The sequence below is a fragment of the Pelobates fuscus genome, chromosome 8, assembly GCF_036172605.1.
Source record: "Pelobates fuscus isolate aPelFus1 chromosome 8, aPelFus1.pri, whole genome shotgun sequence".
Classification (NCBI taxonomy): domain Eukaryota; kingdom Metazoa; phylum Chordata; class Amphibia; order Anura; family Pelobatidae; genus Pelobates; species Pelobates fuscus.
Window position 1 is genome coordinate 71,836,360 of NC_086324.1, and position 121,896 is coordinate 71,958,255.

Consider the following 121,896-nt stretch of genomic DNA (forward strand, 5'->3'; position numbering starts at 1 on the left):
GCCCTGATGCCTCTCGTCTGCTCTCTGTAATCTCCTCCTTTGGACTCACACAGATTTCTTCCTCAGCAACTCACACTGCAGGAAACACTCTTGACCTCATCTTCACCAATCTCTGTACCACCTATGATCTCTCCACTGTTCCATTTCCTTTGTCTGACCACCATCTGCTAACATTTAACATCTGCATACCCCATACCAAAATTTCACCACCATCAACTCTCTAACCTCGCAGAAACCTTAACTCCCTCGATCTCCAGCACTTCTCCACCACACTCCAAACACTCCTTTTACCCATCTCAAATCTCAACTGCCCTAACTCTGCAACCCCACTCTACAACTCCACTCTCTCCTCTCAACTTGACATCATGGCACCTCCTACAGTTAAACGCAGCAAGCTCCCCCAACTAACTGGATTCCACGCTGGTCACTCTGTCGAAACTGCTGTGACCAAAGTATCCAACAATTTAATTGCTGCTAAATCTCACGGCCAATACTCTATCCTAATCCTCCTTGATCTTTCTGCCGCATTTGACACTGTTGATCATCAACAGCTTCTTCACATTCTTCATAACTTTGGTCTACGGAATACTGCTCTCTCCTGGTGCTCCTCCTACCTCTCCCAGAACTCTTTCAGTGTTTCTTTCTCTGGTTCTGCCTCTTCTCCCCAACCCCTCTCTGTCGGCGTCCCCCAAGGTTCTGTCCTCAGGCCCCTATTGTTCTCTATCTATACTGCCTCCCTTGGTAAACTCATCAGCTCCTTTGGTTTCCAATATCATTTATATGCAGATGACACGCAAATCTACCTGTCCTCCCCTGATCTCTCTCCGCCCACCTTGACTCGTGTTTCTGACTGCCTCTCTGCTATTTCCAACTGGACGGCTGCTCACTTCCTTAAACTCAACCTGTCCAAAACAGAACTTCTAGTTCTTCCTCCCTCAAGTGCTGCTACTCCTGTTGTCTCCATCCAAGTCAACGGCGCTACTATCACCTCTACCTCGCAGGCTCGCTGCCTAGGGGTTCTTTTCAATTCTGACCTCTCTTTTACTCCCCATGTCCAATCGATAGTCAAATCCTGTCGCTTCCAACTCAAGAACATAGCGCGCATCCGTCCATATCTAACGCCAGACGCGGCTAAGATACTGGTTCATGCTGTTGTTCTCTCTCGCCTCGACTACTGCAATCCCCTTCTCACCGGTCTTACATGTTCCCAGCTTGCACCGCTGCAATCTATAATGAATGCGGCTGCGAGGCTTATTTTCCTGTCCGGTCGCACCTCCCACGCCTTCACACTCTGTCAGTCCTTGCATTGGCTTCCAGTTAGATATAGGGCCCAATTCAAAATTCTGGCGCTTGCTTACAAATCCCTACATAATGCTGCTCCAACATACCTATCCTCCCTTATACACAAGTATGTCCCGTCGAGACCCCTGCGCTGATCCCAAGACCTACGCCTATCCTCTGCCCGGATCCCCACCTCTGACGCTCGCCTTCAAGACTTCTCTAGGGCTGCACCTATTCTGTGGAACTCCCTTCCCTCCTCAATCAGACGTTCACCCAGCCTCCACTCCTTCAAAAAATCTTTGAAAACTCACTTCTTCATTAAAGCGTATCAATTAAACTGTCAGCAGGCTTCTCATCCCCCACTCCATGACTCCTTTCCTGCAACTGTCAAAATGACCTACCAAGCACTCAATAAACCCTTCTCTAACAAACTATTTAATTCCCCTACTTTAACCCTTTGTGTCACTATACCCCACTCCCTCTAGCATGTAAGCTCATTGAGCAGGGCCCTCAACCCCCTCTGTTCCTGTACGTCCAGTGGTCTGATCTCAATTATGTGTCTGTTAGTCCACCCATTGTACAGCGCTACGGAATTTGTTGGTGCTATATAAATAATAAAATAATAATAATAATAATAATATAACAAATCTGGCAGAGTATTAGAATAATTTACCCAGGGTTATTATATAAAGTGAGAATTCAAAGTGAATTTCAATTTTAAGGTCAACTTGGCTGAATTGGGGAAACTATCTATAAGTCTGCTATGCTTTCAGTTCATCTAGTCTTAATTTAAACTGTCTTCGAATTCTCACTTTAGTAAGTAACACTGGTAGGATCATTAACTAAACTGAGAATGCAAAGTGAAGTTCAAATATAAGATTCTAGTAGATTTGGAGAATTTCACCTTTGACCTGAAATTCGAACTACTTTTTAAGTTAAAAACTTTAGTAAATGACTCTAATTCAGTGATCTCATGACCCACCTTTGTCAGCAGGCTTTATAAAGATTACTATGTTTTAAGGTTCTAAATGCATCTTTTTCTGCATTGGTGGCCATGGTAAGGGATAAATAATTTCCACATATCCCATGTAACCAAGCCTGCAAGTGTTTCAATCTCATATTTACGTTTGTTGCACAAGCCTAAATAATTAGCAGCAAAAAGTATAATATCACCTATAGTCAAATTATTGAAATCATCGGTGTTATTCATTTCAACAGTGGCAAACAATATGTTTAAACAAATATTCCTAATAAACCTCTATAGAGAAACTAAATGAGTCAAAATCATTCATAAGGTAATATGAAAGTTCTTTGGCTATTTCAGTCCCAGACAATTCGATGACTGATAAGCTTATAACAGTCACTTTTTCTTGCTCTAATTGTACATTTGTGAATGATATGTTTTTTTGTTGTTGTCAATCTTTGTTTTATTGAGGTATTTGCAAACAAACAAAGCATGTACATAATAAATGCTTAACAACTCTTGTTTTAAAGGTATATTCGCACACCACAACGGTGCGAACTAACGTCAAGCAAGCTAACAGTGTGTATGACAAAATATATATACGTATGGAATATTTTATTTATACAATATTTTACCAGGAAAGATACATTGAGATTTCTCTCGTTTTCCAGTATGTCCTGGGTCCATAAAACATTGCATTGATACAACAGGGTACAATAAAATACAAAAACAATATTAGTACATAATATATAGAAAATTTTACATAGAACAGGGACGAAATATATAATTAACCATGACAGGTGCATTCTGTTTTGAGGTATGTAGAGAGGAATCTCTTAAAGGACTTTAGGCTTGGGGAAGATTTGAAAGTGTGCCCAGGGGCGTATTAGCCGCGAGGCAAACAAGGCATTTGCCTTGGGCGGCATTTTCCAGGGGGCAGCAAAAAAACCCAACCCAAATGCCCAAGGCAAATGTCTTGTTAGCCTTGCGGCTAACAGACATGCTGGGCTGCCGGCGGGCTGCTGGGCGGTTGGGCGGCGCTGGTGGGCGGCTGGCGAGGGAGCACTTCCTCTGAGCTGTCTGCTCAGCTCCCTCGCGCGCCGCAGAGTGAGGTTGGGAGCCGGAATATGACGTCATATTCCGGCTCCCAGCCTCACTCTGAGGCGCGCGAGGGAGCTGAGCAGACAGCTCAGAGGCAGTGCTCCCTCGCCAGCCGCCCACCAGCCAGTGCCGCTCGCCCAGCAGCCACTGGACCACCAGGGAGGAAGAGACACCCCCCCCAGCATTCCCAAAGGTAAGGAGGCTGGGGGGGGGTGTTTAAATACATTTTAAAAAATGTGTTAATGTGGGTGAGTGTGTGTGTATGTGTCTGTTAGTGTGTGTCTGTGTCTGTTAGTGTGTGTCTGTGTCTGTTAGTGTGTGTGTCTGTTAGTGTGTGTCTGTGTCTGTTAGTGTGTGTCTGTGTCTGTTAGTGTGTGTGTCTGTTAGTGTGTGTCTGTGTCTGTTAGTGTGTGTCTGTGTCTGTTAGTGTGTGTGTCTGTTAGTGTGTTTCTGTTAGTGTGTTTCTGTTAGTGTGTTTCTGTTAGTGTGTTTCTGTTAGTGTGTTTCTGTTAGTGTGTTTCTGTTAGTGTGTTTCTGTTAGTGTGTTTGCCTGTGAGTGTGTGTGTCTGTTAGTGAGTGTGTGTGTCTGACTGTGTGTGTCTGTTAGTGTGTGTCTGTTAGTGAGTGTGTTTGTCTGTTACTGAGTGTGAGTGTGTCTGTTAGTGTGTGTGTGTTTCTGTTAGCGAGTGTGTGTTTCTGTTAGCTAGTGCATGCGTATCTGTCAGTGAATGTGTGTGTGTGTGTATTTAGAATGCGGGGCGGGGGGAAAGGTTGGGTGGGGGTGGCGCGGGGGGGGCGCCTGAGTTTTGTCCTGCCTAGGGCAGCACAAAACCAGGATACACCACTGAGTGTGCTGCAGGTCGTTCCATAACTGCTGCGCTTTGTAGGAAAAAGAGGATAGGGCTGCTTTCTTTTTGTATTGAGGTAGACTAAATAAAGTGCTAGTACTGGATCAAAGGTTATAGGAGGTGGGAAAAGCTGAGGAGAGCATTCTGCTCAGGTAGGGTGGGAGCTTCCCAGAAAAGCTCTTAAACACAAGGCTGGAAAGATGAAGGGTGCGTCTGGATTCCAGCGACAGCCAGTTTAGTTCTTTTAGCATGTCACAATGGTGGGTCCTGTAATTACATTGTAGCACAAATCGGCAGAAAGAGTTATACAATGTATTGAGTTTATTAATGTGGGATTGCAGTGCAGGTGCATATACCACATCCCCATAATCAATGATTTGGCATCAGCATTTGCTATACAATCTTTCCTTTACTGTAGGGCTTAGGCAGGAATTGTTTCTGTACAGGGCACCTAGTTTTGGATAAAGGTTAGATGCAAGTTTTTCTATGTGCAGGCCAAAAGATAGATTGGGGTCTAACAACATACCCAAGTATTTGAAAGAGTGGACTACGGTCAGTCCGCCATTTGAATTAGTTTTTAAGAGTTAACAGTTTAATAGTACTATACTGATTCATTCTCGAGCCTGCTTAATAGCAGAAAAAGAAAAAATATGCACGACAATTAATATTTGTTAATGAGCAAATGCATAAAAGAAAATAATGTATGTAAGATGGGAGCAATCTCACTGAGCATGCTAGATCACAAAAAACTATTTTCAGTTTGAAAGGCTTGAACTCAAGGAATACAGTTATCGAAAGAGGGGAACCACAGCCAAGGGCCTATACTATGCAGTTGGGGATATCCACAAGTCTGCCCCCAGGTAGAGAGACAGACAAAGACACAATGCAAACCAACAACAGTCAGTACAGCTGCCTGGATTTGTCCCAACATATTGAAATTGATGATGATGTAGAGAGTGGCATAGATACAACAAGCTGCAGCAATGTCCTCTCCACCTTCTACAGAGTGGCGTAGATGCTCCAAGCTGCAGCAATGTCCTCTCCACCTTCTATGGTAATTGTGGGAAGGACCTCAGTTTGTAGGAGAGGTAACCGTTGCCTGGGGAGTAGCAAAGGCTTTGGTTTCTTCTGGGTTAAACAAGACAGTGGACTAGTTGGTGCCTCTGACCTCTGACACAGATCTTAAGCCTTCCTCCTTGTATGTATGCATCTGAACACTTTACTTGCTATGGTCGGGTAGATATTTGGACCTCAGGGTCAATGTAGAGCTGCAGGTGCCCCCAAAATGCAGAACATAGATGTAGTATATATTTAGATGATGAATCTGCACCATCTCTACTATTTTAAAGTTAGCAATACATACAGTGGTAGCATTTTTTTTTTTTTATTCTTTATTTTTCACAAGATAGGTACAGCAAGTACATCACAACTTTCAAGCTTGCGCAGAACAAAAACATAGTTGACATAAGCCCACACGAACAAGCCTCTCTGTAATTCCCTTATGCCTTGCCTCCCATCGAGAATTTTATGTTTATTCCAGGCTATGCAGCTTAATGAGGAGCCCTAACTCAAATTCATCTTTAGGCATCCTCATTTCTCCGACTGTATAATCATGCCCGGGAGATGAAAAATATAAAAGTAAAAATTGAAAAGAAAGGAAAATAAAAGAAACATACAAGAAAACAAGAGAAAAGTCTAAAGGAGGGGAAGGAAATTAGAGAAAGAGAAGAAGTAGGTTGAGAGAATGAGGGGGGTGGCACGGGGGGAGAGGGGGTAATGAGGCCGTCAGGGTCCCGGTCGCCGCTGGGTCCCTGCAGTGTTGGTCCCCAATTTTTCCTCTTACAGATCCCTCCAGTCACCACTGGAGCCCACCAAACTATTGTCCCATGGTTCCCAAGTCCTTTGAAAAGATACGGTCGTCCCCTTTAATCTCGCGGTCAGGTCGTCCATGACTCTGCCTTCCCGTATCCTGGATATGACCCCTCGAATCTCCGATCCCTCAGACGAGCGCCATGCCGTTGCTATTTCACTGCGCGCGCTTAAGGTTATAACGTGCACTAGTTTCTGTTCCCTTTTTGTCCATCCCTCGATAGATCTGTTGAGCAGGTAGATCCATGGGTCCATGACCAAAGGTTTGCCGAACGTCTGTTTCAATAGGTCCTCTACCGATTTCCAAAAGCTGTGTATTTTTGGGCATTCCCACCACATGTGGATGTACGTGCCTCGTAATCCGCATCCCCTCCAACAATCGTCCGTGTCTACCTTACGCATTTTGTGTAATGTCACTGGAGTAGAATACCACCTGAGCATGGTTTTCCATGCCTGCTCCTGTAACGTGACACATATGGAAACATTCTTGGTCGCTTCCCATATCTCCTGCCACTCAATTCCTTCCAGTTCCTCACCCAGGTCCGCCTCCCATCTATCAGTGTATTTCAATCTACCCCATTCTTTAGTTTCAGTGCTAAGGTCGGCATATAAAAGCTTGAGCATGCCCTTGGGGGCGGTTCCCTCCATACATAATCTCTCGTAAAAAGACAGCGTTCCCTGGGCTGCTGCTTTAATGTGGGGTCTCCTAGCAAAGTCCCGAATCTGAACATATCGAAAAAAATCTGCAGGGGTCAAATGGTTACCTTGTTGTTCTTCGAATTGTATGATTTCCCCGTTTTTATAAAGTTGGTGGATTCGTTGCAGCCCAGTTTTTTCTATGTTTCGGAAGTTTCTAGGGGCCATTCCAGGTGGAAACTCTCTGTTTCTGAGTATCGGAGCCATAGGGGAGAGGGAGGAAGTAAGCCCATATTTGACGCTGTTAGCATCCCATAATCGAAGTCAATTGAGAATGGCCGGGCATGTCACTCTTATCATAGGTCTATGGTCCTTTGGGACCCATAACGTGAACTGGGGGATGTCGAGTCCAACCATCATGGATTCTATTTCCACCCACCTTCGTTCCCCCATTGGGGAGTGCCACATGGCCACCTGAGTTAGTTGGGCCGCTAAGTACTAGTAATACAGGTTCGGTAGTCCCAAACCCCCTCTATATTTTCTCCTATACAGGACTTGTCTGGCTATTCTATGTCTCTTATTTTGCCAAACAAAATCACCTATCGCCCTTTGTAACGGTACCAGTTGAGATTTTGTGACTCGGACAGGTAGAGCCTGAAATAAAAATAGGATACGGGGGAGGATGTTCATTTTTACAGAGTTAATTCTCTCTATCCAAGAGATAGGTTTATCCGTCCACTTGTCCAGATCACCTATCAGCGCCCGTAGCATGGGGTCATAGTTATCAGAGTATAATCGTACCGGGTCTGCCGTTAGATGGACGCCCAAATATTTTAAGAATTTCGGTTCCATCCGAATTTGATACCTTTCCCTTATCAGGGCCGCATCGGCCGCCGTTAATCCGATTGACATAGCACTGGATTTCTTGATATTTGCTTTGTATCCGGAAAGTTCCCCGTACTCTCGTATTACTTCCTGTAACGCCGACATCGACTCAATCGGGTTCGTGACGGTCAGGAGGATGTCGTCGACATAGGCGGAAACTGTGAATTCCTTATCACCTACTCTAACCCCTCTAATGCTTGGATGCCTATGTATTGCCTGTAGTAAGGGTTCTAAAGGCAGCACGAAGAGGAGGGGAGAGAGAGGGCACCCCTGTCTGGTTCCATTGTACAGTCGAAATGGTTTCAGTGGGGCCACTGTTATCTGTATCTGTGCCCGTACGTCGTGGTACATTGCTCTGGTGATTCGCATGTATTCTTCCGGGAAGCCGAGATGTTTCAATACCGAGAACAAGAATTGCCACCTAACCCTATCAAAAGCCTTCTCTGCGTCGATGGAGAGCACTAGAGAAGGTGTTCCAGTAATCACTTGTTTCCAGATGAGGTCGACGTTCCGTCTGGTGTTTTCGAATAATTGCCTACCTGGTATGAATCCGACTTGATCCGCGTGAATAAGTAAATTCAGAAGCGGGTTCAGTCTGTCCGTACCAAGTGCCTTGATGTCCAAATCAATGTGACATCCTCCTCCTAATATCCAAATATTCTCATAAACAGACAGACAAACTAAAACATTTTTTTATTTGAATACAAATTAGGGAGTACGCATACAGACACCTATCCACGGCAGAGGTCAGCATAATAGGTGGCACAGGCTAGATGGGATCTGAAGCAAGGTACTCTTCCATGTATACCAGGTCATGTGGTGGGCGGCAAGCCTGACCATGAGCTGGGCAGACATCGGGGAGGAGTCCACTCACTGACTTATTAATTCCATCTACAAAACTGACTTGATTATTATTGACTTATCTAATAAAAACTATCTACAAGGCATACAAATTGTAAGTATATTTGAATTTTTTTTATAGTTTTTGCAATAATAATGTGTGCACAATTAGTGCAGGTTAAGGAAAGTAATTAAAAATAAATTCATTTAGTTGTTCTAAATTACAGAATATATAATGTGTCTGGGATTTTAAGTTTTTTTTTGGTAGTTACAGGTCACAAAGCACAAGGAGTAAAATAAACTTTAAATGTGGAGCGATTTTAGAATTTGGTATGTTTGTCTTGTAAACTTAATAGCCATAAAAGAAAACAAAATTGCCACACAAAAGTATATATTTATATATAGTAGACACCACAGGCTATTTACCTAAGGTTGTTTTGACACTTTCTACGTAGCCATTTCACCACCAACCTCTGCTAAATATTGGAGTAAAATTTAGTATTTTGGGGTTTTTGACACACAAACTTATAACAAAGAACTTGTCTTTGGCACTATTTTGTGAAGCTACAGTGCCATACAGGAGACCTGTCCTTTTCAGTATTCACAGTCGAATTTTGAGAGACGGATTTAATGAGCCTATGCTTCCATTTGGGGTATTATAGTAGTTTGACTGTTAAAAAAAAACAAAAAAAAAACACAATGGCCTACCATTTGTAAAAGTAGACTCTCCAGGGTATCTCATAAGGTGCATATTGTGCCTTAAAGGACCACTCTAGTGCCAGGAAAGCATACTCGTTTTCCTGGCACTAGAGTGCCCTGAGGGTGCCCCCACCCTCAGGGACCCCCTCCCGCCCGGCTCTGGAAAGGGGAAAGGGGTAAAAACTTACCTTTTTCCAGCGCTGGGCGGGGAGCTCTCCTCCTCCTCTCCGCCTCCGTTCCTCCCCGTCGGCTGAATGCGCACGCGCGGCAAGAGCTGCGCGCGCATTTAGCCGGTCACATAGGAAAGCATTCATAATGCTTTCCTATGGACGCTTGCGTGCTCTCACTGTGATTTTCACAGTGAGAATCACGCAAGCGCCTCTAGCGGCTGTCAGTGAGACAGCCACTAGAGGATTAGGGGGAAGGCTTAACTAATTGATAAACATAGCAGTTTCTCTGAAACTGCTATGTTTATAAAACAATTAGTTAACCCTAGCTGGACCTGGCACCCAGACCACTTCATTAAGCTGAAGTGGTCTGGGTGCCTAGAGTGGTCCTTTAACATGCCCCCATTTTGTTCACCAATATTTGCCAAAGTATGTGGTAAAAAATAATTTTGTGCATTTTTTACATATGAATTGCATTTTTATTGGGCATTTTGTATATTTCATATGTGCCACTAAGTTCAAAACCCCCAAATTATGCTCAGCTAAGTCTTCTGAGTAAAAAGACATCCCCAATGAATGTCTTTGGCACTATTTTGTGAAGCTACAGTGCCATATAGGAGACCAAGCCATATCAGTTTTTACCGAACTTTGAATTTTGACGCTGGGCCTATGTGCAATTTCCAAGCATCTTCGCAGGTTTTAAATTCAAACTACCCCACAAAGGCCTACCATTTCTTAAAGTAGACACCCCAGGGTATTTCAAAAGGCATATTTTGAACCTTAGCGTGGGATAATTTTTCCGCTAGCTTGTACCAAGTGTAGTGGTAAAAAGCGTTTTTTCTGCCTTTTTGACACACAAAGTGAGTTTGCACAGTATATTTTGCAAACCTTATGTGTACTACCACTGTACAATACTTCATATGTTGCTCAGCTATGTCTGCTGAGTACAAAAATACCCCCGTATGTACTTTTGCCAGGTATATGTGGACATCAGAGGGGCACATTTGGGACACAGCCATTCCATTTTGTTTTCAAACTTTACATTTTTACGCTGTGCCCATGTCCCATTTTAGAGTATTTTACCAGGCTATATAATCCAAATACCCCATAAAGCCATATCATTTCTTAAAGAAGACATCCCAGGGTATTTCAAAAGGCATATTTTGAACCTTAGCGTGGGATCATTTTTCCGCTAGCTTGTACCAGGTGTAGTGGTAATAAGCGTTTTTTCTGCCTTATTGACACACAAAGTGAGTTTGCACAGTATATTTTGCAAACCTTATGTGTACTACCACTGTATACTACTTCATATGTTGCTCAGCTATGTCTGCTGAGTACAAATTTCCCCCTGTATGTACCTTTGCCAGGTATATGTGGACATCGGAGGGGCACATTTGGGACACAGCCATTCCAGTTTTTTTTCAAACTTTAAATTTTTACGCTGTGCCCATGTCCCATTTTAGTGTTCAAGAATTTTTATTGAGGTTTTTAGAAGGGAAAGGGGTACAGAAAAAAAAAGAGTGGGGTTTAACAAGCCAGTAATACGATTTCGATAGCTTTAGTCACATTTGGGTCTGACCCTCAGTTACATTCCGCCCATATATTCTTTGTGTGCCTATATATACTCATATACATATGCGTACATACACATACGCGAACGTGCACATACAAATTTATACACATTTTTTATCTTTTCTGTGCACGTTGTTGTCAATCAGATATAGGGTCATTTATTCTAAATAGGGAACCCGAGGGAGGAATTGCGTAGCTTATCAGTGAAGGATGACTGTTATGTGTGATTAAATCACCGGGTTCAGTGTTGGTATAGTATCAACGTCACCTTTAACAGCATGTACGCGTTGTCTGCCAACCGGTGTAGATACAGAGCTTATTCATAGCGGTTTAAGCATAGCGTTATATCTGGGATATGTGAATTGTGTTGGCGGATTCGCCTCAGCCGTGGTGTGGGAGACGGTGACGCCCGCATTAACACGGGAGCCCATCCGGCAGTTAACAGGACTGTCGTGGCTTGCTGTGTTCCCTGACCTTTCCTATCACGGAGTGCCAGTGTGCAGTGGGGGGGGGGATGCCTATGCCCTGACGGCGGGGTCCGCGCTGTAGGTGTCAGTATCCCACTCAGTCCGAGGGTATAGGTGTGCATGAGGCCTCCTTCCCTCTGGGTTCCTTAGGTCTCCAGCAAATGTCATACGGTTGACTTTATAGTGTTATATGTTGATTAGTAGGGGGGGGAAATATGGTATGTGGTAGGGTAGTGTTGTATCAGGTAGGTTAGCTGGGGTAATGAAAAAGTGAAAGTAAGGAATCGCTGCATCACGGGATCATTGTGTTGAGATTAGGTGCTCCGGATAGGTGTAGTATATCATGATATCGGGGCTGTGGGTTGTAGGGCGTGTTGAATCCTAGCATGGTGACAGATTGGAAAGGATGGGCGGTTGGCATAGTATGTGTTTCAGAAGGTGCATGGTAGCCTCATCCCCCTAGTAGAAGTGGTGTATGACACTCTTGGATTGCGTTAGTTAGTATTATCTAGTGTGCTGTTCTTGTCTTTCGGGAGCGGGGTGTAGTAGCCCCGCTTCTATCCATTGTATGATATGTTGTGCGTGTCATGGTAGACGACTAGTGCAGTGTCAAGTGGGTATGGGGTGTGTGGTGGAATCCCAACTGTGGTAGTGGTCTGTTCAGGCCTTGTTGGATCAGGATGGGGGATGGGGGAGGGGGGGGGGGTTTGAGGGAAGGCATCCGGGCCGTCTCCATCCGAGGCGCTCCCCCCCAACTTCCACCACGGGTGCTCCAGGTCAAGTTGTGGGGCGATCTCCCAACCGGCCTCTCATCCGCACCGTCTATGATCCTGTGTGTCTCCCCTCACCTGCCGCCCGGTTCGCTACATAGACCAGCCATGGGCGCCACCTGTCCATGTGTTTCTCTTCCAAGCCTCGTAGCGTTGCCTGTACCGATTCTGCTGTGTAAATCTCGTCCATTCTCTCCAGCCATTGCGAGATGGTTGGAATAGTGGTCTGTTTCCAGTACTGCGGTATCAGGGTTTTGGCTGCATTCAGGAGGTGTCGGAGTATGGATTTCCGATATGTTCCGATGGGGGTTGGCGTGGAGTGGAGCAGGGCCAGTTTCTTGGCGAATTCACCCGTATCCCCTAGTATTACCTCAATTTCACGTTGTATCTCTTCCCAGTATGGTGTGATAAGGTGGCAATCCCACCAAATGTGCGTGAGCGTTCTTGGGCCCGTGCCACACCTCCAGCACACATTCGGTACCGTCTGGAATATTCTATGCAGTTTGTCTGGTGTTCTGTACCACTGGGTCAGGAGTTTGAAGTTTATTTCCTGGTAGTACGTACTGGACAAGCTTTTATGGTGTAGGATCAATATCTGTTCCCATTGAGGCTCGGTGAATGTCGTATCCAGCAGTCGTTCCCAGCTTCTCTTGTGTGCGCTTTTGGTTTCGAGTCGGCCAACCAAGAGGTGCTGGTAGATGTGGGAGAGGGTTTTATCAGGGGCAGTTTTGTTATCACAGCGGCCCTCGAACCATGTGAGGTCCCGGTGTAGGGCGTCCCTATTTGGGAGAGATCGGTAGAAGTGTTTGAGTTGTGCGTACCGAAAAGTTTGTATAATTGAAGCCGGAGATCCGTCAGTCAGTTCCCGTAGTGGTTTCAGGTTCGCGTTAGCTAGCGCACGATGTATAGGGATGTGTTCACCTTCGGCAATAAAGTCCCAGGCTTGTGGGGATATGCCCCCCCCTATCTTGGGGTTATTCTGGACTTGAATAAGTGGGCTCGGGGTCGGGGACACGTGGGTGGCTCCCCTGAGACGGTCCCAAACCCGCAGCGTGTGAGCGACGGTAGAGTTGGGATCCAAGGTGGCGGGCGACGAGCTCCCTGTGTTCCACGTTCTCGGGATCAAGTCTGGGTGAAGGTGTCCCTTGTCCAGCGTGACCCATTGTTTATGGCGTAGATGTGTATGCCAATCTAAAATCCTCTGCAGGATGGCTGCCTGGTGGTACTTGCGCATGTCTGGCAATGCTAGGCCACCCCAGGGTCTTGGGAGGCAGAGGACTTCGTGGCGGATCCTTGCTTGGTGTCCATTCCAGACATATCTGATCATAGCCGTGCGTAGCGAAGAGAAGAAGGCCGCTGGTACGGCTAGTGGTATCGTTTGGTATAAGTAAAGTAACCTAGGGAGCACGTTCATCTTCAGGACCGCTATTCTACCCAGCCAGGATATGTGAGGATATGTCCATTTCTTTAGGTCCTGCAGGATCCGCTGGAGGAGGGGTATATAGTTCATCCGGTATAGTTCCGACATGTCTGTGGTGAGAGCTAATCCAAGGTAACGCATGTGTGACGAGCACCATCGAAAGGGATATTGGGTTTTCAAGGTAGCGGCATCTGGGGTGGGTATCATAAGGTTGAGCACTTCGCATTTCGTCGTGTTTAGTTTAAAATTTGATATTCGTCCATAGTCCTCCAGTAGTGTCATCAGGCTAGGTAGCGTATTTTCCGGTTCGACGATGTAGAATATGAGGACATCGGCATATGCGGCAACTTTGTGAGTGGAGTTCTGCCATGGGAAGCCCCGTATGTCTTCAGACTGCGGAACTGCTTCTAGGAAGGGTTCCAGAGAGAGTGCGAAGAGCATTGGAGACAATGGGCAGCCTTGTCTCGTACCATTCCGTATCAGGAATGAGTCTGTGAGCGCGCCATTGACCCTGACCCTAGCATTCGGTCGGTGGTAGAGTGCTTGAATCCACAGCATCATGTGGGCTCCCATTCCCATTTCTCGCAGCGTGGTCAGGAGGAATGACCAGTCGACCCGGTCAAATGCCTTCTCGGCATCCGTGGATAGGAGGAGGGTCCGGATCTTATGGCGTCGTGCTAGATGGTGGATAGATAGAGTTCGTAGGGTGCTGTCCCTGGCCTCCCTCCCTGGTATAAATCCGGTTTGATCTGGGTGGACGAGCTTCGGCAGCCGGGAACCTAATCTGTTGGAGAGTATTTTCGTGAATAACTTCACGTCCACATTGAGGAGTGAAATTGGCCTGTAGCTGCCGCATTGTTCGGGGTTCTTCCCTGGTTTGGGGAGAACTGTGATGGTAGCCGAGAGTGACTCTTGGTGGAACTGGGCTCCCGTTGTGAGGGCATTGAGGGCTCGAGCGAGTTTCGGAATTAGTATGGTTTTAAATTTTTTATAGTATTCCAATGTGAAGCAGTCAGGTCCGGGCGCACGTCCCGTTTTAGCCATCTTAATGGCCCCCTCTATCTCCGCCTCTGTGATCGGGGCTTCCATAGCGTCCCTCTCCTCCGGTTGGAGCCTAGTCGCGATATGTGTCCTCAGATAGTCCTGTATCCGTCTTTGTTTGTCCCCCTCCCCCTGCTGTTGGGCGGGTGGGGCGATGTTGTAGAGAGTTGCGTAAAAGTTCCTGAATTCAGTCGCGATCCTGTCCGGTAATTGGGTGATTGTGCCATCCGTTGTGCGGAGCTTATGTACCTGAGCCAGGGTTTGGGGTCCCTTGAGCATTTTTGCCAACAATTTGCCACCCTTGTTGGCGTGCTGATAGAAGAACGCCTTTGAGCGTTTGGTTGAGCGGTAGTGGATTTGGGTGATGTGGTCCCGTAGGAGCCTGCGCGCCTCTATTAGTGCAGCGTGTGTCGAAAGTAGTTGGGACCGTTTGTGTTTCGACTCCAGTGCTGCGATCTTTTCAATGAGATCGGCTATCTGTTGACGGTTTTCACGCCGCTTCCTAGCTGTTAGTCTAAGTAGTGTGCCCCTGATGACACTCTTGTGCGCCTCCCAGATGGTGGTGGCCGTTAGGTCGTCCGTTGTGTTCAGGTCAAAGTAGCTATTCAGTTCCTCGCTTACCTTGTCCCGTATCCCCGGATCCAGGAGGAGAGAGTCTTGCAATCTCCATGTCCGTGTAGCAGGACGCATCAGCGGTGAGTCCATCACCATGGTAACCGATCCATGGTCCGACCAGAGTGCCGGTGCCATTTCCACTGACCGTAGCTTTGTGAGGTGGTCCTGTTGGAGAAATAGGTAATCCAATCTTGCGTACCGCTTGTGAAGAGCTGAGAAGTGGGTAAATTCCTGTTCTGTGGGGTGGGTTGCCCTCCAGCAGTCCACCAGTCTCAGGTTGCGTAAGGACGTTTGTATGTTCCTCAGGGCTCCCTGAGGGATGCTGCTGTGTCCCGTGGATGAATCTAGCAGCGGGTGTAGGGGGGTGTTGAGGTCCCCTCCCAGCATCAAGGTACCCTCTGTGAAGGAGGAGAGTCTGGTCAGGATCCTGCGGATATGTTGGGCTTGGTTGCTGTTCGGAACGTATAGTGTCGCGAATGTGTACACTCGCTCCTGAATTTCGCCCTTTAAAAAGAGGTAACGTCCCTGGGGGTCTGTCAGTCTATCCAGTTCCCGGAATTGAAGCTTCGCCGCGAGGAGTATTGCTACCCCTGCTCGTTTTGCGAGTGGGTGGTTGCTGAAGAATCCCATCGGGTACTCTCTGCTCTTAAGCGGCGGTGCGGAACCTTCTTTAAAGTGGGTTTCTTGCAGAAAGGCCACCGCAATGTGGTCCCTGCGCAGGTCTCGGAGTAGTTGCGATCGCCTCTCTGGGATATTCAGTCCCCTGCAGTTTAGAGTCCGGACTTTATATGGGTCCGGAAGGAAGGTCTTGTGGGCTCTGGTTGTCTGTGCGGCATTTGCCGGGCGCGAGGCAGGGGGCACATCCATGCGTTGCATCGACGGTGTCGGATCTCCGGGAGCCCCGGCGGTGTCCGTGGTAGCGAGCGCCCGGCGGCACGGCCGGCACCTAATTCGGGTGGGAAAGGGGGTTAAGGTGGGGTAGTGGTGGGTAGGGAGGGTGTAGTAGGAAGCGTCTCAAGGGAGAGACAACTACGACACCTGGGATTGGTGTCGGGTGCCCTTCCCGGCCGGGAAGGGGAGGTTCGTGTGCCTGCGGTAGCAGACGGCGACTTGCCCCACCAGTTATTCAATGGCGGTGTCCCGTCGGCGCCGCACCGCAGGGTTTCAGTGTTCACACGAGCTAAGGCGGGGGAGTGGTCTCTCCTACCAGGGACGTGTCCAAAGGCCCCAGTGAGTGAGCCCTGTTGGTCTATATGTAACGTGGAGTCGAGTGGTTGTCTACCTTCGCTCAGCCACCGTGAGTGTAGCGTTGTGTCTGTGAATGTTGCTGGTGTAGTAATTGCTCGTGTTATGGGTCAAGGTGTGCGTATATATTGGTTTTTGCTACGGGGGAGGGATGACAACCCCCCTCCCGCGTGGAGGATTGAAGTTTCCCTACCTCTGTCTCGGGGTGGTGTGTGCCCCCCCAGTGAGCCCCGTGAAGGTGAGTGGGTTGTCTGTTTTGCTCGTCTCCGCCGGGGTGAGAGCTAAGATAGCTGCCGTGTGTCTGTGAGGATCAGGGGGGCCCCAGGCGCTGAAGAATAGTCCGGGACACCCGTCGCCCCCCCAGCCACTATCAGTCAGTCGTGGGCAGGTGTGTCAGGCCCAGTGGAGCGGGTCTCCGCGCGTGGATTCGTCCTGCCCCCCAGGGGCCCGTCCCTGCCATCGTATTACGCATGGTGCGTAGTATCGCTAGTGATAGTGCGTGTTAGTATCGCTAGAGCTAAATCTATGTCGCTGACCATTAATTTAGTGGGACGTGGTACTATGCGTGCGTGTAAAATGTGCTTTAGGTCTGGGAAGCAAGCCCTTATGGGTGGCTGCCCAGGGAGAGCGGTATCAGCAGTAGGGCGGTTATACTAAAGGGGGCGGGCGCCGGGGAGAGGGCGGCCTGTGAGTATAGCGCTTGCGGATATGCGTGACAAGGATGGGGTGTACACCTCTTGCTTAGCTGTTGCTATGGTCATGGCTATGAGTGGTGCATGGGCCGCCTCCCAGCCAAATATACGCTTGCAGGGTGCGGATACCGATCAGCGTATGATCCTCGCAGGCGCTTGCGACCTATGGTCGCCTGTGTCTCGGTGAGGCAGAATGCGTCGATGCGGCATGTATCCTGGCCTGGGATTTACTCTGCTCATGCGCCCTTTGTCGGGTATCCCTAGGTCCGGCAAGGGTGTGCCACCAGCAGCGCCTAAGCGGTAGTATCTGGGCCTGCAGCACCTGTCAGTTATCGTGGTCCATCTATGTACTAAGTAAACTATCTGTTACAAAAACCTTATTGAACTATGTGCCTTTAAATGTTATTTTCACCTGTCTGACTTATTTGCAGTCGTTGGTATGGTTCAGCACGAATCCTTTGTGTAAGCGTATGGGTGGCCGCCATTTCGGGACTTTGCACGTGTTCGCGGCCATCTTACGTACGACCAGCGGTGTTTGCCAGCAATCGTCTGGAACTAAAAACGGAGACGCACCCAGGCGAACACCGCTGAGACCTCCAGGATAGCATAACTTCGTGCTGGACCTACCGAGCGGCCCACCGTTCGGTAGGACGATTATTCTTCGCAGGGGGAGTACAGCGACCCCCAGGATACCTATGGATGGCAATGGGTTCGTGGAGTTTCACCGTACGAACGGAGACCGACCGCAAGGCCTAAACGTGTGGAACCATTTTCGGCCAGGAAGTCTGTGCGGTCGGTCAAAACTTTGAAAACCCATAACTCTCGAACCGTTCATCCGAACGGGTTGGTTTTCGGATATGTTGCTCCCCTGAACGAGATCTGTACAGCGGTGTAGGATTTAAAGGGGTACCCTCTGGTTTTGGGGTACATCCAGGACTTGGTTAAAAATATGTACTACATAATTATGTTAACTGTTTATCTGAGGGGAGGAGATGTGTGGGAGGTATCCAATATGTGATTGGTGATTTTATGCCTCCCCCTGGGAGTATCCTTTTTGTATGTAACCACAATAAAAAGCAGGCTGGTCAGCCCAGTCCTCAGTTCTTACTTGACCCTCAAATCGCAGCCTCGACTCGTTTTGTTGGGCAGAAAGGTATCCTAGCTATGCTATAGCTAGTGGGATCATTCTACACTTACAGGACTCTTATGGAATATTAGGGAAAGCAACTCTCTCCTCTTCAGCAACTAGGAATCCAGACGACTAAGCGGTCCAGCTCTCAGCAAGCCTAAGAGTAACCGTAACATTTGGTGGCAGCGGCGGGATTATCCTGGATTTCCTAGGAGAGGTACGGAACGGATGGAGAGCACCTACACAAAATTGAAGCGTACCACCCTAAAAGATTTACTGGAAAGCAGAGGAGGGTACGCCAGCAACCGGCCAAGGAGAGAACTGATCGCAGAACTGACCGAACTGGATCAAAGCTTCACAATGGCGGAAGCACCAACCACGAATGGTGATGAAAAGGCAAGGATTGTTCGGGAGAGGCTCTCCCTATACGGGCCAAACCCACCTATAGAACTAGTACAGCAGTTGATGGCGGAGGCAGACGAGGATATACGAAAGGCCCGAGCCCACGCACTTGACCTAGTAAACGCACAACGCAATGCTGAAGCCCCGCAGGCAATCGTTCCTGTCGAAAACGCTGGGAAGCCCAAGATACCCTTTGCGGCATTTAGATCCTTCCTAGAGAGCGAGACAGGAATTGATGAATACTTGGCGGACTTCGAAAGGCAATGCGCCCTGCACCAGATTCCCATCAGAGAGTGGCCCACGATCCTGTCTGGGAAACTATCCGGGCGAGCCCTGGAAGCTTTTCGTACCTTGGGTACTGAGGAAGTGACACAGTATGAGCGAGTTAAAGAGACACTGCTAAGACGGTACGCTGTAACTCCAGACACGTATCGCCGGCAGTTTCGAGGCACGAAAAAGAAGCCTAACGATACCCATATGGAATGGGCGCACCGAATGCGGAGAGCGGCAAATCACTGGATGAGCGGAAGTAAAGCTGTGACTGGTGAGGAAATCTTACAACTGTTTCTCTTAGAACATTTTTATAATGGCATGGAGCAGCAGGGGAAGGAGTGGCTGCGAGACAGGCGACCTTCCACCCTAGAAGAAGCAGCCAAATTAGCGGATGAACATTATGATTCCCGCCTTCACGAGCCAACGAGCTACCGGGCTCCAGCACGGGTTGAGCCCAGAGAGGTTTACCGTGCCCCTCCTCGTACGGAGTTCCGAGCCCCGGTACCCGCAGGGCCCACCCGACACTCAGGGCCACCCAATAACAACTCTGATCGTCCCAGACCAACTTGCCACCGATGCAAGCAACCAGGGCATTTCATGGCTAACTGCCCTCTTAACACGCACCAGACACCCAGGAATTACAATTACCCCTCTGGGCCATACCGTTCTGCCCGCGCCCTCTGTGTTAACCAAGAGGCCTCGATGGAAGAATATTTGGGGCCGCTTCACGAGGCAGACCCTGTATATGCTGCTTCAGATAACCGCCAGCACCATCGGCAGAAGGTATGGCTCGAAGGGCGATCTACCGAGGGGTTGAGGGACACAGGAGCTACCATCACACTGGTGCAGAGTCATTTGGTGCCAGAACACAAGCGATCAGGGCAGACCGTGGCCGTTAGAGTGGCGGGGGGGGATGTGTACAAAATTCCGACCGCTAAAGTACATCTGGATTGGGGAGCGGGAAAGGGGGCTGTGAACGTGGGCATAATGGATAATTTACCTGCTGAAGTACTACTGGGCAACGATTTGGGCCCCATGACTTCTGCCTACGCTCCAGCGTACAACAACGAGGCGAACCCAGTGACTACCCGAGCACAAGCCCGGACGGACCGAGAACCCTCACCAGTGCGGGAGACCCAGGTAAGACCGACCCCGACTGTTCCTGACATGTTAGGCCCCATACCCTGGGACACCCCAGATACTTTCGAGACCGAGTCTAGGAATGACCCGACTTTACAAAAATACCGGGAACGAGCAGAGACCGGGGGGAGCGGGGCAGATAGCGAAACTTTTCTATGGGAAAAAGGCAAACTATACCGCTTGACAGAGAAAAAGGGACAACGTAGGCGACAGCTGGTAGTGCCCCACAAATACCGTCGAGAAATCCTCAAGATAGGACACGACATCCCCTTGGCAGGTCATCTAGCTGTAACCCGTACGCTACACCGCATTACCCACACATTCTTTTGGCCAGGAGTACACGCTGATGTTAGGACTTATTGTAATACTTGCGATGTGTGTCAACGAGTAGGAAGGCGGGGCGATCACCCTAAAGCCCATCTAGTCAATATGCCCATCGTAGAGGAACCCTTTAGCAGGGTTGCTATTGACCTAGTAGGACCACTGGCCACCCCTAGTCCATCCGGTAAGCGCTACATCCTTACCGTAGTGGACTACGCTACCCGGTACCCCGAGGCTGTCGCCCTGTCCAACATCCAAGCGGATACGGTAGCGAATGCACTGGTACAAGTGTTCTCCCGGGTAGGATTTCCAAAGGAAATCCTGTCGGACCGAGGCACCCAATTCACAGCCGAATTGACCCAACAACTCTGGCAGGTCTGCAAAATTAAATCCCTTCTGAGCTCCCCCTACCATCCCCAGACGAACGGACTTTGTGAGAGGTTCAACGGAACCCTCAAGCAAATGCTCAAAACGTTCACTCAGGAATACCGAGATTGGGAACGCTTCCTGCCGCACCTCCTGTTTGCCTATCGGGAGGTGCCCCAGGAAACGACAGGGTTCTCCCCCTTTGAGTTGCTCTACGGAAGAAAGGTACGGGGCCCCCTAAACCTGATCCGGGAGCACTGGGAGGGAGAGACAGAAACTGACGGTGTCCCCATTGTGCCATACGTGCTGGAACTCAGAGACCGAATGGAACAGCTAGCCAGATCCGTGCAGGCTAACCTCCAGTCGGCCCAGAGAAGACAGAAGGTATGGTACGACCGGGGGGCCCGGAGGAGAATCTTTACCATAGGACAAAAGGTGTTGGTACTTAAACCGGTAAAGACAGACAAATTGCAAGCATCCTGGCAGGGCCCCTACCAGATTGTAGAGAAACGGGGCGACACAACTTATGTCATAGCCAGTTGCCACGACAACAACCTTAGGAGGACGTTCCATGTAAACATGCTCAAAGAATACTTGGAGCGACCCGAGAACGTGACAGCCGTATGTTGTCCTCCCCAGGAAGACCCCGACAGTCTACCCATTCCCGACCTACTAGAAAAAAGTCCCCCCACAGGGATAGTAACCCAGGTTCAGATAGGAGACCGACTTAGCCCCACTGAAAGGGAGCAGCTCAATACACTCCTCCAGGCCAAACACCTCACCTTCTCCCAGAAGCCAGGGTACACTACCCTAACCACCCACCAGGTCGATACCCCCGGGCAACCACCCTTACGCCAGCCCCCGTATCGCATCCCCGAGGCAGTTAGAACAGGAATGAAGCAGGAGATAGATGAGATGCTCCAACTCGGGGTGATTGAGCCCTCCGATAGTCCCTGGGCCTCCCCGGTTGTCCTGGTACCCAAGAAAGATGGGACAACCCGGTTCTGTGTAGATTACCGGAGGCTCAATGAAAAAACAGTGACGGACGCGTACCCTATGCCCAGGGTAGACGAGCTACTCGATCGTATAGCCAGGGGAAATTACCTGACCACTATCGACCTCTGCAAGGGTTACTGGCAGATTCCCCTGGCCCCGGAGGCTATCCCCAAGTCGGCATTCGTCACCCCATTCGGCTTATACCAGTTTAAGGTAATGCCGTTTGGGATGAAGAATGCCCCAGCTACATTCCAGCGCTTGGTGGATAGGCTCCTGGATGGCTTCCAGAGTTTTGCCTGTGCATACCTGGACGACATAGCGATTCACAGTGAGTCCTGGGAGGACCACTTAGCTCATGTAGGAATGGTTCTGGATCAGATCCGGGCTGCTGGCCTGACTCTGAAACCAGAAAAATGTCACTTTGGGATGGCCGAGGTACAATACCTGGGTCACCGGGTGGGGTGCGGAAAACAGTGACCAGAGCCAGCCAAGATAGAAGCTGTTGCCAATTGGCCCACCCCCATCACTAAAACCCAGGTTCTAGCCTTTCTGGGCACGGCAGGGTACTACAGACGATTTGTACCCGACTACAGCACACTTGCCAAACCCCTGACTGACTTGACCAAGAAAAACTTACCTCGACAGGTCCTGTGGTCTCCCCACTGTGAAGAGGCTTTCCAGGCCCTCAAAAACGCTTTGGTTAATGCTCCTGTCTTGGCGGCTCCAGCTCTTAATAAACGTTTTATCGTCCATACAGACGCTTCCATGTTCGGGCTGGGAGCCGTCCTCAGCCAAGTAGGTGAAGATGGAGGGGAGCACCCCGTTGCCTACATCAGCCGGAAGCTCCTACCCCGCGAAGTCAGCTATGCAGCGGTCGAAAAGGAGTGTTTGGCCTTGGTGTGGGCATTAAAGAAATTGACTCCCTATTTATATGGACAAGAGTTCACTCTGGTCACCGACCATAACCCGTTGGTGTGGCTAAACCGGGTCTCTGGAGATAACGGCAGGTTATTACGTTGGAGTTTATCACTGCAACCCTTCAATTTTACCATTACCTACCGACCCGGGAAACAGAATGGCAACGCGGACGGGTTGTCCAGACAAACGGACCTCAGCCCAGCATAACCAGCGGTCTGGACAGCCTTAGTCTGCCCCGAAAAGGGGTCAGACGGTGTCTGCCAGAGTGTTCCACAAAAAGGGAGCACTGTTACAAAAACCTTATTGAACTATGTGCCTTTAAATGTTATTTTCACCTGTCTGACTTATTTGCAGTCGTTGGTATGGTTCAGCACGAATCCTTTGTGTAAGCGTATGGGTGGCCGCCATTTCGGGACTTTGCACGTGTTCGCGGCCATCTTACGTACGACCAGCGGTGTTTGCCAGCAATCGTCTGGAACTAAAAACGGAGACGCACCCAGGCGAACACCGCTGAGACCTCCAGGATAGCATAACTTCGTGCTGGACCTACCGAGCGGCCCACCGTTCGGTAGGACGATTATTCTTCGCAGGGGGAGTACAGCGACCCCCAGGATACCTATGGATGGCAATGGGTTCGTGGAGTTTCACCGTACGAACGGAGACCGACCGCAAGGCCTAAACGTGTGGAACCATTTTCGGCCAGGAAGTCTGTGCGGTCGGTCAAAACTTTGAAAAAACATAACTCTCGAACCGTTCATCCGAACGGGTTGGTTTTCGGATATGTTGCTCCCCTGAACGAGATCTGTACAGCGGTGTAGGATTTAAAGGGGTACCCTCTGGTTTTGGGGTACATCCAGGACTTGGTTAAAAATATGTACTACATAATTATGTTAACTGTTTATCTGAGGGGAGGAGATGTGTGGGAGGTATCCAATATGTGATTGGTGATTTTATGCCTCCCCCTGGGAGTATCCTTTTTGTATGTAACCACAATAAAAAGCAGGCTGGTCAGCCCAGTCCTCAGTTCTTACTTGACCCTCAAATCGCAGCCTCGACTCGTTTTGTTGGGCAGAAAGGTATCCTAGCTATGCTATAGCTAGTGGGATCATTCTACACTTACAGGACTCTTATGGAATATTAGGGAAAGCAACTCTCTCCTCTTCAGCAACTAGGAATCCAGACGACTAAGCGGTCCAGCTCTCAGCAAGCCTAAGAGTAACCGTAACACTATCCCTACGTGGTGTAAAAGCGTTTAGTGGAGCAACCGGTATGGCCCACCCCTCCCCGCCACCCCCCACCCCCCAGACCGGCCCGAAACTGCAACAAAACTTTAACAAAACCTTAACAAAAGGCCTTACTCCATCCAGCCCAGCCCCCCCCCACCCCAGGTGGAAGGATGCCCCCAGGTGGTGCCAATGAGTAAGGGGCAAGGGGGGGGGGCCTGGTCCCACGGCAGGTCCCCATAGCGTTATCCCATTCCGCCGTGCGGGCCGCCGGGGGGGGGGGGCAGAGGGGCCGGCATCTCGTATGCAAGGTGGCGTTGACAATGTGGCCACATGGGATGTGCCCCGTGGCTCAGAGGCAATGTCCCCAGTAGTCCCAGTCCAAGGCTCCCCTCCCCATTCCCCACCCAAAGTCGGGCAATTGGTTTGACCGGTATGTCGGGGGACCATAAATGCCGCTTTCCTCAAAGTGGGTCATCAGGGGGCAAGTGTAGCCTGAGGGGCAGGCTAGGTAGTAGTGTTAGTGTGGCCGCATGGGGTGTATCCAGCTATTCGGAAGTGAAGTCCCCAGTAGTCACAGTCCAGGGCTCCCCGTCCCATTCCCCACCCCATATCAGGTATTCGGTTTTGGCTGGGATATCAGGGGGCAGTAGTGGGCGAAAACAACTCACGGTTCAGGCGAAGCTCTCCAAGCAAGGTGGGCCCCCACCCCGCGTGGTCCGGGATCGATCTCCCGCAAAGACAGAGGAGACCCCATTCCCCCCGCAGCTGCTTACTCCTCCGGCTCAGTGGGGTGTACGAATGGTGGTGCACGGCTGCTCTTCCCCAGGCTTCTGCGTTGGCCTCTGGGTGGCCTTTGGAGTGGCGTGGTGCGGGTTAGTGGTCCGAGGATCCAGTTCTGGACGGGTATAGGCTGGAGACCCAGGCGCTGTAGGAAGAGTGGGACGTCCTCGGGACACCGTGCCGCAACCCATTCGTTGCGGTGTCGGGCCTGGAGGCTGAATGGGAAGCCCCATTTGTACGGGATATTCCTTCCCCTGAGCGCAGTGGTGACTGGCCTCAGAGCTCTTCGCGCCTCCAGGGTCGCCGGGGAGAGGTCCTGGTAGAGTGCAACCTCTGCCCCCTGGTATCTCCACGTTGCTCGTGCTCTGGCTGCCCGCATGATCCGTTCCTTCAGGGCATAGCTGTGGACGCAGCAGATGATGTCTCTCGGTTCGCTGTCCTGCAGCCTCGGTCTCAGGGCACGGTGTGCCCTATCAAATCTTATGTCTGCGGGAGCTTCTCCTCCGAGGATTGTGCGGAAAAGGCCTGCTAGCCTCTCCCCAACATCCTCTTCACCTTCTGGCTCAGGCATTCCTCGGACCCTTATATTGGAGCGGCGGCTCCAGTTATCCAGTTCTTCCATTTGCCTTCTCAGGGTAAGTAGCATTGAGCCTTGGCAAGTTATAGCCGTGTCTGCCGTGGTTGCTTGCTGTTGAGCGGTCCGGGCCTGTTCTTCCAGCGTGTGGATGTGGCCTTTGTGAGTATCCACTTCTGCTTGGAGTGCAGCAACCGCCGTTGTAACTTTCGCTGTGAGAGATGCTTCCAAAGCGTGTAGGTCGGCTTTCGTGACCATTGTCGCAGCCAGTCGTCTTATTTCCGTGCCAATATCAGCTAGTGTCGTCTGCTCTTGGTCTGCAGAGGAGGAGGCCGGTGACATCGGCGCCATAGCTGTGAGTTGGACCTCGTGGGTAGGCCCCACCGCAATCTGCAGGAATCCGTCCATTGGTCCCGATTGTGGGCCTGGGGGTGCTCCCCTGGGGGTTTGGGGGTTGTCCGGTTTCTTAGTGCGCCCCATATCTTGTAGTTATCGATCAGATTATAGCTGTTAGGAGCTTGGTGGCGAGGAGCTCTGGGTTTAGACGTCCATTTCGCTCGGAGTCTAGGCCACCCCCATGTCCCATTTTAGAGTATTTTACCAGGCTATATGATCCAAATACCCCATAAAGCCATACCATTTCTTTATTTTTTAAATTCTTTATTTTTGAAGCGCAGTGTTACAAATGTAGGCAGGCAATGATAAGACATGAACATGAACAACGTATGGAAAAATATGGTCCTGCATGTCACGAAAATCTGCACTTATTTTTCTTTTTTTTTTAAACAGGATGGTAGACAAGGTATATACAATCAGGCTGGGTATACAGGAGTATTCAACTTTAAGTACAGAAGCTTAGTATGTTTAGTTGATCTTCTATGCCTGGGACATAGGAATAAGGGAACAAGCTGCAAGGGCTAGGTTATAGTGTCACATGTATAGTATGAAACAAGCAAGCTAGCTATGATAATGATTGGCTGCAAAACAATGTCACCCTATCTTCTGAGCAAAGATGTACTGACATTGTGTCAAGGCATACTACTCAGTTTTAAAGGGAAATAATAAGTTTACAGGATAGAAAACATGTGGTTGCACAGCTTTTAAATGATAAAGACAGGCAAAGCTCCTTGTGGTGGTTTATTAGCAGTGTGGTAATGTACAAGTGAGTGGGTTTGCCTCAGGGTCTAAGAGCGTTAGACTATAACAGGTGAGGTAAGCGTTTAAAGGCCATGGCTCCTAAGTCCAGCTCCCTAGTATACAGTCTCAGGATATGTTAGTGCCAGGCTGAGGTTGGCCTAGTGACCCAGTTGCTGTTTCATCTTCCAGACACAAGCTAAAAGGTAACGTGTTCTTTGGGATGCTTTATATGCATGTTCCAAGTTTGGTGAGGTGAGCTTGGGTCTGGGTTCCTGGTTTCGGGTCCCCGGATTAACGGCCAGAGGCATTATAAGGCCAATATATATTAAGGCTCCTTAACCCCGGAGTCTTGGGGGAGGGGGATTGTGGATTGTGTCAGGTCGTAGGACTTGTATGGTTGGGGTATCATGCGGTTCGTATGTTAGGTGTGAGCAGTCCACCGACTAGGTGGCCTACTCCTGACGCGGCAGTAAGCGCAGAAATGCATGGCTGACAAACAAATTATATGCAAAGTTATACACAACTGGTGGAGGACATTGCACATGACAGTGTAATATAGACATAAATAAGTCCAAACAAAAATAGAACCAGCCGGTACATCCATTAGTTCCTTGTGACGGAAGCCTTTTCCCGTATTAAGTACCGGGTGAGTGCATGGTGCTGCTTCAGGCTGGGGCTGCCGGCTCCAATGGGGTGAACGGTGTTATGTTGGCGACATCTCATCGGTGTGTCGTATTCCTCTTGGCGCCTGCCACTGGGCGAATGCCTAGAGCTTGTAGAAATCGTGGTGCTTCCTCTGGCGTTGTCAGTTTGTGGTTTTGCCCGTCTTGTGTGGCAATTAGCGTGCGGGGGTAGCCCCATTTATATGGAATGTCCGCCGCCCTCAATTGTGTTGTGGTTTCTTTCAATGTTGCCCGCCACTGCAGCGTCTGGCGGCTCAGGTCCTGGTAGAATTGTAAGGTAAGGTCTTTGAAAACGTACGGGGTCTGGCCCCTGACAGCATGGAGGAATCCGTCTTTGTCTGAGCGGGATTTGAAGCTCATTATGACATCCCTTGCGGAGGCTGGGGCGCCCTGGTATGCGGAATAGGCTATCTATGGTCAGTCCTTTGGCCTGTTTGGGTGGTAGGGCGGCTTATAACAGTCTCTTTATGAGGGATGGTAGCCATACCATTTCTTAAAGAAGACATCCAGGGTATTTCAAAAGGCATATTTTGAACCTGTGACGATACCTTACCTGTGTCTGCCAAGCCCGCGCAGCATGGCGGTTCCCCTGGCTGCTTCCGGGAGGCGGCGCAGCCTGTCGGACGCTGCCTGCTCGCAGCGAAATCACTTTTATGACGCGGCACATGCGCGCCGACGTCATAATGATTTTGCCGCGAATATTCAAACGTGGCCACGCTCCCGGACCTTTTGGGGGCGTGGCCTTAAAGTGAAACACACATCAGTATAAAAGGGCATCCCTGTCCACCCCTTAGTGCCCTAGTGTGGTTCTTGATTGTTCCCTCTGGTGCTCTTATACATATTTATCTTTCTATCTGGTATTTTGACCCTTGGCTTCCGTACTGACGATTCTCCTCTCTGGCTCCCTGACTTTTGGCTTGGCTTTCTCGTTCATCCCGTTTTCCATACTCCCCTGATCTTTGGCTTTTCTAGTTGACTATTCTCTGAAGTTTAGTCCGGCCACCCTAAGGTCCGGTATACGTCCATTTTTGGGTTACCATCTGTGTGAAGGGGTCACTGCCGTGACATTACACTAGGGCCATGGACCCTGCAGGTGCTAATCTTCATGGCCCGTATGGACCAGTTTGCTGTAGCTGTTCAAACCTTGTTAGCCCGTACTGCTCATCTCCAGCCAGAGGATCATATCCCTGGTCATATACCTCAGGAACCTCATATGGAGATGGTGGCAGGGGGGGCTTCTGCCCATGCTACATCCCCTCTCCGTTATGGGGGTGATCCCAAAGGTTGTCGGGGTTTCCTCAACCAAATCAGCATTAACTTTGAACTTCATCCTAGGGCTTATCCTACCGATAGATCAAAAATTGGTTATGTTATAACTTTGTTAGTCGATAGAGAACTAGTTTGGGCCAATCCATTGTGGGAAAACGACAATCGCATAGTTTTTAACTACGTAGAGTTTGTCGCAGCCTTTAGGAGAACATTTGATCCCCCTGGAAGACGTACTAATGCTGCTAAAACCCTCTTACGAATGAGACAATGGTCTCGCTCCCTGGTTGACTATGCCCTGGAATTCCGCACTCATGCTGCAGAGGTCAGATGGAATGAGCAGGCCTTTGTAGATGTGTTCATGAATGGGCTTTCTGACAAGCTTTTAGACGAGGTAGCCACTCGAGACCTCCCTAATGTGTTGGAGGAATTGATTACCTATCTAGCACATATAGACGATCGCCTCCGACATAGACAAAACACCAGGGATAGACCTAGACGTGTGCCGGAACGCCTGGCCTTGACGTTCCCCTCGTCTGAGGAAACCACTGTCGCTCCAACAGAACCTATGCAATTGGGAGCCACACGGTTACCTGAACCTGAGAGACTATATAGACGAAGGGAGGGACTTTGTATGTATTGTGGGAAAAGAGGACATACCCGCCTACACTGCCCAAGCAGGCCGGAAAACTCCAACGCCTAAGCCCTCAAGGAGGACAGGCCTTGGGTGTAACGTGTATGTCCTCCTTCCAAGACAAGAAAGAACTCAGGCTTCTTCTACTGATAACCATAGAATGGGAGGGAAAGATAGTAACTACCTCTGCATTAATAGATTCTGGGGCAGCTGAGAACTTTATTGACCGTACTTTCGGCCAGCATCACAATCTCCCATTCCGAGAAAGATCAACACCCTTGGCCGTTGAGGCCATAGATGGTAGACCACTATCCATTCCTTTTATTACTCAGGAATCCAAACCCTTAGTCTTGACTGTAGGGTTATTGCATAAAGAAACCATAACCCTACAGCAAATACCTTCTCCCACCTTTCCGATTATACTTGGGTTCCCTTGGCTCACCAAGCACAATCCTCTAATAGACTGGGAGAGTAAGGAGATTGTGAAATGGGTGACTCTTGTTTTAAGGAGTGTATCAGTCGAGTCAAACCTATAGGACTACTCAACGTTCCTACCATGGAACCGTTAACCACTCGAGTACCCGAACCATATCGGGATCTCAAGGCGGTCTTTGAACCAAGGGAAGCAAACAAATTACCACCCCATCGTTCTTACGACTGCGCTATTGATCTGTTACCCGGTACTATGCCCCCTAGGGGTACCGTGTATCCCCTCTCTGTGACAGAAAACAAAGTACTTGAAGAGTACATCACAGAGAATTTGAAGAAGGGTTTTATTACCAAGTCATCCTCCCCGGCTGGTGCAGGGTTTTTTTTTGTTTCCAAAAAGGAAGGCGACTTGAGACCTTGCATCGACTATCGGGGATTAAATAAAATAACAGTACGAAATGTGTATCCTATTCCGCTCATTACTGAGCTTTTTGATAGGTTGAAAGGAGCAACCGTATTCACTAAGCTAGATTTACGGGGAGCATATAATTTAGTTCGAATTAAGAAGGGACATGAGTGGAAAACGGCTTTCAATACCCGCTATGGTCATTACCAATGTAGGGTTATGCCCTTCGGTTTATGCAACGCCCCAGCAGTCTTTCAAGATTTTATAAACGATGTATTACGGGATTATCTACAAATGTTTGTTGTTGTTTATTTAGACAACATACTCATCTACTCTAAGAATATCAAGGAGCATCATAGACACGTTAGGTTAGTCCTATCTAAATTATTGAAAAACGGACTCTATTGCAAATTAGAAAAATGTCTGTTTGACGTGGAGAAGGTTAATTTCCTGGGTTATATAATTTCAGGTTCAGGCTTTCAAATGGAACCTAAAAAACTGAAAGCGATTTCAAATTGGCCCCTACCCATTGGACTTAAGGCCATCCAACATTTCCTGGGGTTCGCTAATTACTATAGAAAATTTATCAGAGGATTTTCCTCTATTACCGCTCCTATTACCACTATGACAAAAAAGAATAGAAGTCATACGGTGTGGAGTCCCGAAGCTAAGGAAGCCTTTGAGAAATTGAAGCTAGCCTTTTCTTCAGCCCCGGTGTTAAGTCACCCTAATCCTTTGTGTCCTTTTCTGTTAGAAGTGGATGCTTCAGATACTGGGATAGGGGCTGTACGCTCTCAGAGATCCTCGAATGATCAACCCCTGCACCCCTGTGGCTATTTCTCTAAAAAACTGACGGAAACAGAACGAAGATATGATATAGGAGATAGGGAACTGTTAGCTATCATTTCAGCACTCAAAGAATGGCGGCATCTATTAGAGGGGTCATCTGAACCGATCACCATCCTCACTGATCACAAGAACCTTTCCTATTTTGGAGAGGCAAAAAGAATGTCTGACAGGCAGATTCGTTGGTCTTTGTTCCTAACACGTTTTAACTACATAGTGACGTACAGACCCGGTTCTAAGAATACCAAAGCAGATGCCCTATCTCGACAACATGAACACCTATCTCCTCCCGTAACCCATTTATCGTCCATAATCCCTACTTCACAAATAGTCGCCACAGTCCATACTAAAATCTCTTTAATGGAAGATTTGTCCAAATGCCAAGACCACAACTCCTTGACTATCCCTCAGGGGAAATTATACGTACCTTTCAATTATAGGAGACGAATCCTATCCTTGGTACACGACTCTAAGATTGCCGGTCATCCCGGTATCCATAAGACAGAAGCACTACTCGAAAAACAATTCTGGTGGCCCTCTTACAAGAAGGAGGTCCGAGAATATGTCCTAGCCTGTAACATCTGTTCCTCTAATAAATTTACTAAAAGTCGTCCTTTAGGCCTCCTCATGCCGTTGCCTATTCCCGAAATGCCCTGGTCGAGTATCGCCATGGATTTTCGTTGTGGACTTACCACCTTCTAAAAATCACCGGGTAATCCTAACTATCATAGACAGATTTTCCAAAATGACCCACCTTGTCCCTTTAATAAAACTTCCTTCATCCTCCGAACTGGCCACGATATTTATCAGGGAGGTGGTTCGTTTACACGGTATCCCTACAGATATAGTCTCTGACAGAGGCCCACAGTTTATTTCCAGGTTTTGGAAAGCATTTTGTGGTCAGTTAGGTATCAAACTTAATCACTCCTCTTCATATCATCCCCAATCCAACGGAGTTACAGAAAGAATGAATCAATCACTAGAACAATACCTTCGCTGCTTCACCTCCGATCATCAAGATGATTGGATGGAGTTGCTTCCTTGGGCTGAATTTGCCCACAATAACTGGGTTCACGAGTCTACACAACATAGTCCCTTTTATATAAATTATGGCTTTGACCCTATTACTCTTCCGAGTTCCTTTTCATCCACGGCAGTGCCAAGCGTTGACTACACCGTAAAGAATCTGAAAGAAACTTGGATAGGGGTCAAGCATATCCTGACTCAAAAGGCCGATACTCAAAAAAGTAAAGCGGACACTCGGCGCAAGAGTGCTCCAAATTTTATAGTAGGGGATAGAGTGTAGTTGAGTACACGCAATATTAAATTACGAGTCCCCTCTATGAAATTCGCTCCGCGGTTCATTGGTCCTTTTAGAATCCTCCAACGGATTAATTCGGTCTGTTATCGCCTGGACTTACCGGCTAATATGAAGATACCCAATTCCTTTCATGTTTCTCTTCTGAATCCTTTGATTTGTAATCGTTTTACTCGTAAACCCAGGACACCTCTTTCTACACTCGTTGAAGGCAAAGACGAGTACGAGGTTAACTCTATTTTGGACTCTCGTGTCTCTAGAGGTCGTCTCCAGTATCTATTGGATTGGAAAGGGTACGGTCCCGAGGAAAGGTCATGGGTGGATGCCTCGGACGTATACGCGCCTCGCCTAGTCCGTTCTTTTGCTAGGCGTCGTTCTCGACGGCCTTGTCCTCCCCGCCTTCTCCTTCTCGAGGGGGGGGTACTGTGACGATACCTTACCTGTGTCCGCCGAGCCCGCGCAGCACGGTGGTTCTCCTGGCTCCAGCCTGTCAGACGCTGCCCGCTCGCAGCAAAATCACTTTTATGACGCGGCGCATGCGTGCCGACGTCATAATGATTTTGCCGCGAATATTCAAACGTGGCCACGCTCCCGGACCTTTTGGGGGCGTGGCCTTAAAGTGAAACACACATCAGTATAAAAGGGCATCCCTGTCCACCCCTCAGTGCCCTAGTGTGGTTCTTGATTGTTCCCTCTGGTGCTCTTATACATATTTATCTTTCTATCTGGTATTTTGACCCTTGGCTTCCGTACTGACGATTCTCCTCTCTGGCTCCCTGACTTTTGGCTTGGCTTTCTCGTTCATCCCGTTTTCCGTACTCCCCTGATCTTTGGCTTTTCTAGTTGACTATTCTCTGACGTTTAGTCCGGCCACCCTAAGGTCCGGTATACGTCCATTTTTGGGTTACCATCTGTGTGAAGGGGTCACTGCCATGACAGAACCTTAGCGTGGGATCCTTTTTCCGCTAGCTTGTACCAGGTGTAGTGGTAATAAGCGTTTTTTTCTGCCTTTTTGACACACAAAGTGTTGTTTGCACAGTAAATTTTACAAACCTTATGTGTGCTACCACTGTATAATACTTCATATGTTGCTCAGCTATGTGGTCTGAGTACAGCAATACATCCGTATGTACCTTTGCCAGGTATATGTGGATGTTGAAGGGGCACATTTGAGACGCAGCCATTCAGTTTTTTTCTAACTTTGAAGTTTTACGCTGTGTCCATGTTCCAATTTGGAGTAGTTTAGATGGTTGGTTATTGAAACTTCCCCACAAACACATACTATTTATTAAAGAATACACCCTGGGGTAATTCAAAAGGCATTGTTTGAACCTTGGCGTGGGATCATTTTTTTCTCTAGTTTGTACCAGGTGTAGTGGTAATGAGCGTTTTTAAATGTATTTTTTTTAACTTTTTTAAACTTTTTTTACTTTTTAAAACTATTTTTTAAACTTTTGTTTTGCTTATTAATTTTTTTAAAGTTTCCTAAACTTTCTTAAAACTTTTTTTTACAGATTTAACATTTTTCTAAGCTTTTTTTTTTTTTTTACCGTTAACCCCTAACTAGCAGCAAGCCGCACTAATAGTAAATTCCCCATTTTCCCATAACTCCCATCCACCCCAGCTAGCAAAATATTTAATTATACAATATTTAAATTAGTTAATTAAATAAATTGAACCCCTGAGGGTTAAAAAATAAATAAAAGCTAATCGTCAGGGGTTAAAAAAAAATTGATCACAGTATAATACTGTGATCTGTATTTTGATCACTGTAGGCAGTGATCGACTGGCAGGGAAGGGGTTAATTTTTATTTGGACTGGGTAACGTTTTTTTTTTTTTACTTAAACGTTATTAAAACTTTTTTTTACTTAATTTTTTTACTTTTTAAAGCTTATTTTAAAAAAAAATTACGTTAACCCCTTCTTAGCCTATCACTAAATCCCCCAATTCCCCACTAACTTCCACCCTCTCCAGCTAGCTAAATTTATAATTTTAAAATATTTAAACTAATTAATAAAATAAATGTAACCCCTGAGGGTTAAAAAAAAAAAAAGAATTAACCCTCAGGGGTTAAAAAAAAAAAATCAGATCATAGTAAAATGCAATCCCTGCCAATTGATCACTGTAGTCAGTGATCAATTGGCAGGGAAAGGGGTTAATTTTTTTTATTAAACTGGGTAAAGGGGGGTGGGATTTTAATGTAACTTTATTTTTTTCCAACAGGGGGCAGGATCACTGATGATCCATCTCCCTGCACTTCACAGTGAACCCGGAAGTGCAGGGAGGCGGAAGGTGAGTATACACTGCACATGTGCCCGCTCTGACATGCTGTCAGAGCGGGCACATGTGCTGGGACAGCGCGAGTCGGTGCTCCCAGTCTGCCTCTAATACAGAGGCAGACTGGAGCACCATTAACCCCATGATCCCACGATTGCAGCGATCTGGGGTTAATTTTAACGGGTGACGGACGAGGTCCGTCACTCGTCGTGGGTCCGTCACTCGTCGTTAAGGGGTTAAAGGAACATATTTGTATACAAATATGTATTCCTAATGCTATAGTGCCCTAGTTATGGTTTTGATGACCGGGACCCCCGCTGCTAGGGTTAAACAGGTGGTTTTACTTACCTTTTCTCCCTCATAGTGCTTGTCTCTCGCGTGCCGTTCCGCCCCCTTGACCAAGATCATGAAGATCAATGATCTCAACCAACTCCTTCAACAGGAAAACACTGGAAGGCTAGGGCGCATGTACTGCAAAAAAACACACTGCACCAATGAGATTTCTCTGAGACCATCTGATCTAAATAGTGGTGTTTTACTCCACAATTTTGTGGAAGTGCCTCTAGTGGCTATCAGTATGAGGCATGTTAACCCGGCCATGTAAACATTGTTGTTCATGTAGAGTGGCAATGGTTTTAGCTGCAGGGTCAAAACTTAGGGCACATGGCACCTAGACCACTTTATTGAGAGGAAGTGGTCGGGGTGCCTATAGCATACCTATATTAGTTGGGCAAGCTATGTGGGCCTGGGGCACTGTTGATACACCATGACTCCAACAGCCTAGAATTTCAATAGCATCCCTGTTATTACATATTTATTATATATTTTTTATCAAGTATCAGCAATCTACGCAGTGCTTTTTGTTCAAGTAATTATAATGTAGTTACAAGTGGTCTTCATGCATTCTCTCTCTCAGGTACATCTCTCCTATATACTACTACGATTCCCTCATTTGAGATTCAGACATCCATTTCTATCTATGTCATTTCTTGTCTTCCATACATCCATGTAATTTAGTCCTCTTTAAATAATATCTCTTTATGTCCTTGATTTGTAATCTACTAACCCACTCCCCATTTTTCGACGCTGTCACTTGCATGTCCATTATATACCCCCTGTTCTGTTTTTATTTTCAATCGGGCCACCTCTCCGATACATTGTTCCTTTTCTTTATCTGTTTCCTATTCCTCGTTCTTGCTATGTGTATGTTTATTTTCCTTTGTGCTCTGTGTTTCTTACAGCATTACAGTCTGTATACGATATGAGATTTTGATCTGAATATTCTAGAACTCGGAATGCTGACTAAACCTTAAAGCACAGCTGACTGCTTATTGTAATTTGCATATGGGTGAGGCATTTGTCCAATTGTGAAGAAACATTACCCGTGTCTAAGGGAAAGTGTTATTGTAGTAAGAAGTGATTCTGAGTTATTGCTTTAACTCATTGCAGTCCATCAAGAAATAACTTACACACATATTTGCAATAATATATAAGTTACTTAGCGTGAATCCTTTTCTTTCTTTTCAGGCTGTGAATTCAGAGAAGACAAATATATATTTTACAATCCAGTCTACGGGAGAATTTCACAAGGATTTGTGTAGACAAAATGGCAAAAGAAAAGTGGACACAAAATAAGTGACTTCATTTCAGTATGTAATTTGGAGCAAGATAACCACGTACCAATGAAGGAATTGTAACAACTGACCTCCAGTTATTACTGCATAACATACGGAATAATAATTTAATTGACTCCCACCAGTCCTTACCATGTTTGTGAATTGCGGTGGATTATGGTTGACTCTATACAACAACAATAACTTTCCTGTGTTTTAATATATTTATAGCAAAGCGCTAGAATATTGTGATGAGAATAAAGACAATAAAACTCCCCAGAGAGCAAATAGACAAACAGGTTGTGCATCGCTTGCATTTCTCAAGTTGGACCTTGGAAAGTCCTCCTTGGGCACAGAAACCAGAGAAATCACGTTTCCACAACTATGCCAGAGTTGCCAGCTAGACATGCATATGGACACAGACAAGCATTATGTCTCAAACTTCACTCTGTATTTTTGCAGGTACCATTAGCAATGGACGCATGGGTTGAACCTGTGCCATACTGATAAGATCCAAACGGTTGACTGTGCTATCCATGGCTAGTTTCTGGTCACTAATCCTTTTGGATCACAACCCCATACCTGCAGAAAAGCAGGCAGAAATGCACTTCTATGCTCATTTGCGTGTCAAGCTGGGAACACTATATAGATATATGGGAAAGCATAAGTTCTCTAGTTTTTATGGTCAATGTGGACTTTCCATAGTCCAAGTTGAGATATGCAGGTGACGCAAAACAAATAATTTCTCTAATATATTTATGACATTGACAGACCTTCCAGTCTCGCTGTGTTGGTTGACATTGAACTGGTGGAGAGGAATAACTGTGTGATTTAGCAACAATACACCATTGGATAACTTACAAGAATGTACACCATTTAGTGGGACACATTTCAGACTGCAAGATATCTATCTGAAGAAGACTGACAAGTTGACTGAGGAAAGGATAGGAGGGAGATGCAAATTAAATATAATCACTTGTCTTTTTATTGACAATGTAATGTTTAATATACCAATTTGGATTAGCTAGACACTTCATTCCTGGGCCACCCTTACTGTTTGAGAGGCAGAGGCAGAACAATTGTGCATGGCACCCCTCTTCATACAAACAGATACTCGTTTAGCTTCATAAATATGACCAGCCACTCACACAACTTATCTCACATACCACCTACTTAGAAACACATGTAGATATACACTAGTACCTGAACACACACTACCATGCATACAAAGATAAACAATTGGACACAAACACAGACACACACTAGCAACCACACATAGATGTGCCTAAGCACGCCCACAAAGACACACTAGCACAAATACAGACACATTCGAATAAGCATTTAGAGACACACTAGCACACATACAGAGAGACAATCACACATGAGCACACTTACAGAGACACAAGATACATAAACATACCCTAACATACATACAGGCACAAAATAACATACATATGCATACTAACACACATACAGACACATTAGAAACACATAGAGACACACACTAAAAAGTGTCTGTTATATAGAACCTGCTCATAACAACTGAGTACTTATACAGATTATGGCATAAATTGGCATAGCTGAAAATACTACACTATCAGGGCATTAAACTGAGCATTATCGGGAATTCATAGTGAATTCAAACTGAATTTTATATATATAAGGTCAAAATAGCCAGATTGGGAAAAAATGTCCAATTCAGCTTTACTTCCAGTTTAGCAATTTTGGGCTAAAGCAGCAGTTCCCAAAACAGTCCTCTCGCTCCCCTGTCTGTCCAGGATTTAGGGATTACCCAGTTGTGTCTAAGGTGTTTTTAGAAAGAAAATAAAATCACCTTAGACACAACCGGGTAATCCCTAAATCCCGGACTGGTAGGTGGGTGTGAAAACTGGTTTGGGAACCACTGCTTTAAAGTAATGAATGCATCAGTACAATTCAAGTGCATAATTATATATTTTTTTCTTCTGATTTATGTAAAGAGTTCTATTTTTTTTTTTTTTATTATTATTATTTTTTTTTAATACCCAACTTTTGGCCGCTATTTTGACCTAAATTTTAAACACACTTTGAATTAACTTTTAATTCCTGACAATTCACATTGGATACCCCTCTATAGCTTGTTGTAAATGGTCCAATGCCAACAGATCCCCAATATTTGATTGATCCCACTTTGTACTAAACAATTCAGAACAGTTCCCATTAATTTCCAATGAACAGCCTCAAAGTAATTTACATTGTGGTATAGTGGTTATGGTGCTTGAAGGTTTTTTTTAAAAAAAAAAAAAGAAAAACTGTAATCACTTTAACAACTTCATATAAATAAAGTTGTTATTGTGCCTACAGTTATTGCCCCCTCCCTAGTGATCCCAAATTACTGTGTTTTATTAACTAGAGGGCTTGGAAGCCTTGCTGTAACTTACTGGCTCTCATACCCTAGCATACCATGACTTCATGTGTACATGTGAAGTGCCATCCAAGTCTGCTATATGTTGTGATTCTCTATGGCAGAATCATAGGAACCTCGCAGCAAGTGCCACACATTAGACTACTGTCAAACTAAACTAAAACTGGTCAGATATTCTGCTGATGTCTATCTACAGTGAATCTACTATAATTTGAGAATTTTATTTTGTCACAATTGGTAGAGTGTTGGACCATTTGTTTTCTATATGCAGTTGTGTCCAGTTTAGTAGAATGGGCGTTTCGGTTCTCACCTCAATCTTTGTGTTAGTGCTAGACTTGTATAATTCATTTTAGAACAAATTTAATTTTGTCTTAAATTTGTCCGATTTGGCAATTGGGAAGCGTCCAAATTTCCAAATTGCCACAACACAAAAACAAACGAAAATAAATAGATCCATAGTGAATTGAATCAATCTGTTTCATAATTCATTCATTTTAATAAGGATAGTAAATTATTGAGTATCTGCTAACCGACTGAAAGAGCAGAATTAAGAAAAGGTATTTTTTAAATTGAAATCTATCAGCAGTTTACCAGATAATTCTATAAATTGGTATTTTGTAACTTTGTGACTGCCACCTTCATTCATTCCATATAAGGAATAATGGGCGTCCAAATTTTGCAAATTAACTCAATTTAAAGCCAAATTTAAATTGTTCCAAATTGCTATTTTCTAAATTTTGGGCAAACCGGACAAAACAAAATGAAACAGAAAGGTTTCCGTTTTATTTCTTTGCATTATTTGCATAATGTCCAAAATTAATACTTTATTAATATGATACTGCAGTCTCCATCCCAGTTGGAAACATCTTTGAATATGAGAAGAATTTGGAGAAGGTGTTTATTGAAAAATGTATTTTAGTAAATATAATATTGCAATTGAAGGATTGGTCAGTAGGCTATTTTTACAATTATATAATAGTTTGAAAGCAAAATCACGTGCAATTGTTTTAGAATATATTGTGTTACAATTGAAAAAAGGGTCACGTGGCTAATTTTACAATTAAAGAATGGGTTGCAAGTTAATGCTATTTACATAATCCAGATCTCTGCCAAAAAAAGGTAAAACCACAGTTCTAATGAATAGACCAATTAGTCCCCTCCCTTCTCTTTTCTACTGACTAACGAACATGGGATGAAACTCAGTTACACCTGTCTGGCACATATAAATCAGATAGGACTGTACACACTTAAAATTAAGGGGCATCATTATGCGTTAGAAGCAGGGCTTGTCCAACTCACACAACATAGAAACTGATTAAATTGATAGACAGACTGATGACATGGCTTGATGGAGGGATGGACAAAGTAATGAACAGGCAGACAAAGACTGCCATAGGCAGTCAGGTGATCTTTGCAAAACATAAGAGTGCCCTTATCCTGTAAAAATAATAATAATAATTAAACAACGATACAGAAATGTTTACATCTTTTAATCAGGGTTACCAGATCCATCATGCGTTCAGGCACATATTACATATACATGTTGATCGGCAGCACATGAAAAGGGTAGCCCAGTAGTATGTAATATTTAGAAGATGGTGTATACTATTACGTATTTAGGCCAGGCTTACCCAAACTCCGGCCCGCCAGATGTTGCTGAACTACAACTCCCATGATTCTCAGCCTATCTATTTCATTCATAGAATCATGGGAGTTGTAGTTCAGAAACATCTGGAGGGCCGGAGTTTGAGGAAGCCTGATTTAGGCAATGAAGAATCATGCAATTAAGTAATTGGGCAATGTTGAATCCTGCAGAATATGCATTATACATACTGCAGGGCAACTCTTTTCATGTGTTTTCATAAATATGACACCACTATATGTGTCCCTTTAACCCCTTAAGGACCAAACGTCTGGAATATAAGGGAATCATGACATGTCACACATGTCATGTGTCCTTAAGGGGTTAAACATGGTGTATCTGGTCACCCTGATTTTAACTTATAGTTTAAGATGCTTATCGCACAGACACATGCAAACACTCACCATAAACTAAGCCCCTTACAAACTGTTTCACTCACAGACACCTGAAACTCTCAGTCTTACAAACATTCTCATTGACACAATCTCAGGAATTCAAAGTGAATTTTAAAATTAAGGACAAAATATGTCAATTTGAAAAAATCTGCAAGTCAATTCTATTTTGTTTTGCACAGAATTTGAATTCACTTTGAATTAATTTTAAATTCCCGGCAAGTGTAATTTTAGTGAAGAACCCTCTTAACACTCAAACATATTTTTCACAGTAACACATGTAGAGAGACATTACAAAACAGACACTTTGAGACACTGTTACAAATACTGACACATATCCATACACTTCCAAACAAACTCTAACATTCACCCTTACAAACTCACAGACATGCTGTAAATAGAAAACATACTATATAAACCTCTATGTTGATTGCTTACTGGTCCTTGTGACCTTCCCTGCCGACCTAGTGAAGGGAGCATTGGAACTGAGTAATTACTCAGAGGCTGAAATATAACACCGCATACGTCAGGCTTAGAAACTTAGAGAGCTGAGTTGTAAAACAGTTTTTAGGCTTGCCATTTCACTCTGCATTGTCACACGCCATACTCTCTTTCAAGCAGAACTGCCACATATTTTTCAATTAACCCTATAGACTGTGCTTTTGTATGTAAAAAACATTAACATAATTTATGTATGCCATTTCTGTGCAGGTTCTAGAGAGTGCAGGAGTGCGCCAGGATCAATGTGGGGAAGCAAAGATGCCCTGAACACAGAAGTGCAGTGGTAATAAGTATTGGTTAGACTTACATCTGCAGCACCATGCACCACAGTAAACTAGGAAGAGGGAACAATAAACTGTAATTTTCAGTGTAACAGTGAACAATAAACTGTAATGCAGTGTGTGTGTCTGTAATGGGTGCATTTAGTGTGTGTAAGAGATGCATAAAGAAAAGCAGCATGGGGGCAAGGCCAAGCCAGTAAGCTGAGCAGACGCATGAATGCTGGGCTCCCGCTTTACAAGCTGTTTTTATGCAGATCCTCTCCAAAATTGCAAAAACGAAACAACCCGGTGTACATTGCCTATGTCAGGGGCAACCCGGCGATCAGCCTGATATCAGTAACGAGAGATTTGGTGATCGGGAACCCAAGGTAGACACCATCACCCCCCTCTCACCATCACCCGTCTCTCCCTCTCACCATCACCCCCCCTATACACACAACACACTTCAAGCAGCTACCCCATACACATAGGGTCTCAGACAAAAACGCAAACATGCTCACAGAGACATACATTCACACACACAAGGATACTCTTTGTCAGACACACTCTCAGGCACATACACAGGTAGACAGTGCATCAATGTGTATATGTGACACTTTTTTGTTAGTCGGGCCTCATGTTTGCATTTCGCCTAAGGCCTCATAAAGTCTAGAGCCGCCTCTGTGTGTAGGCATGCATTGTGTGTTATTGTGTATGTGTGTAATGTCTTAGTGTTGTCCCCTTCCCTCCTGTCCCTTAGTGCTCTCCCATCCCCTCCTGCCCCTTAGTGCTCTCCGATCTCTTAGTGCTCTCCCATCCTTTAGTGATCTCCCCTGCACCCCCTGTCCCTTAGTGATCTTCCCTCCACTCCCGTCCCTTAGTGCTCTCCCCTGCCCCCTCCCTTAATGCTCTCCCCTGACCCTTAGTGCTCTCGCCTGCCCCATCCCCATTCCCAAAGTGCTCTCCCTCCCCCTGTCCTCTAGAGTTCTCCCCCCTCTTGGCTCTTGGTCTCTCCAGCCGCACCCCCCCCCCCACCCCACATCTTTCCCTTTGTGCCATCTCCCCTCCCTTCCCTGTTGTGCTTCCTACTTCAGTGTAGCGCGGCCGAGCGGCGAGGACAGCGTTACAGGAGCTTGTGTTTCCTGTACCCAGCAGGACTGACAGGAAGTGCTGACTGAGAGAGCACTTCCTTTCAGTCCGGCTGGGGCAGGTACAGGAAACACAAGCTCCTGTATCGCGGTCCGCGCCGCCTGGCCACACTGCATAGAATGACGGGCAGGAGGAAGTGCTGTGCGCTTCCCTCCTGCCAGGTCACTCGAAACTTGCGCCCCTTGGGCCAGTGCACCCTAGGCGACTGCCTAAGTTGCCTATAGGACGCGCCGGCCCTGAATGTGTGTTATTTCTGTACAAATACATTGGATGGGTAATGAGGAAGTGTATTACCTCATTATGACATCTGCCCTAGCTAGGGTGGGCTTGAGAGACTGAGGAATCCCACTGTATTTTAAGAGCTGCCTGTAGTCATAGAGATTGACAGGTAGAGACAGATATTGACAGACAGTAAAACCATCATACAGATGGATATGTTACATGGGGAACATTTCCAGCATAAGAGAAGCCTATGCAATTTTATTAAAAAAATTTTATTTTAAATTCTTTATTTTTGGTGCAAAAGATTTTACATACAGGCCCATGTAGCCACGACAGCAGACACAGGCAGGTTCATGCAGACATGTTCGTGGCTTTTTACATTTGCACATTTTTTGTTAAAAACAAATATAACAGGCTAGTAACCATTGCTTATATGATATAACATGCTAAAGTATTTAGGCATATTAATAGTTAAACGCAAGGCCGCCATCAGGGGGTGACAACCATAACGGTTGTCATGGGCCCGGCGGCCCGGAACTGCCACCGGTGCAGTTGCACCGGCGCCCGCACGCTGAGGGGGCCCATCGGGTGGCCCATGCACTTAGGGCCACCCGATGGGCCCCATATCTTCAGGGGCCCGGTCAGCGCTGTGGCCGTGGTATAGCGCGACCGGGCCCCTTTAAAAAAAAAATGCCGCCGCAGCGCAAGTGCTGCTGGGAGGAAGTGGTCACTTCCTCCCTAGCTCACTCCGCGCGGGAGGAGCGCCCGCCCGACAATGAAGAGGGAGAGCCAGCCGACTGCTAGTCCCATCAGCCCCAACCAGCCACCCTCCTGCAAAGACAAGGTAAGAAACAGGAGGGTGTCTGTCTGTGTGTATGTCTGTCTGTATGTCTGTCTGTGTGTATGTATGTCTGTGTGTATGTATGTATGTCTTTATGTCTGTTTGTGTGTATGTATGTCTGTCTGTCTGTATGTATGTCTGTGTGTATGTCTGTCTGTGTGTATGTATGTCTGTGTGTATGTCTGTCTGCGTGTATGTACGTCTGTCTGTGTGTATGTATGTCTGTCTGTGTGTATGTCTGTCTGTATGTATGTCTGTGTGTATGTATGTCTGTCTGTGTGTATGTATGTCTGTCTGTGTGTATGTCTGTCTGTATGTATGTCTGTGTGTATGTATGTCTGTGTGTGTGTTTGTCTGTGTGTCTATCTGTGTGTATGTCTGTGTGTGTGTTTGTCTGTATGTATGTCTGTCTGTGTGTATGTCTGTGTGTGTGTATGTCTGTGTGTGTGTTTGTCTGTATGTATGTCTGTCTGTGTGTATGTCTGTATGTTATTATGTGTGTATGAATGTCAGTGTATGTATGTCTGCATGTCATTATGAATGTGTGTATGTCTGTCTGTCTGTATGAATGTATGTCTGTATGCATGTATGTCTATCTGTATGCATGTAATTATGTGTGTATGAATGTTCAGTGTATGTATGTCTGCATGTCATTATGAATGTGTGTATGTATGGATGTAAGTGTCTGCATGAATGTATGTATGCCAGTATGAATGTATGTATGTAACTATGTATGTCTGTATGTATATCTGTATGTATGTCTGTATGCATGTCTGTATGTCTGTATGCATGTATGTCTATCTGTATGCATGTCATTATGTGTGTATGAATGTCAGTGTATGTATGTCTACATGTCATTATTAATGTGTGTATGTCTGTATGAATGTGTGTATGCTAGTATGAATGTATATATGTATGTCATTATGAATGTGTGTATGTATGGATGTCAGTGTCTGTATGAATGTATGTCTGTATGTATGTCTGTATGCATGTATGTATGCATGTATGTCTATCTGTATGCATGTCATTATGTGTGTATGAATGTCAGTGTATGTATGTCTACATGTCATTATTAATGTGTGTATGTCTGTCTGTATGAATGTGTGTATGCTAGTATGAATGTATATCTGTATGTCATTATGAATGTGTGTATGTATGGATGTCAGTGTCTGTATGAATTTATGTCTGTATGTATGTCTGTATGCATGTATGTATGCATGTATGTCTATCTGTATGCATGTCATTATGTGTGTATGAATGTCAGTATGCCATTATGAATGTGTCTGTGTCTGTATGTCCGTATGCCTATATGCGTATCAGTATGTGTGTCTGATAGTATGTATCAGTGTGTGTGTGTGTATCTGTGTCCTTTTGTATCGGTGAATGTGTTTTTGTCTGTGTGTGTATTCCTTTGGTCGGGATTTGGAGGCGGTCTCTGTGGACGGTTTTGGAGGCGGGCCCCCAGGGGCCGAGACCCTGAGCTCAGTTAGGGGCCCCAAAAATTCTGGTGGCGGCCCTGGTTAAACGTAAGATTGAGAATCCGCTTTGTCTATTTGGTATGGTTCTAACAGGCCAATACAAGTCTAGTGTTCGTTAAAGGTTAGACAGGCTTATTGGTTAACTGTAAAATAACAGGCTTTGTAACATTAGTAGTCGTATTAAACATTCTACGCTAGACATGCATGTGATAAAGTTAATTACGCTTAAGAGTATGCTGAGGTACATGACATTGCTTATCTAAGAGGGGTTACCATTTATACTTCATCAAAGTGGGCTGACAAACTGCAAGCCATTAAACACAGGCTAGACTAGCTGAAAGGGGTTAACGTAACATGCTCACTATTAACACAGAGCTAGAATTTAACATGGTTTAAGTATGATGGATTACAGGCTATGTAAGTTTGCGTCAGATACAGATTTATAAAGAGTATGGTTAGGGAAACGTGAAAAAAAAAAAAAGAGAAAAACATAACACTTAAATTAAGCCTTAATCATGTATCACGGGTCGCTCGGGTAGTGTTGCCACAGGTAAATAGTGTCTGTCAGTGTGTGGTCAAGCCTTTCATGTTCTGGGGGCCCTTTTGTCCGTTCATCCGATCCCTGTGGGTGGCAAGGTTGGTGCTGGGCAGGGAGCGAGTCCGTGGACCCCATCGGTCGATGGAGATTGCTTCCAGGCTTCCTAGGGAGGCAGCGTGCGGGCGTTCCATGTGGGTGTTTGCACAGAGGTATGTAGCATTTTCGGCGTGTGTGCCGCTCGGGCCGGGAAGCGCAAGCCCATTACGAATAAAGTCCCGCTGCCCATGCTGGTTCTCTGTGTGTCGCTTGGGGAGTGAGTTCCGGTGGCCTCTTGGCGTGTGTGGGTTACCTTGTCTGCTCTGTCTCGCCAGACCCTTCTTGAAGCCCACGTGGGGTGTTTGCCGTTCCTGGTGGTCTCGCTTTGGGGCTGTGCTATTCCCTACTGTGGGTACCCGTGGATTTTCTGCTGGGTGCGGTAAGTGGTCGGGAGTGGGGAGGGACGGTTGGTACCCCGGTGCTCTCATGGGGTCGTCCCTGTGGCTGCAGGTACCCGGGTTGGGCCTGAGCTAGATTTGTGCTGAGGGGCTTGCCTACCAATCCGCCGCCGTTGTTTAGTGCTATGTCCCTCCAGTGCAGCTTTCTGTTGCTGAGGGCTCTTAGGTGAGTGGCTTGGGCTGGGCGAGCGAGTGTCGCTTTGTTGTAGTAGTTGCTCGAATTTGTGCCAGAAGTCCATGAATATGCGGTCCAGGTTGGACTCGGGGACGAGTTGGGCCTCGTTGTTGCTTGGAGGCCGCATGATCTCCACCATTTTAAGGGCTTCTCTCCTCCCCGACCATTCTCTCCGGCGTTGGCTCTATGCCAGGGGTACCCACCGGGGTGGACTGGGATCACCCCCACCGGTCCAAGGGGGGGGGGTTGCGGGGTGTCCGTTTCTGGCTTTTAGCCTCCGGATGGCTCCAGGTTGGGAGGTCGGCCGCCTCTCCCCCCGGCACATACCGGGCCGCATGCCTTCGCGGGTGTGATCTGCCGTCCATCGTCCGCTCATGGGCCGCTTTACCTGTTCACCGTGTGGATTTGGAGGTGATAAGTCGTTTGGGGTCTCGTGTGGTGAGTCAAAGAGTGCCTTTTTAGCCATTTCTCTAGTTTTTGAATGGAGCTCTAGTGAGGCACGTCTTCCCTCCAACGCTAGACATCAGGGAAAATCTAATGGAAGTCCTCTCTTTTTTTTTTTTACGCTGACTAAGGCGAGCATCAGGGAGTCATAATAAAAAAAAACAACACAGTATGACTGTTGGTCTCAATCTCCCTATGAGAGATTGGTCTTACTACATGATAGGATGTGGGTCCACAATGGACGGTAATGCCACAGAAGTTGCCATGAAATGAGGGAATGGAATATTTGAATATGGTTTCATACAACATTGGGATGACGGCTGCCAGAATGACAGATGATAGGTGTTGTCAAGACAAAAGGGACCACAATTTACCTACAGTCTGTCCAAATATGAGCCCTCCATAATAATTCTGGAGCCTTTCAGTTTGTAAATGTCTAACTAGTGTATCATAACTAAAAAAAGAGAATAAGGGCATAATTAGGTAGAGATTCTGTGAATGTTTTGAGTGGTTATATAGAATTCTTGAGCAGGGATATTAATATACGGGATCTGTCCGGAAAGTAGCCAACCATATAATATGAAAAATAGAGACATTTAAGATACATGATACAAGAAACATTGTAGATAGGACAATGATGTCTCAGTCCCCTTCAAAGTAGGCCTTGGGACCTCACACAGCTCTCCTAGTGTCTCTTCCACTGTTTAAAACACTCTGCAAAATTATTTGTTGGAATCACCATCAGCTGCCGTGTTGTATTTACCTGAATATCATTGACAGGCTAAAATCTCTCCCGTTTCAAAAAAGTTATTTTAGTTTTGGGAAAAGCCAGAAGTCGCAGGGTGGCAAACTTGGGCTGTAAGGGGACTGAGTTACCTGGGTGATTTTATCTGCGCTGCACATGTGCGTCGGTTCATACGAAAAGTTCAAGCTTAATGCAAAACATGTATGAAGATTTGTTGCTCTACTCGCTCACTCAGTATGCAACGGCCACACATTACACATGCGCCCTTAACGAAGTCTAACGCCCCCACTGACTAATACAGTGAAGTCGTCGTTGACTGCCAGGGTACATTGATGTCACGCAAACCGTTCTAGTTATATTAACAATGGCTGGATACTTTCTGGGTAGACCGTGTATGTATAAAAATATATATATATATATAGAGAGAGAGAGAGATTCTCAGAAATAGCTAAAAAAGACTATAGAAATGTGTAAAACCTTATAGATGTATTGAACTAGTAAGAGTTTAATATCTTAATCTATCTTTATCTACATACATTACTAGTAATTTACTTATTGAATATCAATAAAACTATTTTGGAAACCAGAAAAAAAACAAGTAAATATATTTTAAAAAAAATAATGCATACACTAGATGTGGTATACCTATTGGTTTATATAGGTACACAGAAAAAAACTAAATGAAAATAAAATTAATTCTAATTCTATGGGAATTAACTGCTCTATGTGTTATCTTGTTATTCTAACTTAATCCAATCTAATATAATCCTTCTTATCTGATTTTGATGGTTATTATATATAGATACTGTGACAATAAGGTTATCAATGCTCAACTTTAGAAAAGGTCTAGATGTTACATGACTGTTTGCAATCAGAGTACAAATGACTTTAATTGCCATGGCTATTAATGTATTATCTCACTGCAGTTAATCCTAGTTGTCCAACCAGTCCCTTAAATAATTTCATTCAGAAAACCCAATAGTCTATGTAGCACTTGTGCTTGAAGCTGCCATGAACGGGGAAAGGGGATGGAAACATTAACAATTTATTACATGTATTGCCATATGTAATTCCAAAATATCAGGAGGGTGTTATTAGATGTAAAAACTAAAATACAAATAAATGTGATTCCTTCAATGATACAAACTGTTAAAAATGAATGCTTTAATAGACATAGAGCATATGTAGCACCTAGTCTTAGGTAGTGGCCACTATACACAGACTAAATAAAACAAAATGTAAAACGAAGTATCACATTGCAATGATTATAATAGTAACTAATCAGAGAAACAAACCAACAGAAAAGTGACAAGCACCACCGATAGTATTCACTGCAGGAAAATCCATAGTTTAAGGCTGCTTCAACATCCTGTTGGCAAAGAACAATTTGCCACTTACCATTCCTTAAAAGCAGAGTCTGAAAGGTTAACATTCTGCCGCTTCAGGCGGAAGCACTCCTGGTAGTTTTCTGATAATAGAGCTTTTACTGGGCTTATAATATAAATTATAGAAAAGCAAAGGAAAAAGGGCATAAAAAGAAACTGGAGTGGAGGGGCCTCATTCTTGGAATCTGGTGGTGTGAGGGAGCCATGAGGAGCTATACTTGGATACTTCTATATAAGAAGGCTCGCGCTGTGGTGATGCATGATGTCACTACAGAGCGAGTCAAGAGGGAGCTGTGCTTAGAAGTAGCCATGTACTGCTACTCTCACCCCCTCACACCACTGAACACCAGAAATGAGGCCTTCCCACTCCAGTAAACAATTAGGAGGGGTCATCAGGAGGGTATGCCAAAGAAGAGAAATAGAGGGGCATAGGGAAATGGGGTGTAAATGAGACGACAAAGGGGATTATGGAAAGGGGGTGGATGGGTGGATTAAGGGGCATGTAGATAGGCAGCATGGATTGACAGACAAATGGCATTTAAAGAACTGGGATGGATGAGCATATAAAAAGGTAACATGAAAGGGGAGCGTAAGGGGCATAGATGAAGAGAGGTGACATGGGAAGGAGAATGATGCGCACATACACTCCACACAAAAACATCCCAGCATTCACATGCAAATACACCTATGCATTCACACACAGACACTCCACATAAACACACCTCATACATTTACAAACATAACCCTGCATTCACGTACTGACACTCCACACAAAAAAAGTATACACTCACGCTTTCGCACACAGACATTCCTCACTAACATAAATCTGTATTCACAAACTGACTCTCCACACAGTTACACTCCTGCATTCACACACCTACTCGATACACAAACACAACCCTACATTTATAAACACACTAACACTTGACATATAAATATGTCCCTGCCCTGAATTCACAGACATACAGACACTTCAAGCCATGAACATGAAATGTATTAGACCCAAAATGTGTTTTGAGGAGGCAAGTGAATTTTAGACCCACTTAGTAGCTCAGTTAAGACCTGCCTTAATCATTGATTGTGTTTACAAACTATATATTGTTCTTTGTATTAAACTGTTCCTAATTTCACCCTAATTAATGCAGAGTTAGTCAATTATATAGTGTTTAAAATGTAATGAACACTTAAATAGGAAAAACAAGCCTAATATTTGTCATAAAACACAGTATACCAACATTTATATCATACACATTGACATCGAGCACAGACATATTACAGACAGCACCCACCCAAAGAATGAATAACAAATGGCATATTTTTTTTTTGTACTTATGCTAAGAAGCATCTAATATAATTTATTCCTTTTACAGTTGAATCAACATTGCCATGTGTAAAACATGTTGGGGTTAACACCAAATATGTGGAACTATAAGCCTCTTGCAGGCAGACAGTACTCCATTGCAAATCGCCACTCCCATAGAAGGCCTAGAGCCGGGGGACAGACCCTTATAAAGTCTGTATTATTACAGGGGTGTCAAGGCAGTTAGCGAAGAGTTGTAGGTCTGAGAGTAATGCCAAGTGTCAGAAATCTGGGATTTCCAGAAAGCCTCAAGAAGACCAAGAAAAGGGTCTGGAATGGAGCAAGTGGCAAAAAGAGCAGGAACAGAGCACTGAGCTTCTGACAGTTCTCTGATTTTATAGGTATGGCCTGTCCAAGGGGGCTAGGTATACCCCCTTCACATAGGTGACACAAGTGGGGCAACACTCCAGTCATGACTATAGGTCGAAACAGCATAGGCAATCTATAGTCTAGAAAATAATATTATTATTTTTTGGGAAGTACAAGTTCCCTTCGATTGCTGTGATCTTTGTGCTCCCCTTTTGCTGTTGAAAAAGTTACATTTAATAAAGTTTACTTACCTTGATTCCAGCACAGACACCAGTCACCATGGCTGCAGCTGCCTGCTCCACCTTCTTCTTTAGCTGGTGTTTTCCCGCATTGTCATTGGGTACAAGATGCACAAGCACAGGTGGATCAGGTGCATGGCCTGGTGGGTATGTGTTGCTCACCTGGCAGCAGGGTGCATTCTGGAAAGAAGGCACGCTGGCAGAGGCAGTGTTATGCTCTGGGCAATGTTCTGCTGGGAAACCTTGGGTCCTGGCATTCATGTGGGTGTTAATTTAACATGTGCCACCTACCCAGAGATTGTTGCAGACCACATACACCCCTTCACGGCAATGGTGTTCCTTGATGGAAGCAACTTACACCCTAAATGGTAGTGAATTAGGGATAACCACACACGAGAAGGATTTGGGAATTGTTAGTGACAACAAATTAGGTAGCAATATGCAATGTCAATCTGCCGTTGCTAAGGCCAGTAAGGTTTTGTTATGTATAAATAGGGGCATAAATTCTCGGGATGAAAATATAATTTTGCCTCTTTATAAATCGCTGGTAAGACCACACCTTGAATATGCTGTGCAATTTTGGGCACCTGTTTTAAAGAAGGATATCATGGCACTAGAAAAAGTGCATAGACGAGCTACAAAATTGATAAAAGGAATGGAGCATTTTAGTTACGATGAAAGGTTAAAAAATGTAAATCTCTTTAGTTTGGAAAAAAGGCGCCTGAGAGTTGATATGATAACATTATACAAATATATTCGAGGCCAGTACAAACCATTATCTAGAAATCTATTCATAAACAGGTCTGTACATAGGACACGAGGTCACACATTTAGGCTGGAAGAAAGGTGATTTCATCTAAGGCAAAGAAAATAGTTTTTTTTTACAGTAAGAGTAATAAGGATATGGAATTCTCTGCCTGAAGAGGTGTTTTTATCAGAGTCCATACAGATGTTTAAATGGAAATTGGATAAATACTTGCAAAAGCACAACATACAGGGACATACTTTCTAATTAGTGGGGTAATAGCTGCTTGATCCAAGGAAATATCTGACTGCTATTTTGGGGTCAAGAAGGAATTGTTTCCTAGTTTGTTGCAAAATTGGAAGCGCTTCAGACTTGTTTTTTTGCCTTCTTTTGGATCAACAGCAAAAACATATGTGAGGAAGACTGAACTTGATGGACGCAAGTCTCTTTTCAGCTATGTAACTATGTAAGTGACCTCTTTCAGCAGGTAAATGCATCCTGCCAAAAATCGTAAAATACAGGACAAAAATTAGAGCAGCACTACTAGGATATGCTGTGTGCACAAAGTGCTACAATAGTGATTTAATTGAAGGACATACAAAGGTACAAACAAAGGTACTGCAAACGTTTCAGAGTTTAACCCTTCATAAGTGCAAATGCCCTTATGCAAAAATTGTTCAGAAATGGTTTGAGGAAAATGACAAAGAGTTTAAAGTATTGCATTGGCCTCCAGATCTCCCAGATAATAATTTAATTGAACATCTATGGGATGTGCAGGATCAACAAACCCTATCCATGGTGGCCCCGCAGTGCACCTTGCAAGACTTAAAGGATCTGCTGCTAATGTCTCGGTGCCACAGGACATGTTCAGAGGTCTTGAGGAATCCATGCCTCGACGCATCAGAGCCATTTTGGAAGCATGAGGGGAACTGCACAAAATTAGGCAGGTGGTTTTAATGTTGTGGGTGATTTTTCTGACATTTGTACTTGTAACTCTGAGAAAATGCGCCATCTACTAGTCCAACTGTGCAAAGCAGTTTTTCTCTATGTCTCTGGAATAATATGCTTTGTTCCTTGTTATATACTTATATATATATATATATATATATATATATATTTGAACTTAAAACACTATTAATATTTTTCTTTTTTTTTGACTGAGTATTAAAATGTGTTAGTATTGATATATCTTAAAACATTGATACATTCATAGATATTCTTTTCTCCATTAACAATTTAATTTTATTGTTTTTGCAAGATGCAATGTGTGTGACTTTCCTCTTGTCCCTATCTGATTCTCCCAATCCGGGAGTGTTTCACTTATTTTAAGATTAGGCCATTCCCATTAGACCTGGATAATCAGTTCATTTACTTATCTACATCCTTCTCAGATTTCCATGAGTTGAAAACCATTTCATTTACAGCTGAGGCAAGCAGCTCCACCCTGAAGTGTGAGTTAATTCTCAGATAATTATGTTTTTGGCTCTTGGTAACTTATCAAACAGAGCTTAATTTATGGGAAAGTGAGGAAAAGTAAGACACTGGTGGCACTGGATATGCTTGCCCAAAAAAGTGACAAACCGTGGCAAGTGTAACTTAACCCCTTAAGGACCAAACTTCTGGAATAGATGGGAATCATGACATGTCACACATGGCATGTGTCCTTAAGGGGTTAAAGGGACACTACAGGCCTTCCAGAACACTTCATCTCCATAAAGTGGTCTGGGTGCCATGTCACATTAGTTTTAACCCTGCAAGTGAAAACATTGCCAATTCTGCTGGAACGCCAATGTGTACATTGCCGAGGTTAGATACATCTAGTGGCTGTCACTCTGACAGCCACTTGCTTATGACACAATAGCGGAGTAAAACTCGGCTATTTCAATCAGATGGTCTCACATCTGATTGGCGCAGCAAAGCGTTTTCCGCACATGTGTCCTAGCCTCCCAGTGCTTTCCTATGTGATCTCTATGATCTCAGTCTAGGAGGCAGAGTTTTCCCACGGAGACCAGTACGATGAGGGCTGAAAAGTAAGTAAAACTTACCCTTCCAGCCCTTACACAGTGGGGGGAGGGAAAGAGGGGCATGCATATGTTTAAATAAAATCTATAGGGTTAGGAAAATATGTTTGTATGCCTAATGCTATTCTGTTCCTTTAAGTAGGGAATTAGAGATGCCATTTTATCACTAAAATACTAACAAGGTTATGAACGAAAGTGCAAATTCAGAGTGGGTATAACATTTAAGGTCAGAGTAGCTAAACTGGCCTTAACATAACAGCATTACAGACTTGATTTTTTTCAATTTTGGCTATTTTTAACCTTAAATTTGAAATTCACATTTAATTCACCACAAATTCTGACTTTAGTGAATAATACATTCCTAGTAATATGCATTATTTCTGTAACAGACATTATCCATACATCTCAATATGTTTCTTTCTGTTTTAGAAGGAATAGGCTTAGAGTTTGTTTAGTGGCATTACACATCATTTTAAGGATATTTCAATAAGTACTGCTAATTATTTATTTAACTGGATAAGCATTTAAGAATACTTAATTGAATTAAAACACAACAAAGATGAAATATGAAATTCCTATTCACCAAATACAAGGCTTATAATGTAAAATACTGTATCAAGGATTTAGAGCAGGGTTAGTCAACCTTCAGCACTCCAGATGCTGTGGACTACATCTCCCTCGATCCTTTTCGAACATTATGGCTGCAAGAGCATTATATGAGATGTAATACACCAACATCTGGAGTGGCGAAGGTTGCCTACACCTGGTTTAGAGCTCCGTTGAGTTGGAGATACAGCTCTTTCATTGTCACTATTCTATACAACAAAGCTTTCCACTCCTGGATTGGTTGCAAAAAGAGTTAAAAACTTGGAAGATGGAGAGTTTTCCAGGATGAAGTGGTCCTCTTAGACTCACTGGGGAAAAGGGATCACCTTACCCCTTTACACCAAGAGTCTTCTGAGGAATATTATTAAATGAGTCTAATCTCTTGCTCTGTACAAACACGTATATGCCTCTGGACTTTGCGATATGAAGAAATACTACTATAGAAAAATACTACTGGAGAAGATTCTGGAGAGACAATTGATAAAAAAAAAAGAGTAGAAGTATATCTGAGAGACAACCTCCAACATTTCAGTATATGTAGTCCTACAAGAAAAAATTTATAAAATATTAATGAGTCATTATCTTATCCTGGTCAAATTAATAAAAAAAAAAAAAAGGATAATCTACATTCTGATGGGTGTTTGAGGAAATATTTGAGGATGAGAACATTTTACTACATGTGCTTGAAGTGTCCAAAGGTGGTATTTTCCTGAACTGTGGTAAAAAGCTTCTCCTTTTGGGCACAACTCTTCTATGCTCTTGTTGATGCCTATAGGACACATGAAAATAAATTAAACTGTAAAACGAATGGTAGTTCTTCAGTATACATATTTAGAGGACAAACTCACTCCTGGGGTACATGGAGCACTCTTCTTCTACCACAAAGTTTGGGCTCCATGGGCTGAATACGTAACTAATGGAAGAGCCAGACTGATCTTTTCTTATGGTATTTACATTTTTAGATTTGGGGTTCACGGGTGTGAATAATGTTTCCCTTCTTTTGCTTACTGATGTTAAGCCATTTTATAAAATTCATGTTCTAAATATTAAGGAATACATTGACACTCCAAATTAATTAACTGCTTTTTTATGCTATGCGCTCAAAATAAAGTCTTATAAAAATAATCTTTTGCTGCTCATCATTTATGTTGTTTCATTGCACCAATAGTTACACATTTTAAAACACAATGATCATGTCAATGGCCGTTGACCTTGACCCAGTCTTAAAATATTTTCCCAAGGAATCTTAGCAGTTAACCACTGCTTTCCAGTAAAGGTTCTTATAGTTGTCAAAGACTTTGCTGGGACATGTAATAGTACTGTAGCCCCATGTAGCCAAAGCGCAGCTTAAGCGGAACAGGGCCTTGACAGGGGTTAGGAGGCGGGCCCAGGAGGAACAGACAGGACAGGTGGGTTATGGGATATGTGGGATTGGCTATTTAAGGGAGGAGCCATTTTGTAAGGTTCACTTCTAATTTCCTACCCGGTTCAGTTTGTGTGCATCCCGGTGCTCTCTAGACTTTCGGGGTAGGGTTTCTCTTTTGTCTCCTCTGCAGGGCCATGGATATCGTGGAGAAGCTTCTGGAGGGGATCAGGACAGCGGCGCGGCAACAAGGAGCGGATTGGGTGCAGGCCCAGCTGGGCCTGGTCCTTGCTGCGGCAGCAGGACAGGAGGCCGGAGACTCACGCCCGGCGAGGGCCAGGAGGCCCCCGAGGCGTTTGAGCCCGGGAGGAGAACCGGAGGTCGGTGGCACGGGAGTGCAGGAGACAGCCAGTGGAAGTCGTAGCAGGCCCAGGAGCTGCCTGGTTGAGGCTCTGCCTCCCAGTGTGCGGCCGGGGCTTCGGCGTGGTGAGTCGAGACGGGCGGCTGCCCTGGACATCGATGCACCAACCCCTAACACGGATGGGGCCGTGCGCGGAGCAGGATCCAAGATGGCGGCCGGACGGCCTAGTGCGGGGCCTGGCGGGGCGGGGTCTCGGCCCAGGAGGGCACCCCCATCGGTATTGGCGGTGGACTGCAGCACGCGGACTGGGACGGTCCACGACAGGCCCAACGTACAGCAGGCAAGTGCAGGGGCCCCTTCCGGGGGTCCCCTTGGCGTGGTGGGCAGGCGGGGAGTGAGGCCCGATTCCAGGGAGCGGGCGGACGGGGAGGCGGGTAGGCGAGCGGCCCAAGGGGAGCAGGGGTCGGGCGGAAGGCCCCTGGGGGGGGTGCGGGATGCTGCGAAGGGGTCCCGCGGAGTGCAGACTGGGCGGGCTTCCGTGGGAGAGGATGGGGGGTCCCTCGGTAGTTCTCTTGCGGGGCGGAAGGTAATGCCTGCGGGTTCGATGGATGTTAGGAGGGTGGTAGAGGGTAAGGGGAAAGGAAAGGCTCCGAGGTCCGGTCGGTCGGGGATAACTGTCTCGGGGAGCGGGGTGTCACCATCCGCGTCCGTGGAGGGCCCCGGGGGAGGTGCCCCTGGTCCGGGTTCCGTAGGTGTAGTGGTAGGTCGGGCTGCAGCGAGGTTGGGGCGCGGGGCGGGAAGCGGGGAGGGTGGGCCTAGTTCGGAGTCGGGTAGTGCTAGCCCCTCGCCGGTTAGGGCCCCCAGGACACGCAGACGGAGGCCCCGGCGCGGGCGCGCAATGTCAGGGAGTTCGGCAGGGTCCGGGTCCCCCAGGTTGCCTCAACGGGGGTTGGCATCCAAAGGCGATGGTAGGAGTCGTAGTCCACGTGGCAGGGCTCTCAGGGCCTTTGGGGCGCGACGGCGGGAGGATACCCGGCGGGAGGCTTTGGCGGTTAGCAGGCGCTCCCCGGTTCGGGACGGGAAGGTGGTGGGGGAACAGTACGCCTTGCCCAGGACTTCTTCTCCTCTTTCCAGGTCCCGGAGTCGCTCCTCATCTGATTTTTCCAGGCACCGGGTGGGATCCCTGGTTGGCGGGACATCGGCGGATGGCGTTCATCCTGGACGAGCAGTGTCGGACTGCGCAGCCCCGGGTGTCATCGGCCCCAGGGGCTTGGCCGGTGAGTCTATTGAATCGCTACAGTCCAGTGCACTAGTACAAACACTGCAGTCACTACTCCACTCACTGGGGGCGGGGGGTGGCACACAAGGTAGCGTAGGGCAGGTGTGGACGCAAGGGGGAGGGGAGGTGGGGCCCGGTCTAGGGACCCCGGCGGCAGTTGCGGGCGGGGAAGCTGTGTCGGCTTCCAGCGTGGGTGAGGCGGGAAGCGAACGGGCGGAGTTGACGGGGGGCCCGGTGTCGGTGCATGTGCTGGAAGGGCTTGTTCAGGCGCTGCCCTCCATTTGTTTCAATGCATTTGAGGTGTCGCTATTCCGTGTGGCATTTCTTTTGGCTTTCTTTGGGGCGTTCCGCGTCGGGGAGTTGGTGAGCAACACCCGGGCGGCCACGGGGGGCTTACAGGTGTCTGGGGTACGTATACTGGATGGGAAGCTGGTGGTACACTTGGCTAGGTCCAAGACGGATGTGGAAGGTAAGGGCCGGGACGTTACGCTGGGGGCCCTGCCGGGCTCGGCATTGTGCCCAGTAGCTGCGGTGTCGGAGTATTTGGGTCAGAGGCCCGCGGTTGGCGGGTCCCTGTTGGTCCATGCGGATGGCTCGTCGCTCTCTCGCTTCCAATTTCAGAAAGTTTTCAGTCTGGGTCTGGGTCGGATGGGACTGGATGCCGGCACATACGGCACCCACTCCTTTCGTATTGGGGCGGCCACGGAGGCCACACGTCTAGGTTTGGGGGATGAGGTAGTCAAGCGGATTGGGAGATGGGAATCTGTTAGGTTCCGCTCATATGTACGCTTGGGTATGTTGGAACACTAAGGGACATTGGGGCGGCCTGGGGGGTACGGGTGGTTTTATCCTGTGTTTTTCTTTCTTCCCCAGGCCGGGTCGCTTGGATCGTGGGTCATTCCTTCATTTTCTGGGCCGGACGGAGGGCTGCAGCTCGAGCTCAAGGCCAGCAGCTGGGCTTTCCGGAGGACCAGCTCGTAGTGCGCTGGTGGGGGTATCGGGGCTTCTGCTGGGGGGACGTCTGCAGGGCAATATTTGGTATGGTCGCAGGCGGGGCGCGGCCAGATATGCTAGTTTTACATGCAGGCGGTAATGACCTGGGCCTCACCCCGCAGCGGAGGCTGGTAAAATGGATGAAGCAGGATCTTAACCGGTTGGTTGATCTGCTTCCCGGGGTGATGCTGGTATGGTCGGAGATTGTTCCGAGGCAGCGGTGGCGTTACGCCCGGGACCCGGTAGCCATTGATAGATGCAGGGGTAAGGTGAACAGCCTGATGGCAAGTTTTGTCAGGAAACTGGGGGGAGTGGTGGTAAGGCACCAGGAACTGGAGGAGGGGTTGGATGGGTATTACCGCTCGGACGGTGTACACCTTTCGGCAGTGGGTTACGACCTGCTGAACTTGGGTCTGCAGGAAGGGATGCGGAGGGCGTTCCTTCTTCGGGGTGGCGGAGCTCAGACAGCTTAAGGGGTCAAGGTCTGAGCTTGTGGCGGGATAGGGAGCTGAGAGAGAGGACATAGGCTCCCTATGAGGAACGTGAGGAACATGGAAAAAAGTGGAATTATGGTCAATGGTGGTTTCGAGTCCTGGAGGTGGCTCAGAACCTGGTGGGGCAGGGGTATCCGGGTATACCCCTGCCATGGTTACTTATGGTTGGCACTTGTTCGGTTCAAGTTGGCGAGGTTGGAAAATGTCGTTACATATTTGTATTTGTTATGTTGGGGGTCATTGCCCTCTATTAAAAAGAAGGATACGGATGAGAGGGGCGGAAGGTGGGGGCAATGACCCATGTTTATATGTTAATTTATTTAAAGCAATATTATCGTTATATATTATTTAAATTATTTAATAAAGCTGTGGACAAATTTTCCCATATACCAGGTGTCAGTGTGTTATTGGGTTAGGTATGTGGGGGGTTTTTTGTCCAAGGTTCCGCCAGCCCATATGGCGACTATACACCGGTCATGTAGCCCCATGTAGCCAAAGCGCAGCTTAAGCGGAACAGGGCCTTGACAGGGGTTAGGAGGCGGGCCCAGGAGGAACAGACAGGACAGGTGGGTTATGGGATATGTGGGATTGGCTATTTAAGGGAGGAGCCATTTTGTAAGGTTCACTTCTAATTTCCTACCCGGTTCAGTTTGTCCCGCCCACCCTCCCTATATTTTATGTTTAGATAGGGGTTTCCCGTTTTTTCACAGCGGCGGGATAGGGAGCTGAGAGAGAGGACATAGGCTCCCTATGAGGAACGTGAGGAACATGGAAAAAAGTGGAATTATGGTCAATGGTGGTTTCGAGTCCTGGAGGTGGCTCAGAACCTGGTGGGGCAGGGGTATCCGGGTATACCCCTGCCATGGTTACTTATGGTTGGCACTTGTTCGGTTCAAGTTGGCGAGGTTGGAAAATGTCGTTACATATTTGTATTTGTTATGTTGGGGGTCATTGCCCTCTATTAAAAAGAAGGATACGGATGAGAGGGGCGGAAGGTGGGGGCAATGACCCATGTTTATATGTTAATTTATTTAAAGCAATATTATCGTTATATATTATTTAAATTATTTAATAAAGCTGTGGACAAATTTTCCCATATACCAGGTGTCAGTGTGTTATTGGGTTAGGTATGTGGGGGGTTTTTTGTCCAAGGTTCCGCCAGCCCATATGGCGACTATACACCGGTCAAGCACACTACAGCTGACCTCTGTATAAGGTTGGGATACTGTATGACCGTAGCATTTTAGTGCTTTTCACAATATTAACGGTAGTAACAATAGTATATTAACAACAAAATTGGATAAGTGCATGTCGATATAGCACGATTGGTACTGTGTGCCATTGGATGCCAGTATGCATTTGGTTTGCCACTGTGTCAGTTCTCAGGCTTTGAAGTCTATATGCTATGGTCACCAGGCTGCAAAGGATATCAACTGCAGTCAGCAACATGTAGAGTACATTTTTAACTAAATCATAATAATACTAGTGCTCCACAGACACATTCAGCTGTAACTAATATCATTCCTGGATAGCCTCAAGGCACAAAAAATATTGAGATTGTGACTGGGCATTATTTTAAAGAATGTTCAAGTTACAAATTAATTTAAAATAAATCTTAAAAATTAGTTGTGGCATACACTCAAAAACTTGCAATGCACCGTAGCATTTTATATATATGTATACAATGATGAAGCTTCTCCTGCTGTCATTTGAATTTGTCTTTTTAAAAACGCCAGCATTTGTTGCAGTTGCAACAGCAGGGGAGATCTTAGCAGTTGTTTGGCAAGTACCCGCGCTCTTTGAATAAACCATAGTACCATAGTACCATTTTTACTCTGATTTGTAAACTATACATAAGGTACTTGCAACCTTTGAATGTGTTTGTGTGTATATTTAAATATACTTTTTTCTTTTTTTTTAGGGTCCCCCTCAATTTTGATTGTGGTAGGTTATTTACCACCCCCCTCCCTAGAGTCGCCACTGGCCAAACATTTTTGAATTTTTTTTTCCCCCCACTTAACTAGGAAATAAAGAAAACTGAATCCAAATGGCATAATTTAGGCTAAAATAAAGAACGGCTTCTGAAACAAATTCTCCAAATCGGCTCTACTCACAGCTTGATTATTATATATGTCTTTAATCCATAGTTTGGTTAATAACCCTGTTTGAATTTAGTTTGAATTTCTGTAGACTTCAACTTTAGTGAACAACTTTGATAGTACTGTTTTATATTTCGACTGGTCTGTAATGGAGGTTGCTCTTAACTGATTAAAATCTTCTATGCATGCTGGGAGTTGTAGTCTACAGCAGATTGAGAGACTATTTTCCATTGAATCATATTAGTGACTAAAGTAAGGCCTAGCACTAAACTCATTGCTTGGGTGTATTACATCTACTATAATCATTCTGGCATAAAACACTACATTTATTGGATGATATCAGCCTTTATAGGTTTTTCAGCAAGACACCATATTTAGCTAGTGAGTCAGGGCACACATATAAGACAGTGTTGGCAAAGGTAAGCCCCCCCAAAACAGCTCATGGTTACAGGGTGGACAAATGTGTCTGGGGAAGGCGGGCACATTGCATTAAAAAAACTTAGATGCAAAAATTTCAACTAGAATGTGAACCTCAAAAATACAGATCTGACTGGCCAATTATGCAAGGACACATCAAGTATAGAGAAGCAAGGGACGGGTGTGTCCCCTACATACTTTCACTAAGTAAATACTAGCAAGCAAAGAGAAAAGGTAAGGTGTGATCAGGGGGCTGGTCCCTGCGTGCACTGAGCCTTGGGCTGGGTCAGTCTGATTGAAGGGATCAGGACATCCTGGTTTTAAGGCTGACGTTGATTTCAGACATGGGCTCGGTATAAATAGGTGCTCACCTGCTGCTTGTAACACACATCATCCTAGAGCTCTCCCTACCACTGCCAGAGACAGCAATACAGCTATCAGGTATGTAAAGAGCATCCAACCAGCAAGTGCAGGGATGCAGCTACTAATACAATGTAGCAAGCAAGAGCCAGAGGCAACTCAGGTGTCAGAATCTGGGGACTGAACAGGTAACAGGTGATTCTATTCCCTAAACCCTGGACAGTTCCAGTGAGTGAGCTAAGGAGAGGGTCACAGAGAACTCACAGATTTAGAACATAGGTTTAAATGGAATCTGACATTAACACTGTATCAACAGATTTGAATTTAAATATAGACATGAGTAATGAAGGTCAAAAAGTAAAAGTAATGAAAAAAGTCTTTATGTTTTGAAAATCGTTCTTTAGTATTTGCCTGTTTTATTCTTTAAGTTAACATTCCATGAGATAGTTTTAAATCCCCCATATCTTTATCTGTTGTATCATATTTGTTTTGTTTGAAAAGAATACTTAAGTCATCTGTCATCACATGTAAACCAATACTATTGAATATACTTGGTTATGTTGAGCCATGCATCAGTTGTATAACTAGCAAAATTTGTTGGATGCATTTTGAAGGTTTCGTGAACTTAAATCAAGGCAAGTTATTCTTAGAATTTAGAAATGTTCTAGAGAGAGTGCTAGATTTTCACTTTGATGCAGGAAAAGCATTCCTAAGTAGCATGGCTTGACTATTTAGCATGTCTTCTTCTAAGTGTCCACCATACTGATGTTGGTATGGAATAATGTATTTTATTTTATTAATTTTTTTTTGCAGGTATCATGCGGTCGACATTGTCCCTCTGCTGCCTGGCTCTTCTGTGCTTTGCCCTGGCAGAAGGTGCCCTCAGAAAACCAAAGAAGACAGCGCCAGCCCCTGATGCCACTGCCAATGCCACACCCAAAGCTGAGCCTGAGGATTCCGGTACCCCTGTAACAGTCCCCAAGACTCTGTCCCGAGGTAAGTCTCTGCTGAGAGAAGCACAGTGCTGACAGTAGCTGCTCTTCCTGCTCTGGAGAATTTGCTATGGCCTGTTACTCACACATTGTTGTTATTTACTAGAGTGTGACGTGTTATGAACTCTAAGTGAAATCTAAAGTTTCGAATTCAATAGCTGAAATGGGAAAAAATGGATTTCCAAGCCAGCTATGTTATAATTCGTCTATCGAAGCCTAAAATTTCAAATTTACTGACAATTCACACTTTAGTGAAAAATCCAGCTAGTATTATCTGTAAAAATCCAACATATTCAGCCGTGTGGTGGTACAGCGAGGAAAAGCTTGAGTTTAAATCATTTACTGAATCTGCTGAAGTAAACAGAGATCTGAGAAATGACAGTATATATATATATATATATATATATATATAATAGATTGACTGACTTAAAGGAACACTCCAAGCACCATAACCACTTTGGCACCACATCCACTGCAGCCAAAAGCTCCTCCTTTTTAATGACAAGCATTTATTTTTACAAAATGATGACATTAATTGATTGGGCACCCTATTCACATTGAATGTATGTTGCCATTCTGCTAACATTTTAATAAGAAAAAATATGTAATGAATACATTAATTATAATAATTAATAAATATATAAATGAATAAGGAAACATTTTCACCCAATAGCTGTCACCTAACTGTTTGAGTGATGAGTAAACATGACACATGGGCATTGTTTGCTTGGCTAAAGTATTTCATTCAGATTTATAACTTTCATATCCTGCTGACAATAACACATAACATGTTATACCAGTTGAATTTCTTTGAATGTGTGAATATTCTTACCTCTTCTTCCTGCAGGATGGGGTGATTCCATCAACTGGGTGCAGACCTACGAAGAGGCTCTTGCCAGGTCCAGAGAAACGTAAGTAATTGTTATATCCGAAATCCAGTATGTAGAAAAGTAAGTGTACTTACTACAATGTGGGACCATTAAGATTATGGTGAAACTATCCTTAATAAGGTACTTGAAAACTAGAGAAAATCTCGGTGTATAATCCCTGGTTAAAAAACAAACTTTTTTTTTAACCAGGGAGTTTAATTTTTGGCTATTTAATCCATAAAATAACATTTTATTTCTATGATCCGTCATGTTAACCTATACATGTCTATGCTTTCAGCAAGCATGCATTTACTGACTCATCACGTTACATTTGACTTTCGATTTTCAGAAAGAAACCCTTGATGGTAATTCACCATTTAGAAGATTGTCCTTACAGCCAAGGTGAGTGATGTCACCAGACTAAAATATTTTGACACTGTAAACTTTTCTTTTGGCACAGATACTCATTGTGTTTCTTAACTTTCCCTCGGTTAGCTGTTAAATTTGTATGGAAATGCCCTGTAGCCAAAGAAAATTAAGATGTGGTTTTGTAGTTGTTATTGCTTATAGCAGGAGTCATATAACTCCGGCCCCCCCAGATGTTGCTGAACTACAACTCCCATGATTCTCTGGCTATCTATGTAATTCAAAGAATCATTACAAGAGTTGTATTTCAGCAACATCTGGGGGGCCAGAGTTTGAGGACCCCTGGTTTATAGCATACTATAAATACCAGTGAAGCCTCTTGTCCAATGTAATAACAAGGATAGGTACCATGTATACAAACTATACAATAGTACAACTTAAATTTGTGCATCGTAGAAGCTCTGATAACCCTCTATCAGTTAATATGTGTTAGAAAATAAGTTTTCCAGCTTATTGTCTAGCGATGTAAAGATCATGGTATAAATAATAATACAAGACGTATACCTAGCAATAAACAATTTGTTTAATTATTGAGGTTTAAGTCTGCAATATATTGTTAATAGTATTACAAGTAATCAGCATTGTTAATGGTATAATGGAAGGGAGGGAGAGGTATATGTTTATTCAATTCTTTTTTTCTGCAGTATGTAAAAGGAAGTAGGATATAATTAGTATTTTTTTTTTCTTCTTGTGTACAGCTCTGAAGGAGGCATTTTCTGCAGATCCCATGGCACAGAAACTGGCTCAGGAGGATTTCGTAATGTTGAATGTTGTGGTAAGATTATAATCTCTAAATTGTCATCTGTAGTGGAATGTAGAACAAAGCAACTGAACAATACTATCTGCTACTCTATGACGATCACATTAAGACTCCACACTGTGTCCTATCTTAAAACAAATAGGATCATTACCTATTGATTTACCATTAGGCCAGAGTGCTAACATTCCGTATTAGAACCTGTCCCACAAACACCCGATGTAAGCAGTATAGAGAGTGTCCTACCCTCCACTCTATGCCGAATGGACATCCATACCAAGCAGCATGGATAGAGAATGACAGAGACAGGAATTAGAATTTTACATTTAGCTTTTTTTTTTTTTTTTTTAAGCTCTCTGTTCATTTTGTAACTGTGTGTACTTTTATTTCAGCATCCTGTAGCTGATGATAACCAGTCTCCAGATGGACATTATGTTCCTAGGATTATATTTGTCGGTAAGTTGCTAATGGAAAGTTTGCTTTGCAAGGCGTGTAAGGGCTGGAAACAAACTGCAGATAGGAAGTAGTTACATTGACATGAACACACATCTAAAACATTAACTGGATAAACTTTTTTTTTTTTTTTTTTTTTTTTAATTTTATTTTACACATACCCAAATGATATACATACCATTAGATTCATTCTTTAGTTGTAAAATTAGCTTGGAGGCTCATTCTAAATTCTATAAAATACTAAAACAAATCTTAGACTCTTCCCATTGTTAAACTGATCTCCCATACACTGGGAAAAGTAGTGATGTAAAAAAAAAAAAAGACCTAAAATTTGATCTCGCTGTATGGTGTGTTTTTTTTTTTCTTACAGTCGCATGTTCTCAATCTAACATTACTGTATAATATATAACAAGCTATTACTGGAAACCAGTAGGTGTATAGGCACTTTTAGGTATTACACAGTGGGTTAACGTGCAATTAAGGTGTTTTCCCTTTCACCTTAAGACATGAATAAACAAATAGAAGTAAAACCACTATTAATATGCACAGCCCCCTGTGTTAGAGTGGAAGGAAAAAAATATTTTTACATATACTTTACAGTATCAGGCAATATTCAATAGTACAGGAATACTGTTTCTAAAAAGAAATAGATTAAAAAAAATACACAGTGTAATCTATTTCAATGCAATGTACAATGAGTGGATGTATGGTTAAACGCACAAGTATGGAGCCATGCCTAACCTTTTGTCTTTTTAATTTTGCACACAGACCCATCAATGACCGTCAGAACAGACCTTGCTGGTAGATATGGAAACAGACTCTACGCTTATGAAGGTGGTGATATTCCTGAATGTGAGTATTATGAATATGGAACATAACTAACATATTATATTTATTGACAGCCATACTTAAATGTAAATTGGAAACATTAATAAAGCTATAGCTGAGATGTAACTATAGTCAACTATAGATGTAAAATAGTCAACTTGCCATTTTAGAGCAGTGATGGCTAATCTTTGCATTCCAATGTCTTTAAATTACATTTCCTATTTAAAGTTGTGTGTACATTATGGGAACTGTAGTGTGAAGCTATCGTGGTTTCAGAATGTAAATTAACATTAAAAAAATTGGTGACTTTTGTGACTAATGCCCAGCTGTTCTTATTCCCCTCAATGTAAATTACTGTATGATAGGTCCCAAATGTATCCCTTTGTATACGCCAGGGATAGGCAAACTTCGGCACTCCAGATGTTGTGGACTACATCCCCCATAATGCTCTTACACCCATAATGCTGGCAAAGCATCATGGTAGGTGTAGTCCAAAATATCTAGAGTGCCGAAGGTTGCCTATGCCTGATATACGTCATATATTCTATTGCATGGACTTCCTATAATGCATTTTCTTTGTATACTTCCGTTCCACAGTGGTCACAAATATGAAGAAAGCTAAAATCCTTCTGCACACTGAGCTGTGAGCATTACGTGTAGAGTGAATAGTGCATCAGATATGACCGTGATGCATGTAGAATCTTCTCCAAGAAGAAATCAGCAGAAACCCTTCAGAACCATTTCATTCAACCCTCTAAAATATCTCATCTGTGCAATGGACCTGAACAGCTCTCTCAAGCCCTTGATCATCCATACAGCTCTGGAAAGCTCAATTCCCACAAGTCCCTGTTCTATAAAGACTACAGTATATCCCAATTCATGTGTCAAGCCCACCTCTCTACCCAAGAAGATTTCAATATGGCCAGTTTTTCTCATGTTTGTTTCCACACGCCATTTTCTGCTAATCCACAACTTGATATTGACTGTAGCTTTACATCACTAACTTTTCTAATTTCCCACTTTCTTATAGCACTCCTCTCCAGTGCTATAGCTGTTTAACAATATATGCATCTCACTGGCGGTCTAACAAGTAAAACCAGTAGCACTGAGCTTTTGTCTTATATGATCTGGTGAACCAGCAGCCCTCTTATACCTCATTGAATGCCACCTTCAGTTTCTGTTTCCTATGTATCACAAACTATTATGGACTGTCTCGGGTTCCATAGTTAATTATGAGCAGTATTGCTGCTTCTCCTTCCTTACACACTGCTGTATTTATTAAAACATTGTGTATCTTGTAGATTCTCTACTCTACTGATACATACAGTTTGCCAAAATTGATTACTACGCCAGATAATCTGCATACATTTTATTACACATACAATACCCTGGAGCTCACAGGTCAACTGCTCTATAACGTTATACATTTTATACTAAATATTTACTGTTTGTTTGTAAGTTGAAATAATAAATTTGTTTTATCCAAAAAAAATATCATGCCTTTTGTGTTTTATTAAATTTTCTATACTAACAGGTGGGGGGGAAAAGTGAAGATGTTTATTTTTTTTGTTTTAAATATATTTATTGGTATCATGTCAAGTTTTCTTACTTCAAACAGAGTTTCATGAAAGCGAACAGTCGCCTGCGCAGAGGCTTAAGCATCAGTATAAAATTACAGTTGTAAATTATCGCCTGCACAGAGGCGAATCAATCAGGTCATTTTTATCGTACATAAACTATGTCTAGGCTTTAATCTAACATTTAACCACAGTATTCTGAATTAACATTTCAACATACTTGTCTAGAAGAAAAACATTAGTTGTGTATTGCATACAACTGTATAGGGTGGTTCTAAATTGGCCCTTGTGAAGATGTAGTGGTACCTTAAGGAGTATGTAAAGGCTTGTGCCATGTAGGTGCGTTACCTAGGTGGATAGTGAAAGTGCTATGCTTTTAACATTTCGCATGGCTATCCCGTGGATGGTTATTTGTGACTCATGTAATTGTGTTGCAAGTATTATCATCCGTGTCATGTCGTGGATGTGGTTTACGGCTGCATGTGCACATTGCAGTCGGTCGCCTGTGTGAAAGTGTGTTCCTCGTTGTATTACTCGAAGCAGTCAGTCGTCTGCGCGGGGGCGTTGCATACCCTGCAGCTAACATCGCGTTTAGTTGCCTGCGCAGATGCGTGTTTCTCAATACATCTATCATAGCGTTTTTTTTGCCTGCGCCGAGGTTCCTTTCACCTAGCTGCAGTGATGACTTTTGGTGCCTGCGCAGAGGTTGTTTGGGTATGTCTATTGCATCCTTAATAGTGATCTTAGTTTGTGTGCTGTGTTTGGTTTGAGTTGTGTGTGGGTGTTGGTCGGTGAGTGAGGTGTGTATTCCTGGTATCTATAGTAGAGTCTGTCAGCGCCGCGTGTGCTTAACATGTTCTTAGGGCTGTGTGTGGTTCAGTGTTGTTCAGATGTGTTGCATATTTGCTTGGCGTGTTTCGGGCGTCTGGTTTGTTATCTCGTGTGCATCCCAACTTTCTGGTGGGTTCGGTTATGTGGCCCGTGCCTCCTGTGTTCTAGGCGGTAATGTGGATTATGTGTGTTGCGTTGTTTCGTCTTGTTCTGTCTATTATTGGCCGCTGTAGCCCCTCGGTGTATTCTCAGGTATCTGTGTTGTGTGTGGCTGGTATGTCTTGCTTGTGTCTCCTCAGCATGTGGTTGGTCATTGTCGTATTATGTGTCTCCTTTCTCATTGCCTGGTTATGTGGCTATCTTTTGCGTCTGAGGTTGTTTTTCGAGTGTATGTGTGTGTGGCGGTGTCCCGAGAGGGTATGTGAGGGGGTTGCGGGTTGGTGGCCTGTTATCCAGTCCCCCGTTGCCGCCCCGTTCTGCTCAGCCCCCAGGTCTCTCGGCTCCCCGCTCTGGCCTGCCGCTTTCTTGCTCGTTCCTCTCGGGGGTGTCTGCCGCAAGGCGGCTTTGGAAGGGGTCGGACGTGGTGTGGCGTAGCCAGTAGAACCAGCGTTGTGTGTATTGGTCTCTTTGTCGCGGGGTGACGGCTTTCACGTCTTCGAATGTTCGCGTCGCTTCCACTTCTGCTACCCATCGTTTCAGTGGGGGCGTAGCTGTTTGTTTCCAGTAGATGGGGATGGTTGCCTTGGCCGCGTTGAGCAGTCTGGGGATGATGGATCTGACTATGCCGGTGTTGGCATGGTGGTTTTGTGTAGGAGGAAGGCAGCTGGGGTCTCTGGTATTAATTCATCCGTTACTTCGTGTATAGTCTTCCCAATCGTCTCCCAGTATGGACGGATCTTGGGGCACGACCACCAAATGTGCTTGAATGTGCCTACTGCCTCCTCGCATCTCCAGCAGGTGTCTGGCACCTCTGGGTTCCTTGCGTGGAGCATTGATGGTGTCAGGTACCACCGAGTGAGGATCTTGTAGGAATTTTCCTGTAGACGTGCTGAGCCCGGTGTCTTTTGTATCAAGGTGATGGCCGTGTCCCAGTCTGCCTCTGTCATGGGCTCGTCTAGGTCCTCCTCCCATTGTCTGATGCATGGGGGTGCCAGTAGGTATCTGCTCGTGATTAGGGTCTGGTATATCTGTGATATGGCTCGGGGTGGTTCTTGGTCTTGCAAACAGAGGTGTTCGAATGTGGTTGGTTCCCTCAGGAGGTATGGTTTCTGGGGGATGGATCAGGCGTATTGTGTCATTTGCGCTCTCTGGAGTGTGTGTGCGAAGGTATGTGGTTTGTCCGGGAATAGTTCATGTAGTGGTCGGATGTCGAAGGGGTTTCGGAGGATGTCTTTTATGCGGATGATTGGCTTGTGTCCTAGTGGGTGCGGAGTTGTGCCCATGTCTCCTGCCGGGAAGTCTGGGTTGCCTCTCAAGGGGAGGAGTGGGCCGGGGTCTGTCGTCAGGTACTGTTTCGTGCCCTGTTTGTGCCAGACTTGCATGGTGGCTGCCACAAATGGGTTGGTGATGTGCTTGTGTTTGTATGTGGCTTTTGGGATCCACGGTAGTGTCCTGAGATCACAGTTGGTCGTGTCTGATTCTAGTTGGGTCCACTGTTTCGAGCCGCTTGCTACGGTCCAACTGATGATCCTCGTGAGGTGTGCCGCGTGGTGGTATTTCTCGAAGTCCGGCAGTGCCAATCCCCCACGTAGTTTGGGTAGGATTAGTTGGGCATGTGCTATCCGGGGGGACCTGCCTTTCCATATAAATTTGCGGACTTCCGTTTTCAGTGCCGTAAAAAATGATGGTGGAGCTGTTATCGGGACTGTTTGGAATATGAACAGTAGCTTGGGAAGCAGCGTCATCTTGACCGCGTTCACCCAAGATGTTTATTTTTTTTAGACATTCAAGGGAAGTAATATGAAAATTGTATTGATTGTATCAAACCAATTAATTTACAAATCACAACCAAAAAGTCAGTTTAGGACCAAAAATGTCTAATATTTACAATAATAAAGCCATCCTTATGTACTTGAATAAAATTATGTTTCATATACGAGTAATGTGACATTTATAACCTTTGCTTCTACAAAGTGTGTATATATATATATATATATATATTTTTTTTTTTATCTATAAAACTTCATGTAGCTAAAAGTGGCTTATGCCTACAAATCACAAACCATTACTGGCAATGTTAAAGGGACACTCCACTGTACAAATACAAAATAAATGTAAAAATGTAATTCTCTTGTATACTTCCTTTGCAATCCCTACCAGTCTTCCTATGAGGATATTTTTTAGAAATTATTAATTCATTTTCATGAATTAAAAATATTTTCATAAATATAAAAATGTATAATATTTATTAAAATATCAGGGGTTGATATTTTATTGACGCTATTCCCATATTATTTTAAAAGCGAAGAGTTACTCACTATTTTAACTCTTAGACCTGGAGTACGTTGTTTGAAATTAATATTTCATACATTATCAACTTTTTACCAACATTATCATTTTTGTCAATAAGTGTAAATATTCATGGTAATTAATGAACAGTTTTTCAATGACATTGAACAAGAGAGGCATAGTTCAGTATCACAGTAAAGCAATTTCAAACTTTGTTAGAGTGATGGGATTGTTAGTCCAGGACAATTTCAATCAATAGGGTTAGCATATGGAATATTTTGGCTTTTATTTATCAATAGATGTCTGCTGGATTTCTCTGGAGCAGATTGATTCAGTGTTAGTGAATTATAGTTAAAAGCTCTCGTAGAGATAGGTAGAATTTCTAAGAACTTTTTCCCTGGTAGAGATTAGTTAAGATTACAGATAAGTAAAGAGTAAAATAGTTTCAAGATGTCTGCTGTCAATAGGATTTCAAGAGATCGTGCGAGTACCATGATAAATCGATGATGTGAGAGGATGAGAAGATCCTTTTATCCCATCTGTTAACCTTCTGACCTGGTCCAATGGGATGTTATTGGCTGTTAATGTCATTTTGATATATATTTTTACATGTTTCAAACAGGAAGTGGAGCTGTTGGCTTACGTCAGGTATATTACCAGCTATTATCATATAGGGTTAACTTCTTGTTTTGGACAATTTAGGAATGTTTTAATTAAGATTTTTTTTGTCAGCTTTTTTTTCCTTTCTCAATTTGGACTTTGGTTGTTCAAACCAATGTGTCTTTGCTTACCTAAGCATTATTTTATTTCAAGATTTTTAAATTGTCCACATTTTTTTTTTTATAGATAATTACATCTTTATATGAAGGTATATATACACTGCTCAAAAAAATAAAGGGAACACAAAAATAACATCCTAGATCTGAATGAATTAAATATTCTTCTGAAATACTTTGTTCTTTACATAGTTGAAAGTGCTGACAACAAAATCACACAAAAATAAAAAAATTGAATTCAAATTCTTCAACCCCTGGAGGTCTGGATTTGGAGTCACACTCAAAATTAAAGTGGAAAAACATACTACAGGCTGATCCAACTTTGATGTAATGTCCTTAAAACAAGTCAAAATGAGGCTCAGTAGTGTGTGTGGCCTCCACGTGCCTGTATGACCTCCCTACAACGCCTGTGCATGCTCCTGATGAGGTGGCAGATGGTCTCCTGAGGGATCTCCTCCCAGACCTGGACTAAGAGGAACCCAGGGCCAACCGCACCAGCATATGGTCTCACAAGGGGTCTGAGGATCTCATCTCGGTACCTAATGGCAGTCAGGCTACCTCTGGCGAGCAAATGGAGGGCTGTGCGCCCCCCAAAGAAATGCCACCCAACACCATTACTGACCCACTGCCAAACCGGTCATGCTGGAGGATGTTGGAGGCAGCAGAACGTTCTCCTCGGCGTCTCCAGACTGTCACATGTGCTCAGTGTGAACCTTCCTTTATCTGTGAAGAGAACAGGGCACCAGTGGCGAATTTGCCAATCTTGGTGTTCTCTGGCAATTGCCAAACGTCCTGCATGGTGTTGGGCTGTAAGCACAACCCCCACCTGTGGACGTCGGGCCCTCATAGAGTCTGTTTCTGACCTTTTGAGCAGACACATGCACATTTGTGGCCTGCTGGAGGTCATTTTGCAGGGCTCTGGCAGTGCTCCTCCTGGTCCTCCTTGAACAAAGGCGGAGGTAGCGGTCCTGCTGCTGGGTTGTTGCCCTGCTACGGCCTCCTCCACGTCTCCTGATGTACTGGCCTGTCTCCTGGTAGCGCCTCCATGCTCTGGACACTACGCTGACAGACACAGCAAACCTTCTTGCCACAGCTTGCATTGATGTGCCATCCTGGATGAGCTGCACTACCTGAGCCACTTGTGTGGGTTGTAGACTCCGTCTCATGCTACCACTAGAGTGAAAGCACAGACAGCATTCAAAAGTGACCAAAACATCAGCCAGGAAGCATAGGAACTGAGAAGTGGTCTGTGGTCACCACCAGCAGAACCACTCCTTTATTGGGGGTGTCTTGCTAATTGCCTATAATTTCCACCTGTTGTCTATCCCATTTGCGCAACAGCATGTGAAATTGATTGTCACTCAGTGTTGCTTCCCAAGTGGACAGTTTGATTTCACAGAAGTGTGATTGATTTGGAGTTACATTGTGTTGTTTAAGTGTTCCCTTTATTTTTTTGAGCAGTGTATATATTTCTATATATGTATATGTTGCTAACTAAGAATAAATCATACTATATTACTATATTGTATATAACTAAACTTCATATTATACTGTATAGCAATATGTATGTGTATTTGCTGAATTATACTTTTCAATTAACACATACTTGTCTTATCTTTGTTCTTATTTTTATTGACACAGATGTATTTACTCACTGTCTGGCTCTTTAGTTGACAGGGTCAAATTTTGAAAAAAACAGTTTAATTTATAAAAGTGTCAACTTCAATTGAAATATTCACTTTTTGTAAAATATAAAAAAGAGGGCACTCTTCACACAGAGCTTTTCAGCAAGCTAAAGTGCTTTAAGGTTATGGAGTGTCCCTTGAAGTTTTGATGTAGAATTTGATTTGATACCCTGCCATGGTTGTTTAAAACTTAAATGACTACTGCAAACAAAAAATGTGTGAAATTGTTTTATAATGGTTGAAAAACTTGTTGGCTGAAAGCATAAGCAAAGTACTATCAGCCAATAAGTTTGGTCCTATATTGAACCTGCTTAGCTCAGTGAAGAAATCTGCCTTCTCTTGTAGGAAAGTACCAGATGTGAAGTGGGTGACTTGGGGCCTATAAACGTTGTCAAACACAACAGTTGCACAGATTACTCTTGGTGGGCACCTCCTGGCACCGTAACCACTGCAGCAGGATATAATGGTTATGATACTTGCAGCTCGTTGATGGATGCTTGGAGTTTTAGTTTGTTGTAGTTGTTATGGAGTACAGAGTCAAATTTTAGCGGGTAGTCGCTCCATGCCTCTACTATCGTGGCCGGAGAAGTGCAAATTACCCAATAGTTCATCAGCTGAGAGCGTCTGTTGGTCTCGAATATTTATTTATTTTATTTTGCACCCATGATATGCAGATTATTTCTTGGAAATTGGTATCCCACTAATATATTGTAATCAATAATCACCCTTCCATAGGTTTAATGTGTCTATGAGTCAGAACTTGATGTAAAACTCATTAGGCAGTTTTTGGTCCTGCCCTCCCCATACCAAGCATGGAACGAACTGTCAATAATTAGTATTGACAGTGGAAAAACATTCCTGTGTTTCAACATTCTTTTTTAACATTGCCAATAGAATTCGGTCATCTTTACTTACAGTGCAGTTTAATATTTCCAGCTACTAAACAAAGAGATGGATTAGTAGGAATGTGAAACAAGAGATAGACACTTCTAAGGTGTAGATATAAAAATATATATACACAACCTTGTAATAACGAAGTGGGCGATATCTATAGAAAAATAAATTAATCGCACAGTGTATTACAGAACAAAAATATCAAGACACGCAGGATGACTATATAGAACTCACAAGATAGCAGTGAATATCAGGCCCATCATCCATAGTCAAACATAATCTTCAAAGTGTATGGGACAAAATCAGATTTTGTCCCATACACTTTGAAGATTGCGTTTGACTATGGATGATGGGCCTGATATTCACTGCTATCTTGTGAGTGCTATATAGTCATCCTGCGTGTCTTGATATTTTTGTTCTGTAATACACTATGTGCGATTCATTTATTTTTCTATAGATATCGCCCACTTCGTTATTACAAGGTTGTGTATATATATTTTTATATCTACACCTTAGAAGTGTCTATCTCTTGTTTCGCATTCCTACTTATCCATTTCATTATATAATTGTTCTGGTGTTCTTAGAGGGTACACTGTTTAGTAGGTTTGCTGTTGGGTACTTTTATTGCCTTACTAAACAAAGAGAACTGTTTAATATGTTGTAAAAACTGCACACAATTTATACCAATGATCCAGCATTTTGATATGAAGTAGCATAAATTTCTGAGGAGCCGTATGTAACTATATGCAAGCAGGCTCAACCCTATTAAAAGCCGAAATCTTCCTGCAGGTCTTGCTCTGCTCCCTCGTGTTCCCTGCTGAGATGCCAGGAGCCGGAATTTGACTTCACTCCGGTCCTGACATCCCTAAACGGCGCGCGAGAAGAGCTTGAAGATGACATAAGGCCCACTGGACCCCAAGGAAAGGATCCACTCCAGCTCTTCCAAAGGTAGGTAGGCTGGAAGGCCAAAAAATAATAATTTGCGAGTGTGTGAAAAAAAATGTGTGTGAGTTTGTCAGTAGCAGTAAACGTGTCAGTCTTGATGATATCAGCCAGTTCAATGCTTTCCTATAGGAAGGCATTGGGAGGCTATTGTGCATGCACGACAAAACACTGTGCTGCGCCATTCAGCATCTCTTCATAGAGATGCATTGAATCAATGCATCTCTATGGGGAACATTCAGCGCCTCCATGCAGAGTGTGGAGATGCCGAACATAGATGATGCCCATTGCGCAGCACTGGACTCGGAATCACCTCTAGGGCTGTCTAAGTGACTGCCACTAGAGGTGTTCATAGAAAGCAATGTAAATACTGCCTTTTCTCTAAAAAGGCAGTGTTTAGCCTACAGAGACAGGATGTAGACACCAGAACCACTATATTAAACTGTAGTGGTTATGGTGACTATAGTGTCCCTTTAAGAATTGTATTTTTGTCATTGAAAATTAAACTTTGTTAGTTTTAAAAAAAGTGGCTCTTAGATTCAAAGCAAATTTGTCAAGCCCTGATGTAATTCAAACACTGAGGACCTTAGTCAAATCAGACCCAGAGGCAGAAAAGGTTAGACACTGAAAACCTATCCAAATAACATATGGGTAACATAAGGCTGATTTCATCAGTAATTAACACATTACACACCAGAGATCACTTACATACAAGATTTTTATTTAGCCTCTTTATAGCAGCACCCATCCTTTTTTACATTTTTTATTAAATATGTGTGTTTGGCAGTGAATCACAGGACACATCCCTATGTACACTGATTTCTGAGCTCTGCATACTAAATACAAATCATGTGTCATGAAGACATTGCTCCATTCTCACCCAATCTCAAGACCAAATGGCACAAAAATTATATTCCATTAATTCCAGTTAAATACATTTTCATCACCTATCTGGCTGTCATTGTCAGTAAACAATATTCAACCAAAAACCGTGTAAAAATATTTTCATAATATTCAAAAACCATTATATAGACCATTCATAATTCAACGGCTACAAAAATTAAAAAAATAATAAAAATAGACGATGTAGTTTAGATAGGAGGCAAATTACACAGTTACAGGATTGACTAGGATTGAAGTACAGTTTGACGTAACCATAGAAAACAAATGTCTTTAAAGTAGGCATCTCAAAGTTTGGCTCCCAGCATGTTGCTGAATTCCAGCTCCTGTGATTCTTTTGCTTTCTTTTTTGAATTCAGAAAATTTTGGGAGTCCTTGGCCATCAACACATGGCGAGCCAGAGTTTGAGATCTCTGCTTTGAAGTTTCACAAAACATTAAAAATAATTTTGCTTCTGTAACAGAAGCCAATGTTATTTTTACAGTGCAGCCCAAATGCAGAAAAAAAAACTGGTATTTTACTACAATACCCTTTTCCACCAAGCTCTAGTCGCAGCACATGTCCAGAACAAACAGCAATCCATGTATTCCTTCATCCAATAAGAATTGACTGTCTCGCCTACCCTATTTCTCATGGAAAATTGGAAAAAAACTCATATTGAATTAGACAAAGGCAAGAAAAAAATATATACACCGTTTCCGTCCAGATAGGTGCGCTTGTAAAATAACTTTCCTTTGTAATGGAAGTAAAACATTTTGCAATGATAGTGTCACTAAAATGGTCTGAATTGCCTAAAAAGGAATACTGTTCTCAAGTGGACTATGAACTCCAGCTCTCACTGCTCCCTACAAACCAGTCATAGATAGGTGTAAACAAAAACTGTAGTTTACGAATAGCTATAGTTATGAACAGCGTTCCCTAACTCTAGTTCAGGGGTGGTGGTAACATTTTAACAATTATTAAGTCAAAAACTATATGGAAGATAGGAGTGATTACACAGACAGAAACAGGCAATTCAGGTAAAGGCACAGACTCGAAAGGAAAAAAAAAATGTTTTGTTTGTTGAGTAATCCTTCCGCGTGATCGTTAATTTGTGCTGTATGAGTAGACGCAAGCTACTTTTCCATACAGTTTCCTGCAAGTTACAAAGGCTCATGAGTAACTGTCATATCTACCGTGTTCATTCACATATAGGGAATGTACCCAGGCAGAGACACGCATCATTTAGTGTTCATAACAGAGTGAAAGAAAATACAGCATTACAAGATCAACTGCAATCACTTGGAAAATGCAGTTATAGTTTTTTTTTTTTTTTACAAGAATTACAGTAGGGGCAGTTTACAAGAGATAAGGTAAAGAGACAAAAGGCACAACCATATAGACAAATTTCCTTGTTAGAAGTAGGAATCCTTTCTGCATCGGTGGCCAGAGGCATCTTACATTATCATATACCCTCAAGAGGTAGTGGAACACCTGGTAATTACCCCCAGGGGCATAAACAAACTGCTTATGCTCCACACCTTCACACAGTTGCCTTCTAGTGAGCATATTCCCTCCTCCCTGAGTTAGACTGGGCATACAGCCTCCCAAATGAAGCGCTCCATGATCAAGCACAGTACATGTGCTACCGAAAGACCCCCACCCGGATGGACAGAGCCGACTCTGCTTTCCTGGCTTTTGGACGCACTTTCTGCTTGCTGATATGTTTGTCATTCTGAAGAGGTTCCCCTTTCTCACTGTAAGAAGGAAAGAAACACATAAGCATTGTTTTTAATATCAAGAAGCAAGAATGGGAAGTCAATTTGTATAAAGAGTAATGGCCAAGTTTTCATGCTCATTTTCAGTAACACAGAGCATATCTTTGCTACTATATTCAATTACGGTGATTCATTATGTACTATTTGTATGTACTATTTTTCTGTTAGTAGTTCCGTAAATGTCAATACACTGAAAATACAATTAAAGAGAAAAATAAAAACAAAACGTTTTTCTGCACTGACTGCTTTCGAGGACATCAGCAGGAAGTTTTCTTGCAATAGCTTGTTTATTGTAGTAATAAACATGTGCAAGGGGAGTTAAATCCAGACACAGGAAGAGACAGAAAAGTGAAAAAACCTTTTCAGGAAGGAACATTTAAAAAAAAATGTAATTAAAGTAGTCTGGGTGCAGTGTCTCAGCCCCCTTAACCCTGAAAGTTAAAACATAGCAGGTTCAGAGAAACTGCAATGTTTACACTGCAGGATTAAGACTACTTCTAGTGACTGTCTACCAGACAAAAAACTGATTCAATGCTTTCCTGTGGGTAAGGTCTATTGTGCAAGCGTCACTCGCCATGCATGTGCATTAGGTTCCCAGATTGCACTGACATCGGACGAAGTGGAGACTGATCCAGTGCTGAAATCAGTGTTTAAAGCTTTTTTTTTTTACGCTTTCTTGGCTGGTGGGGAAACACATGGAGGCAGAGGGACACAGTAGTGTTAGGAATACAATTTTATATTCCTATAGTGTTCTTTAATGATACAGTTAAGAAATCAGAGGAGAACAATCACATTAAAGAATTTACAAAGAGATCTCGAGAAACTGAACTATACTGAAATCGATTTTTTTTTGGTAAATTACCAGTCTGAAAAATATGTGGAAGTGAAGAGTTCCAAAAGGTCTGAGACTAAAGAAAACACCAGCACATAACTAAGCAAAAGAAGCGTTAACAGAGAAACGTCAGGACTCATTGACTTCGTTTTCATTGGAACTGATGGGGCATCTTTTTGAATGTTATAAAGACAGATTACAAAGTATTGAAAACCACATATCTTTGAATTTTCAAATAGAAGCTGCAATGAAACCTGAGGAGTATCAACAAAGGGATGAAAACATATTAAATATCATAAATTGAAGAAAGAATTCATTGAAATAAAAAAAGAATTCTTAAGAGGTAAAATGGATTATAAAAATAACCATGTGAATAACTGACAAAAATGTAAAACTCCATATAAAAAGAAAAACACAACAGACCCTGGGACTAAACTTATTCTGCAGTGTACTATATGCCTATTAATATATAGTCTCTCAGCCACAGACCCCCACTTTGCTCCTACCACTAACGGGTACTTGCTGTGTAGTAGATTAAGAACAAAAATGCTGTGGTACTTCATATATCTTGCATCCTAGCTTTGTATATGCCTCAATAATTTTGCTAATTAATCTTGTTACCGTGCCAACACATTAAGTTTAAATCGTTACCTGTCTTATGCCTGCATCTATTTCTACTCCAGTGACTTCTAAATAGACAAACACGACTAGCCTGTGTATTATTATATTTAAAAACTGTGCCACTTTCTCATGCCATGTATATGTTCTACATTGATATCATTGCTTGCTTCTGCTGTCGTGGCATCGTAAGCCTTTGTGTTATCTTATGCACAGAAAAAAAAAAACCCCAAAAAAACACAAATTCCATTCTTTAAAAAAAATTTTTTAAATAATCGATCGTGAGGTTTCTTTTTTGAGTGATGATGCTTAACGTCTAAGTGGTTCTGAAACCATTTTTGATTCATCAACCACCCCAGTTGGCTCTGGTAATATAACTGGATCACAAAGAAAGCATTCCTCATTTGATTCAACTGATCAATACAGGTGACAACAGCGGTAATATGGCCACAAAAAAATGGAAAAGGTAGTCAAGGAGGAGGAGGTGGTTTCAGAATGCAACCTCAGACGAACATTCCCTAGAAAGATAAGAGAACTGAAGAAAGTAGGAGGAATGCGAGTAACCTCTCGTCTGAAATACTCATTATCATGTGGCCTAACCTTTATCCCTAGCACAGATTTTAATGTTTTTGAGACTCCTATTAAACAAGTGTATAAGAGATCTCAAAGTGAAAAAGTGTTTTGCTTCTATAAAACCTCAGGTTGATTTAAGTTAAAGGATCACTATAGTAGTAATGTAAGTAACCGTATAGTAATGTAAGTAATCGTAGGTTAAAACCGTCGACGTCAGCTCCCGAGTGGGGCGGAATGCGCATGTGTGGCAAGAGCCGTGAGCGCATTCAAACGGGCCATAGGAAAGCATTTTTCAATGCTTTCCTATGGACATTCTGCATGCTGGTGCGAATCCAGCGTCGCAGAAGAGACTCTAGCGGCTGTCTGGAAGTTTCTCTGAAACGGCTATGTTTACATCTGAAGGGTTTAAACCTGGGGGACCTGGGACCCAGACCAACTTAATGGAGCTGAAATGGTCTCGGTGACTATAGTGTCCCTTTAAGAAAGGGTGTTGAGGAAGGTGAATCAGAAAAGCAGATAAATAAAAAAAATGCAAGGAAGGGGATGAGGAGGTAAAAATCTGTATACCCTGAACTTATGGAGGATATTTGCTATTTGACAGATCTTGGAGATCTTTATGAGGAAGGTGAAACAATAGAAGAATCTATGATCAACTCCACCTTCGTGAGGGATGTAGTACAACATGAGTTTCTGAAACATGTGGAAAAAGATCTGGTAGATTTGAAGAAAAAAAAAAATAAAAAGAGAGTCAGGACCATATAATTAAGTTAAAACAAGGAAAAACAAGCACTGATTAAATCTTAGAAAGAAAAAAAATGTGGTCATCAAGCAGTCAGATAAAGGTGGAATTATTGTCCTTGTGGATGCTTCTAAATATAGGACAGAATCCCTAAGACAACTGAATTCACACACTTATGTCAGATTGCTCGGTGACCCAACAAATCAGTTTTAGAAGATTATTTCACAATTGGCAACTTTAAAAAAAAAAAAAAAAAAGTGAACATTATAAACAAAAGCCCACCATGCCCATTTCCTATCACCTGCCCATGGTGCATAAATCCTCCGTAGAGCCCCCAGGCCATCCCATCATATCTTGGATAGGTTCCCTAAAGGAAGGTCTCTCTGAGTGGCTGGATTATCAACTCCAACCAATAATATAGAAGTCCAAATGTTTTTTGAGGGATAAACCTTTGTATAAACCTTTTTGTTGTATGTGCTGGTGTGTGTCTGTGTATCAAGGTGTGTGTATCTGTGTTTGTATTTGCCAGTGTGTGTATCTGTGTGTCAGATACACCAACACTGGCACATAGTGGCACACAGATACACACAAACTGGCAGATACACACACAGTGACACATACACACCTTGATACACACATTGGCAGATACACACACTGACACAGGTACACATACACATGTTTAACTTACCTTTTTCCTTCCTTCAGGCTGCTAGCGGAGGATGGTGTGCCAGGTCGGCAGCTGCTCACTCCCTGCTGTGCTCCCTCTCCTTCCAGCCGGCGCGCTGTCTGTGAGGAAGTGCTGTTCCTCCTCCCAGCATCCCATACAACAGGGGTCCAGTCGCAGTCTTAGACACCCACGGCGCCTGACCGGACCCCTTTAACGATTCCCATTGGGTGGCCTTAAATGGCAAATCGCAGTGGAACCCAATTTTGTTCTAGCAGAACCCTAGAGTTCCGCGGAACACCAATTGGAAAACGCTGCTATAGGAGACAGGAGAGTTATATGAGATTAAGGGCAGATATTTGCCCTCTGCTGCATACCTTTACAATGATCCCCGTGGGCTCTATATAAGAATTCTTTGAAAAGCAAGCAAAGGATTTAAGTAGTTGTTTAACACGAAGGCGTTATTCCAACTACCACATAAATAGAGGACATGAGATAGCGAAATCTAAAGATAGATTCCTATTATTTCACCAACTCAATTTCATAAAATTGGATAAGCCAAATAGAGGGAGGTGGGGAAAAGAAAAACAGTCAATTAGGAATGGTGAATACAAAGAATCAGTGTTTTTACTTCAGTTTTTCTCTTTCCCCCCTCACAACTTTCTACAAAGCTTATATTTTTACAATGTTAAAATGTAGATAGTTCATTAAGTATCAATCTAGAGAAAGAAGTGGATAAATTATACATAGTTTCTACTTTTAGCCCTAATGCTTTGCAATAGTGTTTGTACGTTATTCGATCCTAGTCTAGGACCTTAAAGGGACACTATAGTCACCTGAACAACTTTAGCTTAATGAAGCAGTTTTGGTGTATAGAACATGCCCCTGCAGCCTCACTGCTCAATCCTCTACCACTTAGGAGTTAAATCCCTTTGTTTATGAACCCTAGTCACACCTCCCTGCATGTGACTTGCACAGCCTTCCATAAACACTTCCTGTAAAGAGAGCCCTATTTAGGCTTTCTTTATTGCAAGTTCTGTTTAATTAAGATTTTCTTATCCCCTGCTATGTTAATAGCTTGTTAGACCCTGCAAGAGCCTCCTGTATGTGATTAAAGTTCAATTTAGAGATTGAGATACAATTATTTAAGGTAAATTACATCTGTTTGAAAGTGAAACCAGTTTTTTTTCATGCAGGCTCTGTCAATCATAGCTAGGGGAGGTGTGGCTAGGGCTGCATAAATGATCTATACACTAAAACTGCTTCATTTAGCTAAAGTAATTTAGGTGACTATAGTGTTCCTTTAAACAGCAGCAGATTGAATATAATGCAGAGATTAACTGGATAGATGGCATTAGTATTCTTTTTTGAAAAATTGTAGAATTAGGTTAAGCCACCTTATTGTTAATAGTAAAGCGATTTGTGATAGGAAGAGTTAATTACTTTGAAACACGTTACCTTATGGTTCCTGTGTCTAACAGCAAGAGGGTTCCTGTTCGGTGTTTGTTCTTTTTCACAGCTATGCCCTCTCTCTTTCCAATCCTTTTTATATCACAATTTATGTGTTTTGTTTTTTTTTATTGCTAAGGAAACGTCTCTTGCTAGACGCGAAACATGTTCTGAGCACTGATTTTTTTTGGTTTGTTTAGTAGTTCTCACCTCCTTCCCCCTTTCTGTATCTTTCTGTATCTTTGGATTTGACTCCCCTAACACATTTCTTTCTTCTTGAGCATTTATGCCTTGTGTACAATTTTGTTCTACAATAAACAAGCAATTGCAAGAAAACGCTGCTGATTTCCTTGGAATTCTTCTAGAGTGCTCTAAAACACCTTTTTTTCTTTAATTGGACTGACTTTGGAACAAAGTTTGCCAGCACAAAAACATCAGTATACATAGGCTATTGAACAGGGAGTATGTTCTTCATTATAATATTTGTTCTCTCCTTAAATGCACACATATCATTGGGGAAACCATACTTCATTTGTTTCATTACACTGAAAATACCCTTCAGTCTAAAATTAAACTGCTAAATCATTCAAGCCAACATAAAGAATGTACTGCACTTGGATGATTTTGTTTCCCCCACAGAATATAATAGATTGCATGGATTGCAACAGGTTTGTCAATGTGATCTGCATTAATTAATTAATTGTAAGTATATATTCAATGTATTCATTTGTGAAGAAAAAAAAGTATTACATTAAATGTCAGCATTTTCTGTAAAAAAAATATTGTAATTAAATAAAAAAAAAATTTAATTAAAAAGCCTTGCCTTAAAGCAAAGTCTAGAGATATTTTTTATGAAAAGGTGCTGAAAAAAAATAAATCAGTCAGCAGGGATCCCATGTTGTGTAATCCTTTAAAAAGTATAGAAATATGTAAGGCTCTGTTAAAGGGGATAACGCAAAACCATTTAAGTGTACACAGAAACACCCATCAATACAATCATAATCTGCATTAATTATGCGTTAATCAATCAGATCAGCTAAAATAAACAAAACTCCAGCCTATCTACAGCTAGTGACACATGATCTTTATAGGACGTCAAAAAAAAGAAATATAGTGTTATTAATGCATACCTGTTGATTTTCTCATTCAAGACCTGCTTATGCTTTTCCTTTGCAATGTGGTCATTCTCAGAAATGAAGTCCATCCGGTTGTCCAGAAGAAGGTTCTGAAAGAGACAGACAGTTGAGGTGTGACACTGTATCATCGACCACCACTTTACAATGTAGCCACCAGTTACCTACCTTCACTCCAATTGTGTCTCCATCCTTCAAGTGATAGGGTGCCCCCTGCAGGTTCTCAGGCTTCTTTTTTTTCCTCTTCTTTGAGACTTGTTGGGTCTGAAAAAAAATATTGGTGATAGGTCTAAAAACTAGGTATTGCCGAATAAAACCGGCGTAAACAGGTTGAAAGAAAATCGGGATCATCAGCGATAATAAGTATGCAATATTAACAGAGTTATTCACTAAAGTGAGAATTGTTGGGAATTCAAAGTACTTTTTATTTTATTTTAATTTAAAGGGAATTGAAAGACCAAATAACTAGACTGGAAGTTAGCTATGCTTCCAGTTCAGCTACTTTGGTCTTAAATTGAAACTAACCTCAAATTCACTATGAATGTCTAACTTTGGTGAATAACTTTGAAAATGTAAGAAACTAGGTTAGTAGAGACCGCTTTCAGAGATTTTCAGTGCACTATAGAGTCCTGCATCAAGTAGTTCACAGAAAATTGAAACAAAAAATTGACACTGAAAAGTGTCATAATAACACAAAAATATACCGTATTAATTGTTTTATACTTACAATCATTTTTCTAAAAATATATTTGGAGATTGTGACTAAGTATAGGAGAAATAACATATTTATTTATTTTAAACAGGCTAAATTGCCAAATCTATACAATAAGAATTGTACAGGACACTGGACTTATCTATGGTATTATTTATTTTGCCATTTCTGCATCTTATGTAACTAAATGGTCCATTTATTAATACTCTTTAATTTTGAAATTCCAATAAACTTTAATTGAAGAAGAAAAAAAAAAAAGAAAAAAAGAAGAATGCTCAGTTTTGATACCCAGGAACCACCTCTAAAACAAGGTCTCACCCAGCTTGATATTGGGAGCCATTCATGTTTTTCTGGAAGATACTTTGCGATCTCCACCTTGTCCACTGGCAATGAACAATGGTTGGCAATCCTTTGACGTAGGGCATGGGCAGTGCAGCCATGTGAGATATCCCACGCAATATCCACAGGGGGAAAGTAACGCAGCTCCCCTGGGACAGATAGCTGGACTCTCAGAAGTAGATCGTGGGTGCTTCAATGCGAGACAGAAGAAAAAAACAATTCAATGCAGACAGCTATGTGGATTTTTCAAGCACATTAAAATACTCTCATAAGTATTTTACTGTAACACTTACCCCAAAAACTCCTCGTCTTGCAGTGTTTCCACACACAGTATGGTCCTGTTCCCTAGGTTATAGTCACTAAACAGAGAGATAAAGATCACATAGTGGGATCATAAACACCAAGAAAATAATGTAGCAGAATATAATAATGCCCCTTATTTAAGACTCTCTTTGTTTGTATGTACATATATAGTATGTTTCTGGAAGTACATGCAGTTATGTTGATATATTTTTTGGCTACAAAATGAATTCAAATGATTTAAAAAGACATCTTTGACACACTGTCTACATTCTGATTATATTTCTTTCCATTGTATAGAACAATGAGATGGCAATTCTATCACAGTATTTGTAAGATGGATATTGCGTACCTGATCCGCAGATTAGGTGAGCGCAGGATTTTTACTAAGTGTTTGTTCTCCAATGTCCAAATACGAAGAAACTCCGGTGAAGGGATCCCGAATGCCTCAAAGATTGGCAATGTCATAATCTATTAATCAAAGAGGTCACATTGAATAAACAACCTTCAGAGAACAGTAAGGATAACCATTAATAAACAAAGTGAAGTCCTTTGAAAATGTTGTCCTAAGCAGCTTTGTATTCAGAGACCGCCTTTACCCCGTTTTTTTTTTTTTTAAATTAATATTTTTAAACAGTGTGATAGTTTTGGAGACATTGGCATTACTAGTTACAGACAAATTCACCCTTTATATTTCCAAGTCTTTACAGCAAAATCTGCTGACTTCTATTTCTGCTACTAGAAGCATACAACTTCCATATATATATGGTGGGATATGTTTAATGGGAGGTCAAGAGGCATACTGTTTATGATAACCTTCCTTCACTGTACAAAAAGTCCTGAAATAAGGAAAGTCTGTGGACTAAGTATAAGAGTGTGAGATAGTAATACCAACCTGCATTTTTAGATCCTGGAGAAAATGTTCTCCAGATATTTCTATGTTACCCACAAAGCAAAAGTCAGATTTGGCAATGTCATCCAACTGAGAATCTGAAAAGGATCATAAGAGGTGGAAAAAAGCATTAATAAGGGTGAAAATCCAAGCAGAAACACAGAAATAAATATGGAGAAAAAGAAATGACAGTGGTGCAGAGTATTGATTAAAATAATTTACAAAAATTGGAGTTCAGTATTGATGGCACCTAGCATAAAAACACAGGCTTTGAAAGCATGCAAATGTTATCTAGCCCATTTCTTATAAATCAAAACATGAAGACTCCATTCGTGATTTTTTTTGTGTATTCATTCGTGTCTAGGCCAAGGATTTTTCTTTTTCTCTATCAGTTCTCTATCAGTTTCTATGTCTGCTAGAAGGCTACCAATACGTATCCATAACGCTCTATATAAAGTATTTACCTCCAGAGGGGGAAGCTTGCAGAGCTGCCAAGTGAGAGGTAACATGATTTATTGGATCCTGATGTGCATGTGGATGATAAAGCCAGACTTGCAGCTTCAGGAAACCCTTAAACAAGAGATGTTCATCATTAATAATTTCCCAATACCATGTGATTATTAAATGCCAAATGTCATACAATACTTGTTTAAATTGGCAGACAAACAAATATATTATTAACCCCTTCACTACTGAGCACTTTTTGATTAAATAAAACAGAAACATACCATTTATTTGAAGCAAGAGATACATAACTAGCAAATAAACAACAATTTTGTGTACTTTTACTATTTTGTTCAGCCTTTGTACATTTTGGGGGGGAATGAAAAGCTTTATAACGTATAACTATCTTATAATACTTCACACAGGGTCTGAAATTTTAGTATAAAAGCAAAAATATAATTTTTCTCACATAGTCGGTGTGACAAACATTTGTAAACACAAATGTTCAAATAGCCTGCTTATAGATACTTGTAAGGACCCAGAAGGAATTACTCCCTATAGAATGTAAGCTCGTTTGAGCAGGGTCTTCTTCAAGCTATCCTGTAAGTTTTCTTGTAACTGTCCTATTTGTAGTTAAATTTTCCCTCTCATAATATTGTTAAGCGCTACAGAATCTGTTGGCGCTATATAAATGGCAATAATAATAATACTAGCGGTACAACTTACTAAAAAGGCAAAAGATGTAAAAATAATGTCTGCATTTCACAATAATGCTCACATGCGCTAAATGCAGTTAAATCACACATTTCTAAAATAAAGGTATTAAACTATTATAGCAATCTTTATCAATCTCTGGAATGGAATGCTAACAGTGAAATAATAAAGGACATTCATTCCTCCCCTCTCTGACTCTAGGAATGATAAGACCCAATGAAACTTCATTTACTGTTGGAAAGCAGGCAGAGAGCTATTTTCAGCACACATGCAGTTATTAAATTAGTGACCAGTGGCTTCTGGCAGAGAAATTTGTTCCTCTACAGGTTGGTAATCATTCCTTGAATATAAATGAAGGTAGAATGTTAATACTCAATTTTTCGATTGAAGTTGTTAAGAAATGGATAATTATGAATCTAAACTAGAAGGTCATTGGTCTCATTCTGTGTAAACTGAATTTTCGGAGTTTTGGGTCTTTAGCATATATGCAATATAGCAAAGAATTATATATATATATATCTCAGGTAAGAAGGAAGATACCCAGTGGAATGAGCTGGTGTGGATTAGGCTTTAAAAGGAAAGTGATAAATGTAAAGGCTATCACACAGCAATGGATCACTTTTAGACAACAGATGTGATACAGTGTGTCAAGGACGTGATTCTGTGTAACTGATGTGTATTCAGTGTATAAAGTACTTTTCTCACCTTGGGTGGAAGTCTTCCTTCGGTGATTACAAGTGTGTCTCCTGTGCAGATGTTTAGCTCTTTCAGTGTGGACTCCTGAGGGAAGCAAAAAGCAACAAGAGAGAAAAGGGAATATTATTACACATATTAAGGATTTTGAAATGTTTTAGGGTTGATCAATTGTCTAAAAGAGTAAACTTTATACAGAACATAATGTATGTGTTATATGCTCGATATTAACTTTCAAAGTGACAAATGATAGACGAGAGAGTCAGCAAGATTGTATGAGTTCATTTTTATTTAACTGTAAATTACTTTGGTTGGAATCTCAGTCACACCACCCTTTTCAGCAAGTGTCCTTAGGCAAGACAATATAGATCCACGTAGCACAAATCCTCAGAGTGTAAGATCCCTGTTCTATAACTGTAAAGCACTGCGTAATATGTTGGTGCTATATAAATGCTAATATAATGATAGCACACTGAAAGTAATCACAGAAATCCAAAGTAGGAATAGCACTCACCAGTCAGGAAAATGGAAAAACACCATGGTGCCACTCAGATATGGGAAAATAGAAATCCCTCAATATGTTCAAGAATACAAAGTAAAAATCCAACACACAAAGGGTCTTCCGAAGATTCAAACTTTATTTAGGAATAGGCATAGTTTCAGCTCACAAAAGCCATTCTGAAGCCATGTGAGAAAGACTCTTGTGAGCCAAAACGTTGCCTGTTCCACTCTAAATAAACTCTGCATCTTCAAAAGATCCACTTTGTGCCCGAATATTTATTTCTTATTTTTAACACATTGAAAGTAATAGTTATTGCTGTATCTTCCTCCTGTAAGAGGGTCGCATTTAAATACATTTCAAAATGGATACCTTATGCATGGTGTTATAATTCAAAACTATATTAACTTTGCATCAGTTTAAGGAATGTTTTTGCAAATTCCCTGCAGAAAGCAATTATTCCTAATGTGAAGTAAAATGATGTGAAGTTGACTGTAACGCTTTCAAAGCAGGGAAATGTAAACTATTAAATAAAGCTTCGGAATTGACACAACTGAAAACCATGTCAATGAGCCTGGTGTATAAAAATATCAACAATTAAAGAGATGCGTGCCTGAAAGCACAAGGAACAGATCAGAAAATTTAAATACGGTAATAAAGAATTTCATGCTCAGATAAAGTAGATGGGGCTGTATGTTATTGTAAAAAACATTATGAAAAGCCATGAATATCTGACTGTATCATATATATAGATCAGTGGAAAGTGGTGATACATGTAAAATATGTCAGTGGTGAAAGGGAACAAATGTGTGGGACAACAGCAGGAGAAAGCAACATGATAACTTGTACGGAAAGGACGTTTACTTCATCAGTGAGAGGATCTCCAGCTTCGTAACACCAATCCATCTTTCTCAGGTGCCAACCAGTCTCAGCTACAAGAGATGAAACTATTAACAGTAACAGCATCCCCATGATTGAAACTGGTTTAATTGCATATATCACAGCAAAGTTTACACACTTGCTAATTTTCAACCTGCATTCTAAAGGATTGCAAAACAAAATGAAAGCCCGGAGTTTAAATTTGCCCCTGAGAATCTCTGCAGGGGGACTACATATGGAAGCACTCCTAGCTCCTCAAATACATTACTGCTACATTTGTAGGTTAAACTTCATGATGATGGCATTTTAGCAGGGTCCAAACAGACAAAGTACACAATAAGATTCATTGCAGACTGCAATGCCTTCTCATAGTACAACCCGCCGTAACTTACCTGGAATCCTGCCCCAAGGCAGCCTCTTCTCTGCAGTTCGGACCGCCTCTCCTGAGGTCATTGGGCATGGTGATTAAGCTTGTCCAATTAAATGCTTCTCATAGAAGCATCGTGGATTTAAAGCACATGTGCGGTAAATGCTTCTCATAAAGAAGCACTGAATCCAATGCTACTCTCCGAGGAGCATCATAGTACATCAGAATTGGTTCTGAAAGCAGAGGCACCACCTATGGCCTGATAGGGTGGCACAGCCACTGGAAGTGTGTTTATCCCCACACAATGAAAACATTGCCGAATTTCTAAAATGGCAGGGTCACTTTAACGATGTAAGGTCGGCAATGTGTGTTTCAATGTTCTGTTCCACCCTCTCCCCTCCAATCAGTCTCCCAGCAGTCAATCGCTGTGATCAGAGTTAGGTGATCATGGTGGCAGCCCATCACCAAGATCACAGATACAATGTCACAAGCAACAAATTCAAACAAAGAAGAGGCAGAGAGATCATTGCTACAGGGTCCTGAATGTGTTCTGAACTGTTCTAGTGTGTAAATGGGAGGGGAGTTAGTTTTAACCCTTTCACCACGGAACACAGTGTTACTGGTGTGATCAGTCTGATCAGTACAATGGTACTTTCAGTTTTTTGTGGGGCTCTAGATTTCTGTCTTTTTATTTTTTTTAGTTAAGATATTACCCTTTTTGTGATTTTTTTCCCCATTGTTATTTAAAAAAATTTTTTATCACCAAGCGTTCTCTCTGATCAACCTGCCCTTTTCATAATTTTTTTGGCTAGTTTATTTAAAAAAAAGAAAAAAAAAGAAACTAACCTTAAATTATGGCACGTTACTATTAAAATTAAACCAAGGCACACTATTCTAATGTGTGAATCAGTGAGTGAGACATTTAAGATAACGGATAATGACACTCTTTCAGCCTTTAGTATAAAGCCCCTAAATGAGGCATCTTCAAGGAGCACTCAGAACACCCCACTGTAGTTGATAAGTAGGTCTAGGATGCCGGTTGTCTGCTGCATGGCCGTTTTCAGGACTGGCATGTCACCTGTGAAGAGTCTCTGGATGTCCTGGAGCATGGTGTGTAGGATTTGGAGACCCTGCTTAGTTGCAGGTTCTGGGTTGTCAGCTGTTGCTGTGGGCTGCAGTTGTGTGAGACCTCCGGTGGGCTCCATGCCCGAGGGGGAGCCAGTGATGCCACATGGGAGACTCCTGTTGGAGGAGAGGTTTCCGCGGCCGCCATCTTGGCTGTAGTGAGCCGTTAGAGCATGGCTCCGGTGTCCCGCTGTTCATTTGTGGTTCTGGGCGGAGGTTTCTGAGATGCCCATGGAAGGAGAAGTGAGCTCTGCGTGAGGCGACCACAGATCTGCCGATCCCCCGTGGAGGTCCCCGCTCAGGAGGTACTTGAGGTTGCAGTGTGCTGGTGTGTAGTAGGCCCCGTGCCTGTGTTTCAGCTTTGGATGCTTCAGAGAGTATAAGAAGGGAATCGGATGATGCAGCAGGGTGTCCCCGGTATGTATCTGCTGTGTGCGGGGTTGGATGGTGGCGAGGTGCCGAGATATATGGCAGATTTGGTTTAGGGTATTGAAGCGTTTAGAAATGGCGTCTGGTCTGGTCTGGTTCGGAAGTATGGTGTTTAATTGCAGTAAATAGAAATTTGACCAATTTGTGACTAAGCTGCTACTAAAAAATACTGGACATACATATACACAGAAATACAACGGACAAATGCAATGCCATAATGGGGGTAGTTTTTCTGGTCAGGGATGCCATACTGCCTTAAAGGCAGACATAGACCCAGAAAATCAAACTGTTCAGTTTCCATGTATGAATACAGGGACCCATAATTGGCCATGTGACTTCCAAAAACCCAAGCAAACTGTACATGGGTGGTATTGTTGTACTCTTGGAACATTGCATAATACAAATGTGTACGTTTTGTTGCTGTAATACTGAATATGGTTAGTAAAAAAAAAGGTTTTGTTAAATTTGGAAGAAAGGAAATTGTTCACACTTTCTTAGACTTTATTCATATATAAATATTTGATATGAAAAGAAAGCCATATTTGTCCTTAACATAATAATATATAATCAGTGTGGGTGCACTTAATGTGAAAGAGGTAAATGATGGTTGAATAACAAATATATAGCTAAAATTCTAGGTTTTGTTTTGATTCAGGACTTGGACAATTGCCTCAATTCTTAAGGGATTAAATAACAATTGTAACCAAATATAAATAAAACCGAAAACAATTGGTCCAGAATGGTGGACCTTTCGATAAGCAAGAAAAACTAAATTCTGAAGAAAAAACCAAAAACAGATGTGTAATTGTCCATTTTACAAACCGAAGTTACTGTCCTACTGTAGAACATTCTAATGGTTGAACAATTAAACTATTTTTTAATGGATAAGAATCCATTACCTGAATGGGGCTTACCTGATAAACCAGCCTGTTGTAAAATCAGGTCTAGGCTCTAGAGAAAGAAGAAAACTAAAATATGAAATAGGAAGAGTATAAAGAGGATATGAGGGTAAAAGAACAAAGTGCAAAGCAACGATGAGAGAAAGAAAAACAGACGGAAAAAAGGTTGATTAGATGCATAACGCAACAGATTTATTTTGCTGCATATACCTCCTTAACCGTTAGTGTTTCTTCCAGGATAATTTCCTGCTCTTGTCCATCCTTCAGATCATTTCCAAAGATGAAATATAGGAAGAGCTGGAAATACAAAAAAAACAACAACAACAAAAAACTATATTTTACTATTTAAAAGTTTATGATCAGAATCTTTCCACCCATTCTATGACAATCACACTCTATTTTCTTTTAGTCTGACCCTGTTCTCTTAAGTAATTTTTACTAAAAAACGGTATGCTCAACAACAGTCTGAAAACAGACATTGCAGGCACACCACTGGTGATCCAATAATAAATGAGTCTGCTATCAGCAGATGGATATTTATCATATACACAAGCCTTGAGACAAACTTAGAAGGCACAACGGCCACTGCTGGAGCTTCACCGACAGGTAATGGCTAGGATAATGAAGTTTATTGCGAGGCCACAGAACCAAATGACAATGTTTAGAGCCATTTGCCCCCCAATAAACTTTATTATCTTTACAGTTCCTGCTCTAGTAGCACTTCACATACAAAAAAAAAGAAAGGAAAAAAAAAAAAAAAAAATAGGTTTAATCAAAATATGTTGTAGTCAATTACCTGGATTACCAAGTCAAGACAATAAGATGGTTTGCTTTGCAAATATCTCAACTCAACCCCCGACCTTCCCCTAAATTTGGTTGGGCCTAAAACCAAAATGCCTAAAGACAATATGACTATACATACCCTGTTTTTGTCCTGTGCAAAATGGCAACATACTGCTAATATGTACAGATCTGGACTCACCTCATTAAGCTTGGGAGATTTCCCTCTGCACAGCCCTAAAATGCTACCAGGTTTAATCTCTGCCTCCTGAACTGTAACATTCTCTGGCACTGCAAAGGTATAAAACATGAAGCAAAAGGAGATACTTAAGATGTATTTTTCTATAGTAAAGCAGATAAATGTAATCATGCATGGCAACAAATCCTGTACATTTCATGTTGGCCATTTCTGGGAACATTTACATTTTCACATTTAATATTGCAATGAAACTCCAAGCTGGTTCATAAAAGGTGGCACGGATTGGAGACAAAGCATTAAGATTCTATGGTTGCTTTCTACGCTGCATCTCTTAACAATATCTTATTCATTTTTCAGCACCATCGAACATGTTTGCTATAGCATCATGAGAGATGTGGTTTAACAAAGGTGTGCAAGCTACATCTAAATACTAAGCTAAACCTTAACCCCTTAAGAACCAAACTTCTGGAATAAAAGGGAATCAGGACATGTCAGACATGTCATGTGTCCTTTAGGGGTTAAAGTTGATTTCCAGAATCCCCCTTCTAAATGTCTCACCTGGTGGAAGCAATTTTCCATTCTTATGCAATGGTCTCAAACAGATATCATCCACTATGACAAAAAAAAATATATAAATTAATATAAAACAAGAATTTGCTAGCAGAGATATACAGCTAATTTTACATGTTTGCAATTAAATGACTAGTACTTGAAAATAGTCAATACCAACCATATAGATATTCACAATGATAATTCAATTTAAGATTACTTATCAGAGGAGGGACTTAGTCAGTACAGACAAGGCTTCTTATCCCTTCCTGCAGTACTGATCCAGAGCAAATGTGTCATCATAAGATTAATGGTACTTTATGTATATTTGTATGTTTGCCCTATTAATGTTGACAGCCCTATAATCACTCATGATGTAGATTTGGTACTAGCATTCTCACATAATACAAGATACATATAAGTACAATTTGACACTCAAACCTGCTGCTCTTAATCTACACATAATTATATAGAATAGTTTGGGGACATATAGAATGAGAGGAATGTCTATATCTAGGAGAGAGGAAGCAGTGAGAATTTAGAAAGCCTGGCATTCTTACCACACTTTTCCGGTAAATGCAACATTTCAGCAGCCTTACTGCGGATTTTGGAAACAGCCTGAAGATGCAAAACACAGAGTTAGGAAAAGAACAACGTCCCAGGTTGTGTCAATTAACTGTAGCTGCTAATCCTTCAGGTTCACCTAAAACAGAACAGACCCTGCAGCAACTGATGAAGATCAACGTAACACTTGTGGGCATGCATAGAACCTACATGCAGGGCACAACAGCGCAAGTTTAAGATATATGAGGCTTATGTGTAACCCTTCATTTCACATAATCCAACAAAATAGTCCAACATTATTATTTATAGGATTTGTATTTAAGGGAGTTTTGCATAAAGTAAAATTAATAGGCAACATATTTTAGTGTGATAATCAGCAGGAGCATTTCCTCAGTTTCCACGGTGATTGCTCCACTTTTAGAACTTTTCCCTAGAAAGTTTTTTATACAAAAACCCCTGTAGATCACATAAAACAACACTTCCAGTCATTGTCAACCCTACCTTGTCAACTCTCCATTCAATCATTCTTCCCTCCCTTTCACATGCACAGATATCATATATTAGCCTGCCCAGTGATATAAGAAAACGATTTTTGATCACAGTGTATTTAACTCACAGTAGTAGGAGACACAGAAATGTTCACGGTCTTCTTGTTATCTTCTGAATGGTACAAATCCTGTACTTGGAGAAAGTCTGTATTTAAAGAGTTTTCTGTAGCAAATATCAGCTCACTGAAAGACAATTTTGTGGGAAAAGTCTAAAAAGTACAGTATCCATCATATAATAAGTCAACTAATTAAAAAATAATATTCTTGTAAGTATATTGTATTTAAAAAAAAATATTATTGCTAACAAAAAACCAGTAATACTAACTTCTCTTCATCAGAATTCAAAAGGAGTATGGAACTGCCATCTTTAAGTCCCAGCACTTTGAGGGTTTTGTTCATTTCTTCTGAGGCACAAACACTCCACCCACCACCATTGTGTTCTGTAGATGGGAAGCACAGCAATGGCTCTTGTTTGGTGGTACCAGTCAATTTCTCCTGTACATCACTAAGCCGGGAATTAGATGAAAAGACACACTGGTTTTCAGATGTGTCTTGTTGGGTCTTGCGCAAGATAGTGAGTAAAAGGGGTGCATAGTCCTCCCCAGCCTGCACAAACACACCTCCAACCTACAAATAGAATATGTGGGGTCATGAACGACAGGTGACCTGCACAGAAGTAAACAAAAATTTGACCACAAATACCTGATCTAAATTACTTTTCCACTTCAAATATGTTTATATAATGACGACAAGTCTTCTGAAAAAGACAGTCATAAAGGAAACTGATCTATATCATCCTGAGCTATTACAGTAAAATATATACTTAAGATGTTTGCTACATAAAATATCGTGAAAAAATAAATACAAAAATTTGCAGGATTTGATTCTGATTTACACAGAATCTGACTTATTGGATGTGTTTTGCTGGTATTCCCAATGCTTGTCAGTTGCTTGTTTATTGACTGTGATAACTATTTGAAATTCTCCTTTCTAAACATTTTTAAGTTTTCAAAATAAACCCAGTTTACACTGCGAGCTGTGCATATCATGCACATTATCTGGCCATCAGATACTATATTATGTGCAGGAATATATATATGACTGACAAAAGATACAAACAAACATATAATTTATCTTTGTTCTCTGTCCTCAAAAGGGCTATCTTCATATTGTTTATGATGCCAAGGGGTGCCCTGGTCCAGTTACCCGGCAATGGGACACACCATTTAGCAAGGGGTTGCCCCTGCTAACCCCGCGACTCCATAGTGGTCCAGTAAAGCGCTTCTGGCTTCTGCAGAGCTGCAAAAGCAGCTGCGGTCGACATTCATTGGGTCAGCTGACCACTGTCAGCCAATCATTCTATGCAACAAAAGTTTCACAGAACTGATATTAGCCAGCCCAGAACTAGAGTGACCGATAACACCCCTATGAAGTTGCAAGGGGTTTATCGCGCTATGTGCAGCGTTTTTTATAGTGAAACGCTGCACAGACAGAAGCCAGCCACCATGACAACTTCAAATCACTAAAGTGGTCATGTTGCTTGAAGTAACCCTTTACCCACAATATTTAGCTTTCTGCGGTATGTGTTATTTGTACATCTCCTCTTTATGAACTATAACATTTATGTGTCATTAAGCTTTGACTATATATAGATAGTGGAAGTGCACTCAACCCTTCGTCATGGAATCCAGGGTGCTCCAATGGACAAGTCCCAGTACCAAAACGGACCAAATGTAAAATTTTAAATGTAGAAAATAATCAAGGCACTCCAACGAATTCCAAAGCAAAGGCAATTTTATTAGAACCAGGAACCAAACAGCAAAGTTTCGACCCCTTAGGGCCTTTGTCAAGCCAAAGGCCCTAAGGCTTGACAAAGGCACTAAGGGGTCGAAACGTTGCAGTTTGGTTCCTGGTTCTAATAAAATTGCCTTTGCTTTGGAATTCGTTGGAGTGCCTGGATTATTTTCTACATTTAAAATTAAAGCTTTAACTAGACTTTAAATATTTTACTTTTAAGGGTTCAGTATTGAATTCCAAAACAGTTTTCCCACCTACCTGTTCTCCATCCCATACAAAGATGTCTGTTCCATCTTTGACTCCTGCCTTCATCAGGTCCATTTCATCATCTGAGTGGAGGGTAAATCAATGTAAATGATGGAACATGAACAAGAAAAAGATGATCAGGTTAAACTGTGCACGAAAAGAAGGGAACCTGGGGAAACTCTAGTAATAGACGTTAAAAGTGATTTATAGAGAAGTAAAGTAATTCAGTGCTTTATTTTCTTATACATATATCCAAATAACTAAACTAGATGGAACAAAAGTGCACATTATTTTAGGGTCTTTAACTAACTTGTATTAAGCTGCAGTGTAGCTATACAGAATTACTCACCATTTAGATTCTGGAAAACATGCAGACCAGCAGGTAGCGCCTTTGCGATACTCAAAACTTGACCTTCTAATGCGTTATCAAGCAGCTGTGCCAACAACAACATAGATCAGTGATTGAATCAAAGAAAGTAAAAGTGCCGTAACAGGGTTATTCACTAAAGTAATAATTCAAAATGATTTTCAAATTTAAGGTCAAATTAAGGCTTCACTTTGGATTTTCACTTTTGTGAATAACCCTGAAAGTGGTCAGAGTACAAGCAAGCAGAGTACAGGCAAGTAAGTAATGTATTTGACGTCTCACATACACAACAAGTTAAAGTAATTTCAGTAATAAAACCAAACATCATATGCCAAAGGCTTAGAGAAGTAAATGACTTTAACCAATAGGATGCTATTCATATAGGCATATAGAGTACACAACATCATGAAAAGAGCATTAACCTCAGCCGCACACACCTATCCCCTGTAAACACTTCAGAAAAGGAATTGGGGCAAGGGAAAGGGGAAAATGGACACTGTCACAAACAAAGCTTAATAAAAAGAAATGTAATTAATTGAGGGTTCTAAATAGAGTTTGCGTGTGAAATGCAATAATGGTGAGAAAATTACCTCAAAAACTATTTTTTTCAAGTCTCCAACTGTTCTGCGCTGGTCCACGGTGATTTCCAAGATGCTGTCACTGTGGGAAACAGCTGGATGCAGGGCGCCATTATTAAACTGGTAACAAGATGAGAGATGAAGGTGTAGTTCCATGCGATTGGTCTCTGTGTCGGATTCCAGCCTGTACAAGGGAAACGTCAGTACACAATGCATGGAAACGCTTACTGTAATACATAGAGGGCAACTGATGCATGAAGATGGAATGCCATTATACAGGACACAGTGATTGTGTGGAAAACTTAGAGGCCAGAGAAATGTTTGGACCAACCTCTTTTTCTGCAGCTCCTTGTTTGCCAGGTCCATTTCCTGCAAAAGGTAATCAGGCACTCCAAACTGAGCATTGCCAATCGCTACAAAGATAGGATAAATTATAGATTAAAGAATAACTTAAGAACTCTTAATGTACAAAAATAATTGAGCAGTAACTCACCGAGGAGAAATACCAAAACTGAAAGTATGATAGTCAACTTTCACAAGTCACATATACAGTATAGATGAAAATTACTGTTGTGCATTACCTGCATATCTCAAGTTGGACTTTGTCAACTCCCCCTTGGGCACAGAAACTCGAGAAATCATGCTTCTACAACTATCCCAGAGTTCCCAGCTTGAAATGCAAGTGAGCCCAGACAGACAGGCATTGTGTTTGAGAATTCATACTGCATTTCTGCAGATACTCTTAACAATCGATGCATGGGTTGTGATCCAAAAGGACCAGTGACCAGAAACCAACCATGGACTGTGCAGTTTTTACCCTCTGGATCTTGTCAACATGGCAAAAGGTAGTCAGGCACTCAAAACTGAGTGCCTGACTCAGTTTGGAGTTCTGGTCTGGAAGTTGAAGTCTCTCTGAGAGTAAACAGCTAGGTGCCAAATAGTTTGTGGTAAGACCAAACACAGTCAAATTCAAAACAGTATGAATAGAAAATATACTGTATCATCTATATCTAAAAAAAAAATAAAAAAATAATTAAATACCAGGAATTCTGGGATAGCACATGAGTACAGGCAGAATCTTTCTATTGACAAGGATCTGTGGTGGCGGCCATAGGGGAAGCAATATATTTTAACTTTTATTTTTGCAAACAAACTAAAAAGGACTAATGTATTGATTAAACCATCTAACTTAAAATGAACCACACACACAATGTGTGAATAACATACGATTTGCAATAGGTTAGTGAAAAACACACTTTATTTTATGAAGTTTGTGGTGTGACCGTAAAAAGATTATTCATGGACTAGTTATTGTGACCTCTTGCTTCCTAGACACCATAACAAATGTTGTATTTCTTTCTTTTAATAACCAACAAAAGACTATTTTCCAACAAAAGACTTGAAACAAAGCGATTTTTTAGTTTTTACAGTTACCTTCCTGAGGTCTTTGCAGTTGGCTTTTGCGATAAAAGAGCATATAAGCACTTTCCTTTCCTTGAAACTGCTTCTCTATGTCTTTCTCCTGGATTGATTGTACAGTCGAGTCATTGAAATCAAACCAATGGCTCGCATCTTTTTCTGGATTTTTCATTATATCAGTGGTACTTTGATTAGACAAATGTAGATCAGAGTCTTCAGTATCATTTCCACTTTGTGCCAAACCCACTAAGGAACCATCTGAACTAAGCTGGAAGATTTGGCGATGGTTCTGTAAGAACTGTAAAAATAGTGGATTTAGTTTAAATAAAAGAATAAGTACGGTATATAACTTCATTTGTTCATATAGTACAATTAAAATACACACCTGAAGAAATCAAGATTGCAACAATGATTTTACTAGAATACCAAAAGTTGTATACTTCAGCATCCAATTATTTTGTTTGCCTGTCTTGTAACCTCAGCATTTAAGGTTTACAAATAGCTAAGGATAGGAAGAGTCCAGAATGTGGAGCACGTTCTCTACTAGAGAATCAAAAGCTCCTCTAGAAAAACAGCAATAGTTGTTTTTTTTTGTTCAATCTCAGTTTTTTATTGAAAGTTTCTCAATAGTAATACAACATACAGTCATAGTATAAAGGTGGCAATCCATTACAGAAGTAGGGAAATCCTCCCCACTGCAAGCATTACTACTTCCCTGTGGTTCCCAATTTGGGTTTGTAATAAGAGGTACAGGTCTACAGATATCATACGTGTTCAAGGGCGCTGATTACGCTTGGCGTGTCACTTAGGCATGTAACTGCCCTTGTACACGGAACCTGCATGTATATTATACCTGCTAAAATCCTAGTCCCAGGTATGGGATCGTCCGCACTGTTCATGTTCGCCAGTTCCCGGCCCCGTGACCATCACCCGTTTCGCTATTGGGTCTAGTCCTTGGGGCATCGATGCCGAAGCCTTTGGCTAGGCAGTCTTAGAGTAAACCACGGCTACCTGCACCCTACAAACCCATGTGGCCTGGTAGGTGAGAATCTGTGAGGAACCACTTTGAGAGGGAGAGCAAATATATAGTAGATGTCTTAGATCAGAGAGGGAGGGTTGGGAGGAAATAAGAAAGTGTGAGGGGAAAAGGGAGGAAAAAAAATGAAGGGGAATTGTCGCTCCAGTCCTGCCTGCTCTGACCCCCTCCAGGGAGCCCCACAGCCCTGCAGTCTCCTGTCACCTTTATAAACACAACACACTGTCTGTGGCAGGCTTTATGTGTTGTCCAGGTTCTCTAGATCTCCTCATGCTTCTCCAGTCTTCCTTTAGTTGCGGCAACCCTTTCCTCCAGTTGGCGGATCTCATATACTCTGCTGAGCCAGTCTTGGAATGTCGGAGTGTCCTTCCGTTTCCATAAAGTGGGTATTAGAGAGTGTGCTGCAGTTAGCAAGTGTAGAGAGAGGGATTTCTTAAATTTGGATACCTGGAGAGCAGAGCGGTTAAGGAACATATCCGCCGAGTGCCAATTCACACCTTTGTCTGCCACCTTGAACAATAGTTTAAGTAGGTATATGGACACAAAAATGTAAGAGATAAAAAATAGACCACAAATGAACCCTTAATAATAAAGGTAATTTTAGGGACTTATATTCACAAGGGTTTAAGCCCAGGATACCTTCTAGTAGTATCCACCTGACATCTTACTGCCTAGGCATTTTTTGCTTTGGCACATATTCATTCGTTCAGATTTTCATGTTTAGCCGGAAGTTAGAGCTGTGCTAACATAGCATCGCTTTTGAATGTCGAGGGATATTGCTTACTTATTCTCCTTCAGATTTCCCCCAGCAGATTATGATGCTTTTTTCTTTGTGTTATCTTGCATGACACTTCAGTACCATTTGCCTTGCCCTTATCTGTCAAGAGAATGTTTTATATCCTTTTACACAATTCTACACTATGCTTTATAATTACCTTGCGGATGCTTCCATGTTGCTTCCGATACATCTTACTCCAGGATGTTCCTGTGTGTTCCAACAGTTTCTGTCCCAGCTGATCCACTTGAATCATTTTATCTACTCCATCCTAGGGCAGAGGAAAGGATTAGAGCAGGCTTCCCCAAACTCCGGCCCTCCAGATGTTGCTGAACTACAACTCCCATGATTCTATAAATGAAACAGATAGGCTGAGAATCATGGGAGTTGTAGTTCAGCAACATCTGGAGGGCCAGAGTTTGGGGAAGCCTGGATTAGAGCATTATAATGAAATTAGAGTTTGCATGGCAAAGTATTTAAAACATTAAATCATCTTCAAATAGAAAATACTAAACAAAAACAAACAAAAAAAATATGGATATGTTCTTTCGGTGACTCATGTAAATAATCTTTGAATGAGCCTCCAATTGTGACACACTAAGTCGAACCGCTACCTTTAAACGCTGCAGAGAAATAGTCCCTGCTGGTAAAGTACCAAAGAAAGCAATTATTCCATCATGGGTCTTTAAGAAAAGGACATTCATGATAGAAGAATTCTGTCATTGGGGGTTAAGATACAGGGTGCATATGGAGGAAAACTGCAGAAATACAAACAAACATGACTGTGCTGCTTTAAGAATGTGATTGTTGGATGAAGGATGTCTCTTAGAAGAATGTACAGGTTGGACCCATATTACTACTACAACGTAAATGCTATATTGTTGTTGTTTATTTACCGCTGCTATGATGGAAGCAAGTGTGACAGCAGGAGATTCATACTCATTATCAGCATCCTTAACCAAGTTTTTCACTTCTTCCTGTGAATGAACATATAGATTCAATAGAGTTTTAGAAGACAAAAGTGCACAAAATCTAAACAAATTAAGAATGTGGGGAGCATCTACGCCACAAATAACATCTGAAATTAACAAAATTACAAGAGTTTTAAGCTAGTGAATGTAATGTCACCAGCACAATATAAGTGACACTTTATTGCAAAACGTCAAGGTTCCTAAGAACATTTTGTCAGTAATGAATGGAGGCACTTAGCCAACATATGCATCTTTTTGCACATTTCCTAAGGCTCATCATCCATGGACAAGCTTACCTGACAGTCCCAGTGGCCCAGTTCATCCACATCTCTGATGTAAACATGATAATGGCCCCCATAGCAGCCGCCCTTGTGTATGATAACAGAAAATAGCTCATATGTGCACACAGGGTCTTCTATGTGATTCTACAAATGAAGAGAAAAAATTGGTCAGTTATCAGCATAAACATGAGTCAAGAACGATTTTAAACTAAACTACATTCTGTATTTGTTTTATGGACAAGGTAAGGTGTCACCCTATACACCTTTTGATTGCAACGCCTTTAAAGCCATGAGCTGACCATAGGTTCACTTTCATGTCAGTTTACCCATTTATATAGCCTTGTTTTTACTATCTTGGCAGACTACGCTATGAGGTTAACTTGTACTTCTTATTTATAAGGTACCCGTACATCATGGAACACTATACAAGGCGGCCAAGAACTACCTTAAAAGGTCCCGCCATTTGTTGTGCCTCTGAACCATGTGTCTTCTTCTTCTAAGCTGCTTAATTTATATAATGATTATCTACGCTAGTAGTGTTTCTATTTCTTTTTATACAGCTTATTTTATGCATTCACCAGTTATGGACGACAAGTGTTGTCTGTTTGTTCTTGAACAACTCTGAAATAGTGCTCCTACATCTCATTTTGTGGTGTTTGCATTTTGTTGAGTGTATCATTTATGGGGAAAAACACACGTGTTTAAGATCCTAAGAGAATACACATGTATCATACAATCACTTCACTTACTTTGGTCATTTAAAAAGAAGGGTTGGTAAACAAAAAACGCCCACTTTATACAAAGTAAACTCAGAGTTTCACAAGTGAGCATAATGCATAGAAACAAAAAAAAAGCAAAGAAATAGCTCAAACCTGCTCACAAAAGGGCCGGATGTTGAGATGCGTGGGGAAAGTGTAGCGGGATGTCTCCTTATAACGTTCACACTTTGTAAAATCAAAGTTAAATCTCAGCAGAGATAGAGTGAGGAAGGGTGGAAGCTTTCCCAGTTTGGCAGACTGTGGGAGAAAGAAAGAGTTAAATGAACACTATTGGGCTCAGAAATACACTACTTAGTTGTCTGGCCACCAATTGCCCCCTTAAATAGATTAAAAACTTACCACACCCCCGCTCCGATTCCCTGGCTGAGATCATCAGAATTGACGATCTCAGTCAATCAAGTGCTTTCCTATGGGCAAGAGGCGGAGCGGGTGGGCAGAGCCAAACACCTCGCTGGCCAAGCAGCATCTCCACATATAAGATAACAAGAACTGTTAGTACCTCTAGTGGCCATCTGAGTGACTGCCACTACAGGTGTTACTAGGCAGTAATGTAAACACTGCCTTTTCTCTGAAAAGACAGTGTTTATCGCAAAACGCCTTCAGGGACTGACTACACTCACCAGAACAACTATATTAAGCTGTAGTTCTGATGATCATAGTATCCCTTTAAGGGACAGGCTGCAAAACATCAGCATGGTGAACAGTTTACTGCATAACAGCTAGAAATGTAATTATTGATTTAGAATGTTCCTGAAACTGAAATGTTCATTCCACATACATAATTTTAAATCATAGACTACTGAATTTTTTAAATGTTTTTAAAGCAAAAATAGAAGTACAAAAAATAAAATGTGTACATATAGGTAAAAGTGCTTGTAACAAACCGACAAGTAGGGCAAGTGAAGAATGTAAAATGTAATTGTATGCATACTCTATTGGTAGGTTTATCTTAAAGGAATGTCAGGAAACATGTTAAAGAGGACACAAACTCGAGGGCCACCAAGGGCTTAACCCGAAGACATCGTCCACATGGCCGCGGGGACGGCCACCCTAGAAGACGGTAGACCATCAGGTCCCCACGTTACTCCCGCCATGCGAAGGACTCGGCTCATAGAGAAGCCAGGGTCCGTGGTTCAGAGATGTCGGCCTTCATCCCGGCCTGGGGCTGGAGGGAGGACGTACCTCGCCCCCGACGAACTGCCTCCTCTGTACTCGCTCCTGCAACAAGAGCAAATGGCCGAACACTGGGCCCAGGGCGAGGGCGCACCCCAAAGGAAGCTTGTTACCAGATTGCGTGTAGAGTCAGAGCGACCTACACGCCATCTCAGCGCAGATCTGGAGTCGGCTGAACCCGAATCGCACTGAAGGTCGCGGCTAGGATAAAGCGCCCGAGTACGGGGAGAAGGTCCTGGTACCATCACATGGACACTCAGTACATAAACTGTACCTTTCGCTTAACAGTTATCTCCCTTTAGTTCTGAATGCTCTTACACATACCTACATCACAACCATGCTACCTAGAACTTAAAATGGAAAACAAAAAGTGGGCACAGACCCTCTGGGGACTAACCCCACCACGACATGCTCCAAAGCAACCTAACTCGCACTCACATGCACTCTCCCTTAGACAAAACCCTGCTACCTGCACCCCTTACTAGGTCAAGCATCATGCCTTACTAATTCCCTCTTGATAGTAAATGGAATACAGTCACTGCGGTAAACTTTGTAGTCTATATTGAGCCTAACTGTACAATGTACACAAGCAACATGCATTAGGTCTGGTCTACTCCATTCATAAAGCATCTTAACAACACCACGATTAGATGCCTAATACAGTTACTGTTCAATCTTTACTTAACCAAAAATGTGATGCCTAATACTGTTACTGATCAATCTTTACTTAACCAAAAAACAATGTGCAAATTCCATCATGTACCTCAATGAATATAATACGTTAGAGGATTGCCGTTGGGGTACGTCATAAACTAATGTTATCTGCAATTGCACTGAAAAAAAAAAAAAAGAGGACACAAACTGAGAAAGGGGAAGGAGAGAGACATGGCAGGCTTGGAAGCTTGTGGGGCAACTACTGAGCAGCAGTAGAGTTAGAAGAAAGTATAGTCCAGGGATCTCATGTTATATATAAATAAACCAGAATGCCATTCTCTGATGCTCTGAAGTTGTTTCAAGGTCTGTGTATGCAATATCTTCAGAATAAACAGGCCCATTCTAACATTTTGCAATAAACATCCGAGTTGCATTACAAATTTTGTGAGCCAATTTAAAGATACACATAATTTAAAATGTATGCTTTCTGTCCAGTTGTTCATTTACAAATTCTATAAGCCCTTGGTTGCCTGAGGTTCACAGGAGTTGGCATTTCAAAGCAGATGAATGGCAGATTGCCTATAACTGATGCACTACAATAAACATACCTTAGCAGCTGCTACAAGTTTATCACAGGATCCACATCGATACAGATTATCCCCTTCGAAGATTTCCTCCTCAACGTACATGTTATATAAAGATTCCTCCAAGCTGCACACGTCCTTCACTGCAACAGTTAAATCAAGAAAATCTTCCTGCATAGAAAGGTGCGTAGACAGAATTATTCAGAAGAGAAGCATCGCAGAAGAATGTAAATTAAGTTCAAATTTGATAACTTCTGTATATGCTGACAATATTACCACAGAGATTGTTATAATCATCTTCATATAAATGTTTTCTTCAATAGCATAGTTGTGCTTTATAAAAATACACAAATTAATTTTAGTGGAAATTTATGTAAGTGCCAGATAAAACATAAAAATGTGACACATGGTTATCATGAGGGTCAGATGTAGCAACACTCCTACAGAATTTGTCATACAGAAAAACTTGTATACTCTGAGTATGTAATATAAAAGTGAGATTTCCAAATATATGAACTGGCAGTTATTACAATCTATATGAGTTATATATTGTTTATAGTTTCACAATATTCTCTGAATCCCCAGATGTTGTGGAACTATAACTCCCATGATGCTTTGCAAGTCTTTAAAATGCCATTAGATGGACAAAGCATCATGGACGCTGTAGTTTTAAAACATCTGGGGATCTGCCTTGTGGGCACCCCTGTTTTAGAGTGTGCCTCTATGATCAGTTGCATATTTCTTCTCTTTCCGCCACTTCTCAAAATATGACCTATCCATTCAAGTCTTACCTGCCGCTTACTGATGTAGCCACATTCCTGGCACTTAATTTGATTGACCACAGTGCCGTGATACAAGCTCTTAATAAGATTGTGGCCAGCCGTACCCTCCAGGGAGCTCTCCAAGGCACTGAACAATATTCGATTTAGTTCCTGCACATCATGCTGACCAGTCTCCTGTAAGGAGGAAGAAAAGGGTTAATAGGTGTAGAGATAAGAGAGGGATACATATGGATAGTCCTTTGCCTTTCTAGTGATATATTCCAAAAATTGTTTGCCTTAGGAAACACCTTGATTTCAAAAACACTGAGATCCAACCAGATTATTCTAAGATGGAATCAGAAACTTAACCCCTTAACGACGAGTGACGGACGAGGTCCGTCACTCAGGGGAATGCGTTAATGACGAGTGACGGACCTCGTCCGTCACGCGTTAAAATTAACGCCGCGATCGCAGGGTTAATGCTGTTGCTGGGTCCCTCCGAGTCAGGGGCAGACCAGCAGCAGCAAATCCGGATATCCCAGCCCATGTGATCGCTGTGACAGCCAGTCACAGCGGTCACAATGCTGCTGGGATATCTGATCCGCCTCCCTCCACCTCGTGTGGGTTTGTGAAGTGGAGAGAGACGGATCGGTGCTACATTGTGTCCCTGATTTATTGCAGAGTTATACTTAAGTATAAAATTCACTTTTCTGGAGTTAAAAAAAAAATTAACCCTTTCCCTGCTGCTTGATCACTGCTAGCAGTGATCAATATACAGGTCACAGTACTCTACTGTGATCTATTTTTTTTTTTTACTTTCAAGGGTTAATTTTTAGTTTTTTTGTAACCCTAAGGGGTTAAATGTTATTATTTGATTTTATTAATTTGTGATTTAGTTATTTTGGTGGGTGGAATTTAGTGGGAATTAGGGAATAAAAATAAAAAAAAAAATAAAAAAAATTTTTTTGTTAGAGTTTTGTTAGCTGTGTTAGCTGTATTAACAATGTTTAGAAAGTATAGCGCGGAGGAGGCTTATGCCCTGTTAGCGGCAGACTCAGAGGCGACTGACACTGCCTCAGAGAGTGAAGCAGGGAGTGACGCAGGGGATGCAGGGGACATGGACTATGTGCCAGATACTGCAGGACCATCAGGAGAAATCGACGATTCCCCTAATGCTGACCATGGCTCAGATGACTGGGTACCCCCTAATAATTTTTCCCCAGACATCCCAGTGTTTACAGGCAATCCTGGCATACAGGCGGACCTGTCTGCCTATAGTGCGCTGGATGTTATGCAGCTGTTCTTGGGGGATGAGATTTTTGGGGAGATAGTCACCCAGACTAATCTCTATGCGGAGCAATATCTGGCACGCAATCCAGACTCTCTTATCTCTAGGAAAGAGAGATGGTACCCAACCAGTGTGCCAGAATTTAAACAATTCTGGGCACTGACCATGTTAATGGGGCTAATTAAAAAGCCCACAATTAGGATGTATTGGGCTAAACATCCTATTTGCAATACTCCTATTTTTGCCGAGACAATGACAAGGGAAAGATATGAAGACATACTAAGATTTATGCACTTTAGTGATAACAACAAGTGCCCCCCAAAAGGTGATCCGCAGTATGATCTTCTTTACAAACTACGCCCTTTAATTGCCCACTTTAACAATAAATTTGCCGCTATATATACCCCCAATAAAAACATTTCCATTGACGAGTCCCTAATGAAGTTTAAGGGAAGACTGGGGTTTAGACAATATATCCCATCCAAAAGATCCCGATATGGGATCAAATTTTATAAACTATGTGAAAGTGGCAGTGGCTACGTATACACCTTCCGTGTATACGAAGGAAGGGATAGCCACCTTGATCCCCCAGGTTGCCCAGATACAGTAGGGACAAGTGGAAAAATTGTCTGGGACTTAATAATGCCACTACTTAATAAAGGTTATCATCTATACATCGATAACTTTTATAATAGCATCCCACTGTTACAAATGTTGTATTGCTTCGAGACCGTGGCCTGTGGCACTATTCGGAAGAGTCGCACAGGTTTCCCAAAGGCTCTAGCGAACAAAAAATTAAAAAGGGGGGAAACAGCAGCTCTCTCTGCCAGAATGAACTGCTGGCACTCAAGTACAGGGATAAAAAGGATGTTTTCATCTTAACCACCATCCATGGTGAAAACACTCGGAGGGTCGCAGTTCGTGGCAGAGACGAATATAAACGGGTGCCAGTCTGCATACGGCAATATAATCGGCATATGGGGGGCATTGACCTGTCCGATCAACTGATGCAGCCATATTTGATCATGAGAAAGACCAGGGCATGGTATAAAAAAGTGGGCATATACCTGATGCAGATGGCAATCCACAATGCCTTTGTTATTTTTAAAAAGGCAAATGCTGGGCTGAAAAGCACTTTTCTTTCTTTCCAGTTTGAGCTAATTTCTAAGCTGCTAGAATGCCACACAAGGAGACCATCAGTGGAGCCTAGCAGAAGAATGGAGGCAGGTCACCTCTGCTTTAAGATTCCACCAACCCCTAAAAAACAAAACCCCCAGAAAAGGTGCAGGGTGTGTTACAAGAGGGACGTAAGAGTTGAGACCAGCTATTACTGCCCTGATTGCCCCTCTCAGCCCGGCCTATGTATTGGCCATTGTTTTAAAATTTTTCACACCCAGGCCGAATAAGTAGACCAGTTTTGGGGTGTGATTTTTAGTCATCTGTCTGATTGGTTACCGAATCTTGGCTTTGTCTACCGTTTATCCTGTCTTCTCTGATCCTTGACCTAGGCTTGTCCTATCGTTGTTCCGTTTCTCTTTACTCCTTTGACCTCGGCTTGTAACTTGACAATTCTCTGCTTGTATAGCCCGGCCATTCTAAGGACCGGTATTACAAGTTTCTCTCTCTGTGGTCTGTCTGTGTTTTGGTTTCGGAATCCATGACAGCTTTGCCCGGGACGCAGATGACTGTGTACTACCCCCGGATAAGTTTACCCCAACTATTCTGTATATGGGGGTATCATTGCACTAAGATGACATAGCTGAGCAACATATTGGGTGTTATACTGCCATAGCACACATAAGGATAGCAAAATATACAGTAACATCTCCAAGTGTGTGTCAAAAAGGCAGACAAAAATGCTAATTGCAACGAGACTTGGTACAAACTAACAAAAAAATGATCCTACACTAAGGTTTAGAATATACCTTTTGAAATACCCTGGGGTGTCTACTTTAAGAAATGGTAGGCCTTTGTGGGGTAGTTTGAATTTAATGAAGCAAAAAACAAAGTATATACACTAGAGAAATACACGTATACTGTGATAGCTCCAGGTGAACTTCACAACCACCTGTGGAAATATACAGTAAACAAACAAAAGTGGAAACCACCCAGAATACGTATAATAGGTTAAATACAAAAGGACAACCTGATATAGGTCAAATCTCCTTAATGGGAATCTGTGTGAAAATTGAAATAACTTTCATAGCGTAAAAGAGTAAATATGAGTAGTGATTAAAGTGAGATTAGAAATGCACTCACAAACAAACGATAATTCAGGCCTTTCACCCTCTCAGGGGTAGTATGATGAGTAAAGATATCCTCCAAAACGATATATGTAAATGTAAAAAGAGGCAATATAGTGAAGTATGTTTAGAAATATACAAATTCACATTTATTCATTGCACTTACAAAATAGCAGCATAAAAAGGCATCTCTCCATAAACATATGGAACTCCTAGTGATGACAATCGAGTATCCACAGTCCAGAGTCAGGAAGAAGATGATACAGCATTCAAATAAATAAAAATGAATAAAAACAATATAAGTACATAAAAAGTACAATAATATCCAACGCGTTTCGTCCTATTGGGTATCGGACTTCTTCAGGGATAACCATGGGTCCATTTCTGGAAGTTTATATACCGTTGTACATCATCTTCATAATCCGGTACACATGTAATAAAACATGCATTTCACTGGTGAACCGCAGAAATCCGGCGCGAAATACATGGAGCTTCTCAAACAGTTCCGGGTAATAGTGCGCATGCGCGTAATGAACGCGCATACGTCAGCTGTAAAGACCGCTGCCTGCAGGGGACAGAAAGCACAGAAAGGCGAAAGATACGCCTGAGAAGATAACCGTACACATTCCACTGAAAAAAAATCCTATACAGTGGCAAAAATGCCTATGCTCTTGAAGTATACAGTATAGATATATCTTTAGATCTCAGTATAAATGTTGTATTACAAACGTTAGTGCAGAAATTTAATATACATAATCCATATGCAAACATAAGGTTATAAGTGAGGATTGGATTGAATATAACTAGTGTAAACCATATTAAGGAGTCATATAAACCCCTTATGTAAGTTAATATCATGAGTTACTTATGCACAAGGAAATATGTTGTTGGTTCAATAATTGTAGGGGTTCCTAATATGAATCAAAAAGTTAGATTATAGTAAATTATATTACATAAAATTATTATATACCATATACTTGCATATGAAGCTTATATATTTATATGTAAATACAAACAAAGAGAAACCATGACATCTTATTAAAGGAACATCGATATAAAGGAGAACACATGATGAAAAATGATTAAATGAGACCTTGTAGATCTATTTCTTGATTGAGTCCCACATTTAAAGTTTTTAGATTGAAAATCCACCAAGCCTCCTTCCTAACTAACTCCTGTTGCTTATCTCCACCTCTCCACCCTAGTTGAACTGAGTCTATTCCATACACTTGCAAAGTGTTCCAAGAAAATGAAGGACAAGAATTACAGTGTCTTGGTACACTGTGGTCAATTTTATTTTTACGTATATTGTTGTGGTGTTCTAGTATTCTGATATGTAACTTTCTGGATGTGCGTCCGACATATTGGGCTCCACAGCCACATTGTAATAAGTAAATTACAAAAGTAGAGGAGCAATGAATATAGTTTTTTATTTTATATGTTTTTTTCGTATATGTACCAATAAAATCTTGGATTTTCCTTTTGAGGTGTATACATGTAGAGCAGTGGCCACAGCTATAAAACCCTTGTAATTGGGCCTTAAGAAAGTTGTTACAAGAGGGAGTAATAGGTAATAGGCTAGGTGCCAATTTATTCTTTAAATTGCTTGATTTTTTATAGATTACTGTAGGAAATTCTGGTAATACATCTTTTAGGATCTCATCTCTCTTTAAGATGTACCAATGTTTTTTAAGGATTTTTTCCACCTGTCTCGCTTGGGAATTATATTGTGTGACAAAAGCAAATTCAAATTTGTTATTGGTGTCTTTATTGGTGTTATTATTTTTTCCTTTTTCTGTATTATCATTTTTATCCTTATTTTTTATTTTTCCATCTGAATCTATTCTTTATTTTTTGCTCAGCTGTTAGTGGTTCCAAACCTTCTTCATTTTTGTTAATCAAAAATAATGATCTGTCAGAGTTTAGTATTTCAGATTTAGATGTCTCCATTTTTTGCACATTATACCCTTTGTCAGTATATCTTTGTTGAACAATCTTGGACTGTTCTAAGAATATGTGGTTGTCTGTACAATTCCTTCTGAGCCGGGTAAATTGGCTCTTGGGAATGTTGGAGAGCCACGGAGGATAATGAGTACTGGAATTTTCGATGGCTGTGTTGCAGTCTGTGGGCTTAAAATACGTCTTGGTTTTTAATTGGTTTTGTTCTACCTATATAGTTAAATCCAAGAAATTTATAGTGGAATTACTGGATACCGAGGTGAATTTCAAATTATATTCATTGTTGTTAACTTGGCCCAAAAATAAATCAAGGCCTTCTATAGAACCATCCCAGATGATCAAGACATCGTCGATGAAGCGCCGCCATAGGACCAACCCACCCCCATCATGGTCCGCCAACTTGATGTGCTGTCGTTCCCAATGGGACACATACAAGTTGGCAAAGCTGGGGGCGAATTTTGTTCCCATGGCGACGCCGCATCGCTGAAGAAAAAACTGACCATTAAACCAGAAAAAGTTTTTGGCGAGTACGAATTGGATACAACTCACCAAAAACTCAATCTGGGCTTCCTCTAAAACTTGTGGTGATCTAAGGGTATCTTGGATACAAGCAATACCCTTAGCGTGGGGAATGTTGGAGTATAGAGCTGTAATATCTGCTGTCGCTAGAATATAAGAGGATTTCCACTCTATAGATTGTAAGTCTTGTAGAATATGTCTAGTATCTTTGATAAAGGTATCATGTAATGGGACATACGGCTGTAAAAATAAATCCACATATTCTGATAGTTTGCATGACAAAGAATTGATTCCACTGATGATGGGACGTCCTGGGGTTTTTTTTGTGTTCTTGTGGATTTTTGGCAAAAAATAAAAAACTGCCACTATGCAGTTTGGGTTATAGATGTATTTAAATTCATCTTGATTGATTATGTGATTATTTAAACCGGTAGTCAGTAATATATTTAATTCTGCCAAAAATTCAGAAGAAGGATTTTTATCCAAGATTTGATATGTGTTGACGTCATGTAGGATATTATAAGATTCCTGTAAATAATAGGATTTATTCATAATAACAATCCCCCCTCCCTTGTCAGCTTCTTTTATAACCAAATTGTGATTTTCTGTAAGTGTAGTTAGAGCTGATTTTTCTTTTTTAGTAAGATTGGGTTTGAATTTACTGTCCACAATTTTATTTAAATCTTCCTGTACCAAATCATTAAAAACCTCCAGAAATTTTCCCTTGGCTGCCCATGGAAAAAAATTTGATTTAGGCTTTAAAGTGGTATGAATGATTTTTGATTCCGTATCAGGGACCTTGTTCTCTTTATTAAAGTCTAATGATGTATTTGTTAGATTTGGTTCTAAAGTAATCATATTCATTTCCTTGCTTTTAAAGAATCTCTTTAATGTTAGTTTTCTCAGGAATTTCTGGTTGTCTAGATAAAGGTTAAAGGGATTGCAATTTGAAGACGGAGCAAAATTCAAACCTTTCTTTAATAATGACAGTTCCTGCGGTGAAAAGGATATGTCAGAAAGACATTTTTCTTCAGCGATGCGGCGTCGCCATGGGAACAAAATTCGCCCCCAGCTTTGCCAACTTGTATGTGTCCCATTGGGAACGACAGCACATCAAGTTGGCGGACCATGATGGGGGTGGGTTGGTCCTATGGCGGCGCTTCATCGACGATGTCTTGATCATCTGGGATGGTTCTATAGAAGGCCTTGATTTATTTTTGGGCCAAGTTAACAACAATGAATATAATTTGAAATTCACCTCGGTATCCAGTAATTCCACTATAAATTTCTTGGATTTAACTATATATGTAGAACAAAACCAATTAAAAACCAAGACGTATTTTAAGCCCACAGACTGCAACACAGCCATCGAAAATTCCAGTACTCATTATCCTCCGTGGCTCTCCAACATTCCCAAGAGCCAATTTACCCGGCTCAGAAGGAATTGTACAGACAACCACATATTCTTAGAACAGTCCAAGATTGTTCAACAAAGATATACTGACAAAGGGTATAATGTGCAAAAAATGGAGACATCTAAATCTGAAATACTAAACTCTGACAGATCATTATTTTTGATTAACAAAAATGAAGAAGGTTTGGAACCACTAACAGCGGAGCAAAAAATAAAGAATAGATTCAGATGGAAAAATAAAAATAAGGATAAAAATGATAATACAGAAAAAGGAAAAAATAATAACACCAATAAAGACACCAATAACAAATTTGAATTTGCTTTTGTCACACAATATAATTCCCAAGCGAGACAGGTGGAAAAAATCCTTAAAAAACATTGGTACATCTTAAAGAGAGATGAGATCCTAAAAGATGTATTACCAGAATTTCCTACAGTAATCTATAAAAAAAATCAAGCAATTTAAAGAATAAATTGGCACCTAGCCTATTACCTATTACTCCCTCTTGTAACAACTTTCTTAAGGCCCAATTACAAGGGTTTTATAGCTGTGGCCACTGCTCTACATGTATACACCTCAAAAGGAAAATCCAAGATTTTATTGGTACATATACGAAAAAAACATATAAAATAAAAAACTATATTCATTGCTCCTCTACTTTTGTAATTTACTTATTACAATGTGGCTGTGGAGCCCAATATGTCGGACGCACATCCAGAAAGTTACATATCAGAATACTAGAACACCACAACAATATACGTAAAAATAAAATTGACCACAGTGTACCAAGACACTGTAATTCTTGTCCTTCATTTTCTTGGAACACTTTGCAAGTGTATGGAATAGACTAAGTTCAACTAGGGTGGAGAGGTGGAGAGGTGGAGATAAGCAACAGGAGTTAGTTAGGAAGGAGGCTTGGTGGATTTTCAATCTAAAAACTTTAAATGTGGGACTCAATCAAGAAATAGATCTACAAGGTCTCATTTAATCATTTTTCATCATGTGTTCTCCTTTATATCGATGTTCCTTTAATAAGATGTCATGGTTTCTCTTTGTTTGTATTTACATATAAATATATAAGCTTCATATGCAAGTATATGGTATATAATAATTTTTATGTAATATAATTTACTATAATCTAACTTTTTGATTCATATTAGGAACCCCTACAATTATTGAACCAACAACATATTTCCTTGTGCATAAGTAACTCATGATATTAACTTACATAAGGGGTTTATATGACTCCTTAATATGGTTTACACTAGTTATATTCAATCCAATCCTCACTTATAACCTTATGTTTGCATATGGATTATGTATATTAAATTTCTGCACTAACGTTTGTAATACAACATTTATACTGAGATCTAAAGATATATCTATACTGTATACTTCAAGAGCATAGGCATTTTTGCCACTGTATAGGATTTTTTTCAGTGGAATGTGTACGGTTATCTTCTCAGGCATATCTTTCGCCTTTCTGTGCTTTCTGTCCCCTGCAGGCAGCGGTCTTTACAGCTGACGTATGCGCGTTCATTACGCGCATGCGCACTATTACCCGGAACTGTTTGAGAAGCTCCATGTATTTCGCGCCGGATTTCTGCGGTTCACCAGTGAAACGCATGTTTTATTACATGTGTACCGGATTATGAAGATGATGTACAACGGTATATAAACTTCCAGAAATGGACCCATGGTTATCCCTGAAGAAGTCCGATACCCAATAGGACGAAACGCGTTGGATATTATTGTACTTTTTATGTACTTATATTGTTTTTATTAATTTTTATTTATTTGAATGCTGTATCATCTTCTTCCTGACTCTGCACTGTGGATACTCGATTGTCATCACTAGGAGTTCCATATGTTTATGGAGAGATGCCTTTTTATGCTGCTATTTTGTAAGTGCAATGAATAAATGTGAATTTGTATATTTCTAAACATACTTCACTATATTGCCTCTTTTTACATTTACATATATCGTTTTGGAGGATATCTTTACTCATCATACTACCCCTGAGAGGGTGAAAGGCCTGAATTATCGTTTGTTTGTGAGTGCATTTCTAATCTCACTTTAATCACTACTCATATTTACTCTTTTACGCTATGAAAGTTATTTCAATTTTCACACAGATTCCCATTAAGGAGATTTGACCTATATCAGGTTGTCCTTTTGTATTTAACCTATTATACGTATTCTGGGTGGTTTCCACTTTTGTTTGTTTACAGTTTGAATTTAATACCTGCTAAGATGCTTGGAAATTGCACATAGGCCCAGCGTCAAAATTCAAAGTTCGGTAAAAACTGATATGGCTTGGTCTCCTATATGGCACTGTAGCTTCACAAAATAGTCCCAAAGACATACAATAGGGGTGTCATTTTACTCAGAAGACTTAGCTGAACATAATTTGGGGGGTATGAACTTAGTGGCACATGTGAAATATACAAAATGCCCAGCACAAATGCAATCCATATGTAAAAAACGCACAAAATTATTTTTTACCACATACTTTGGCATCTATTGGTGAAAAAATGGGGGCATGTTAAGGCACAATATGCACCTTATGAGATACCCTGGAGTGTCTACTTTTACAAATGGTAGGCCTTTGTGGGGTTTTTTTGAACAGTCAAACTGTTATAATGCCCCAAATGGAAGCATAGGCTCATTAAATCCGTCTCTCAAAATTCTACTGTGAGTACTGAAAAGGACAGGTCTCCTATATGGCACTGTAGCTTCACGAACTAGTGCCAAAGACATACAATGGGGGTGTCATTTTACTCAGAAGACTTAGCTGAACATAATTTGGGGGGTTTGAACTTAGTGGCACATGTGAAATATACAAAATGCCCAGCACAAATGCAATCCATATGTAAAAAACGCACAAAATTATTTTTTACCACATACTTTGGCATCTATTGGTGAAAAAATGGGGGCATGTTAAGGCACAATATGCACCTTATGAGATACCCTGGAGTGTCTACTTTTACAAATGGTAGGCCTTTGGGGTTTTTTTTCGAACAGACAGACTGTTATAATAACCCAAATGGAAGCATAGGCTCATTAAATCCGTCTCTCAAAATTCTACTGTGAATACTGAAAAGGACAGGTCTCCTATATGGCACTGTAGCTTCACGAAATAGTGCCAAAGACATACAATGGGGGTACCGTTGTACTCAGCAGAAGTAACTGAACACATAATAAAACTTTGTACAGGAATAGCACACACCAACTTTACAAAATACACATGAGAAGTTCTTTGTTATAAGTTTGTGTGCGAAAACCCCCAAAAAACACAATTTTACTCCAATATTTAGCAGAGGTTGGCGGTAAAATGGCTACGTAGAAAGTGTCAAAACAACCTTAGGTAAATAGCCTGTGGTGTCTACTTTATATAAATATATACTTTTGTGTGGCAATTTTGTTTTCTTTTATGGCTATTAGGCTTACAAGACAAACATACCAAATTCTAAAATCGCTCCACATTAAAAGTTTATTTTACTCCTTGTGCTTTGTGACCTGTAACTACCAAAAAAAACTGAAAATCCCAGACACATTATATATTCTGTAATTCAGAACAACTAAATGAATTTATTTTTAATTACTTTCCTTAACCTGCACTAATTATGTACACATTATTATTGCAAAAACTGTAAAAAAAAACACACAAAAATTCATTTTTTTGCATATTTCTGTATTTTTTTTAATAATAAATAAGCATTTATATATATATATGTGTTACATCAAATTAAAGCCCTTTCTGTCCTTTAAAAAACGGTATATAATATGTGTCGGTGCAATGAATTAGTAAAAAGCAAATTGCAGTTGAACGCAAATAGCAAAAAATGCCGTTGTCATTAAGTGAAAGACAAGCTTCTGAAGCTCTGTCCTTAAGGGGTTAAATATGATTTTGATGCTATAAAAAGAATGACATTGTTGATAACATGAATGACGATTACACACCTCGTTATTGTTCCAGCCAAAGCTGTTTGTCAGGTCCGTGGTGGATGCAGCCTGCTGATCCAGCAGCAGAAGCTGTGCAAAAAGTCGCTGTAACTGTAAGGGGATTATCCGTACCTTCAAGAATACATAAAATTATTAATATCAGATAAGTAATTGAAAAGATGCAAGTAGAACAGTCTTCCAAGATCCACTATTCAAAATCAAAATCCTTTGTCCCCGTGATTTTTTGGGATTTGCTGGGTTTAGGAATCTTGTACATATTTTACATTCTTTTCTGTTAAAACATAAACAATATTTCACTATAAAGTGTTATGTCCTTTATGGTTTGACATATACATACTGGTGTAAGGAGAGGTTGGAATTTGGATTTGGTGATAACAATATGAGAGGGAAGGGGAGAGACTGAATGAACGGACCAAAATGTACATCAAGTATTTTGAATTTGGGAATATTTGACCATCAAATTTGTTGTGATGTATGATGTAAAGCAATCAAGAAACACTGCATTTAACTGTGAATTCTATGTAATTTGGATTCTTTTTTAAATTCAGTTGTGTATTTTCCAGGGACGTTATGGTTTACCTTTAACCCCTTAAGGACACATGACATGTGTGACATGTCATGATTCCCTTTTATTCCAGAAGTTTGGTCCTTAAGGGGTTAAGGAGATATTGAAAAAAAATAGCACATGAGGCACCAGCAAACCCAATCTGAGCCAACATAATTAAAATGTATATTACATTTTCCATTGCGAGTAAACTTAATAATATATTGGAAGGATCAATCAAAACCAGTACCTTGGAATCTGGTTCCTCTTTTTCCTCCAAGTAACCAAGGTCTTTGGGACCCAAAGCAAAAAGGGCTTCTAGAAAGACAAATTAAATTATAGGAATGTTTGAATTATGTAATCCAATAAAATATACAGATGTAATCAAAATTATTCCCTCTCATTGAAAATCAGGTTTATTGTCAACATTTACAGAAAGTGTAGGACTTTCAGCTTTTTGCAATGAAGAGATCAAACAAAAGCAATTGAAGTAGCTAAACACAACGAATGTTTCAAGTGGTTTACCCCAATTCAACTGGAAATGTCACTTAAAATAACTTCTCCAGTCTCAAAATCATTCAACTCCCTGAACAGAATCCCCCACAAAAGCACAAATATGCAAAACGCGGGAAACAAGGGCTTAATTAGTTACACCAGGTGTGATCGAGCAGGATCACTTGAAATACCTGAAATGGCTAGGGGCTTGTTGAGTGTCACTGTTGACTGCATGTTAGGAATATGGCAATAAAGAAATAAGAGATCATTGCCCTTCACAAACAAGGAACAGGATATAAAATGATAGAGAAGGCACTGGACGTTTCTAGAGACACCGTTGGAATAATAGTTTTCAAGTTCAAAGTTGAAGGAACAGTAGTTACACTAGTCAAAATATATACTGATGTATATTCTCTATGCCTGACAAAACTTGACAAAAGGCAGAGCTACCGCCGTCAGGTTTTCTAATTTTCCCCAGCCATCACTAGTGGTGGCTGTAGAAAAAAAGTCCTTGTCTATGGAGCAGCCCACGGTCTCGCAGGATCCTCAATATACTCTCACATGCGTGAGATAACACTGATGTGGGCTCCTGGCAGATGAAGTGCTAGTAACTGAACAGCACCAAAAGGATGAATATGTTGGTGGCCCGGAAGAGACAGGTTCAGATAAGAAAACCCCCAACTTTTCCTGAGGGCCACCTCAGTGCAACAAACCGGTCACCATTGGTGATCTTAGCAAAATACACAACTACCCCATACGGTACTTGCCTCTTTTACTTCTAATGAAATGTCTGACAACTTTAAATCTCAGAATAGCAATTACTCAATGGATACATTTTGCATGAACAAGTCTAAATTGTACATATTTAAAGCAATTGTTCGTGTCGACAGATAAATCCAAAACAATATGATGCCTGATATTTCCAAAAAGTCACTAATGGATTAATTTTAACCATTATATCAGATTATTCTTGCAAACAATCAACCACAATCCATTTGCACTGAAATAAGGATAAGAGTTATGTACAACATTAGTAAGAATTCTTCCAATTTTCATATCACATGTATTAGCCAAACCTCTGAATTCTGGTGTAAAAAGGAGGGTTTGAAGTAGTGAGTTCAGGTAACATGTGCCTCCCTGATTTTTGAGTCCACTCAATCTTGTATGCCCCCGAGGCTCCAGTATTTGAGAATCTTTCCATTTTAATTTTCTGTTGGCATTTGGACTGCTTGAAAGGAATGAAAAGTCCTCCTCCTCTTCAAAAAGATCCCCAAACATCTTGAGTAAGAAGCTGAGAATCTGCAATGATTATATAAATCAAAAGATGATGACCTGAATTTACTATCAAGTACAAATTTAATACAAAAGTAGATTTTAAGCTAATGCATATACATGATAGAAAGGGGGAAACTGGGCATTATTAATTTTGTCTTGTGAACAACTACAAGACCAGAATAAATCATACTCAAGAGAAAATTTGTTTTGCAAACCTTATGGTACATTGATACTTGTTATTATAGCACATACAAAAGGAAGTCTCAGTCCCTTTGTGAATGCTTCTTTTGATGATGACCATTACACTTTGGAGTTTGTTTACTGAACTAAATAGTAAGTTAAAAAAAAAAAGTTAGTCCAAAATAGCCAAGCAGAAAAAAAATATATTGGTTCTTTTTTTAATTCACCTATTTTTGCCAAAACTGTCTGACAATAATAGAAATGTTTTCTCAATTCAAAGACTAAAACAACAACCACTACTCCGAACAGCTAACGTTTCTACTAATGTGGGAATGTCAGCTGTACATGAGAGTGTAAAATAGTCTCTACTTTTTCTTTTCTTCACTAAACACCAAACTGAAGAAACCTGAAAACCTTAACTGCAAGATTTAGTAAAATTAGCTACATTTTTTTTTATTTTTTTAAGCTCCAACTTTGTTTTATTTACTGTTTAGCTGTTTTAGCTACATTTTCCTGTTTGGTTTTTAATCCACTAATAAACCCCTGTGTAAATAAAATACAGCTAAGATTGGATTAATTACACACATCAGCTAACTGTAAAGATTTATTCAGCCACAAACAAGGATAAGGACCAGGTCCTATTTATTCCGCAGTACGGATGTTTCACTCATTATAAATACTCGGAAATGTGCCTCTGTATTGAGTAGGTACCTGAGGCTCTGAGTGAAAAGAACGGAACTATAACTGTTCTGCTGTGATATAAGGCCTCTTAACGTACTGACGAATATTGCAATTCACCAAGATAATACATGTTCTCAAAGAATCTGGCAGCAGACGTTTTCCACGCGGCCTGCTCAAGGGGTTGAATGTATTGGATGTAAACACAGAATAGCTCTGCTTTGTCAGGTCCCCAATCTGTCAAGACTCCATTTACACAATGAGAACAATTAGGATTAACATTGCCAGGAGCAGACAGTTAAGTTGTTGTCATTGAGGACTGTTTCCAATGCGGTAAATTCGCTTATTCGTATGGCTCTCCACCTAGGTGCTGTTTAAGGAACTGACTTTACCTGCAGTGATTTAATCCAAGATAAGAAAAGTGATTCCAAACCGGACACCTGCTACCTGGGTGCCGCCATGTTTGTTGTGTATGTGTTGAGCGCGCAAGGCACGCCGGAACATGTAGTTCACTGGGTAAGAAATACAACGGTAGTTCCACTTCGATGAACTACAAGTCCCTAAGAGCGTCGCAGTAAATCGAACGCAGTCGTTTGTTTTTTTCCAGATTCAAGATGGAATAACTTTATAATGCGAAAGAACATTATGTATTGCATTATCACCTAGGTCCGATAATCTCTCAAGGTTGCGATTTTGCTTTGAGTCGTTCGAGCCACAGTCGTTTGTGGCCTAATGCCTAAGCCATTTCCAAGCTGATTATCAGGAATTTTAGACATGCATTGTCATCCCAACCTGTAAAATCATATTTTGGTTAGTCATTATCACAGGTGTATCCACTAAAATCAGGTCTGAAACAAAATGTTAACTCTGAATATTTCAAAACGCCTTTATTTAGGAGGGAGAGCCCCTATTTTAGCACCAAATCCATCTATCCCTTTTTTCTATCCTAATGCCCCTGTTTTCTAGGTGCTCCATATGGTTGGTGTTACTGATCTCCACAGCAATTATACTCCCAGTAATGTGTCTTTAAACCATGACAAATGTGTTTAGAAATCGTTCTGGGTAAATAAGATACATTCTCTTGTTCTAGTTTACATTTTAGATGCATACATTGTTATTAGTTAGTCACCTAAAATTTCTCAAAACAATCCCATCCTGGCCACACCCCCATTTACACTTCTAAAATTAAAGTGTCCCTCTTTGCCCTTATAAAATGTTGGGAGACATGGTAGTTTATGAACATAAAACCTTTATATTACTTATATTGCCAGTTTTTTTAAATTTTAAAATAACCAAAAGATATCATAACACAAAGTGTGGGACCAGATGGGACTGCCCATTTTGAGTGTTGCCAATGCCACAAATGGTGTCACTGGTGTCACTAGCATGCCCACATAGGTCCACCTACCTGTCATGTCAGTACTGATTTAGGGTACCTGTCCTACTGTCTCCTGTCCCCAGGTATAGAACGAGTGAATCAATAGTGCTTACGGTACTAGAACCAGGACCAGAGCACGGCAACATGATTGGTAGTCAATGCACACCAGGCTTACATGCTCCTTCTTCAGTAGACCCACAGACTCATTTTCTGGGTCCACTACTTTGGGCAGTGCCAGTGACAAGGATTGTGTTTTACATACCTCCATATGTTGAGAGGTGTGGTGGTATGCTGTA

General features: G+C 42.1%; 2 protein-coding genes across 2 annotated transcripts; one reads left to right on the plus strand and one right to left on the minus strand.

Annotated features, from left to right (window-relative positions):
- Positions 1 to 61,136: 61,136 nt before the first annotated feature.
- Positions 61,137 to 66,982, plus strand: LOC134570770 (anterior gradient protein 2-like). The gene is made up of 8 exons (XM_063428739.1): positions 61,137 to 61,244; positions 61,977 to 62,159; positions 63,003 to 63,066; positions 63,374 to 63,426; positions 64,149 to 64,225; positions 64,600 to 64,663; positions 65,429 to 65,512; positions 66,086 to 66,982. Exons 2-8 carry the CDS (start codon positions 61,982 to 61,984, stop codon positions 66,133 to 66,135), a joined length of 570 nt encoding a protein of 189 aa, XP_063284809.1. The 5' UTR covers positions 61,137 to 61,244; positions 61,977 to 61,981; the 3' UTR covers positions 66,136 to 66,982.
- Positions 66,983 to 76,837: 9,855 nt separating this feature from the next.
- On the minus strand, positions 76,838 to 120,696 carry USP40 (ubiquitin specific peptidase 40). The gene is made up of 32 exons (XM_063430029.1): positions 120,615 to 120,696; positions 119,166 to 119,388; positions 117,845 to 117,912; positions 117,048 to 117,161; positions 105,690 to 105,854; positions 104,923 to 105,069; positions 102,581 to 102,724; positions 101,724 to 101,852; positions 101,353 to 101,433; positions 100,617 to 100,727; positions 98,661 to 98,943; positions 97,558 to 97,639; positions 97,239 to 97,410; positions 96,631 to 96,715; positions 96,294 to 96,364; positions 94,564 to 94,865; positions 94,307 to 94,421; positions 93,687 to 93,744; positions 93,136 to 93,189; positions 92,581 to 92,669; positions 91,809 to 91,895; positions 91,614 to 91,650; positions 88,764 to 88,831; positions 87,413 to 87,487; positions 86,014 to 86,119; positions 85,553 to 85,647; positions 85,010 to 85,128; positions 84,651 to 84,716; positions 84,337 to 84,547; positions 83,475 to 83,570; positions 83,304 to 83,398; positions 76,838 to 77,277 (listed from the first exon to the last, which is right to left on the minus strand). The coding sequence occupies exons 2-32, from the start codon at positions 119,365 to 119,367 to the stop codon at positions 77,166 to 77,168; spliced, it is 3,639 nt and encodes a 1,212-aa protein (XP_063286099.1). The 5' UTR covers positions 119,368 to 119,388; positions 120,615 to 120,696; the 3' UTR covers positions 76,838 to 77,165.
- Positions 120,697 to 121,896: the final 1,200 nt, after the last annotated feature.

What these genes read in the sequence shown, in the direction of transcription:
- LOC134570770 (XM_063428739.1), top strand. Translation starts at nt 61,982, where the DNA reads ATGCGGTCGACATTGTCCCTCTGCTGCCTGGCTCTTCTGTGCTTTGCC. An exon ending in CCCCAAGACTCTGTCCCGAG is followed by an intron (nt 62,160 to 63,002) that starts GTAAGTCTCTGC and finishes TTCTTCCTGCAG; the next exon opens with GATGGGGTGATTCCATCAAC. An exon ending in AGGTGGTGATATTCCTGAAT is followed by an intron (nt 65,513 to 66,085) that starts GTGAGTATTATG and finishes TCCGTTCCACAG; the next exon opens with TGGTCACAAATATGAAGAAA.
- USP40 (XM_063430029.1), bottom strand. Translation starts at nt 119,367, where the DNA reads ATGTTTGGGGATCTTTTTGAAGAGGAGGAGGACTTTTCATTCCTTTCA. An exon ending in TTGGCTGGAACAATAACGAG is followed by an intron (nt 105,855 to 117,047) that starts GTGTGTAATCGT and finishes TCCTCCTTACAG; the next exon opens with GAGACTGGTCAGCATGATGT. An exon ending in GCAAGCTTCCCCCTCTGGAG is followed by an intron (nt 85,648 to 86,013) that starts GTAAATACTTTA and finishes GATCCTTTTCAG; the next exon opens with ATTCTCAGTTGGATGACATT.